Source organism: Spea bombifrons, chromosome 5 (assembly GCF_027358695.1).
Source record: "Spea bombifrons isolate aSpeBom1 chromosome 5, aSpeBom1.2.pri, whole genome shotgun sequence".
NCBI lineage: Eukaryota > Metazoa > Chordata > Amphibia > Anura > Pelobatidae > Spea > Spea bombifrons.
Genome location: NC_071091.1, coordinates 473,621 through 617,799, shown reverse-complemented (window position 1 = coordinate 617,799; position 144,179 = coordinate 473,621). Strand labels below are relative to the sequence as shown.

The following is a 144,179-nucleotide window of genomic DNA, read 5'->3' as shown; positions in this document are numbered from 1 at the left end:
GGCCAACTAATCGATTATTAAAATAATCGTTAGTTGCAGCCCTAATGTAACTATATTACTCTGTTACTATATCGTTATGTAACTATGTTACTCTGTTACTATATCGTTATGTAACTATATATTACTCTGTTACTATATCGCTATGTAACTATATTACTCTGTTACTATATTGTTATGTATCTATATTACTCTGTTACTATATTGTTATGTAACTATATCACTCTGTTACTATATCGCTATGTAACTATATTACTCTGTTACTATATCGCTATGTATCTATATTACTCTGTTACTATATTGTTATGTAACTATATCACTCTGTTACTATATCGCTATGTAACTATATTACTCTGTTACTATATCGCTATGTATCTATATTACTCTGTTACTATATCGCTATGTATCTATATTAGTCTGTTACTATATCGTTATGTAACTATATTACTCTGTTACTATATCGCTATGTAACTGTATTACTCTGTTACTATATCGTTATGCAACTATGTTACTCTGTTACTATATCGCTATGTAACTATATTACTCTGTTACTATATCGTTATGTAACTATATTACTCTGTTACTATATCGCTATGTAACTATGTTACTCTGTTACTATATCGCTATGTATCTATATTACTCTGTTACTATATCGCTATGTATCTATATTACTCTGTTACTATATCGCTATGTATCTATATTACTCTGTTACTATATCGCTATGTATCTATATTACTCTGTTACTATATCGCTATGTATCTATATTACTCTGTTACTATATCGCTATGTAACTATATTACTCTGTTACTATATCGCTATGTATCTATATTACTCTGTTACTATATCGTTATGTATCTATGTTACTCTGTTACTATATCGCTATGTATCTATATCACTCTGTTACTATATCGCTATGTATTTATATTACTCTGTTACTATATCGTTATGTATCTATATCACTCTGTTACTATATCGCTATGTATCTATATTACTCTGTTACTATATCGCTATGTATCTATATTACTCTGTTACTATATCGTTATGTAACTATATTACTCTGTTACTATATCGCTATGTATCTATATTACTCTGTTACTATATCGCTATGTAACTATATTACTCTGTTACTATATCGCTATGTATCTATATTACTCTGTTACTATATCGCTATGTAACTATATTACTCTGTTACTATATCGCTATGTAACTATATTACTCTGTTACTATATCGCTATGTATCTATATTACTCTGTTACTATATCGCTATGTAACTATGTTACTCTGTTACTATATCGCTATGTATCTATATTACTCTGTTACTATATCGCTATGTAACTATATTACTCTGTTACTATATCGCTATGTATCTATATTACTCTGTTACTATATCGCTATGTAACTATATTACTCTGTTACTATATCGCTATGTAACTATGTTACTCTGTTATGTACTCTGTGTTAGTCTCAGAGGGTGGACTAGTTAGGAAGGTTGCTCATTGACGTTGTTTCTGACACAGGAGGAGTTGGGGTAACCTGTTTGCTTCCCGCACACACATGACACGAATGCCCTCGTCGGAGGTCCGGGATGCCTCATAATCGCGTGTCTGCTCTGTAATACGGAATGTAGATATATAGATATATAAATATATTTATTCACAGACATTGTTATATTTAAAGCTCTTTACCTTTCCTTTTCCCCACCAGGATTTATTTGTAGGAATTTGTTGGGTATCTTTTTCTAAGGTATTATATGATCTCCTCTGTCTGATCCACTAACCCACGTCGGGAATATATTAGTGAATAACAGACCCTCCCAAGTATCAATCACTGAGTGCCGCTATGGCCTCAAACTCCTGTGCCCCTCTCTCCTCCCCGGATGCCCCTGTCTCCTCTCTTCCCCTGTTTTCACTTAAAGCCCTAATAATACATATTGCGATCCCCTCATACCCAGCAATCATTCTGGCCTCCTAGAAAGGAGGAGGATCGGGGTGGGCAGAGGGGCACCAGGGAAAGAATAATGGTTTAATTGACCCTGTTTAATGTATAAAGCCATTTCCCACTTTTTCTATACGCATTAATGGGGCTTTTAGGGCTGTAGTGTAGGGTGGAGTCCGTGGCAGTTATCGTGGCTCACATCCTGTGAGTGTGATCCTTTAACGCATTTGCATTGTTAGAAGTTTGACCTAGATCCTTGAGACCTCGGCCAAGTGTTAATGCTGATCCCCCGGGACCGGGGCAGTGTCCGTAACACCCCAGCTAAGCGCATGCACCGGAGGCTGTTCCCGGTAACTTGTATCTGGCAGCTGAGGGGAAAGCGTTTCAGGAGCAGCTTTCTTTCCTTCTGTGTTTGGCGGGCGGCCAGCACACGTCTTGGGAAACGCTGGAGTCTGAAATGTTTATTGTCTCTCTGTCCATCGATACCGTGTTAAGATTCCACGGTGAGATATGAAATCGGTCCCGGCTGTGACTGACCGGTTACTGCTCTCTGCTGGCAACTCCACCGGCAAGAGATTGAAACCCACGTAAAACATTGTTCTCAGATGACATTCATGTCTATTAAAGTCGCTTTTATTCTCACGGTGGCACTTTAAGTCACCCGCACGCTGGGGAAGAACTCACCTAGTTCAGCATGCCTTGCAAGCACCCAGCTGTGGGCAGTTTAAAGGTTTGTCCGGTATATTCGGAGGACTGCGTTCCACGCGTTGTACACGTTACCCCATACGTAGCCAAAGACCATAGACACAGACAGACCACCGTCTGCTGAATGGCTGCATGGCTAAGGGCTCAGTGGGCAGAATAGCGATAAATGCCCCACCCAGCCTGGGACAGGAAGGAGCTGGACACTTAGTCAACATCCACATCCAAGGTGGTTTGGAAAATCCATTTCCTGCTCTGAATCCAAGCTGTGCCACGTTTACATTTCATTTCCCCTCAAATCCACGTGTTCACTTTATACACGGATTTGTCACGTTGTGAAAATGAGCACATTTCATAATTGTGCCCCCCTGCTGATCCATGCCTGTCCCATTCGGGTTTAAATGCCCCTCAATATGTCGTGGGACCCCTGCCACATTTCAGCTTCCCTTGGGTGATAAAAGTGAGGTTGCTGGCACAATGTGCGAGTGCCACAGAATGCTGCAGGTAAAGGGGTGCAAGAGAGAGAGTATGAATGAGTGAGTGAATGAATGGATGTGGATGTGTGAGTGGATTATATGTGTTGAGGGCAGAGATGGCACAAACAGCCTGTTTAGGGAAAAAGATGGCATGTCAGGCTGTTTGGGGGAAAAGATGGCACTGTGGGACATTTTGCTTGTGAAGTCGGGGTACTTATTACCTTTTTAACACATTTTTTTCCGGGGATTTTAATAATAATAATGTAATTATCATTAAGGAACAATTTAATATAATTTAAAAAATAATGATTTATAGCCCTTCTTGTCCAAAAATTAACATATAATTTTTGTCGGTTCAGTAAATGAGATAAAATAAATATTAAAACCACCTCGGTCCCAGAGGGTCCAAAAAGTATAAAAAAAGCCCGTTGTTAAGGGGATAAACAGCCTGTCCTGGGTGTGATGAGCGTGGAGGTGCCTGGGGGGGTTATCGTTTTCCTCAGGTTGTGGGTGATTGGGGGCCCGCGGGCTCCTGCGCCGTTCACAAGCAGTTCAGATACATTTAACGCAAAGCGCTTTATATCCTATAGAATCCACAAGATGAAAGAAATGAAAACGCTTACATTTCAGCGTTCGTCGGGGGGGGGGGGATTTGCACGTTTGAAGAGCGGGGGGGGTATTTGCACGTTTGAAGAGCGGGGGGGTATTTGCACGTTTGAAGAGCGGGGGGGGGATTTGCACGTTTGAAGAGTGGGGGGGTATTTGCACGTTTGAAGAGCGGGGGGGTATTTGCACGTTTGAAGAGCTTCTCACTATAGCGGCTTATTTCACGTTATCGGTTATCATGTTTTAGTTATTTTTTTCACCCGTTTAGATTTATCTACATACATAACACTTAATAACGAAGAGTCGAAGGGTTACAAGCATTTACGTGTCCCCCGGGGCATCGGTACAATAAAGCCCTGTTTATATAAAGAGAAGCCATTTAGAATTTTTGGCCGGGAGGTTATTGTGTCCTTGTCGTGTTGTCGGATCCTTTGCTGGGTGGAGGATGCGTTCGGGGAAAGGCGAGGCGTTTGATCTATTTTTATCCCATTAATACCTTTCTCTGCCTCCAAACAATGCTCAGGGTGTGAGGTATTGGAAGCTCCTGCGCGACCCCCGGACGGGGACTCTTCAGATATTATTCATGCGACCTTAACTTCTGAGACCAAAGAAAAAGGTCGAGTATCGGAATTCCCCCGGGTAGTTACTCACCATGACATAATAATAAGGCAGGGCCCTGGCCTTATACATGCGGGACAAAGCTTCGTTACTGTCACACACAGGGTTAAGTTTATTGAACTGCACTAAAGAACTCTGAGCGAGGAAAGAGGGAGCAGGAGGGAGAGCTGTGAGAGAGCAAGAAGGAGGCCTATAGGAGAGCTGCACTGAAGATGGGAGAGCGGAAGGGATGGAGAGAGAGGGAGTGTGTACACATGCGTAAACGTGACATTAAAGTGAGTGTATTATGGTGTGATAATATTTGGTGTTAGTGTAAGTGTCAGCAGATTGAGTGTAAGTGGTGACTAGTCAGTGAGTGCGTGTGAGAGTGAGTATGTAGAAACATGCAGATAAGAAACTAGTCTAGTCGACTTATTTTTCCTGATATAAAGGACTCAAACCCCTATTAGTCCTTGGTCTGGTCCCATAGTGATGATAACTTTATGCTTATCCCATGCATGTTTAAATTCCCTCCCTGTATTACCCTCTACCACTTCTGCTGGGAGGCTGCTCCGCGTATCTACCACCCTCACAGTAAAGTAAAACTTCCTTCCATTCCATCTCAGTCTCTGACTCTCTAGTGTTAGATTCCGCTCTCTTGTTGTAATTTTTCTCCTCCTTTGATATAAATTCCCTCCCGTCCTTTATCCCTTTATGGATTTAAATGTCTCTCTCCCATCCCCCCTCTCTCTCTCTTTTCTCTCCCCGTCCCCTCTCTCTCCCCTCCCATCCCCTCTGTCTCTTTTCTCTCCCATCCCCTCTGTCTCTTCTCTCTCCCATCCCCTCTGTCTCTTCTCTCCCCTGTCTTTCTCTCTCCCATTCCTTCTTTCTCTCCTCTCACTTCTCCCCGTGCGTTCTGCGCTCAGCCCCGGCTCAGTGAATGCTGCGGGGGGGGGGTCACAGTGCGCATGCGTGGAAAGTGCTGCCATTCATTTCAATGGAAAGAAATTCCTGCCGCTCAATGGCAGTACATGTCAGGTCACGAAGCAGCAGAGCAGCTGCAGCTTCAACATCAGGAAAGTAGAACGCAGATTAACGTCATCACAGAGGGTGAGGGTTACTCACAGAGACGTCCTGGGGTATCAGTGGTATTAGACTGGAGGTATAATCAATCTATATATTCTATATCTATATATTCGTGGGGGTCTGTAACACTGACACAGGCGTTCCTCTAGTCACCTGCCGCTAACAGATCCAGGGGTCCCGTCTGTCCTTATTTCACATTGTCCCAAGCAGGACCCATAGGTTCAAATCTCTGTTTTAAAGACCAATACCACCTTTGTTGTTAATCAGAGTAATGTACCGACTACTCTAAAAAGAAAATCTCCATTGAATTTTTTGTTGCGTGCTCCCCAGTGTGTGTATGTGGCTTCAGTGTCTATGATGCATAACACTCAGTTCAATGCTGTTAGCTTTACCTCGGCCCCCTCGAACAGCTGAATTCTCCTTGGCCATCGCTTGCGCGTTTTCTTCTGGAGGGTTTATGTCTAAATGTCTTTAATTATTCGCGGACCGAGGAGGTTTGCAGCTATGACTCGCTGTTTGCCGGCACGGGGCTTACGCTCAGACTAGGCCCAGGCTGGCAGCTCGAGGAGGGCCGCAGTCCTCCGACCCCCATGACCTCATACTGAGTATCTATGTCGCAAAAGGACATTGGCTGTGACCAGGTGACATTACACCATGTGACCAGCAGGTGGAGACAGAGCGCTGGGGGATCAGTGAAGGCTGTGACCAGGTGACATTACACCGTGTGACCAGCAGGTGGAGACAGAGCGCTGGGGGATCAGTGAAGGCTGTGACCAGGTGACATTACACCGTGTGACCAGCAGGTGGAGACAGAGCGCTGGGATCAGTGAAGGCTGTGACCAGGTGACATTACACCGTGTGACCAGCAGGTGGAGACAGAGCGCTGGGATCAGTGAAGGCTGTGACCAGGTGACATTAGACCATGTGACCAGCAGGTGGAGACAGAGCGCTGGGATCAGTGAAGGCTGTGACCAAGTGACATTACACCATGTGACCAGCAGGTGGAGACAGAGCGCTGGGATCAGTGAAGGCTGTGACCAGGTGACATTACACCATGTGACCAGCAGGTGGAGACAGAGCGCTGGGATCAGTGAAGGCTGTGGCCAAGTGACATTACACCATGTGACCAGCAGGTGGAGACAGAGCGCTGGGATCAGTGAAGGCTGTGACCAAGTGACATTACACCATGTGACCAGCAGGTGGAGACAGAGCGCTGGGGGATCAGTGAAGGCTGTGACCAGGTGACATTACACCATGTGACCAGCAGGTGGAGACAGAGCGCTGGGATCAGTGAAGGCTGTGGCCAAGTGACATTACACCATGTGACCAGCAGGTGGAGACAGAGCGGTGGGATCAGTGAAGGCTGTGACCAGGTGACATTACACCATGTGACCAGCAGGTGGAGACAGAGCGCTGGGATCAGTGAAGGCTGTGACCAGGTGACATTACACCATGTGACCAGCAGGTGGAGACAGAGCGCTGGGATCAGTGAAGGCTGTGACCAGGTGACATTACACCATGTGACCAGCAGGTGGAGACAGAGCGCTGGGATCAGTGAAACGCCACCAGAGATGTTTCCGGGACACATATAATGATCACATATTACTGCCGCCCCCTGCAGGGTGTAATAGGGGGGGTGTAAATAAATCGGTATGGGGTTCCAGGGAAAAATACCCTGACAAGACACGTGGCAGTAGTTATTGCCCACGGCTGTTCTGGGGCCCCACCAGCAGTTGGTTTGTTTGTTGTAATGCTTGTAGGGGGTAAGAGGGGGCCCTGGGTGGGGTTTGTGCCCCATTTGTGCCCCGGCTGCATCCTCGGTATTTCTTTATTTTGAGTGCAAATGATCCCGGTCTGCAGAGTGTTCAGACTAATGTGTGTTACATGTGTGTTACACGGGTGTTACATGTGTGTTACATGTCTGTTAGTGTAACATAACTGCCCCTGAAATCCAGAAGTAAATCCCTAACGCATTTCACACGCTGCGTCTGCACGGATCTGGTTACTGTCTGGCTGCGCATGTTCCATCCGATCACTGAACTCATTCACCTGAAAGGATCAATAGGAGAAAGGACCAAAAACCCACCCAAAACCCCCTGCAGGCCCACTATGCTAAACTGCCCCATAAAGCAGGTTACTAGGCCATGGTGGGGCAGGTTACTAGGCCATGGTGGGGCTGATTTTTAGACCATGGTGGGGCAGGATATTAGGCTATATTGCTGCAGATATTTGGCACTATGGGGGGCTGCAGATATTTTGCAATATGGGGGGGCTGCAGATATTTTGCAGTATGGGGGCTGCAGATATTTAGCAGTATGGGGGGCTGCAGATATTTTGCAGTATGGGGGGCTGCAGATATTTTGCAGTATGGGGGGCTGCAGATATTTTGCAGTATGGGGGGCTGCAGATATTTTGCAGTATAGGGGGCTGCAGATATTTGGCACTATGGGGGGCAGCAGACATTTTGCAGTATGGGGGGCTGCAGATATTTTGCAGTATGGGGGGCTGCAGATATTTAGCAGTATGGGGGGCTGCAGATATTTTTCAGTATGGGGGGGCTGCAGATATTTGGCACTATGGGGGCTGCAAATATTTTGCAGTATGGGGGGCTGCAGATATTTAGCAGTATGGGGGCTGCAGATATTTAGCAGTATGGGGGGGCTGCAGATATTTAGCAGTATGGGGGGGCTGCAGATATTTAGCAGTATGGGGGGGCTGCAGATATTTTGCAGTATGGGGGGCTGCAGATATTTTGCAGTATGGGGGGCTGCAGATATTTGGCACTATGGGGGGCTGCAGATATTTAGCAGTATGGGGGCTGCAGATATTTAGCAGTATGGGGGGGGCTGCAGATATTTAGCAGTATGGGGGCTGCAGATATTTAGCAGTATGGGGGGGGGCTGCAGATATTTAGCAGTATGGGGGGCTGCAGATATTTTGCAGTATGGGGGGCAGCAGACATTTTGCAGTATGGGGGGCTGCAGATATTTTGCAGTATGGGGGGCTGCAAATATTTAGCACTATGGGGGGCTGCAGATATTTAGCAGTATGGGGGGCTGCAGATATTTTGCAGTATGGGGGGCAATGGGACTTGGTACCGTTCTAACCCCAGCATGAACTCATTAAACTCACAGTGGGGGGGTCCTTATCACGCTGCGGCGGGATGCTTTAAATAATCGCACGCCGCTTTCTTCTCGCGGGGTCAGAGTCCCGCTATCTGCTGTCACTGGGAAGTGACACAAAACACGTGGCTTTTGGTGGAAAGGATTTCTTGTGTCTGGGAGATAAGCGTGCGCAGCCGCCATGCTGTTATCTGCTATTTATAGAATGACTTTACATTCCTGCGCGAGGCGTATAACCGCGGCCATCAAACATGGGACAAGGGGTTAATACTCGATTTACCATAAACCCCCAAAAACGATCCTCAGTGGGTTTCATTAGCGCGTGTTAAGTGTCCGCGTGCCCCCCCAATTCACAGTGAAGGCCCCCATCCTGTGTCATCTTAAAAAGGGGCCCCTTTGGCTGTATCCAGGGGCCACCGGATCCCCTTTCCGGTCCTGCCCCAGGGGTGATCATCCATTGGGGTTATGCATGAAGGTCAGCTTTAATTAAATATTGAAAAGGTGGAGCAATTGCCATGACAACCAGTGGGATAGATCTGGTCACTGCTCCCCGGGATCTCTCCTATTATTTGCCCCCTGGGGGTGTCCGTTTATGATGCGGCTTTTCAGGTTGCCGTAGTTACAGCCTCCGGTACGAAGGAGCAGGGAAATCTCTACATTTTATTTGGGGGGTCATTTTTGAACCGAGTCCACAATATGGGCAAGAAGGGTCCCAGAGGAGCCGAGCTGAACGCGTTCCAGAACCTCCACGTACCGAGGAGAACCGGCCGCCAGTTAAGGGACAGCAGCGCCCCCTGCCGAGTGTCAGGGTAAAGGGGGTAAAGATTCCATCTGAAGGGCCCCTGCTGACTCACCGACCTCTTTGTAAAAGATCTGCGGGAGAAGAGCCAAGACAAAGCATCACTGATCACCGGTCTTACACTAACTGGGGCCCCTAAACAGCTCCTTGGTGGAGTTTTATGGTGCAGGGTCCACGGCCCATGGGTACATAGTGGGGCAGGGCGGGCTATAGAGCGCGGTGTGAATATCTCTGGCGCCCCGTCCTGGAGCCCCTTGGCGGTGTCTTCCATCAGCTGCACCTCCAGGCTGGCCCTGGGCAGAGGATCCAAGATGGAAAAGGGCAAAGGGGGGGTTCTGGATGCAGAGAAATCCTCATGTAAAGTAAATGGAGCCGACCCCCACGGATTCTGTGACAATTGTGTGTGTGTACGTATGGGTATGTATATGTGCGTGTGCGTGTATATATATATATATGTGTGTGTGTGTGTCTGTATATGTGTATGTATATATATGTATATGTGTGTGCGTGTCTGTATGGGTATGTATACATGTGTGTGTATATATATATATGTGTGTGTATATATATATATATGTGTGTGTATATATATATATATGTGTGTGTATATATATATATATGTGTGTGTATATATATATATATGTGTGTGTATATATATATATATGTGTGTGTGTGTATGTATGGGGATGTATATATATATATATATATATATATATATATATAATGTGTGTGTGTCTGTGTATGTATGTATATGTATATATGTGTGTGCGTGTCTGTATGGGGATGTATACATGTGTGTGTATGTATGGGGATGTATATATGTGTGTGTGTGTATGGGGATGTATACATATATATATAATGTGTGTGTGTCTGTATATGTGTATGTATGTATATGTATATGTGTGTATATATATGTGTGTGTGCGTGTCTGTATGGGGATGTATACATGTGTGTGTATGTATGGGGATGTATATATGTGTGTATGTGTGGGGATGTATACATATATATATAATGTGTGTGTGTCTGTATATGTATATGTGTGTGTGTGTGTCTGTATATGTGTATGTATGTATATGTATATGTGTGTATATATATGTGTGTGTGCGTGTCTGTATGGGGATGTATACATGTGTGTGTATGTATGGGGATGTATATTTATATATATAATGTGTGTGTGTCTGTGTATGTATGTATGTGTGTGTGCGTGTCTGTATGGGGATGTATACATGTGTGTGTATGTATGGTGGTACTTGGGGGTTCTCAGCATGTCTGGGCCGGGTGTCTTTGGGTTCTTCTGCCGTCTGTGATTTCCGAAAAACTGAACCTGCGTCTCTGTGGGGCAGACACTAAAGGGCCGGGGGGGACAGGGGGGGATCTGCCTTTCCCGTATAACCCGCCATCCAGATTGAGAAAGACCAGACAGCGAGTACTGAAGTCAGCGGGGCAGGGAAAACATGCGCGGCTTTCGTTTCTCACAACCAAGTTTCTGTGGCTCAGTTAAAAATAAATTGTCTCGTGTTTCAGAGGACTCATAAGGCTCAAAGTGAAAAGTCAGGTCTTTGCCAGCTGCCTGGAGAGACAAACATCTCCAGCATCTGGCTGATGGGAACTGAAGTTAATGGTACGCATCCGACAGCCTGCGCCATGCAGGGAATATGGCGGCTGTCATGGTAACCGGAACATTTGCCCTTAGAAACACACTTTGGGTCAGAAAGCCCTGTTACCCCTGGGGGCAGCTAATTACCGGGTTCTGTGGGCTGGCTGTTTGACCCCCACCCCCACTCCATGCCCTGTGTCCGGTACTAGGGGCCACAACGGGAACCGGTTGGCTGTTTAAACCATTTGTGACTCTGTACCCCTCAGGCAGATCCCCTCAAACCGGAAGTAGCTCCAGTCGGCTTCCAGACTAAACGGGGCGGAATAACCTGCGCCTCCCAATCACACGCTTAGCAGATAAGGCCCTAAAAAAATGTATTCAAAGGGGGACCCCAAGGGTGGCGGTATACGGGTCGACGCGGGACGCCCCGGGAACTCGCATCACTCCGGCTTTCGTTTAATGGGATGAGTAGCCGGGAGACCGGCGGCATCGGCTCTATCTACCCCCGAGCGGCTGCACACCGCGCAGGACTCAGACCCCGTTATAACAGCGTGACGAGTAAACCCGCGGCATCGGCTCTATCTACCCCCGAGCGGCTGCACACCGCGCAGGACTCAGACCCCGTTATAACAGCGAGACGAGTAAACCCGCGGCATCGGCTCTATCTACCCCCGAGCGGCTGCACACCGCGCAGGACTCAGACCCCGTTATAACAGCGTGACGAGTAAACCCGCGGCATCGGCTCTATCTACCCCCGAGCGGCTGCACACCGCGCAGGACTCAGACCCCGTTATAACAGCGAGACGAGTAAACCCGCGGCATCGGCTCTATCTACCCCCGAGCGGCTGCACACCGCGCAGGACTCAGACCCCGTTATAACAGCGTGACGAGTAAACCCGCGGCATCGGCTCTATCTACCCCCGAGCGGCTGCACACCGCACAGGACTCAGACCCCGTTATAACAGCGAGACGAGTAAACCCGCGGCATCGGCTCTATCTACCCCCGAGCGGCTGCACACCGCGCATGACACAGACCCCGTTATAACAGCGAGACGAGTAAACCCGCGGCATCGGCTCTATCTACCCCCGAGCGGCTGCACACCGCGCAGGACTCAGACCCCGTTATAACAGCGAGACGAGTAAACCCGCGGCATCGGCTCTATCTACCCCCGAGCGGCTGCACACCGCGCATGACACAGACCCCGTTATAACAGCGAGACGAGTAAACCCGCGGCATCGGCTCTATCTACCCCCGAGCGGCTGCACACCGCGCAGGACTCAGACCCCGTTATAACAGCGAGACGAGTAAACCCGCGGCATCGGCTCTATCTACCCCCGAGCGGCTGCACACCGCGCAGGACTCAGACCCCGTTATAACAGCGAGACGAGTAAACCCGCGGCATCGGCTCTATCTACCCCCGAGCGGCTGCACACCGCGCAGGACTCAGACCCCGTTATAACAGCGAGACGAGTAAACCCGCGGCATCGGCTCTATCTACCCCCGAGCGGCTGCACACCGCGCAGGACTCAGACCCCGTTATAACAGCGAGACGAGTAAACCCGCGGCATCGGCTCTATCTACCCCCGAGCGGCTGCACACCGCGCAGGACTCAGACCCCGTTATAACAGCGAGACGAGTAAACCCGCGGCATCGGCTCTATCTACCCCCGAGCGGCTGCACACCGCGCAGGACTCAGACCCCGTTATAACAGCGAGACGAGTAAACCCGCGGCATCGGCTGTATCTACCCCCGAGCGGCTGCACACCGCGCATGACACAGACCCCGTTATAACAGCGAGACGAGTAAACCCGCGGCATCGGCTCTATCTACCCCCGAGCGGCTGCACACCGCGCAGGACTCAGACCCCGTTATAACAGCGTGACGAGTAAACCCGCGGCATCGGCTGTATCTACCCCCGAGCGGCTGCACACCGCGCAGGACTCAGACCCCGTTACAGACTCCACAGCGTTATCTAAACAGGGTTTACAGGGGACACAAGAGCGATGGCACCGCGCCACCACCACGGAGCTCACATGCCAACGGCTCAAGTGGACAAAGAGGGACACGCGTGCAGTGAGTGCGTCCCGGGGCTTCACCGCGTTACGTGACTTCATCATCTCGTGAGCCAGAATTATTTCATCATAGCTGCCAACTGCCTGGCTTTAATTGGCACACTCATGACCTGTAGGCTAGCTGCCCCAATAGTTGGTGACCCAGTCCATGCACGTTGTGCCGGCCTAAGGCATAATATGGGAGGGGGGGGGACCTGCCACCCACCCCACATAATGTGGGCAAAGCACGGTGCCTCATTGCAGCTTCGACCAAACAAAAGACTGGAAGTAAGAAACATCTAAGTAAGACTTAAGAGCCCTCGACAAGCTTCCCCTAGTGTACCCCCTACTGCCCCTCAGGCCGGCTGTACCCCCTACTGCCCCTCAGGCCGGCTGTACCCCCTACTGCCCCTCAGGCCGGCTGCACCCCCTACTGCCCCTCAGGCCGGCTGCACCCTCTACTGCCCCTCAGGCCGGCTGTACCCCCTACTGCCCCTCAGGCCGGCTGCACCCCCTACTGCCCCTCAGGCCGGCTGTACCCCCTACTGCCCCTCAGGCCGGCTGCACCCCCTACTGCCCCTCAGGCCGGCTGCACCCCCTTTATCCCTCCTTCAAACAGCGCACGGACATCACATCTGTACGCAATGCGGGGATGGAGCAGAACGGGTCCCGTCGCCACGTTATCTGACGGGGGAAATGCTATTGAGGGGCTCAAGCAATGGCCGCTCTGGGTCGGGGGCAGCTGCCCCTTTTGCCCCCTGTTAGAGGAGACCCCCGCTTACAGAAATTGCTTTAATCGCGCGGGTAAAGGCGGCCGCCCCGGAGACCCTATTTTCCTTACTTTATTTCTGTATCTCAGAAATTTCCAGAGGCTCAGTGCCTTGAAGGGTTAATAAAGCATTCTGCCCGCATCTCGTTAATCCAGCTGAGGCTTCGTCTCACGGAACTGCTTGACGATGTCTTCTCCGCCAGCGCCGGCCGCCTTCTCCGGCATCTCTATTATATACGGCCGCTAATTAGAAAATAAAATCCAAAGAAGCGGCAGAACTTCTGGCAAAGCGAGTGTTAAACCTCAAAGTGCCGCACGGTCTGCAGCCTCGGCGCTCCCGCACAGGGAAATACCAGCAGAGTATTTGACTCACAAATCAAACTGTTTAACAAACATGTCTATAAGAATCCAACACGCGTGTGTCTGACCCCATTCCTGCAGATAACACTGACAAATAAGCGGCCCTGAAAGGGTTAAAGGGACAGTAAGTGCTCTAGGAAACTGGCCTTTAATGCCCCAGCCTCGCCTATTAAAGTACGTTGTAACTACCATCAAACGCATCAGCACTTACCTTTAAGGAGAAGCTGCAGCTCCAAAGATGCAGCACAATAACCCTCCCGTGGTCTCATTTTAGGCAGCCAGTCAGTGTGAGAATGGTACCTGAGATGTCGCCCCCCTGCCCCTGTGGCTCGCTCATGGAGTCAGGGGCACGTAACACAACGTGTTAGTGTAAATGTAGAGGGTGCATGTGTGTTAGCATGAGTGTATGTGTAAACGTGTGTTATAGCATGAGTCTGTATATTAGCATGAGTGTGTATATGTGCATGTTAGCGTGAATGTGTATGTTAAAGGGTGTGTGTGGCGTGAGTGTGTTAGTGTGTGTGCATTTGTGTGTTAGTGTGAGAATGTGTGTATAAATATGTGTGTCAGGGCGTACATTAACTACTGGGTGGTTAGGGGGCCAATGGGGCCATTTGGCTTTATCTCTGATTCTGGCAGTGGATGGTACCTGAGATCCCGGCGTGATTCTGGCAGTGGATGGTATCTGAGATCCTGGTGTGATTCTGGCAGTGGATGGTACCTGAGATCCCGGTGTGATTCTGGCAGTGGATGGTATCTGAGATCCTGGTGTGATTCTGGCAGTGGATGGTATCTGAGATCCCGGTGTGATTCTGGCAGTGGATGGTATCTGAGATCCCGGTGTGATTCTGGCAGTGGATGGTATCTGAGATCCTGGTGTGATTCTGGCAGTGGATGGTACCTGAGATCCCGGTGTGATTCTGGCAGTGGATGGTACCTGAGATGCTGGTGTGATTCTGGCAGTGGATGGTACCTGAGATGCTGGTGTGATTCTGGCAGTGGATGGTATCTGAGATCCCGGTGTGATTCTGGCAGTGGATGGTATCTGAGATCCCGGTGTGATTCTGGCAGTGGATGGTATCTGAGATCCCGGAGTGATTCTGGCAGTGGATGGTATCTGAGATCCCGGTGTGATTCTGGCAGTGGATGGTATCTGAGATCCTGGTGTGATTCTGGCAGTGGATGGTATCTGAGATCCCGGTGTGATTCTGGCAGTGGATGGTATCTGAGATCCCGGTGTGATTCTGGCAGTGGATGGTATCTGAGATCCTGGTGTGATTCTGGTGTGATTCTGGCAGTGGATGGTATCTGAGATCCCGGTGTGATTCTGGCAGTGGATGGTACCTGAGATCCCGGTGTGATTCTGGCAGTGGATGGTATCTGAGATCCCGGTGTGATTCTGGCGGTGGATGGTATCTGAGATCCCGGTGTGATTCTGGCAGTGGATGGTATCTGAGATCCGGTGTGATTCTGGCAGTGGATGGTATCTGAGATCCCGGTGTGATTCTGGCAGTGGATGGTATCTGAGATCCTGGTGTGATTCTGGCAGTGGATGGTACCTGAGATCCCGGTGTGATTCTGGCAGTGGATGGTATCTGAGATCCCGGTGTGATTCTGGCAGTGGATGGTATCTGAGATCCCGGTGTGATTCTGGCAGTGGATGGTATCTGAGATCCCGGTGTGATTCTGGCAGTGGATGGTATCTGAGATCCCGGTGTGATTCTGGCAGTGGATGGTATCTGAGATCCCGGTGTGATTCTGGCAGTGGATGGTATCTGAGATCTCGGTGTGATTCTGGCAGTGGATGGTATCTGAGATCTCGGTGTGATTCTGGCAGTGGATGGTATCTGAGATCCCGGTGTGATTCTGGCAGTGGATGGTACCTGAGATCCCGGTGTGATTCTGGCAGTGGATGGTACCTGAGATGCTGGTGTGATTCTGGCAGTGGATGGTATCTGAGATCCCGGTGTGATTCTGGCAGTGGATGGTACCTGAGATCCCGGTGTGATTCTGGCAGTGGATGGTATCTGAGATCCCGGAGTGATTCTGGCAGTGGATGGTACCTGAGATGCCGGTGTGATTCTGGCAGTGGATGGTACCTGAGATCCCGGTGTGATTCTGGCAGTGGATGGTACCTGAGATCCCGGTGTGATTCTGGCAGTGGATGGTATCTGAGATCCCGGTGTGATTCTGGCAGTGGATGGTACCTGAGATCCCGGTGTGATTCTGACAGTGGATGGTATCTGAGATCCCGGTGTGATTCTGGCAGTGGATGGTATCTGAGATGCTGTGTTGATGCAGATCCATGAATGAGGTAGTTGGGAATTGTTGGGAATATGTAGTCCAAATGCCATTACTAATTAGGGTTCTTCCTCCATGGAGGGTATGCACTGCCGTTGTCCCTGTCTCCAAAAGCACTCATGTTCTTGGTGGGAAGCCTATTGAGACCTTCCATTCACATAGGATCGCTCCTGGGTCTCACGTCTCGTTCCGAGGAACTCGATGTGACGTTTAACGGCCAAACCTGCAAGAAAAGGGCCGGGACGATGATTATAACGAGCTGAATGCTTGAGTGGAGATCAACGTTTACCAAAAGCTGAGGGAGACCCCGACAGCCAGGAGCCCCTCTTTCATCCTCCTTGCCAGATGTATCCGGCTGTTACTCACAGTACCGGCCTTAATAGATAAAGGCTACAGACTCCAGGGGTCGCTGCTGGTGGGTCACTCATATGATCAAATTACTAGGGGCACCCCCGGGGCAGATACACCCAACACAGGGGGCTGCTTAAGAGCCCAGACTGGGGGTGGGATCACAGAGATTAATAAATGGGTAATTAAAGGATACAAAGTGATCCGGCGCGGCGCACATCGCTCGGCGTTCCCCGCAGGATCGGCAGATAATCTGATAATGGGGTCAGTAATGCGCAGTAATCTCCGAAGCTCATCCGAGGTACAGTCAGGTCCATAAATATTTGGAGAGTAACAAAATATTCATAACTTTGGCTCTGTGCGGCCCCTCAGGGGGTTTGGAACGAAGTAACCTGGCTTTCTGCTTTTATTTGATGGAATTTATGAATTGGGTGAGTGTTTCGGAATTACAGCGGTTTTCATTCATAGTCCCTTCTCCGCTGCTCATTACATTAGGTTAGTGTTTTGGTCGTTTTTTGGGTGAGGAACAGGTATTTGGAAAATGTTTTTCAGGTGAAGGCGGCAGGGTTTGGTGACGGTCTGGATGTCAGGACTGACTCTGCGGCAGCAAACTTGGTCTGTCGGGTGGATGGTGGAGTTGTCGGCAGTGATAGAGATGTCAGGAGTTGCGGACAGAGCAGATGGCGGGATCACCATAATCTCCGTCTGGGAGATGTTGAGCTTCAGGTAATGAGACGCCGTCGGTGAGGCGAGTTAGAAGAGAAGGTGAGGGGTGGGGAGAGGAGATATAGATTAGAGTGACATCGGCGCATAGAGATTCTCATAGAGATTGAGAAGAGTAGAGGCCCAAGTACTGAGCCCTGAGGGACAGCAACAGATAGTGGAGGGGAGAGGAACAGCCACTAAAAGTACGGTCAGAGAGGTAGGATTTTGTTTTTAAAGTAGGTGGCAAGTTCTTGGGCAGAGAGGTCCGGGGGCGAGGGAGGTGCTGGGGGGGAGAGGAGGGTGTTAATGTGGAGAGCAGATGTTTAGGGTTATGGGAGGGAGAGGAGATTAATCAAATAGGTTGTTCGGAGAGATGGAGGACTGACGTATAGGAATGGAGTGTGAGTTTGTAATGAGTGAAGTCTTCGGGCGAGTGTTCCTCCACAGGCACTCGGTGGTACGTGAACACCATTTGAGGAGACGGGTCTGTGTGGAATGCCACCGCTGAGGTGGACGGCACGGGGGAGGCTCGCGGTTTCAGGAGCGACCATTTCTAGGACCGAGGCCAGCGTGTGGTTATACTGACCTGCGGCAAAATCAGGACAGGAGGAGGAGATGTTTGAGAGACGTGGCTGGAGTTCGTTGGAGAGCTGGAGAGTGTTGAGGTCTTGGTTGGGGTTTTATTAGGTGGAGGAGGTGCGAGAGGCTCACAAGTATTCTGACAAACGAACATAATCATAAACTTAACGATTGCTCTTAACACGTGGCTTCAGGAATATTGTTCCGGACCCGCTCAATCATTTTAAATATTTTCCGGCAAAGTCCAACGTGGCTTTCCTATTCCAGAGGCTTATGGGTGGTTTGGCACCTTGTGGTAAAACTCTCTGCATTTACTTTCATGAAGTCTCCTCCTGACGTAGACTTTGACAACGAGGCACCTTCCTCCTGGAGAGTCTTCTTCACATGGCTGGATGTTCTTCTTCACCAAGGAAGTCAGTTTGTGATCATCCAGTGCAGTTGTCTTGCGTGGTCCGTGTCGGTGCGGATGATCTCACCAGAGCGTTCCTAATGCTTCTCCCGTCTCTGCTGCTTTAGTCCCGGGGGCCTCGTATTCGCAGCAACAGCTTCCAAATACAAATTCCACGCTTGGAACCAACTCCAGACCTATTAATGGCTTAATTATTAATGAAGTAACGAGGGAAGAGCCGGCGCGGGGCCACCAAGCAGCTTCTCAGTCAACTGTCCGGCTCCTGAGCCACTGATACGGGGGGGCTTTGTATAAAAACCACTATAATTCCTAAATGGTTCACCCAATTCGGATGTAAATTCCCTCAAATAGAAGCTGAAAGTCTGTGTCACTGTCCAAATATTTATGGACCTGACTGTCTATATAGAGTGTGAGCTCAGTAGCCGAGGAGCCCTCTGTGCCGTGGCGTTCTGCCAGCCTAGCGGCTCTGTGACACGTTGACTAATCTCTGGCACAGGCGAGGTGAACGGTGCATGGAGAGCTTTCAGGACCTTGGACAGAGATCAGAAGCCTGGCAGACATGATTCAGCATGTGCCACGCGCCCTCAGCGGGCAGATATTAGAGGCCCCTGGGGGACATGGCGGCTTCTGTTATTTCTAACAGGAACACAGAAGACTTCAGGTCACTTAACCCTGGGAGTTCACCAAACTCAGCAGTCCCGTCGGAGAACTTGGACAGACGGCAGATATTGGTTTGGGAAGAACATTCCACGTTGTCTGCGCAGGCACAGTGCTGCCCCCTGCAGTGTGCAGCATGTATCACAGAGTCATTTATTCTCCCCCACAGGGGGCAGCTCTGTACCTGTACGGGGCAGTAACATGGGGAAACATTAACAATAACGTGAGCCGGGGCGCTGCAACGAGATCCTGACATCCCATACCTTCGAGGCTCGGATGACTTCACGGCGCGGCCGCCAGCCTTTGTTTGGGGGCAGCCATCGCACAGCTATCTGTATTTGGTGTCTGCTTTTCGATGCAAGTTTTACTCGGGGTGGTTGGGGGGGTTTCACTTATTCATGTTTGCTAATTAATGTTTAAACACCCAAATCACACGTGTTTGGCAGAACTATGTGTCTCTCCCCTGCCTGCTTAGTGTCGCGCATGCGTGGCCAGTGAGAGGCTGCAGACCCGGGACTCCGCTCCGCAAATCTATGCTTTTCACACCAAAACCTGGCAAATCTCACAGAAGGGGAGGTTAGAGGTTTTCAACGTTGATAAAAGGTTAACATGTGGTAAGCAAAGGGTTAATGAGTCCACACTGGGCCCCAGTGTGGGCAGTAGAGGGTTAATGAGCCCGTGCCGGGCCCCAGTGCGGGCAGTAGAGGGTTAATGAGTCCGTGCCGGGCCCCGGTGTGGGCAGTAGAGGGTTAATGAGTCCGTGCCGGGCCCTGGTGTGTGGGCAGTAGAGGGTTAATGAGTCCGTGCCGGGCCCCGGTGTGGGCAGTAGAGGGTTAATGAGTCCGTGCCGGGCCCCGGTGTGGGCAGTAGAGGGTTAATGAGTCCGTGTCGGGCCCCGGTGTGGGCAGTAGAGGGTTAATGAGTCCGTGTCGGGCCCCTGTGTGGGCAGTAGAGGGTTAATGAGTCCGTGCCGGGCCCCGGTGTGGGCAGTAGAGGGTTAATGAGTCCGTGTCGGGCCCCGGTGTGGGCAGTAGAGGGTTAATGAGTCCGTCCCGGGCCCCGGTGTGGGCAGTAGAGGGTTAATGAGTCCGTCCCGGGCCCCGGTGTGGGCAGTAGAGGGTTAATGATTCGGTGCCGGGTGCCGGGCCCCGGTGTGGGCAATAGAGGGTTAATGAGTCCGTGCCGGGCCCCGGTGTGGGCAGTAGAGGGTTAATGACTCGTGCCGGGTCCCGGTGTGGGCAGTAGAGGGTTAATGACTCGGTGCCGGGCCCCGGTGTGGGCAGTAGAGGGTTAATGACTCGGTGCCGGGCCCCGGTGTGGGCAGTAGAGGGTTAATGACTCGGTGCCGGGCCCCGGTGTGGGCAGTAGAGGGTTAATGACTCGTGCCGGGTCCCGGTGTGGGCAGTAGAGGGTTAATGACTCGGTGCCGGGGCCCGGTGTGAGGCTCCCTGTTATTTCGGGCCCCGTCAGACGGTCACCAAACATCCGTGCCGTTATCCTGCTGCAGACAGAAATGTTTGGAATACTCGGTGCGATGAGATCCCGTTTACTGCCCCGGGGCAGGGACACGGCCCGTGGGGGGATGACACGCGGGGGGTGACACGCAGGTGGGGGGCAGATTACGCTCTTCTGGGAAGGATTTCCATGAGATTTCGGGGAGTTTCTGTGGGATTTTTGCCCGTTTGTGAGGTCAGGGCTCACAATCTCCGTTCCGGGTCATCCCGTTGGGGGCCGCTGGGGTCGGGTTCTGTGCGGTGAGCTGAAGGGGACATCCCAAGAGATTTTGGACGATGCTCGGCTTCACGCTTTTTGGGGGCAGTTTGGGGGAAACCCTTTTCCGCCCCAGCGTGACGGAGCCCGGCGCACACAGCCAGCTCCATAAACACGCGGCTGGAGGAGTTTGGGGCGGAAGAACTTGGCCGGCCGCACAGAGCCCCGACCCCCAGCGGGATGAACCTGTATATAGATATAAGATTATTTACCCTGGAGCAGAAACCCGTGGGCTCCGTGGAATCTGTTATTTCATTCCACGGCCTGTGTGGTAATTCTCATCATTTGCCCCTGTAACCCTCTCTAGTACCTGAAACGTTGAATATACCCCCAAGCCACGGAGGTAACACCCGGGGCCACTAATACGAGGCACAGGGTTCTACTAGGAGCCGAGGGCTGAGCACAGGGGCCGGGGGTCTCAGGAGGCTTTGGGGGGTCACACTGGTTTCTGTTAGCCCGTCCATCACGTTTCTGGTGGGTTTTCTTGAAATGTGACACGAGGGGCTCCTGGGGGTCCCAGCCTCATTCTGAGAATCTCCTTAGGCCACGTTTCTCACATTTAATACGGATATTTTACAGACGTAGCGATAGCTGCAGGGGATTCTAGAATGTTCTGTAATGACTTCCATTAACCCCTCCAGAGACATCCGGACTCGGCATGATGTGATTTGCAAAACGCTTCACATTTGGTCCTAAAGAGAGTCCAGGAAGTAATTCAGAGAAAACCCGACCCCTGTGCGTCCGGTCACTGTATGGACTCACGGATAGCAGTATCACCGCAGGAGTAGTGAGACGGTGTGACCAGCCGCCGTGGCCGCGGGTTGTCTCCAGATGATCTCAGAATTGACTTTAGAATGGGTCTGAAATTGACGTCCCTCTGGCGCGGTGGCTGGGAGGTCACCGGTCGGGCATTGATTACCGGCTACCAGCCCTGCCCTGGTATTGGACTGTTAGAAGGGGTTACACCCCGGCGGCCATGTTTTCCAGGACACAGACAGGGCCGGACTGGGACTGAAAAGCAGCCCTGGAAAAATTTGGAGACCAGCCCCATATCGTTTATCTCACGGTCGCGCTCTTATACCCACACGCACCCCTTATACACACCCGAGTCACACTATGTGCCATTCTTTTTATCTTATTATTTGTATTAAAATGCCAGAAAGCAAAAGTGTTAAAAGGCCCTAATAAATGAAATACATTAAATATAACGGAATCAAAACATTTCCTACTGCGAACATTTTAGATGAAAAAGTTCAGTGGAACAAAACAGTGATCACATTATTCTTATTATTGCCCCCAGGCTTGCCACTCTGCCCCCCTGATATGCCTTCTAACCCCCTATATGCCACTCTGCCTCCAGAAATGCCTTATACCCCCTATATGCCACTCTGTCCCATGATATGCCTTTTAATCCCCTATATGTCACTCTGCATCCAGAAATGCCTTATACCCATATATGCCACTCTGTCCCATGATATGCCTTTTAACCCCCTGTATGCCACTCTGCCATATAGGGGTCAAAAGGCATATCATGGGACAGAGCGGCATATAGGGGGTATAAGGCATTCCTGGAGGCAGAGTGGCATAAAGGGGGTTAAAAGGCATATCATGGGGCACTCTGCCTCCAGAAAAGCCTTATACCCCCCATATGCCACTCTGCCTCCCTGATATGCCTCAACCCTCCTATATGCCCCTCTGCCCCGTGATATGCCTTTAACCCCCTTTTTGCCACTTTACCTCCAGATATGCCTTTTGACCCCCTATATGTCACTCTGCATCCAGAAATGCCTTATACCCCCATATGCCACTCTGTCCTATGATATGCCTTTTAACCCCCTATATGGCAGAGTGGCATATAGGGGGTTAGAAGGCATATCATGGGACAGAGTGGCATATATGGGTATAAGGCATTTCTGGAGGCAGAGTGGCATAAAGGGGGTTAAAAGGCATATCATGGGGCACTCTGCCTCCAAAAAAGCCTTATGCCCCCTATATGCCACTCTGTCCCATGATATGCCTTTTAATCCCCTATATGTCACTCTGCATCCAGAAATGCCTTATACCCATATATACCACTCTGGCATATAGGGGGTTAAAAGGCATGTCATGGGACAGAGTGGCATATAGGGGGGTAAAAGGCATTTCTGGAGGCAGAGTGGCATATAGGGGGACACACTTACATACCCACACATTTTTTTTGTTTTTAACACATTCAAAAAAATATTATACATTTTGTACAAAAAAATACATTACTTTACTCACCTTCTACTTCTCTTGACTTCCGTCCTCTGATCTTCCGCACACTCTTCTCTTCTCTCTCCTGACAGGAAGTCACTGACCTGACATCCGGTGCTGCAGCAGTCTGAGTGCGAGGGGCGGAGCTTCCACCTCACGCTGCTCCCATCACTATGCGGCCATCAGACTGCTGGGAATGTAATCTAAACGGCCGGTGCGTGCTGATGCCGCCGGCCGGAGCTACTTTAACACTTTTTTTTTTTTAAATTTATATGGTAAGCTGGATCGGCTCGCCATATAAAGTAAAAAAAAAGTATTAAAGCAGAGGCGGCCGGCGGCATCAGCACGCACCGGCCGTTCAGATTACATTCCCAGCAATCTGATGGCTGCATAGTGATGGGAGCAGTGTGAGGGGTGAAAGGTCAGTGCGAGGGGGCGGAGCTTTCACCCCTCACGCTGCTCCCATCACTAAGCGGCCATCGCACACGGCTGCTGGGTGCCGATGCGGTCGGCCGGCGATACTGTAATACATTTTTAAAATTTAATATGGCAAGCCGGACCAGCTTGCCATATTAAATTAAGAAAAAAGTATTATAGTAGCGCCGGCCGGCCGCATCAGCACCCAGCGGCCGCTCAGGTCCCAGCCCGCCCCTGGTCCCAGCCCACGGACCTGCCGGCCCACCGGGAAATTTCCCGGTATCCCGGTGGGCCAGTCCGGCCCTGGACACAGATATTTGGCATGCTCTCCCGGTGAGACCCGCTGTCTCCGGGTGCAGCGCTGCTTCTCAGGGTCTCAGGGTCAGCTGCCTCTTTTTCAGACAGGGGAGTGGCATTTGACCACGCCCTCCCAATAAAGGATGCCTGGGGCTAGCCCTGCCCTGGGAAGGAGGCCCCAGGTATGGCTGCCGTTACGGATCCCGCCTCCTGCAGGGGGCAGCACTTTGCGGATGTGCTCTCCCTACCCTCAGCTGCTGGTGTGTGTGTGATGGGGCAGCTCAGGGTTGTGGGGTGGAGACGCTGGGCAGGTGGAAGGCATGCAGGGGTTATTTGTTGGCGGTGACGGCAGGATGCCTCTTACTGCCCTTCCCCCGCCCCGATCCGTCCTTTAAGGTGTCGGATTAGAACCATCTGCAGTTTCTGATAAATAATTCAGTGTTATGAGCGGATTGAGAGCAAACAGCTGCCTCCTAACCCTGGGCTGCCCTGCCCCTTCTGACTACTTAGCTGCCCTGTCCGAAAATCTTCCTGTTCACTAATGTGCTACTTGCCTGGGTATCTGTTACCCCGCTTGCCCCTGTCTGTACACTAACCTACCCCTTTTCTGTGTGCCAATATGCCCCCTGCCTGTCCGTCCTCGCAGGGCCAACCTTAGGGGTCCCACCTCCCCAGTGTGTCCTACAGCGGCTGCCCCACCAGCCCCGGCGCCGTTCCCAGCACCCCGCTTCCCAGCGGCCGGCGGGGTTATTATTTATTGATAGGAAGTCTGTGAAGGGCGTCTCGTCTGCTCAGCGGAGGACTCGGTGGGGAGTCACCAACCCACTTCCCCGGGATCACGGCTTCAAGGTGGCCCTTCGGATCCAGACTCGGGGGCTTGCTTAGACTGATGGCTGTTAGGGGCAGTTAGCGGCTGGATTTGTAGGTGATGGAGAGTTGCGTGACTGCTTCTGCTCCTCGGGGGCCGCGTCTCTCTCTTGGGGCAGCCGGGCCGCGCGACAAAGATCTCCTCAGGTCTGGAAAAAGCCCCCAAAGCAGCTTAATGACCCTCCTTGTGTAGAACCTGCATTATCCCGACAGACCACCACCTGACGGGGTCCCAAGAGAAATCCAGCAGAAGGCACATGACCCCACCTGAGGGGGCAGTTTAATCCTGAGGCACCGATTCCTCGACCTTCAGGGGCACCGGCATAATTCTAGAGGGCCCTCAGATCGCGCATGAGACCTCTCTGGCTGAGGTTCAGGTTGTGTGCCCTGCGACTATATGGCCGATGGTGTTACCCTGCCTATTGGCGGATTGCCCCTGTAATGACCAGGTGTCCGCTTGCCCACCACCCTTAGAAACCGGTTTGTTTGCCCGTCCTGGAATGGAAGCTCTGGCTGCGTCAGGGGCAGAAATCGTTTGAGTATAAAACGGGTCCTTTTCTGTCTGAAGGTTCGTTCCTCTGTATATTGGGGGTAATTGCAAGCTCTTGGGGTCTGGATGTATGCAGGCGATGCTAATGGCTCCGTATTTACTCCTCTCATTAACACATAGAAAGTACTTATTTTAACCAAACGTTGCTGTTTTCTGCCCCGATTCTGCGGGGGACTCGGAGGGGTTCTGCGCCGGTGGTCATCGCTGGCCGCAGCTGGGCTTATTGTGGAAAGACGGCGGGGGCCGCTGCTGATGCAGGTGAGTGAGCAGCGTTTTCGTGCCGCGGGTTCTAGACACATTACAGGAATGTTGTCGGTGCGACGCGCATTTCCTGCGGTTTATAGACGCGCATGCACTTGTTCCCGTGCAGAGATGCTGATTCACAGCGCTTTCTCCCGGCAGACGGACACGCCGCGGATGCTGCTTTATCACCGTCCGTGGCTCCTCCTCGCAGCTTCCCTCCCCCGTGAGCAGGGAGCGCACGCTGCACTCACCAACCTGTCCTCTCCATCCACACCCTTCCTTTTCATAACACAGGAGGCTGCAGCCCTGATGCTTCCCAGCTGGGATTCCCCCCTGTCTGAGCGAGGAGGAGAAAGGGGAGGCAGAAGGAGGAGCAGCCGCCGCAGGCGATAGGAGGCAAAACACCATCCGTCTCCTACAGCATCTCCTTCTGCCTTCTCTCCTAATAAGGGGATGCCTTCTGGAGGAGACGGCGCCGGCCGCCTGCCGTCCGTGTAGGAGAGAGAGCGTGCAGAACGGCGTCCGTCTCCTGTGCCGCTGGGGCCGACGGCGGCAGCGCCACAGAGCAGGTGATCGCAGGAACTTGTCTGCTGGATCTGAGGGTCTGATCAGCTTCCCATCCGGACCCCCCAGCGATTCCCGCCTTCTGCAGCAGAGGATCATGGGATAACTGCGCTGGGGTGCCCAAGGCCACGGGATAGACCCATTAGTGCCACTGACGTTTCACGCCCGTCAACGCTTGGGCTCTCCCCGCGAACGGCTGCTGCTGGGCGGAAAGCGAGAGGAGTCGGTCCTTCGTCATCACCAAGGGTTATCTGTCTTAGAGGACACAGCTGAGACCCCCACTTCGCGGACGTACCCCACTGTTTCTCTGGCGTGGGTCGCTTCAGGGAGGGCTGTGATTGGCTGTGCCGGCTCGTGCCCTGTGTTATGGGACTTCACTTTAGACCCTCCTGGCTGGGCTTTGTCCTCGAGAGACTTTGTTGCCTGCGTGAGGCGCCGACTGATAATAAGAACTGTCGGCTGTGCACCCTGGCTGAGTGTTAGAGAGTTTGCTGGGGGTTTCTGTAGGCTACTTTTCCTAATATTCAGACCCTGCGTGCCGTGTTTGTGGCCCCCTCTGCGTGGCGTATTTGTAGCCCCCTCTGCGTGGCGTATTTGTGGCCCCCTCTGCGTGGCGTATTTGTGGCCCCCTCTGCGTGGCGTATTTGTGGCCCCCTAAGTATGTATGACAGAAGCCATGCTGTATATTCTATGGGCAATGACACTAATGATCTGCATAGCGTTACCCCCTAGTTGCTTTATTGTATCTGGTCCTCCGGTGCCGGCCCCCCGCTCAGTTGACCTTGTACCTTTTGACCGATGACCAGCGTAGAGGGCGCTTCCAGTTTGTCCCGGCGTGGCCTCAGCGCGTGGATGCGTTCTCTCCGTTGCTTCTTCTGACCACGATTAGGTGGACCCTCCATAGACCTGAGGCTTTAGGGCCACATCAGTGTGCGGTGCTGCAGTTCACCAGGAGTTAATCGCTGCTCGTTTGCCCACGTGTTTCACCCAGGCTTGGATTACACTTTTATGCAATTTGGGAGGAGGGAGCTCTGGAGGAGAGCGGAGCGGAGCCGGGGGTGATTTGAATACAGGTGCAGGAAGGCAGTAATAGCAGGTGGACGTGTCTCGGGGTAACCCGTCTCTATCTACCCCTCCCAGACACCGTCCCCCTAGTTACCCATCATATCGCCATCGGCTCGGACCTGCTCAGCCACCAATGAGCCAAGAGAAGACCATGGGCATTGGGTAGCAGTCGGGGAAGGCTACTACCCACCGGTTAAGTGCTATTGAAGGTGTGGGGCAGCCCCCCTGACCACCGCTTTCCTCCTGCCTGGACCTTACTGGATTATTCTATTTTCCGACCCCATTTCTGAGTCGTGGCCCCCGTTGGATTCTTCTCACGGTTCTAGAACCTCTCTGCACTTTACGCTCGTGATTGGTGGAAGAAACGCGTATCGTGTCTCGAAATCTCGCTGCTCGCTTTGGCAACGGCCCCCAATCAGTGGCTCCATGTGACGGACGACAGGAAGGGTTAGGAGGCTAGCGACCAGGACATGCCCACGGGGTAAGGATGCCCGTCCGCAGAGGCCACGTAGCTCCTCAGAACACCTTCCTGGACACCATCATACGCAAGTTCGAGGGACAAAGTAAGTGACTGGGGGTGAGCGGCGGCTCCGCGGCCGGGTGGGGTGTGGGGGTCCCAGAGGTTTTTTCGGGGGGCTGACAGAGGTTTTCTTCCATTCTCTTTGTTTCGTGACTGCGTCACTACCTGCTTCTCCTGGCGCTGCTTCTCCTGGCGCTGCTTCTCCTGGCGCTGCTCTCCTGGTGAGTCATTAAGTCTCACTTTGTGTGAGCTGCGTCTCGTAGGCTGTCAGCCGCTCTCCCTCTCTCCGATCCCGCTCCACTCTCTTATCCTTTCTGCCTTTCACTCCCTCTCTCCGATCCGCTCCACTCTCTTATCCTTTCTGCCTTTCACTCCCTCTCTTCATTTACTTCTTCGCATTATGTGTCATGATATTTGGCTTATTTTTAACCCTCTCCTGTGAGATATAATTAATTAACACGCAGTTTAACCCCTTCCTGTCTGAGTGCCAGTAACTGAGTGGAGCAGTCAGTTCTCCATCTCGGTGAATGTTGTCCGTGACTCACAGGATTTCTAATAAGAATTATAAGATATCTTGCGTCTGTCGAGGGAAAGTCTCCGTAACGTTTGTGCCGGGGGACGCGTTCGTGGCAGTTCGTGGCAGTTTGTGGCACCTCGTGGCTATGGTTATATATCAGTTGTGTAGTGAGTTTGGGTGAATGTCAGACCCAGCGGGGAGCCAATATCGAAGGTCAGGATCATCCCGGTACATTAGACGGTTACGTGACTACACTGCGTGGCGGTGGGGCCGGTAAAACGAGCTGTCGGACGATCCGCCGGGGGTTATGCTGAGCAGAGTGTTCTGCCACGCGCACCAGACGGGGCTCTAAGACGGGGAACTTTCTTTCCTCAACAGGAACCGTTGGTGGGCATTGTCATGGAGTAAATGCCCCCGTCTGCATGTTAAGGTCGAGTCAAGATCATAACTAGCAACTACCAGTTACCGATACCCGGTGGGCTCCAGTTGGGGGTATATTTCCCAGTTACTGATACCCGGTGGGCTCCAGTTGGGGGTATGTCTCCCAGTTACCGATACCCGGTGGGCTCCAGTTGGGGGTATGTCTCCCAGTTACCGATACCCGGTGGGCTCCAGTTGGGGGTATTTCTCCCAGTTACCGATACCCGGTGGGCTCCAGTTGGGGGTATGTCTCCCAGTTACCGATACCCGGTGGGCTCCAGTTGGGGGTATGTCTCCAGTTACCGATACCCGGTGGGCTCCAGTTGGGGGTATGTCTCCCGGTAACTGATACCCGGTGGGCTCCAGTTGGGGGTATGTTTCCAGTTACCGATACCCGGTGGGCTCCAGTTGGGGGTATGTCTCCCGGTAACTGATACCCGGTGGGCTCCAGTTGGGGGTATGTTTCCCAGTTACTGATACCCGGTGGGCTCCAGTTGGGGGTATGTTTCCCAGTTACTGATACCCGGTGGGCTCCAGTTGGGGGTATATCTCCCAGTAACTGATACCCGGTGGGCTCCAGTTGGGGGTATGTCTCCCAGTAACTGATACCCGGTGGGCTCCAGTTGGGGGTATGTCTCCCAGTTACTGATACCCGGTGGGCTCCAGTTGGGGGTATATCTCCAGTTACTGATACCCGGTGGGCTCCAGTTGGGGGTATATCTCCAGTTACTGATACCCGGTGGGCTCCAGTTGGGGGTATATCTCCAGTTACTGATACCCGGTGGGCTCCAGTTGGGGGTATGTTTCCCAGTTACCGATACCCGGTGGGCTCCAGTTGGGGGTATATCTCCAGTAACTGATACCCGGTGGGCTCCAGTTGGGGGTATATCTCCAGTAACTGATACCCGGTGGGCTCCAGTTGGGGGTATATCTCTCATATTATCAGACCTGGGAACGCTCTAAACAAGCTGCCCGGAGACGCTTTAACTATTAACCCTTTAATAGCCCATCATAAAGGCTCTGCAATTGTGTTCACCCAACGGTTCTAATACCAATCGTCACGGAAACCGTGACTTGTCTTTATTTAAAGATACACTTAATGGAGTCACCTGCATTCAAGCAGGGATATCACCCAAAACATACTGAGAGCAAAGGCATCAACTGAGAATCTGCCCCTTTTGCCCTGAGACTGGGGCAAAAACCCTGAGAGGTCCCAAATATGCCTGCTATATATACTTTATACACAGGCCTGGCCCGAGGACCCTGGGATAACAGGTCTGATGACATGGAAGTTAGCAGGAACATTGCACCGGTTGCCATGGTGACTGCACTACTGTGACCCCTTGGAATGAGAATTCCCTGTATAAGTAGCGGCGGGAGATTCACCGGAGCGAGCCCTCGCTGCACCCTTACCCCACCATTGCACCCAGACACTCTTATCTCTGATTGGATGTTGCTCTGCTCGGGGGCGGTTTATGTGAAGGGTCAGGAGTCCCGGGGGGGGGGGTTATAATTATTCCGGGGCTGTTCTATCTAATAAAAACATCATTATGTTTATGGCGAGTAATAAAACATCAAAGCAGCAGAAAAGCAGCAAAACAACGTTTGCTTTCAGTGGTTCCATTACTTCCTTAAGACACACCTACTGGGACGGGAGGCTGCTCCATGCATCCACTACTGATTCCATAACGTGTCCTCCTGTGGAGAGAAGGGAGACCGGAAAGAAGGAGGGAGACCGGAGAGAAGGGAGACTGGAGAGAAGGAGGGAGACCGGAGAGAAGGGATACCTGGGAGACTGGAGAGAAGGAGGGAGACCGGATTGATGGAGGGAGACTGGAGAGAAGGGAGACCAGAGAGAAGGGATACCTGGGAGATGGGAGACCGGAGAGAAGGAGGGAGACTGGAGAGAAGGGAGACCAGAGAGAAGGAGGGAGACCGGAGAGAAGGAGGGAGACTGGAGAGAAGGGAGACCTGAGAGAAGGGAGACTGGAGAGAAGGAGGGAGACTGGAGAGAAGGGAGACTGGAGAGAAGGAGGGAGACTGGAGAGAAGGAGACTGGAGTGATGGAGGGAGACCGGAGAGAAGGGATACCTGGGAGAAGGGAGACTGGAGAGAAGGAGGGAGACCGGAGTGATGGAGGGAGACTGGAGAGAAGGGATACCTGGGAGAAGGGAGACTGGAGAGAAGGAGGGAGACTGGAGAGAAGGGAGACCAGAGAGAAGGAGGGAGACCGGAGAGAAGGAGGGAGACCGGAGTGATGGAGGGAGACTGGAGAAAAGGGAGACCGGAGAGAAGGAGGGAGACTGGAGAGAAGGGAGACCGGAGATGACAGGAATGTAGGATCCCGATAAGGTTTCTTTCAAGTGGGACGGATGACTTGGTGTTTGAAGGGGGGATGGGCACACGGCAGGGGAATGAGGGATGGTGAATGGACGGGATGGGGCAGGTTTAAGGACAATGGAAAGAAATTTAACATGTTAAGGAAATTAACCTTATCACATAAAGGGTTTCTATAGCAACAACCTATCAGCGCTCGTGTTTTGGTCACATGGCAAAGCACCCCCGGAATAATTAATAGAAAATCCAAACTTTTACGTGACGTTTCCAACCCTCCGTTTAGTTAAATTCGGCAGGGGCTTTATTTACTAAACATAAGACAGACACTAATCCTGAGGAGAAACAGGTCTCTTAAGTCTCTTTCAACCCTACAGAGAAAACCTACACGTTCCGGCCATTGAAGAGGTTTAAACAAATCTGAGACATGTAAGGAATGGATACGAGGAGCGGCCGGAAAGAGGAGCATCGGGGGGAGGAAAGAGGGACGTCAGGGGAGGAAAGAGGGACATAGGGGAGTAAAGAGGGACATCGGGGAGGAAAGAGGGGGATCAGGGGAGGAAAGAGGGGGATGAGGGGAGGAAAGAGGGGCATCGGGGGAGGAAAGAGGGGGATCGGGGGAGGAAAGAGGGACATCAGGGGAGGAAAGAGGGACATCGGGGAGGAAAGAGGGACGTCGGGGAGGAAACAGGGGGATCAGGGGAGGAAAGAGGGACATCAGGGGAGGAAAGAGGGACATCGGGGAGGAAAGAGAGGCGTCAAGGGAGGAAAGAGGGGGATCGGGGAGGAAAGAGGGGCATCGGGGAGGAAAGAGGGGGATCAGGGGAGGAAAGAGGGATCAGGGGAGGAAAGAGGGGGATCGGGGAGGAAAGAGGGACGTCAGGGGAGGAAAGAGGGACATCGGGGAGGAAAGAGGGGGATCAGGGGAGGAAAGAGGGACATCGGGGAGGAAAGAGGGGGATCAGGGGAGGAAAGAGGGACATCGGGGTGGAAAGAGGGGGATCAGGGGAGGAAAGAGGGGTGTCAAGTGAGGAAAGAGGGGGATCGGGGAGGAAAGAGGGACATCAGGGGAGGAAAGAGGGGGATCAGGGGAGGAAAGAGGGACATCGGGGTGGAAAGAGGGGGATCAGGGGAGGAAAGAGGGGTGTCAAGTGAGGAAAGAGAGGCATCAGGGGAGGAAAGAGGGACATCAAGGGAGGAAAGAGAGGCATCAGGGGAGGAAAGAGGGACTGCACCTGCTGAACAGAGAAAGTTGAGTTTTATGGCTGTGTGCATTTTTTCCGGGAACCAGAGAATCTCATACCCCGAATGCAGACTTCACTAAATTATAATCCGGGGTATAATCCGGGTGGATTACGTGGGGCGGAGTCTGTATTGAGATCCGGTCGGGGGGCGTTCTTATTGGTGGGTCGCGGTGACGGAGAATGTCGCGGATAATGTTGGGATTTTTAGCGCCCTGTAATCTGTTTATTCCTCGATGAGAAATCCCCTGGAGGTCGGTGCGCAGAAAGCAGACGCGCGAGGCTTCTCTCCAACCCCCTCCAACCCCCCTTATCTGCAGACCCCGAGCCGCCGTCGCTGTCAGTCATGTGATATTTTGGGTGACTTTCCGGCTCAAACACCGCACTGAGCTGACGCTTCATGGCGATGCTAATGAAGTCCGTTCCTCCATAGACTTTCATTAATCAGAGAGTCCGACTGGGTGATTAAGACTGAGGCATTCTATTGTTCCCCACAGGCAGTATGATAAGGAGTCGCGGGGTGTAGTAGATGGGGAGTGAGAGTGAGAATCATACAAATGGCTGAAAACGTTATATTATGGGGCAAAAACTGTTTTAAAGCAGAAGAGGGCAGATCCAGGGGTTTGGGGGCATCACCGAGATATTGTTTCCTGTTTTAGCGATCGGCTGCTGTTACCCCCATGGAGTCCAACGCTGTTTGCATTGATGTCTACTGAGCATGCGCGAGAAGCGTCCTGGGTATGCCCCCTGCGTTCAGTACACGCGGCTGGGGAGGAATAAAATGAATGCGATGTCTCTTATTCCGACTCCTAGAACCCGGTTTAGTGTTTCGAGGCTTATATTTAGTGACTAACGGCTGATGCCGGTGACCGGTGGGGCTTCCGTATTATGGGGCAAGTCGCTCCGTCCCGCTGGGGGCCATTAGTTTGGGGATCTTTGTGTCTTTTTATTTCATTTTATTCCATTTATTGAGCTGGTGGATCTTCTCCAGCTGGTTTTTAGGTCTGCCGTCCGGACGCGGCCCCCGGATGCGGCCCCCCGGATGCGGCCATTCTGTGAATTAACATGAAATTTATGTTATAACGGGGGAGCGGTCAGAAGAGCTCTATGCGCGTCTTTTACGTGACCGGTATTGGGGAGCCGTCACATCTGCCGCCAGGCGGGGGTGGTAACGGTATCTCAGGGTGATACACGTGGGGGCAGGTAGGTGCTTTATCTGCATCAGGCTGTTATAGGGAGGGAGGAGGAGAGTCTGCGCATGCGGCTGCGTTCTGTAACTCGGTAACCTTCCCTTCACTGTAATGTCTGTAATCCCTCCGTCAAATATTTCCAGGGAAACCGAGAGCAACGACATCATCAGCTGATCCACGGGGGCCCGACGCGCTCCGCCTCTCACTCCCACGGCATGTGGGGGGGTACTGTGACACGAGGACACAGGAGTGTAAAGCCAGGCGCGTCGGGTACTGTGACACGAGGACACAGGAGTGTAAAGCCAGGCGCGTCGGGTACTGTGACGGTAGGGGTATAAAGGCAGGCGCGTCGGGTACTGTGACGGTAGGGGTATAAAGGCAGGCGCGTCAGGTACTGTGACGGTAGGGGTATAAAGGCAGGCGCGTCGGGTACTGTGACAGTAGGAGTATAAAGCCAGGCGCGTCGGGTACTGTGACGGTAGGAGTATAAAGGCAGGCGCGTCGGGTACTGTGACGATAGGAGTATAAAGGCAGGCGCATCGGGTACTGTGACGGTAGGAGTATAAAGGCAGGCGCGTCGGGTACTGTGACGGCAGGGGTATAAAGGCAGGCGCGTCGGGTACTGTGACGGTAGGAGTATAAAGGCAGGCGCGTCGGGTACTGTGACGGCAGGGGTATAAAGGCAGGCGCGTCGGGTACTGTGACGGTAGGAGTATAAAGGCAGGCGCGTCGGGTACTGTGACGGTAGGAGTATAAAGGCAGGCGTGTGGGGTACTGTGACGGTAGGAGTATAAAGGCAGGCGCGTCGGGTACTGTGACGGTAGGGGTATAAAGGCAGGCGCGTCGGGTACTGTGACGGTAGGGGTATAAAGGCAGGCGTGTGGGGTACTGTGACGGTAGGGGTATAAAGGCAGGCGCGTCGGGTACTGTGACGGTAGGGGTATAAAGGCAGGCGCGCCGGGTACTGTGACGGTAGGAGTGTAAAGGCAGGCGCGTCGGGTACTGTGACGGTAGGGGTATTAAGGCAGGCGCGTCGGGTACTGTGACGGTAGGAGTAAAGGCAGGCGCGTCGGGTACTGTGACGGTAGGGGTATAAAGGCAGGCGCGTCGGGTACTGTGACGGTAGGAGTATAAAGGCAGGCGCGTCGGGTACTGTGACGGTAGGGGTATAAAGGCAGGCGCGTCGGGTACTGTGACGGTAGGGGTATAAAGGCATGCGCGTGGGGTACTCTGATGGTAGGAGTAAAGACAGGCGCGTCGGGTACTCTGACGGTAGGAGTAAAGGCAGGCCGGACGTTGTGGGGTGTCGGTGGAACGCGTTGTCAGGATAGTGGAGGGGACGCTGTGCCTGCGCGATGGCGGGAAGGCCCCGTATTTATTTACAGGCTGGATTTTCCATTCCTGGACGTGCCGGGAAGGAGAGCTTTGCCAGAGATAAACACTCGGCATCTGCTCTGGAAACGGCCGGGAGGAGAGCGAAGCGCGTGAGACAGTCTGACGGCGTACGAGACGCTGACGGGAATACCTCCGTTCTGTAGAAGGACTTTATTTGTGTCGGGAAGGTCTCTCAGAGACGCTTCTGTTTATACCAAGAGGAAGGACATTAGGGGGACTCTCTGGCCGGCCACCGGCCCATCGCTTTCACTCCAGTGGTATTTGGCCGGTTAGTTTGCGTTGAAGGGTGGGCCTTCGTTCCGGTGTTGCCCCTTAGTGGGGTACTCGACGCCGAGTATCACGGCACGGGTCCTTTTGGGTCGGTGAAGGCCCCGGAAACATGGCTGCCTGCGCTGGGCTTCATCTCTTGGATGTTGTATCAGGTTAGAGGGAGACAGCGCTTGCGATACGGAGCCCGTCACACCTTCCTGGGGGGCCTCGACAATTCTATGCCGGCCCCATCCGGGGCGAGCTGGCGCAAGAGGCAGGGGGGGAAATCGCCCCCGGGGCAGCTCCACCTCGCAGAGACAGGAAAGCAGGGAGGTCATAGTGGTTGTGAGGAACCCTGTCTGATCTTCACTGTTATTATTATTATTATAGTTATTTGTACCCGGTTTGAATGCGGCTGCAGCTCCGGCCTTCAAAGAGACGATCCTATAATCTGGCTGGGGCTCTTAATCAGCCAGCACAGCCCTGTCTGCCCCGACGGCCCCCGCACTACAGGGGGGATAACACAGGTGGGGGAACCCATTGTATCCCTTAATCCCCTCACCTGATACATCCCCTGTATACTGATGGGGTTTGTGAGGGGATGTGAGTGATGGGATTTGTGAGGGGATGTGGCTGATGGGATTTGTGAGGGGATGGGGTGATGGGATTTGTGAGGGGATGGGGGTGATGGGATTTGTGAGGGGATGGGGGTGATGGGGTTTGTGAGGGGATGTGGCTGATGGGATTTGTGAGGGGATGGGGCTGATGGGATTTGTGAGGGGATGGGGGTGATGGGATTTGTGAGGGGATGTGGCTGATGGGATTTGTGAGGGGATGTGGCTGATGGGGTTTGTGAGGGGATGTGAGTGATGGGGTTTGTGAGGGGATGGGAGTGATGGGATTTGTGAGGGGATGTGGCTGATGGGATTTGTGAGGGGATGGGGCTGATGGGATTTGTGATGGGATTTGTGAGGGGATGGGAGTGATGGGATGGGGCTGATGGGATTTGTGATGGGATGTGGCTGATGGGATTTGTGAGGGGATGGGAGTGATGGGATTTGTGAGGGGATGGGGCTGATGGGGTTTGTGAGGGGATGTGAGTGATGGGGTTTGTGAGGGGATGGGAGTGATGGGATTTGTGATGGGATGTGGCTGATGGGATTTGTGAGGGGATGGGGCTGATGGGGTTTGTGAGGGGATGTGGCTGATGGGATTTGTGATGGGACTTGTGAGGGGATGGGAGTGATGGGATGGGGCTGATGGGATTTGTGAGGGGATGGGAGTGATGGGATTTGTGAGGGGATGTGAGTGATGGGATTTGTGATGGGATGGGGGTGATGGGATTGGTGAGGGGATGGGGGTGATGGGATTTGTGAGGGGATGTGGCTGATGGGATTTGTGAGGGGATGTGAGTGATGGGATTTGTGAGGGGATGTGGCTGATGGGATTTGTGAGGGGATGTGAGTGATGGGATTTGTGATGGGATATGAGTGATGGGATTTGTGAGGGGATGTGGCTGATGGGATTTGTGAGGGGATGGGAGTGATGGGATTTGTGAGGGGATGTGGCTGATGGGATTTGTGAGGGGATGGGAGTGATGGGATTTGTGAGGGGATGTGGCTGATGGGATTTGTGAGGGGATGTGGCTGATAGGATTGGGGGTTGGGTTCGGTGCACAGTGAATGGAGATTGTATATAAGTTCTGTGTGTTTGTAATAAAGAGAGTTCTGTTTTTAACCTCAAAGCATGAAGTTCTGTCTCATGATTGAGGGAAGTGCTGGTCTGGGACTGCTTTCTTCAGACAGCCACAGCGCGTCCGCTTACTGGGAGAGGGAAGGAGCTGACGGGCGGATGTGTCCAGTCTGGGGCACAGGACGATCCGTCACAGTGGTTATTGAGTGTAAGTGTGTGTTAGAGTCAGGGTGTGAGTGTAAGTGTAAGTGTGTGTTAGAGTCAGGGTGTGAGTGTAAGTGTAAGTGTGTGTTAGAGTCAGGGTGTGAGTGTAAGTATAAGTGTGTGTTAGAGTCAGGGTGTGAGTGTAAGTGTAAGTGTGTGTTAGAGTCAGGGTGTGAGTGTAAGTGTAAGTGTGTGTTAGAGTCAGGGTGTGAGTGTAAGTGTAAGTGTGTGTTAGAGTCAGGGTGTGAGTGTAAGTGTGTGTTAGAGTCAGGGTGTGAGTGTAAGTGTAAGTGTGTGTTAGAGTCAGGGTGTGAGTGTAAGTGGAAGTGTGTGTTAGAGTCAGGGTGTGAGTGTAAGTGGAAGTGTGTGTTAGAGTCAGGGTGTGAGTGTAAGTGTAAGTGTGTGTTAGAGTCAGGGTGTGAGTGTAAGTATAAGTGTGTGTTAGAGTCAGGGTGTGAGTGTAAGTGTGTGTTAGAGTCAGGGTGTGAGTGTAAGTGTAAGTGTGTGTTAGAGTCAGGGTGTGAGTGTAAGTGTAAGTGTGTGTTAGAGTCAGGGTGTGAGTGTAAGTGTGTGTTAGAGTCAGGGTGTGAGTGTAAGTGTAAGTGTGTGTTAGAGTCAGGGTGTGAGTGTAAGTGGAAGTGTGTGTTAGAGTCAGGGTGTGAGTGTAAGTGGAAGTGTGTGTTAGAGTCAGGGTGTGAGTGTAAGTATAAGTGTGTGTTAGAGTCAGGGTGTGAGTGTAAGTGTAAGTGTGTGTTAGAGTCAGGGTGTGAGTGTAAGTGTAAGTGTGTGTTAGAGTCAGGGTGTGAGTGTAAGTGTAAGTGTGTGTTAGAGTCAGGGTGTGAGTGTAAGTGTGTGTTAGAGTCAGGGTGTGAGTGTAAGTGTGTGTTAGAGTCAGGGTGTGAGTGTAAGTGTAAGTGTGTGTTAGAGTCAGGGTGTGAGTGTAAGTGTGTGTTAGAGTCAGGGTGTGAGTGTAAGTGTAAGTGTGTGTTAGAGTCAGGGTGTGAGTGTAAGTGTGTGTTAGAGTCAGGGTTTGAGTGTAAGTGTAAGTGTGTGTTAGAGTCAGGGTGTGAGTGTAAGTGTAAGTGTGTGTTAGAGTCAGGGTCTGAGTGTAAGTGTAAGTGTGTGTTAGAGTCAGGGTGTGAGTGTAAGTGGAAGTGTGTGTTAGAGTCAGGGTGTGAGTGTAAGTATAAGTGTGTGTTAGAGTCAGGGTGTGAGTGTAAGTGTAAGTGTGTGTTAGAGTCAGGGTGTGAGTGTAAGTGTAAGTGTGTGTTAGAGTCAGGGTGTGAGTGTAAGTGTAAGTGTGTGTTAGAGTCAGGGTGTGAGTGTAAGTGTGTGTTAGAGTCAGGGTGTGAGTGTAAGTGTAAGTGTGTGTTAGAGTCAGGGTGTGAGTGTAAGTGTGTGTTAGAGTCAGGGTGTGAGTGTAAGTGTAAGTGTGTGTTAGAGTCAGGGTGTGAGTGTAAGTGTGTGTTAGAGTCAGGGTGTGAGTGTAAGTGTAAGTGTGTGTTAGAGTCAGGGTGTGAGTGTAAGTGTGTGTTAGAGTCAGGGTGTGAGTGTAAGTGTAAGTGTGTGTTAGAGTCAGGGTGTGAGTGTAAGTGTGTGTTAGAGTCAGGGTGTGAGTGTAAGTGTAAGTGTGTGTTAGAGTCAGGGTGTGAGTGTAAGTGTAAGTGTGTGTTAGAGTCAGGGTGTGAGTGTAAGTGTGTGTTAGAGTCAGGGTGTGAGTGTAAGTGTAAGTGTGTGTTAGAGTCAGGGTGTGAGTGTAAGTGTGTGTTAGAGTCAGGGTGTGAGTGTAAGTGTGTGTTAGAGTCAGGGTGTGAGTGTAAGTGTAAGTGTGTGTTAGAGTCAGGGTGTGAGTGTAAGTGTGTGTTAGAGTCAGGGTGTGAGTGTAAGTGTAAGTGTGTGTTAGAGTCAGGGTGTGAGTGTAAGTGTAAGTGTGTGTTAGAGTCAGGGTGTGAGTGTAAGTGTGTGTTAGAGTCAGGGTGTGAGTGTAAGTGTAAGTGTGTGTTAGAGTCAGGGTGTGAGTGTAAGTGTGTGTTAGAGTCAGGGTGTGAGTGTAAGTGTAAGTGTGTGTTAGAGTCAGGGTGTGAGTGTAAGTGTGTGTTAGAGTCAGGGTGTGAGTGTAAGTGTAAGTGTGTGTTAGAGTCACACACTCTAAGAATTTTATAGAAATAAATATTAATAATCTGCGGGGGGGATAGATATATATTGGTGGGCTGGGGGGGGATGTAGATATATATATATATTGTTTGCCCAGGGGGGGTTGGAATAGATATATATATATGGTGGGCTGGGGGGGCTGTAGATATATATATATATTGTTTGCCCAGGGGGGGTTGGAATAGATATATATATGGTGGGCTGGGGGGGGGGCTGTAGATATATATAGGGTAGATATTTGAATTTGGTATGAGAACGGTGCTGGCAGACGACCCGGGGGGATACAGGCAGGAGGCAGGATTTGGGGGCCGTCCCGCCTGTAACGTGGGAATGAATAATACGGGGGGGGTCGTTTGCTGTTTGTCTGGCAGTGAAGTGGTTAATGTCTATCCATGGATGGCTGGCGTTAATTAGGTATTTGCGTGATCCGTTTATCGTGTAATCCGGGGAAGATTAAGTGTAATTGACCAGGATGGTTTTCTGCCGGTGAGGTGAGAAGACACGAGGGTCTTTTTCACATGTTCTTCGCGTGTTCCTCGCGTGTTCCTCGCGTGTTCTGTTCTAGAGGTGGATGGAGGTCCCGGTTCTCGAGTTGCCGGTTTTGGGGGTGTATTGGGTAAGGTTAATGACATCGGGTCAGTGATGGCGCAGCTCGTATGTCGTGGTGCCGTGGGACTCGTGATACGGGGTTTTTGGGCACAGAGTACCCGCGATAGACTTTATCACGAGACCCAAAATATTGGGTTTTTGGACAATAAATTTCATTCTAATATAATCCTCAGAGGTAAATGAATGCGCAGCTTTCCTTACAGGCACTGAAATGGTTAATCGTCATTTGCAGATTAATTTAGCTCTTTTGGGTGTTTTTTATCAGATCTTTTCGATCCGTGTGACCGCGTTATCAGGACTGGTCAGACAGCGGCGGGTCTGTATGTAATGTAGGGGGTGTGACCGCGTTATCAGGACTGGTCAGACAGCGGCGGGTGTGTATGTAATGTATTATCAGGACTGGCCAGACAGCGGCGGGTCTGTATGTAATGTATTATCAGGACTGGTCAGACAGCGGCGGGTCTGTATGTAATGTAGGGGGTGTGACTGCGTTATCAGGACTGGTCAGACAGCGGCGGGTCTGTATGTAATGTATTATCAGGACTGGTCAGACAGCGGCGGGTCTGTATGTAATGTAGGGGGTGTGACTGCGTTATCAGGACTGGTCAGACAGCGGCGGGTGTGTATGTAATGTATTATCAGGACTGGCCAGACAGCGGCGGGTCTGTATGTAATGTATTATCAGGACTGGTCAGACAGCGGCGGGTCTGTATGTAATGTAGGGGATGTGACTGCGTTATCAGGACTGGTCAGACAGCGGCGGGTCTGTATGTAATGTAGGGGGTGTGACTGCGTTATCAGGACTGGTCAGACAGCGGCGGGTCTGTATGTAATGTATTATCAGGACTGGTCAGACAGCGGCGGGTCTGTATGTAATGTAGGGGGTGTGACTGCGTTATCAGGACTGGTCAGACAGCGGCGGGTCTGTATGTAATGTATTATCAGGACTGGTCAGACAGCGGCGGGTCTGTATGTAATGTAGGGGGTGTGACTGCGTTATCAGGACTGGTCAGACAGCGGCGGGTGTGTACGGAATGTATTATCAGGACTGGTCAGGCAGCGGCGGGTGTGTACGGAATGTATTATCAGGACTGGTCAGGCAGCGGCGGGTGTGTATGTGATGTGTTATCAGGACTGGTCGGACAGCGGCGGGTGTGTATGTGATGTGTTATCAGGACTGGTCAGGCAGCGGCGGGTGTGTACGGAATGTATTATCAGGACTGGTCAGGGAGCGGCGGGTGTGTATGTGATGTATTTTCAGGACTGGTCAGGCAGCGGCGGGTGTGTACGGAATGTATTATCAGGACTGGTCAGGCAGCGGCGGGTGTGTATGTGATGTGTTATCAGGACTGGTCAGGCAGCGGCGGGTGTGAATGTGATGTATTATCAGGACTGGTCAGGCAGCGGCGGGTGTGTACGGAATGTATTATCAGGACTGGTCGGACTAACGGTCTGTTGTTTCTCCGCAGGCAGGAAGTTCATCATCGCCAACGCCCGCGTGGAGAACTGCGCCGTGATTTACTGTAACGATGGCTTCTGCTCCATGTGCGGTTACACGCGTGCCGAGGTCATGCAGAGGCCGTGCACCTGCGACTTCCTGTACGGACCGCGAACGACGTCCAGCGCCGTGTCCCAGATCGCGCAGGCGCTGGTGGGATCCGAGGAGCGGAAGGTGGAGATCGCGTTCTACCGCAAGGACGGTGAGTGCAGAAACCTTTCACAAAAGCGGGGAGCTGGGAGCGGCCCCTGGGGGCCCCCCATGTGCTGGAAAGCCAAGCCCCTCTGAGTATGCGCGTAGTGATGGGATTTGTGAGGGATGTGAGTGATGGGATTGAGGGTTGGGTTCTGTGCGCAGTGAATTGAGATTGTATATAAAGTTCTGTGTGTTTGTAAATAAAGTTCTTGTTTTACTGTGAATGGGGGTCTGACTGATCCGTGGATAGCAGGCGCTCCGTATGAGGGACTGACCGGTGATTCCTCAGCCCTCAAAACAGGGGGACCCAGCCTTGGGTACGGTGACCCTGTAACAGGGGCTATTACTGTATACAGCGCTAGGGGCCATTACTGTATACAGCGCCGGGGGCTATTGCTGTATACAGCGCTGGGGGGTTATATTACTGTATACAGCGCTGGGGGGTTATATTACTGTATACAGCGCTGGGGGGTTATATTACTGTATACAGCGCTGGGGGCTATTACTGTATACAGCGCTGGGGGTTATATTACTGTATACAGCGCTGGGGTTATATTACTGTATACAGCGCTGGGGGGTTATATTACTGTATACAGCGCCGGGGGCTATTACTGTATACAGCGCTGGGGGCTATTACTGTATACAGCGCTGGGGGTTATATTACTGTATACAGCGCTGGGAGGGTTATATTACTGTATACAGCGCTGGGGGGGTTATATTACTGTATACAGCGCTGGGGGTTATATTACTGTATACAGCGCTGGGGGTTATTACTGTATACAGCGCTGGGGGGTTATATTACTGTATACAGCGCTGGGGTTTATATTACTGTATACAGCGCTGGGGGTTATATTACTGTATACAGCGCTGGGGGGTTATATTACTGTATACAGCGCTGGGGGTTATATTACTGTATACAGCGCTGGGGGTTATATAACTGTATACAGCGCTGGGAGGGTTATATTACTGTATACAGCGCTGGGGGGGTTATATTACTGTATACAGCGCTGGGGGTTATATTACTGTATACAGCGCTGGGGGGGTTATATTACTGTACACAGCGCTGGGGGTTATATTACTGTATACAGCGCTGGGGGTTATATTACTGTATACAGTGCCGAGGGGTTATATTACTGTATACAGCGCTGGGGGTTATATTACTGTATACAGCGCTGGGGGTTATATTACTGTATACAGCGGTGGGGGTTATATTACTGTATACAGCGCTGGGGGTTATATTACTGTATACAGCGTTGGGGGTTATATTACTGTATACAGTGCGGGGGGTTATATTACTGTATACAGCGCTGGGGGGTTATATTACTGTATACAGCGCTGGGGGGGTTATATTACTGTATACAGCGCTGGGGGTTATATTACTGTATACAGCGCTGGGGGTGATATTACTGTATACAGCGCTGGGGGTTATATTACTGTATACAGCGCTAGGGGCCATTACTGTATACAGCGCCGGGGGCTATTGCTGTATACAGCGCTGGGGGGTTATATTACTGTATACAGCGCTGGGGGGTTATATTACTGTATACAGCGCTGGGGGGTTATATTACTGTATACAGCGCTGGGGGCTATTACTGTATACAGCGCTGGGGGTTATATTACTGTATACAGCGCTGGGGTTATATTACTGTATACAGCGCTGGGGGGTTATATTACTGTATACAGCGCCGGGGGCTATTACTGTATACAGCGCTGGGGGCTATTACTGTATACAGCGCTGGGGGTTATATTACTGTATACAGCGCTGGGAGGGTTATATTACTGTATACAGCGCTGGGGGGGTTATATTACTGTATACAGTGCGGGGGGTTATATTACTGTATACAGCGCTGGGGGGTTATATTACTGTATACAGCGCTGGGGGGGTTATATTACTGTATACAGCGCTGGGGGTTATATTACTGTATACAGCGCTGGGGGTGATATTACTGTATACAGCGCTGGGGGTTATATTACTGTATACAGCGCTGGGGGGTTATATTACTGTATACAGCGCTGGGGGTTATATTACTGTATACAGCGCTGGGGGGTTATATTACTGTATACAGAGCTGGGGGTTCTATTACTGTATATAGCGCTGGGGGGTTATATTACTGTATACAGCGCTGGGGGTTATATGACTGTATACAGCGCTGGGGGGTTATATTACTGTATACAGCGCTGGGGGGTTATATTACTGTATACAGCGCTGGGGGGTTATGTTACTGTATACAGCGCTGGGGGTTATATTACTGTATACAGCGCTGGGAGGGTTATATTACTGCATACAGCGCTGTGGGGGTTATATTACTGTATACAGCGCTGGGGGGATTATATTACTGTATACAGCGCTGGGGGTTATATTACTGTATACAGTGCTGGGGGGTTATATTACTGTATACAGTGCTGGGGGTTATATTACTGTATACAGCGCTGGGAGGGTTATATTACTGTATACAGCGCTGGGGGTTATATCACTGTATACAGTGCTGGGGGTTATATTACTGTATACAGCGCTGGGAGGGTTATATTACTGTATACAGCGCTGGGGGTTATATCACTGTATACAGTGCTGGGGGGTTATATTACTGTATACAGCGCTGGGGGGTTATATTACTGTATACAGCGCTGGGGGGTTATGTTACTGTATACAGCGCTGGGGGTTATATTACTGTATACAGCGCTGGGAGGGTTATATTACTGCATACAGCGCTGTGGGGGTTATATTACTGTATACAGCGCTGGGGGGATTATATTACTGTATACAGCGCTGGGGGGTTATATTACTGTATACAGTGCTGGGGGGTTATATTACTGTATACAGTGCTGGGGGGTTATATTACTGTATACAGTGCTGGGGGTTATATTACTGTATACAGCGCTGGGAGGGTTATATTACTGTATACAGCGCTGGGGGTTATATCACTGTATACAGTGCTGGGGGTTATATTACTGTATACAGCGCTGGGGGGTTATATTACTGTATACAGCGCTGGGGGTTATATCACTGTATACAGCGCTGGGGGGTTATATTACTGTATACAGCGCTGGGGTTATATTACTGTATACAGTGTTGGGGGTTATATTACTGTATACAGTGCTGGGGGGTATATTACTGTATACAGCGCTGGGGGGGTTATATTACTGTATACAGCGCTGGGGTTATATTACTGTATACAGTGTTGGGGGTTATATTACTGTATACAGTGCTGGGGGGTTATATTACTGTATACAGCGCTGGGGGTTATATTACTGTATACAGAGCTGGGGGGTTATATTACTGTATACAGTGCTGGGGGTTATATTACTGTATACAGCGCTGGGGGGTTATATTACTGTATACAGCGCTGGGGGTTATATTACTGTATACAGCACTGGGGTTATATTACTGTATACAGCGCTGGGGGGTTATATTACTATATACAGCGCTGGGGGTTATATTACTGTATACAGCGCTGAGGGTTATATTACTGTATACAGAGCTGGGGGTTATATTACTGTATACAGAGCTGGGGGTTATATTACTGTATACAGCGCTGAGGGTTATATTACTGTATACAGCGCTGGGGGTTATATTACTGTATGCAGCGCTGGGGGTTATATTACTGTATACAGCGCTGGGGGTTATATTACTGTATGCAGCGCTGGGGGTTATATTACTGTATACAGCGCTGGGGGGTTATATTACTGTATACAGCGCTGGGGTTATATTACTGTATACAGCGCTGGGGGTATATTACTGTACACAGCGCTGGGGGTTATATTACTGTATACAGCGCTGGGGGTTATTACTGTATACAGCGCTGGGGGTTATATTACTGTATACAGCGCTGGGGGTTATATTACTGTATACAGCGCTGGGGGTTATATTACTGTATACAGCGCTGGGGGTTATATTACTGTATACAGTGCTGGGGGTTATATTACTGTATACAGCGCTGGGGGTTATATTATTGTATACAGTGCTGGGGAGTTATATTACTGTATACAGCGCTGGGGGTTATATTACTGTATACAGCGCTGGGGGGTTATATTACTGTATACAGCGCTGGGGGGTTATATTACTGTATACAGCGCTGGGGGTTATTTTACTGTATACAGTGCTGGGGGTTGTATTACTGTATACAGCGCTGGGGGGGTTATATTACTGTATACAGCGCTGGGGGGTTATATTACTGTATACAGCGCTGGGGGGTTATATTACTGTATACAGCGCTGGGGGGTTATATTACTGTATACAGCGCTGGGGGTTATTTTACTGTATACAGTGCTGGGGGTTGTATTACTGTATACAGCGCTGGGGGTTATATTACTGTATACAGCGCTGGGGGTTATTTTACTGTATACAGCGCTGGGGTAATATTACTGTATACAGCGCTGGGGGGTTATATTATTGTATACAGTGCTGGGGGGTTATATTACTGTATACAGCGCTGGGGGTTATTTTACTGTATACAGCGCTGGGGTTATATTACTGTATACAGCGCTGGGGGTTATATTACTGTATACAGCTCTGGGGTTATATTACTGTATACAGCGCTGGGGGTTATATTACTGTATACAGCGTTGGGGGTTATATTACTGTATACAGCGCTGGGGGGTTATATTACTGTATTCAGCGCTGGGGGGTTATATTACTGTATACAGCGCTGGGGGTTATATTACTGTATACAGCGCTGGGGGTTATATTACTGTATACAGCGCTGGGGGTTATATTACTGTATACAGTGCTGGGGGTTATATTACTGTATACAGCGCTGGGGGGTTATATTACTGTATACAGCGCTGGGGGGTTATATTACTGTATACAGAGCTGGGGGTTATATTACTGTATACAGTGCTGGGGGGTATATTACTGTATACAGTGCTGGGGGTTATATTACTGTATACAGCGCTGGGGGGTTATATTACTGTATACAGCGCTGGGGGTTATATTACTGTATACAGCGCTGGGGGTTATATTACTGTATACAGCGCTGGGGGTTATATTACTGTATACAGCGCTGGGGGTTATATTACTGTATACAGCGCTGGGGGTTATATCACTGTATACAGTGCTGGGGGTTATATTACTGTATACAGCGCTGGGGGTTATATTACTGTATACAGCGCTGGGGGGTTATATTACTGTATACAGCACTGGGGGGTTATATTACTGTATACAGCGCTGGGGGTTATATTACTGTATACAGCGCTGGGGGGTTATATTACTGTATACAGCGCTGGGGGTTATATTACTGTATACAGTGCTGGGGGTTATATTACTGTATACAGCGCTGGGGGTTATATTACTGTATACAGCGCTGGGGGTTATATTACTGTATACAGCGCTGGGGGGTTATATTACTGTATACAGCGCCGGGGGGAAGGGGGGTATTACTGTATACAGCGCCGGAGGGAAGGGGGTATTACTGTATACAGCGCCGGGGGGAAGGGGGGTATTACTGTATACAGCGCCGGGGGGAAGGGGGTATTACTGTATACAGCGCCGGGGGGAAGGGGGTATTACTGTATACAGCGCCGGGGGGAAGGGGGGTATTACTGTATACAGCGCCGGGGGGAAGGGGGTATTACTGTATACAGCGCCGGGGGGAAGGGGGGGTATTACTGTATACAGCGCCGGGGGAAGGGGGGTATGACTGTATACAGCGCCGGGGGGAAGGGGGTATTACTGTATACAGCGCCGGGGGGAAGGGGGTATTACTGTATACAGCGCCGGGGGGGAAGGGGGGTATTACTGTATACAGCGCCGGGGGGGAAGGGGGGTATTACTGTATACAGCGCCAGGGGGGAAGGGGGGTATTACTGTATAAAGCTTATAAACTAAGCATTTATCAGAGGCCGTGTGTGTGTGTGGGGGGGGCTATCCGAGGAATTAGGGTCCCTCCATGGTGTTTAAATAGCTGCCATGTTTTTGCCCCTGGGTTATTATGGGATGTCACAGGACTGGCAGCCTTCAAGGTGAACAAAAGGCTTCTATTTATAACTCTGTTCCCGTTTGGAGGATTTATGGCCGCTCTCTGCGGGAAGGTAGACCGGGGAGGGGGAGGGGAGCGCTGCAGAGCTGTAGAGTGATAACAAGTAGCAAGCTGGGGGCATCGAACACCTTGTAGCTCTCCTGGGGGTAACAGGTTGTTGACACGTTTTGTGGTCCTACAGGGAATAGGTTTTTGGCTGCTGGATATGTGGGAGCCGGGATCTCGGATATGTCGGTGCCGGGATGTCGGATATGTCGGTGCCGGGATGTCGGTGCCGGGATGTCGGATATGTCGGTGCCGGGATGTCGGATATGTGGATGCCGGGATGTCGGATATGTCGGTGCCGGGATGTCGGTGCCGGGATGTCGGATATGTGGGTGCCGGGATGTCGGATATGTGGGTGCCGGGATCTCGGATATGTCGGTGCCGGGATGTCGGATATGTCGGTGCCGGGATGTCGGTGCCGGGATGTCGGATATGTCGGTGCCGGGATGTCGGATATGTCGGTGCCGGGATGTCGGTGCCGGGATGTCGGATATGTGGGTGCCGGGATGTCGGATATGTGGGTGCCGGGATGTCGGATATGTCGGTGCCGGGATGTTGGATATGTCGGTGCCGGTATGTCGGTGCCGGGATGTCAGATATGTCGGTGCCGGGATGCCGGATATGTCGGTGCCGGGATGTCGGATATGTCGGTGCCGGGATGTCGGATATGTCGGTATCAAGATGCCGGATATGTCGGTGCCGGGATCTCGGATATGTCGGTGCCGGGATGTCGGATATGTCGGTATCGAGATGTCGGATATGTCGGTGCCGGTATGTCGGATATGTCGGTGCCGGGATGTCGGATATGTGGGTGCCGGGATGTCGGATATGTCGGTGCCGGGATGTCGGATATGTCGGTGCCGGGATGTCGGTGCCGGGATGTCGGATATGTGGGTGCCGGGATGTCGGATATGTGGGTGCCGGGATGTCGGATATGTCGGTATCGAGATGTCGGATATGTCGGTGCCGGGATGTTGGATATGTCGGTGCCGGTATGTCGGTGCCGGGATGTCAGATATGTCGGTGCCGGGATGTCGGATATGTCGGTATCGAGATGTCGGATATGTTGGTGCCGGGATGTTGGATATGTCGGTGCCGGTATGTCGGTGCCGGGATGTCAGATATGTCGGTGCCGGGATGCCGGATATGTCGGTGCCGGGATGTCGGATATGTCGGTGCCGGGATGTCGGATATGTGGGTGCTGGGATGTCGGATATGTCGGTGCCGGGATGTCGGATATGTCGGTGCCGGGATGCCGGATATGTAGGTGCCGGGATGCCGGATATGTCGGTGCCGGGATGTCGGATATGTCGGTGCCGGGATGTCGGATATGTCGGTGCCGGGATGTCGGATATGTCGGTGCTGGGATGTCGGATATGTCGGTGCCGGGATGTCGGATATGTCGGTGCCGGGATGTCGGATATGTCGGTGCCGGGATGTCGGATATGTCGGTGCCGGGATGCCGGATATGTCGGTGCCGGGATGTCGGATATGTCGGTGCCGGGATGTCGGATATGTCGGTGCCGGGATGTCGGATATGTCGGTGCCGGGATGTCGGATATGTCGGTGCTGGGATGTCGGATATGTCGGTGCCGGGATGTCGGATATGTCGATGTCGGTGACGGACGGGTCTGGCAGATCCGGATGGGTTTGCTGCAGGCTGTCCGAGTGGACAAAGTTCAAAGGTGCAGGACTTAGTTCATGGCCCCCTTGGTCAGAAGCATCCAGAGATGGTGGGCCGGGGCAATGGTTGCCCAAAAATATAGTCAGTGGTCCTCCATGAATTGGAGGACGGTCCCAGCTCAGCCGTGGGGCACATAGTTCTCCCCCTCACCGGGGTAACAGGGACACCTGTGGACTCCCTAGTCTTGGGCTTGGGGACTGGGCCTGAGGCAGTTGGGGGGTACTCGGGGACCCTGGGAAACACGTAGAGGTAGGAAGAGGGGCCTCTACTGGGACACCGGAGGGACCTCGGGGACGCTCCGGGACCGGTACCGGGGTCAGTACATTTTATACACTGATTTCAGATTTAATAATAGGTTTATAATATACATACAGTCCTTACCAGAGATGAGCAGTCTCAGAGAATTAACCCCTCTATTACCAGAGGATGAGCAGTCTCAGAGAATTAACCCCTCTATTACCAGAGGATGAGCAGTCTCAGAGAATTAACCCCTCTATTACCAGAGGATGAGCAGTCTCAGAGAATTAACCCCTCTATTACCAGAGGATGAGCAGTCTCAGAGAATTAACCCCTCTATTACCAGAGGATGAGCAGTCTCAGAGAATTAACCCCTCTATTACCAGAGGATGAGCAGTTTTCGAGAATTAACCCCTTTATTACCAGAGGATGAGCAATTTTAGAGAATTAACCCCTTTATTACCAGAGGATGAGCAGTTTTCGATAATTAACCCCTTTATTACTAGATATTACACACAGTGGGTTTCTTACTTGGTGCTGGCTGCAGATTACACTGAGTGCCATATGAAGCAAGCACTCAGCCAATTGGGAGAGGCTTCCGAACTCTTAGCCAATCAGCAGCCTGAACCATGTTCACGCAGCGCTCTCATTCCAGGCCAATGCATTGTAACAGCGCTACGGAATCTGCGGGCGCTATATAAATAAATGTAACTTTATCCCAGATCTCTGGGGGTACAGAAGCCTTGGAGGGCCATTTACAGTGCGAGGGATGGGGAGGAAAGTCTGAGGGGTTAATGTGCCGGGCCGGCGGATTACTGCACAACGCGGCCTCTAATCCGCTGCGCGTGAGATTTCCAGGGTTTAACGGTTTAATATGGAAGGAAAGGTCACGCCGCGGCATTACCGAGCGAGAGGGGGAGGGGCAGAGAGGGCGAGGAGGGCAGAAAGCAAGAGAGAGAGAAGGGAAGATACATAGAGATATATACTGTATAGTTACATCAGTGACCGGCCCCTGTATAATGTATAGATAAATCAGCGAGCCGGCCCCTGTATAATGTATAGATAAATCAGTGACCGGCCCCTGTATAATGTATAGATAAATCAGTGACCGGCCCCCTGTATAATGTATAGTTACATCAGTGACCGGCCCCTGTATAATGTATAGATAAATCAGCGAGCCGGCCCCTGTATAATGTATAGATAAATCAGTGACTGGCCCCTGTATAATGTATAGATAAATCAGTGACCGGCCCCCTGTATAATGTATAGATAAATCAGTGACCGGCCCCTGTATAATGTATAGTTACATCAGCGACCGGCCCCTGTATAATGTATAGTTACATCAGTGACCGGCCCCTGTATAATGTATAGATAAATCAGTGACCGGCCCCCTGTATAATGTATAGATAAATCAGTGACCGGCCCCTGTATAATGTATAGATAAATCAGTGACCAGCCCCTGTATAATGTATAGATAAATCAGTGACCGGCCCCTGTATAATGTATAGATAAATCAGTGACCGGCCCCTGTATAATGTATAGATAAATCAGTGACCGGCCCCCTGTATAATGTATAGATAAATCAGTGACCGGCCCCCTGTATAATGTATAGATAAATCAGTGACCGGCCCCTGTATAATGTATAGATAAATCAGTGACCGGCCCCCTGTATAATGTATAGATAAATCAGTGACCGGCCCCCTGTATAATGTATAGATAAATCAGTGACCCGGCCCCTGTATAATGTATAGATAAATCAGTGACCGGCCCCTGTAAAATGTATAGATAAATCAGTGACCGGCCCCTGTATAATGTATAGATAAATCAGTGACCGCCCCTGTATAATGTATAGATGAATCAGTGACCGGCCCCTGTATAATGTATAGATAAATCAGTGAGTGGCCCCTGTATAATGTATAGATAAATCAGTGACCGGCCCCTGTATAATGTATAGATAAATCAGTGACCGGCCCCTGTATAATGTATAGTTACATCAGTGACTGGCCCCTGTATAATGTATAGTTACATCACCGGCCCCCTGTATAATGTATAGATAAATCAGTGACCGGCCCCTGTATAATGTATAGATAAATCAGTGACCGGCCCCTGTATAATGTATAGATAAATCAGTGACCGGCCCCTGTATAATGTATAGATAAATCAGTGACCGGCCCCGGTATAATGTATAGATAAATCAGTGACCGGCCCCTGTATAATGTATAGATAAATCAGTGACCGGCCCCTGTATAATTTATAGATAAATCAGTGACCGGCCCCTGTATAATGTATAGATAAATCAGTGACCGGCCCCGGTATAATGTATAGATAAATCAGTGACCGGCCCCTGTATAATGTATAGATAAATCAGTGACCGGCCCCTGTATAATTTATAGATAAATCAGTGACCGGCCCCCTGTATAATGTATAGATAAATCAGTGACCGGCCCCCTGTATAATGTATAGATAAATCAGTGACCGGCCCCCTGTATAATGTATAGTTAAATCAGTGACCGGCCCCTGTATAATGTATAGATAAATCAGTGACCGGCCCCCTGTATAATGTATAGATAAATCAGTGACCGGCCCCTGTATAATGTATAGTTAAATCAGTGACCGGCCCCTGTATAATATATAGATAAATCAGTGACCGGCCCCTGTATAATGTATAGATAAATCAGTGACCGGCCCCCCCTGTATAATGTATAGATAAATCAGTGACCGGCCCCTGTATAATGTATAGATAAATCAGTGACCGGCCCCCTGTATAATGTATAGATAAATCAGTGACCGGCCCCCTGTATAATGTATAGATAAATCAGTGACCGGCCCCCTGTATAATGTATAGATAAATCAGTGTCCGGCCTCCTGTATAATGTATAGATAAATCAGTGACCGGCCCCTGTATAATGTATAGATAAATCAGTGACCGGCCCCTGTATAATGTATAGATAAATCAGTGACCGGCCCCCTGTATAATGTATAGATAAATCAGTGACCGGCTCCTGTATAATGTATAGATAAATCAGTGACCGGCCCCCTGTATAATGTATAGATAAATCAGTGACCGGGCCCTGTATAATGTATAGATAAATCAGTGACCGGCCCCCTGTATAATGTATAGATAAATCAGTGACCGGCCCCCTGTATAATGTATAGATAAATCACTGACCGGCCCCCTGTATAATGTATAGATAAATCAGTGACCGGCCCCTGTATAATGTATAGATAAATCAGTGACCGGCCCCTGTATAATTTATAGATAAATCAGTGACCGGCCCCCTGTATAATGTATAGATAAATCAGTGACCGGCCCCCTGTATAATGTATAGATAAATCAGTGACCGGCCCCCTGTATAATGTATAGATAAATCAGTGTCCGGCCCCTGTATAATGTATAGATAAATCAGTGACCGGCCCCCTGTATAATGTATAGATAAATCAGTGAGCCGGCCCCCTGTATAATGTATAGATAAATCAGTGACCGGCCCCCCCTGTATAATGTATAGATAAATCAGTGACCGGCCCCCTGTATAATGTATAGATAAATCAGTGACCGGCCCCCTGTATAATGTATAGATAAATCACTGACCGGCCCCTGTATAATGTATAGATAAATCAGTGACCGGCCCCTGTATAATGTATAGATAAATCAGTGACCGGCCCCCTGTATAATGTATAGATAAATCAGTGACCGGCCCCCTGTATAATGTATAGATAAATCAGTGACCGGCCCCTGTATAATGTATAGATAAATCAGTGACCGGCCCCTGTATAATGTATAGATAAATCAGTGACCGGCCCCCTTTATAATGTATAGATAAATCAGTGACCGGCCCCTGTATAATGTATAGTTAAATCAGTGACCGGCCCCTGTATAATATATAGATAAATCAGTGACCGGCCCCTGTATAATGTATAGATAAATCAGTGACCGGCCCCCCCTGTATAATGTATAGATAAATCAGTGACCGGCCCCCTGTATAATGTATAGATAAATCAGTGACCGGCCCCCTGTATAATGTATAGATAAATTAGTGTCCGGCCTCCTGTATAATGTATAGATAAATCAGTGACCGGCCCCTGTATAATGTATAGATAAATCAGTGACCGGCCCCTGTATAATGTATAGATAAATCAGTGAGCCGTCCCCCTGTATAATGTATAGTTAAATCAGTGACCGGCCCCCTGTATAATGTATAGTTAAATCAGTGACCGGCCCCCTGTATAATGTATAGATAAATCAGTGACCGGCCCCCTGTATAATGTATAGATAAATCAGTGACCGGCTCCTGTATAACGTATAGATAAATCAGTGACCGGCCCCCTGTATAATGTATAGATAAATCAGTGACCGGGCCCTGTATAATGTATAGATAAATCAGTGACCGGCCCCCTGTATAATGTATAGATAAATCAGTGACCGGCCCCCTGTATAATGTATAGATAAATCACTGACCGGCCCCCTGTATAATGTATAGTCAGGGGGGGTCTATATCTGCGGGGTGTGGGGGGCCGGGGGGGCCACACAGCTGCTTCTCACAAGCCCCACCTGAGAAGTCTGTGAGGAGGATGCTCTCTTTTTCTTGTGTTTTTGGTATTTTTAGTAGTGAGCAGCTAGAAATTGGTATTAAAGTCTCTGCTCCTTATTCCTCCCCATAAAGTGTGAACTGTTTCTAATAATCTCATCCTTTTGATCATTTAAACTTTTTTATGTGCAGCAATTTGAAAGCTTGAATTTGTCGGCCCCCGCGGCGATGGCGAGCTGGTGGTCCGTCGCTGTCCTGCGCTGCCCCCCCCCGTCTGTTATCTCTCCGGGGCTATTTTTACCGGAGGCCAGAAAATGTTTTCGCGCGTCGGCCTGAGATAAGGAGCAGCTTTTCTGTGCCGCGATGGTCCTGAGTCCTAATTGCCCCCAACACGTTATCTGCCCCCTCCCCGAATAACTGGGATCCAGTAGCTTCGGGACGTGCCCCGAGCAAACAGTAAATGACCCCTCTATAGGGCAATAATTAAGAGATCCATCAATATTACCCCACACGGGGGGTAAGGAGAAGTCCCAGGCTCCCGGGGTATCAGAGGTCCATTTACCCTCCTGCCCCCTACCTCCCGCGGCTTCTGTTTGCCGATTGGTGTAATTGTTTGGGAGACGCCCAGTAAAAGTTCTCCTTCCTCCCTTCCAAAGTACAATCATCAACTTCACAGCAGGGGAGAGATAACTTATTGGGGAGGAATAAGCCTGAGAACAGGAAGTTAAGATGACGTTTGTGGGAAACGTGGCAGATCTGCTTATGTGTGCCGGAATTCCAAATGTCAGTTTCAGTTGTAATTAAGCGGCGAGTGGCCGGTGGCTGCGATGTAACTCGAGTCGGATCCGTATCTTAGAGGTCAGCCCGGAAGACTTCATGCCAGCTCTGCGTATCTGGCGGGTTGGCACGTCAGGGTTTTGGGCCCCTGGGAGGCCGGGGCCCTGCAATGCGCCAGGAGGTGGCTTGGCAGAGGTGATGCGGGATGATGTCACCGATGGGAAGTGGATCGATGTCAGAACGTTTGTAGGACGGTTCAGGCTCCCGGCGGTCAGCTGGCGCTTATTGCCCCGGAGCCACCGCGATTCTGAGAGCCAAGGACTCACTCGCTTTACAGACATCCTCTCTATCCCCCTGTATCGATCCCCCCTCTCTATCCTTCCGTATCGCTTCCCCCTCTCTATCCTTCCGTATCGCTTCCCCCTCTCTATCCTCCCGTATCGATCCCCCCTCTCTATCCCCCTGTATCGTCCCCCCTCTCTATCCTCCCGTATCGCTTCCCCCTCTCTGTCCTTCCGGATCGCTCCCCCCTCTCTATCCTTCCGTATCGCTCCCCCCTCTCTATCCTTCCGTATCGCTCCCCCCTCTCTATCCTCCCGTATCGCACCCCCCTCTCTATCCTCCCACGTCGCGCCCCCTCTCTATCCTCCCGCGTCGCACCCCCTCTCTATCCTCCCGCATCGCGCCCCCTCTCTATCCTCCCGCGTCGCACCCCCTCTCTATCCTCCCGCGTCACGCCCCCTCTCTTATCCTCCCTTATCGCTCCCCCTCTCTTATCCTCCCTTATCGCTCCCCCTCTCTTATCCTCCCTTATCGCTCCCCCTCTCTATCCTCCCGCGTCGCGTCCCCTCTCTATCCTCCCGCGTCGCGCCCCCTCTCTTATCCTCCCTTATCGCTCCCCCTCTCTTATCCTCCCTTATCGCTCCCCCTCTCTTATCCTCCCTTATCGCGCCGCCTCTCTTATCCTCCCTTATCGCTCCCCCCTCTCTATCCTCCCGTATCGTCCCCTCTCTGTCCTCCCGTATCGCGCCCTCTCTTATCCTCCCTTATCGCTCCCCCTCTCTTATCCTCCCGCGTCGCGCCCCCTCTCTATCCTCCCGCATCGCTCCCCCCTCTCTATCCTCCCGCATCGCTCCCCCCTCTCTATCCTCCCGCATCGCGTCCCCTCTCTATCCTCCCGCATCGTTCCCCCCTTGCTGCCTCTCTCTGTATCGCCGTGTTCTCTCTCTGTATCGCCGCGGTCTCTCTCTGTATCGCCGCGGTCTCTCTCTGTATCGCCGCGGTCTCTCTCTGTATCGCCGCGGTGTCTCTCTGTATCGCCGCGGTCTCTCTCTGTATCGCCGCGGTCTATCTCTGTATCGCCGCGGTCTCTCTCTGTATCGCCGCGGTCTCTCTCTGTATCGCCGCGGTCTCTCTCTGTATCGCCGCGGTCTCTCTCTGTATCGCCGCGTTGTCTCTCTCTGTATCGCCGCGGTGTCTCTCTCTGTATCGCCGCGGTCTCTCTCTGTATCGCCGCGGTCTCTCTCTGTATCGCCGCGGTGTCTCTCTCTGTATCGCCGTGGTCTCTCTCTGTATCGCCGCGGTCTCTCTCTGTATCGCCGCGGTCTCTCTCTGTATCGCCGCGGTCTCTCTCTGTATCGCCGCGGTGTCTCTCTCTGTATCGCCGTGGTCTCTCTCTGTATCGCCGCGGTCTCTCTCTGTATCGCCGCGGTCTCTCTCTGTATCGCCGCGGTCTCTCTCTGTATCGCCGCGGTCTCTCCCTGTATCGCCGCGGTCTCTCTCTGTATCGCCGCGGTGTCTCTCTGTATCGCCGCGGTCTCTGTATCGCCGCGGTCTCTCTCTGTATCGCCGCGGTCTCTCTCTGTATCGCCGCGGTCTCTCTCTGTATCGCCGCGGTGTCTCTCTGTATCGCCGCGTTGTCTCTCTCTGTATCGCTGCGGTCTCTCTCTGTATCGCCGCGGTCTCTCTCTGTATCGCCGCGGTGTCTCTCTCTGTATCGCCGCGTTGTCTCTCTCTGTATCGCTGCGTTCTCTCCCTGTATCGCCGCGGTGACTCTCTGTATCGCCGCGGTCTCTCTCTGTATCGCCGCGGTCTCTGTATCGCCGCGGTCTCTCTCTGTATCGCCGCGGTCTCTCTCTGTATCGCCGCGGTCTCTCCCTGTATCGCTGCGGTCTCTCTCTGTATCGCCGCGGTGTCTCTCTGTATCGCCGCGGTGTCTCTCTGTATCGCCGCGGTCTCTCTCTGTATCGCCGCGGTGACTCTCTGTATCGCCGCGGTCTCTCTCTGTATCGCCGCGGTCTCTGTATCGCCGCGGTCTCTCTCTGTATCGCCGCGGTGTCTCTCTGTATCGCCGCGGTCTCTCCCTGTATCGCTGCGGTCTCTCTCTGTATCGCCGCGGTCTCTGTATCGCCGCGGTGTCTCTCTGTATCGCCGCGGTGTCTCTCTGTATCGCCGCGGTGTCTCTCTGTATCGCCGCGGTCTCTCTCTGTATCGCCGCGGTCTCTGTATCGCCGCGGTGTCTCTTTGTGTCGCCGCAGTCTCTCGGTCTGGGTGCAGGACACTCTGTTTGCACTAATTGGCTGATTGAAGCGGACGCGTCCCTATCTCTGCCGATTAGATAGCAGACGTGGCAGATACCGAGCGCAGATGCCTCCCGTGTCAGGAGGTGACGCTGCGACGAAGCACAGAGGACCCCGGGGGCAGTTTACTGGTAGCCGGGGAATTAACCCTTTGTGAGGTTTGAGTCACTGTGCAGGAGATCCCTTTCTAGCGTCTTCACGTGTCTCAGTAACAGCCCACGCGTGTGCTCTGTGGCCCCGGCACCAGCAGCGACCCCCGTACCAACAGCGACCCCCGTACCAACAGCGACCCCCGTACCAACAGCGACCCCGGTACCAACAGCGACCCCGGTACCAACAGTGGCTCTATCTGAAAATGACTGCAGTTTCTCTACTGATTACACCTGTACCTGTAATACCTGAGGAGGGGCCCCTCCCCTGTACCTGTAATACCTGAGCAGGGGCCCCTCCCCTGTACCTGTAATACCTGAGCAGGGGCCCCTCGCCTGTACCTGTAATACCTGAGCAGGGGCCCCTCGTCTGTACCTGTAATCCCTAGTAACCCCGACAGAGACTGTCAGTGACAGTGTTAGACTCGTCTCCCTAGTAACCCGACAGATACCGTCAGTGACAGTGTTAGACTCGTCCCCCGTACTACAAGTGGTGTAATTGCAATCCGACTAGGGCAGGAAACAGGGCGAGGTGCGGGGTATCTGTACATTTTAGTGTGGCCCTCTTTCAAATGCATGAGGAGATTTGGCAGATGCATTTGTCCCTGCTGCCCTGCCTACCCCCGATGCCCTACGCCCTCCAGCTGCCCTGACACCCCCCACCCCCCGCGGTTGCCCTGCACCCCCATCGGCCCTGACCCCCCCTGCTGTTGCTCTGCACCCCAGCTGCCCTGCACCCCCTATTGCAGCCACCCTCCTCCAGCAGAGATGCTGCAACTTCCATCCTGTGATTCGGCGACACTTTTAGGCCATGGTTTCCTGGGCAACGCTGCCATCTAGTGCCGTCCGTGCTAATTACACCGCGATCGACAGCAGCGAGGGCCGGAGACGGGAAGCTTACAGGCCGCTGGGGGCTTTAATTCAGGGCTGACATGTTTCTTTGAGTTTCCGTCATATACATTAGTATCGTGTATGTACTACAGTATACAGTATATAGTATATAGTATACAGTATATAGTATATAGTATACAGTATATAGTATACAGTATATAGTATATAGTATACAGTATATAGTATATATAGTATACAGTATACAGTATATAGTATATAGTATATAGTATAAAGTATATAGTATATAGTATACAGTATATAGTATACAGTATACAGTATATAGTATACAGTATACAGTATATAGTATATAGTATAAAGTATATAGTATACAGTATATAGTATATAGTATACAGTATATAGTATATAGTATACAGTATACAGTATATAGTATACAGTATATAGTATATAGTATACAGTATATAGTATACAGTATACAGTATATAGTATATAGTATACAGTATATAGTATACAGTATACAGTATATAGTATATAGTATAAAGTATATAGTATACAGTATATAGTATATAGTATACAGTATACAGTATATAGTATATAGTATAAAGTATATAGTATATAGTATATAGTATACAGTATACAGTATACAGTATACAGTATATAGTACAAAGTATATGTGCCGCCCCAGCAGACGCCCCGGGGTGTAAAATAACAACGTGACCCGCGGTGCAGAAACTCCCCAAATCCTCCCCAGAAGAGCGGAAGCCGTTATATCTGGGAAGGGGGGATGACTTCATATTAATGTCTCTGTATTTAGAATGTGATGTCATCAAAGCGTCCCAATATTGCCCCAGCTCACCGTCAGGCCCACGTGCCCCGGGGGTTGTGTATCCGTGTCTGTAGCAGAGGGGCAGTTACTAGAGAGCACTGCACGTGTCCCGCTCAACACCCAGAAATACCCCATCCATATTACCGGACGTATTGTCAGGTCTGACCTCCGGCGTGTGTGTCCCCAGGGGCCGGTGATTTATCCGTGGTTTTGCCCGTGTCTCCGCAGGCAGCTGCTTTCTGTGCCTCGTGGACGTGGTTCCAGTGAAGAATGAAGATGGAGCCGTCATCATGTTCATCCTGAACTTTGAGGTGGTCATGGAGAAGGATCTCCTGGGATCTCCTAAGAAGGACTCCAACCACAGGATGCAGCCACACTGGTTCCCCCCGGGTAAGAGTCGCACAATGTGTATTCCGTGTCACCGCTTACCGGGTACAGTGTGTATTCCGTGTCACCGCTTACCGGGTACAGTGTGTATTCCGTGTCACCGCTTACCGGGTACAGTGTGTATTCCGTGTCACCGCTTACCGGGTACAGTGTGTATTCCGTGTCACCGCTTACCGGGTACAGTGTGTATTCCGTGTCACCGCTTACCGGGTACAGTGTGTATTCCGTGTCACCGGGTACAGTGTGTATTCCGTGTCACCGCTTACCGGGTACAGTGTGTATTCCGTGTCACCGCTTACCGGGTACAGTGTGTATTCCGTGTCACCGCTTACCGGGTACAGTGTGTATTCCGTGTCACCGCTTACCGGGTACAGTGTGTATTCCGTGTCACCGCTTACCGGGTACAGTGTGTATTCCGTGTCACCGGGTACAGTGTGTATTCCGTGTCACCGCTTACCGGGTACAGTGTGTATTCCGTGTCACCGCTTACCGGGTACAGTGTGTATTCCGTGTCACCGCTTACCGGGTACAGTGTGTATTCCGTGTCACCGCTTACCGGGTATAGTGTATATTCCGTGTCACCGGGTACAGTGTGTATTCCGTGTCACCGCTTACCGGCTACAGTGTGTATTCCGTGTCACCGGGTACAGTGTGTATTCCGTGTCACCGGGTACAGTGTGTATTCCGTGTCACCGCTTACCGGGTACAGTGTGTGTTCCGTGTCACTGGTTGCCGGGTACAGTGTGTGTTCCGTGTCACCGGTTGCCGGGTACAGTGTGTATTCCGTGTCACTGGTTGCCAAGTACAGTGTGTATTCCGTGTCACCGCTTACCGGGTACAGTGTGTGTTCCGTGTCACCGCTTACCGGGTACAGTGTGTGTTCCGTGTCACCGGTTGCCGGGTACAGTGTGTATTCCGTGTCACTGGTTGCCAAGTACAGTGTGTGTTCCGTGTCACCGGTTGGCGGGTACTGTGTGTGTTCCGTGTCATCGGTTGGCGGGTACTGTGTGTGTTCCGTGTCACCGCGCCGTGGTTGGGTGGTTCTGATTTCGTTTCTTTGCCGTGCAGGTTGCAGAAAGTCATTTAAGCTGAAGTTGCCGGCGCTGCTTGCGTTAGCCGGCAGCAGACAGTCCCTTCCCCAGGAAGACCCCGACGTGGTTGTGGTGGATTTCTCTAAGCACAGCAACAACTCGGTGGCTTTGGAAGAAGTGACTGCGACGCCTGCGGACAACTGTGTGGCCCCGGGGCCGGAGGATGAGCAGGCGCTGATCAGCAGCGCGCAGCCCAAAGCGCTTCCCGAGGAGGATGACGGGCGAGAGCCTGCGGTGCATTCCTCGCCCCGGACTGACAAGGACCACCTCAACCTGGACGTGTCCTTCTCCAACTGCAGCCTGACGCGCAGCCGCTCCCGGGAGAGCTTCTACAGCATCCGCAGGGCCTCCTCCGTGGACGACATCGAGGCCATGAAAGTGGACCTGGACAAGAAGTTTCGGACCCGGAACTCCAGTACCGGTAAGAAGTCCGTCAGGTGGGCCCCCCGCGTGCCCGTCAGGTGGGCCCCCCGCGCGCCCGTCAGGTGGGCCCCCCGCGCGCCCGTCAAATGTGCCCCCCCGCACCACACGTTCCACACTTTAATAATCACTGGAGAATGCGCCTTTATCTGTAATCACGCAGCCGCCTGGATAAAGCCACTCACTGGATGAGACGCTCACATTAGACTGCCCCTCCCTGTCCCTCCCTGCCCCTCCCTGCCCCTCCCTGTCCCTCCCTGCCCCTCCCTGTCCCTCCCTGTCCCTCGCTGTCCCTCCCTGCCCCTCCCTGTCCCTCGCTGTCCCTCCCTGCCCCTCCCTGCCCCTCACTGTCCCTCCCTGTCCCTCCCTGCCCCTCCCTGTCCCTCCCTGTCCCTCGCTGTCCCTCCCTGCCCCTCCCTGTCCCTCGCTGTCCCTCCCTGCCCCTCCCTGCCCCTCACTGTCCCTCCCTGTCCCTCCCTGCCCCTCCCTGTCCCTCCCTGTCCCTCGCTGTCCCTCCCTGCCCCTCCCTGTCCCTCCCTGCCCCTCCCTGCCCCTCCCTGCCCCTCCCTGTCCCCCCCTGCCCCTCCCTGCCCCTCCCTGTCCCTCGCTGCCCCTCCCTGTCCCTCCCTGCCCCTCCCTGTCCCTCGCTGTCCCTCCCTGCCCCTCCCTGTCCCTCCCTGCCCCTCCCTGCCCCTCCCTGCCCCTCCCTGTCCCTCCCTGCCCCTCCCTGCCCTCCCTGCCCCTCCCTGCCCCTCCCTGCCCCTCCCTGGTGTTAGAGACACCTCTCCCCCCCGTCCAGGGTCTGAGTAGTTTCTTCATATCATTCTCAGGGGCCACGAACAACGTGAGAGTGAATCTCCTGAACTCCACGTCGGACTCGGACCTGATGAAGTATCGCGCCATCAGCAAGATTCCCCAAATCACCCTCAACTTTGTGGACTTCAAGGGAGAGACTTTTGTGACCTCGCCCTCCAGCGAGAAGGAGATCATCGCACCCACCAAGCTGAAGGACCGAACGCACAATGTCACCGAGAAGGTGACGCAGGTAGGACCATCCCCCGCGCAGTGCGGCCGAGCCCCCGAGAAACCGCATGGAGGGGAGAGCTTCTTGGCCTGAAGGCTTACAATCCGTGCGAAGTCCCTCACGCATCACTGCAGCTGGAGACCCTCGCATCGCTCGTGTCTGGGGGCATCAGGCTGTTGCGCGGCTGCGGGTCCTCTCGCCAGATGAGATAGCAATTCATTTCCCGTTAACACAGCCCAGATAACACAAACGGGGCCACGGCACAGATAACACACGGGGCCACGGCACAGATAACACACAGGGCCACGGCACAGATAACACACAGGGCCATGGCACAGATAACACACGGGGCCACGGCACAGATAACACACGGGGCCACGGCACAGATAACACACAGGGCCACGGCACAGATGGCACACAGGGCCACGGCACAGATAACACACAGGGCCACGGCACAGATAACACATGGGGCCACGGCACAGATAACACACGGGGCCACGGCACAGATAACACACGGGGCCACGGCACAGATAACACACGGGGCCACGGCACAGATAACACACGGGGCCACGGCACAGATAACACACGGGGCCACGGCACAGATAACACACAGGGCCACGGCACAGATAACACACGGGGCCACGGCACAGATAACACACGGGGCCACGGCACAGATAACACACGGGGCCACGGCACAGATAACACACACGGGCCACGGCACAGATAACACACACAGCGCCACGGCACAGATAACACACACAGCGCCACGGCACAGATAACACATACGGGGCCACGGCACAGATAACACACACAGGGCCACGGCACAGATAACACTCAGGGCCACGGCACAGATAACACACACAGGGCCACGGCACAGATAACACAAACACGGGGCCACGGCACATATAACACACACGGGGCCACGGCACAGATAACACACACGGGGCCACGGCACAGTTAACACACACGGGGCCCTACTCAGACATTATGAGTACGCGTACACAACAGGGGCCCCTGCTCAGATATTAAAGGTACAGGGGAGGGGCCCCTGCTCTGATATTAAAGGTACAGGGGAGGGGCCCCTGCTCTGATATTAAAGGTACAGGGGAGGGGCCCCTGCTCTGATATTAAAGGTACAGGGGAGGGGCCCCTGCTCTGATATTAAAGGTACAGGGGAGGGGCCCCTGCTCTGATATTACAGGTACAGGGGAGGGGCCCCTGCTCTGATATTACAGGTACAGGGGAGGGGCCCCTGCTCAGATATTAAAGGTACAGGGGAGGGGCCCCTGCTCAGATATTAAAGGTACAGGGGAGAGGCCCCTGCTCTGATATTAAAGGTACAGGGGAGGGGCCCCTGCTCTGATATTAAAGGTACAGGGGAGGGGCCCCTGCTCTGATATTAAAGGTACAGGGGAGGGGCCCCTGCTCTGATATTAAAGGTACAGGGGAGGGGCCCCTGCTCAGATATTAAAGGTACAGGGGAGGGCCCCCTGCTCTGATATTAAAGGTACAGGGGAGGGGCCCCTGCTCTGATATTAAAGGTACAGGGGAGGGGCCCCTGCTCTGATATTAAAGGTACAGGGGAGGGGCCCCTGCTCTGATATTAAAGGTACAGGGGAGGGGCCCCTGCTCTGATATTACAGGTACAGGGGAGGGGCCCCTGCTCTGATATTACAGGTACAGGGGAGGGGCCCCTGCTCTGATATTAAAGGTACAGGGGAGGGGCCCCTGCTCTGATATTAAAGGTACAGGGGAGGGGCCCCTGCTCTGATATTAAAGGTACAGGGGAGGGGCCCCTGCTCTGATATTAAAGGTACAGGGGAGGGGCCCCTGCTCAGATATTAAAGGTACAGGGGAGGGGCCCCTGCTCTGATATTAAAGGTACAGGGGAGGGGCCCCTGCTCTGATATTAAAGGTACAGGGGAGGGGCCCCTGCTCTGATATTAAAGGTACAGGGGAGGGGCCCCTGCTCTGATATTACAGGTACAGGGGAGGGGCCCCTGCTCTGATATTACAGGTACAGGGGAGGGGCCCCTGCTCTGATATTACAGGTACAGGGGAGGGGCCCCTGCTCTGATATTACAGGTACAGGGGAGATGCCCCTGCTCAGATATTAAAGGTACAGGGGAGGGGCCCCTGCTCTGATATTACAGGTACAGGGGAGGGGCCCCTGCTCTGATATTACAGGTACATGGGAGGGGCCCCTGCTCTGATATTACAGGTACAGGGGAGGGGCCCCTGCTCTGATATTAAAGGTACAGGGGAGGGGCCCCTGCTCAGATATTAAAGGTACAGGGGAGGGGCCCCTGCTCAGATATTAAAGGTACAGGGGAGGGGCCCCTGCTCAGATATTAAAGGTACAGGGGAGGGGCCCCTGCTCTGATATTAAAGGTACAGGGGAGGGGCCCCTGCTCTGATATTAAAGGTACAGGGGAGGGGCCCCTGCTCAGATATTAAAGGGCCAGGGGAGGGGCCCCTGCTCAGATATTAAAGGTACAGGGGAGGGGCCCCTGCTCAGATATTAAAGGTACAGGGGAGGGGCCCCTGCTCAGATATTAAAGGGCCAGGGGAGGGGCCCCTGCTCAGATATTAAAGGGCCAGGGGAGGGGCCCCTGCTCAGATATTAAAGGTACAGGGGAGGGGCCCCTGCTCAGATACATGAGATTTCATATTTGTAGAAAGTGGCATTTTAATCTTTTTATAGAAAGCCGGCTGCGTTTTTTTCCCTTATTTGGCTTCGCTTGGATTCCGGGATCACGAGTTGGGCTTTAATGTTGCAGCCGATTTCGTGGTCAGTCGCAGCGCTTAGACTCGCAGAGATTGCAAGATGCAGGTGAGGGGTTGAGGGCCGGGGGCAATAACATGCGTGAGGGGTGCTTCACGGGGTAATCTGCATTAATTAAACAGAAAGCAGGTACCCCCAGCGGCAGGGGAAGAGTCACGGGGCTGGGGCAGTTCTAACGCTGGGGATAGAGGCTTCCCCGCCAGGTGCCCCTGTGCCATTGGTCATTTTGCGGGGTAGATAATGAGACCACGTGCTGGCGGTGTGCATGGAATTCTGGGTTCAATACTCTGAATTCCCCCCCATGTGTCGCTGCCGGCTACGACACAGAAAGCAAAATAATTATTATAAATAATTGTAATTATAAGTGTAAATATTGGGTATTTTGGTATTGTAGAAAAAGTGCTTTTTGTGTTTTTCCTGTTTTTTGCACGTTCTGCTCTCCCTTCTCCTTCCTGATCACTAATCGCGTGGCTCGTGTCGGGACGTGGCACGAGCTTCATGGTTACAGCAACAATGTCAGATTGTCATATCTGCCCTAGTCAGCAGGGGGCAGTGTCCTCACATCGGGGTATATGCATGCCAGTTGGCAGGGGCAGCGGTACATTTGATTGTCTGCATGGGGTTGCCTGGACCTCCTGCCCGAGTTTTCCTTATGTGGTGGGGCAGTCTGGGTTCTTCTGCCTGTCTTTCCCCAGCGTGGTGGGGCAGCCTGGGTTCTTCTGCCTGTCTTTCCCCAGCGTGGTGGGGCAGTCTGGACCTCCTGCCAGGGTTGTTCCTATCTGATGGGGCAGTCTGGACACCCTGCATGAGTTGTCCCTGCCTGGTGGGGCAGTCTGGATCTCCGGCCGGTGTTATCCGTGTCTGGTGGGTTAGTCTGGGTTCTTCTGCTTGTGTTTTCCCAGCGTGGTGGGGCAGTTTGGACCCCCTGCCTGAGTTGTCTCTGGCTGGTGGAACTGCCCGGACTTCCTGCCGGGGTTGTTCCTGTCTGGTGGGGCAGTCTGGATCTCCTGCCCGGGTTGGATCTGTCTGGTGGGGCAGTCTGGGATCTGCTGCCTGTATTTTCCCAGCGTGGTGGGGCAGTTTGGATCTCCTGTATGAGTTGTCTGTGTCTGGTGGGGCAGTTTGGGATCTGCTCCCTGCGTGGTGGGGCAGTTTGGATCTCCTGTATGAGTTGCCCCCGCTTGCCCTCGCAGTAAATGACTTGTTTGATGATTTGCGTTGACAAGAAGCGGCTTCCTGCTGTAGATTGTAATCAATGCTCTATAGAGACGCGTCCAGCATGCGCGGCCTGCGATCACGGGGCGTCTTTAAACGTTCCCCGCATTAAAAAGTCATACCGTGTCCAAATAACCCAAAGTATGTCACAGCTGCAACAGAAGTCATACCACCTGACCCAACACATGGGCCGTCCGCGTTCACCTGCCGGCAGCGACTGGCACGGCGGCCGGGGTGCAGCGGAACCCTACAGAGGTTTCTCGTTGGCGTCACAGCGCTTGCCTCTGGCGCTCGCGCTTGACTGTTTTCTTATTGAAGTCTGTGGAGCTAACGCTCTACAGCCGATTCGTCGGTCCTCCCGGCTCCTAAATTCTACGTGAATGAGTCGCTGCCGGCCGTCATCATGGAAATAAAAAGCTGTAAACGTCCTTTAGGTTAATTATTAAGCTGCTCTAGAACCAACACGTGGGTGATAGGGAACTGGTGAATGATGGCCCTCCATGGACAGTCAGGGGGTGTTGGAGTTCTGTGGACAATTATAGGGTGTAGGGGTTCTATGGACAGTGTGGAGGGGATAGGGGTTCTATGGGCAGTCAGGTGGTTCTGTGGACAGTCGGGGGTGTAGGGGTTCTATGGACAGTGTGGGGGGGAATAGGGGTTCTTTGGACAGTCGGTGGGTTCTATGGACAGTGTGGGGGTGTAGGGGTTCTGTGGACAGTGTGGGGTGTAGGGGTTCTGTGGACAGTGTGGGGTGTAGGGGTTCTATGGACAGTGTGGGGGTGTAGGGGTTCTATGGATAGTGTGGGTGTAGAAGTTCTATGGACAGTGTGGGGGGGATAGGGGTTCTGTGGACAGTCGGTGGGTTCTATGGACAGTCAGGGGTGTAGGGGTTCTATGGACAGTGTGGGGGGATAGGGGTTCTATGGACAGTCAGCGGTGTAGGGGTTCTATGGACAGTGTGGGGGGGATAGGGGTTCTATGGACATTGTGGGGGGGATAGGGGTTCTATGGACAGTGTGGGGGGGATAGGGGTTCTATGGACAGTGTGGGTGTAGGGGTTCTATGGACAGTGTGGGGGGGATAGGGGTTCTATGGACAGTGTGGGGGTGTAGGGGTTCTATGGATAGTGTGGGTGTAGGGGTTCTATGGACAGTGTGGGGGTGTAGGGGTTCTATGGACAGTGTGGGGGTGTAGGGGTTCTATGGATAGTGTGGGTGTAGGGGTTCTATGGACAGTGTGGGGGGGATAGGGGTTCTGTGGACAGTCGGTGGGTTCTATGGACAGTCAGGCGGTGTAGGGGTTCTATGGAGAGTGTGGAGGGGATAGGGGTTCTGTGGACAGTCGGTGGGTTCTATGGACAGTCAGGCGGTGTAGGGGTTCTATGGAGAGTGTGGAGGGGATAGGGGTTCTATGGAGAGTGTGGAGGGGATAGGGGTTCTATGGGCAGTCAGGTGGTTCTGTGGACAGTCAGGGGTGTTGGGGTTCTCTATGTACTGTCGGGGGTTGTATGGACTGTCGGGGTGTGGTGGTGGTAGTTGTTATGAGGACCCCCCGGGGTAGTACAGGAGCTGCTGTTTGGCCACGTGTGGTCCGTGGATGGTGGAGGAGGAGGTGGCGGCTGCCGGGCAGGACACGGAGCAGGTTGCGCAGGATCTGCTGTTTATCTGTGTTCTCATCTTCCAGCAGCTCCAGCGATGTGTGATTGATGGGCACCAGATCGTTACCAGCAAGGACAAAACAACCCCCCGATCCGATCTGCCTTCCCGTTTAATTAATGACCGCGGTGTAATGAGCGGTGATGCTGCCCCCCCCCCGGCATCTGCTCCCCCCCCCCCGGCATCTGCTCCAATCGCTGCTGGCCTGTAATGTTACGCCGAGGCTTCTGTTACACAGGGGGCTGTGAGTGTGAGTGTGAGTAGGGGTGTCTATGGAGAAGTCGCTGGTTAGTTTCCGTGGGGTTACAGGGTCGGGGCGATTCTATTGGATCAGGTTAGAGACCCAAACCCGGGAACCGGCAGTAAGAGCAAAGTTATTCACAAACGGGTCTTTCTGAGACGCGGAGCCGCCTTCCTGAGCTTCGAGGTGCCTAAGAAGCCACTCAATGAGTCGTCTCAGAGGCCGCCAGTCCGTGCGCAGAAGCCTCCTGAGTCTCCCGCTGGTTGGCCGTTGGGAAGCCTCATTGCGTTTCATGGAGTTCTGGGTCTTTTGTTTTGTCGAGATGAAGATGTTTTTGAGCCGTTGAGTTGTTTGCCCCGATTTGCCCCTCGACTTTTGCTGACCTGACGCAGTTGCCCGGAGTGGGCCTCATATCCGCTCTCTCTTTGCCCCTTTCATATCTCTGCCACATGCCATCTCCCCAGCAGAGGCAGCAATAGGGGTGAATCCACCCCCCCCTTACTGTGCTGCCCCAGGCCTGAATTTACACCTGCCCCGCACTGACTTGCCCACACCTCACTCTGTATCCTTCTCTGGGGTAATAAAGATGGCTGCTGTCTGGGGTAATAAAGATGGCTGCTGTCTGGAGTAATAAAGATGGCTGCTGTCTGGGGTAATAAAGATGGCTGCTGTCTGGGGTAATAAAGATGGCTGCTGTCCGGGGTAATAAAGATGGCTGCTGTCTGGAGTAATAAAGATGGCTGCTGTCTGGGGTAATAAAGATGGCTGCTGTCCGGGGTAATAAAGATGGCTGCTGTCTGGAGTAATAAAGATGGCTGCTGTCCGGGGTAATAAAGATGGCTGCTGTCTGGGGTAATAAAGATGGCTGCTGTCCGGGGTAATAAAGATGGCTGCTGCGTTCACCTTTCACAGTCGGCGCGTGTCTCTCAGACCACTTGCAGTAAATTAATTTTGATATAGTTTTAACCCCCCCAGTACAGTGTGTAAACCCCCCCCAGTGCAGTGTGTGTACAGTGTGTAACCCCCCCGGGGCAGTGTGTGTATAGTGTGTAACCCCCCCCCCGTGCAGTGTGTGTACAGTGTGTAACCCCCCCGGGGCAGTGTGTGTATAGTGTGTTACCCCCCCCCCGTGCAGTGTGTGTACAGTGTGTAACCCCCCCGGGGCAGTATGTGTACAGTGTGTAACCCCCCCCCCCCCCCGTGCAGTGTGTGTACAGTGTGTAACCCCCCTGGGCAGTATGTGTACAGTGTGTAACCCCCCCCTGTGCAGTGTGTACCCCCCCAGTGCAGTGTGTGTACAGTGTGTAACCCCCCCGGGGCAGTATGCGTACAGTGTGTAACCCCCCCCGTACAGTGTGTGTACAGTGTGTAACCCCCCCCCGTGCAGTGTGTGTACAGTGTGTAACCCCCCGGGGCAGTATGTGTACAGTGTGTAACCTCCCCCCCCGTGCAGTGTGTGTACAGTGTGTAACCCCCCCCCAGTGCAGTGTGTGTACAGTGTGTAACCCCCCCCGGTGCATTATGTGTACAGTGTGTAACCTCCCCAGTGCAGTGTGAGTACAGTGTGTAACCCCCCCCCCCGGTGCAGTGTGTGTACAGTGTGTAACCCCCCCCCAGTGCAGTATGAGTACAGTGTATGCCCCCCCCAGTGCAGTGTGAGTACAGTGTGTAACCCCCCCCCAGTGCAGTGTGAGTACAGTGTGTAACCCCCCCCCCCAGTGCAGTGTGAGTACAGTGTATGCCCCCCCAGTCGGTGTGTACAGTGTGAGTAGAGCTGTTTGTCAGACAGAGCGCTGAGCGCGGGGACGGTGATGGGGGGGGGCGGGGGAGGGGAGGTGACAGAAGACGGGAGGGATGGAGTTATAGGTGAGAAGGAGTTAGAGACAGAGAGCCGGCTGCTTCAAAAGCAACAAGGAGACGGGGCTGGGGCAACACCGGGAGCTGCACAGGGGGGCAACACCGGGAGCTACACAGGGGGGCAACACCGGGAGCTACACAGGGGGGGGCAACACCAGGAGCTGCACAGGGGGACAACACAGGGACCAGGGCTGGGGTAACACAAATGAGGCAGGGGATGAGTGTACAGGGACCGTACCGACTGGGGGTCCCAGGGGTTAGGAGAGGGGAGCTGGCATAGTGACTGGGGGTAGAAGAAGGGTTAAGCTGAGTGCAAAGTGGAGCGAGTGATGGACGGAGGCTGAGGAGACGCAGGAGGCAGCTGGGGAGAGACGCAGAGAGAGAGGGCAGAGCGGCAGCTGGAATTGGAGCAGCACTTACCCTGCTGCCGGTCCACGGGATCCAGGGGCACCTGCCACCTACCCCTGTCCTCCTCATCTGCAGCAGCCGCTTCACAGGGGTTCTCAACATACAGCCACGGAGCGTCAGCCTGAGGGAATCCCGACTGCTTAGTAACCAGCCTCGTCTCCTGCCCCAGCAGCATGAACACTGCACCCCCAGGGTGGTACTGACCACCAGACAGCCCATCGGGGGCATCGCCAGCTCCCCAGGGGCTGATAATGAAGGTCTGCGTGGGAATTTCCAGCGTCTCCCATTAGGAGCGGAAGAGGAGCAGAAGTTCTACTCAGAGGGGCCACCAAAAATGTCACCGAGAAGAAAGGACAGTGTGGAGAGGGGGAGGAAAGACACCAGAGTCAAGAGGGCAGTGCGGATCTCCAGCCTGGTGGCCCAGGAGGTAGGAAGGGGCTGATTAATGTCCCCCGGGGCTCTGAGGGTCATTGCTTCAGAACTTCCCTCCGACTCATACCCCAGTAACTGCCCCCCCACCTGCCCCCTTACACTGTCCCTACAATCTTACATCTCCCAGAGCCCTCCTCTATCTGCCCCATTAGCTCGCTCTCCTCTCTGACTTCTCATTTTGCCTATAGTGCATCATTTGCCCCAACTCATCCCAACACCCCTGTTTCCCTCATATCCCACCGATATTTACCCCAGCTGCCATTCAGCACCCCTATTTCTCTTAGCCCCATCTCAAGCTTATTCCCACCAGGCTGGGATTATTGACACGCAGTGGCTGTTGGGGTACAGATGCGCTGTTAGGAAGTGGGGTCAGTGTGTGTACCGGAGCGCTACGTACCACGCGATCACTGGGGGGTAATCAGCAGTGGGGTCAGTGTGTGTACCGGAGCGTTACGTGCCACGCAATCACTGGGGGGGTAATCAGCAGTGGGGTCAGTGTGTGTACCGGAGCGTTACGTGCCACGCGATCACTGTGGGGGTAATCAGCAGTGGGGTCAGTGTGTGTACCGGAGCGCTACGTGCCACGCGATCACTGGGGGGTAATCAGCAGTGAGGTCAGTGTGTGTACCGGAGCGTTACGTACCAGACGATCACTGGGGGGAGGTAATCAGCAGTGGGGTCAGTGTGTGTACCGGAGCGTTACGTGCCACGCAATCACTGGGGGGGTAATCAGCAGTGGGGTCAGTGTGTGTACCGGAGCGCTACGTGCCACGCGATCACTGTGGGGGTAATCAGCAGTGGGGTCAGTGTGTGTACCGGAGCGCTACGTGCCACGCGATCACTGGGGGGTAATCAGCAGTGGGGTCAGTGTGTGTACCGGAGCGTTACGTACCACGCGATCACTGGGGGGGTAATCAGCAGTGGGGTCAGTGTGTGTACCGGAGCGTTACGTGCCACGCGATCACTGTGGGGGTAATCAGCAGTGGGGTCAGTGTGTGTACCGGAGCGCTACGTACCACGCGATCACTGGGGGGGGTAATCAGCAGTGGGGTCAGTGTGTGTACCGGAGCGTTACGTACCACGCGATCACTGGGGGGGGTAATCAGCAGTGGGGTCAGTGTGTGTACCGGAGCGTTACGTACCACGCGATCACTGGGGGGGGTAATCAGCAGTGGGGTCAGTGTGTGTACCGGAGCGCTACGTGCCACGCGATCACTGGGGGGGTAATCAGCAGTGGGGTCAGTGTGTGTACCGGAGCGCTACGTACCACGCGATCACTGGGGGGGGTAATCAGCAGTGGGGTCAGTGTGTGTACCGGAGTGTTACGTAGCACGCGATCACTGGGGGGTAATCAGCAGTGGGGTCAGTGTGTGTACCGGAGCGCTACGTACCACGCGATCACTGGGGGGGTAATCAGCAGTGGGGTCAGTGTGTGTACCGGAGCACTACGTGCCACGCAATCACTGGGGGGGTAATCAGCAGTGGGGTCAGTGTGTGTACCGGAGCACTACGTGCCACGCGATCACTGGGGGGTAATCAGCAGTGGGGTCAGTGTGTACCGGAGCGCTACGTACCACGCGATCACTGGGGGGTAATCAGCAGTGGGGTCAGTGTGTGTACCGGAGCACTACGTGCCACGCGATCACTGGGGGGTAATCAGCAGTGGGGTCAGTGTGTGTACCGGAGCGCTACGTGCCACGCGATCACTGGGGGGTAATCAGCAGTGGGGTCAGTGTGTGTACCGGAGCGCTACGTACCACGCGATAACTGGGGGGTAATCAGCAGTGGGGTCAGTGTGTGTACCGGAGCGCTACGTGCCACGCGATCACTGGGGGGTAATCAGCAGTGGGGTCAGTGTGTGTACCGGAGCGCTACGTACCACGCGATCACTGGGGGGTAATCAGCAGTGGGGTCAGTGTGTGTACCGGAGCGTTACGTGCCACGCGATCACTGGGGGGTAATCAGCAGTGGGGTCAGTGTGTGTACCGGAGCGCTACGTGCCACGCGATCACTGGGGGGTAATCAGCAGTGGGGTCAGTGTGTGTACCGGAGCGTTACGTGCCACGCGATCACTGTGGGGGTAATCAGCAGTGGGGTCAGTGTGTGTACCGGAGCGCTACGTGCCACGCGATCACTGGGGGGTAATCAGCAGTGAGGTCAGTGTGTGTACCGGAGCGTTACGTACCAGACGATCACTGGGGGGAGGTAATCAGCAGTGGGGTCAGTGTGTGTACCGGAGCGTTACGTGCCACGCAATCACTGGGGGGGTAATCAGCAGTGGGGTCAGTGTGTGTACCGGAGCGCTACGTGCCACGCGATCACTGGGGGGTAATCAGCAGTGGGGTCAGTGTGTGTGTCGTGTAACGTGGACATTAACTTTTTTTGCCTCTTATAATTCCATTTGATGACTGGCTCCACGGCAGGGCACATGGTGCGGCGCCCGTTGGGTTAATCGCGCGTTTGATCACATGTTGTTGATATGTAGGCTGACAGCTGGATAGCGTGTAGATGATCGTGTCACGCTGCTGTGAATGAGCACTTCCACTCATCCAAAGCCTTGGAGCTCATCTAGAACCCTCTGTTGGAAAATAATTTGTCCAGAACCCTGCCTGCTGGAGAGGACCTCATCCAGAACCCTGCCTGCTTGGGAAGAACTCATCCAGAACCCTGCCTGCTGGGGAAGAACTCATCCTGAACCCTGCATGCTGGAGAGCACCTCATCCAGAACCCTGGCTGCTGGGGAAGAACTCATCCAGAACCCTGCCTGCTGGAGAGGACCTCATCCAGAACCCTGCCTGCTGGAGAGGAACTCATCCAGAACCCTGCCTGCTGGGGAAGAACTCATCCAGAACCCTGCCTGCTGGAGAGGACCTCATCCAGAACCCTGCCTGCTGGAGAGGAACTCATCCAGAACCCTGCCTGCTGGAGAGGAACTCATCCAGAACCCTGCCTGCTGGGGAAGAACTCATCCAGAACCCTGCCTGCTGGAGAGGACCTCATCCAGAACCCTGCCTGCTGGAGAGGACCTCATCCAGAACCCTGCCTGCTGGAGAGGACCTCATCCAGAACCCTGCCTGCTGGAGAGGACCTCATCCAGAACCCTGCCTGCTGGAGAGGACCTCATCCAGAACCCTGCCTGCTGGAGAGGACCTCATCCAGAACCCTGCCTGCTGGAGAGGAACTCATCCAGAACCCTGCCTGCTGGAGAGGAACTCATCCAGAACCCTGCCTGCTGGGGAAGAACTCATCCAGAACCCTGCCTGCTGGAGGAGAACTAATCCTCAACATGCCCAGACGGGAAAACTTCTACAACCCTGCCTGTTGAGATGGAATTCATCCAGAACTCTCCCTGCCAGAATGGAACTCTTCCAAAGGCGTCTTTCCGGGAAGGCGCTTGTCCAGAATCCTCACTGCCTTGATGGAACTCTTCAAGAACCCTGCCTACTGAGATGGAACTCATCCAGGATCCTTCCTGCCAGGATGGAACTCATCCAGAACCCTCCATGCCGCAACGGAATTCATCCAGAACCCTCCATGTCATAACTGCATTCTTCCAGAACCCTGCCTGTCTAGTTAACACTTCCAGACCCTCCATGCCGGGAGGGAACTCATCCCGAATTCTCCCTGTTGAGCTGGAACTCTTCCAGACCCTCTCTGTCGGACAGGAACTTATCCAGAACTCTCTGCGGGGATGGAACTCATGTAGAGCGATGCAGTGAATGAGAGCGCGTTCTGCTGGAACCTCATCTTCAGTCAGTCAGTCCGTCCCCGCGGCCGGTCAGTCAGTGAGTCCGTCCCCGCGGCCGGTCAGTGAGTCCGTCCCCACGGCCGGTCGGTCTGTCCCCGCGGTCAGTCCGTCCCCACAGCCGGTCAGTCAGTCCGTCCCCGCGGCCGGTCAGTCAGTGAGTCCGTCCCCGCGGCCGGTCAGTGAGTCCGTCCCCACGGCCGGTCGGTCTGTCCCCGCGGTCAGTCCGTCCCCACAGCCGGTCAGTCAGTCCGTCCCCGCGGCCGGTCAGTCGGTCCTGCGGTGCTTTGTGTAACGAGCCGCACACAGCCATCCGTGAGAAGATGCGACGGGGAATTAGCAGCCGTCATGATCCGGCTGAGCGTTAATTAGGAATTAGCAGTCCTGACAGCGAGAACAGCGCATCTCTAATTACACAACGATCCCGGCCCCCACCGGCCCCTGACACTCGCAAATCCCGTACATTTATTACATGGTAAAACAGAGTGCAAGCTTTTTGTCACAGGTCTGACCACCGTCTGTACATGAATGTAGTTCCTGATTTACGGGGCATTTTACAATCGGGGTGTGAGGGGTTAACTCATCTTATAAAGTACCTGTTCCGGGGGTCTGTGTGTCCCCTGATTACCCCAGCCCTGAGCGACCCACCACACCTGCCCCCGGGAGCTGCTTCCTTCATCTGCTGCTCATGATAAATACCCCCCAATCTGGGTCATTCTCTGCGGAACGCGGCGTCAGCGAATCTCACTTCGTTCCGGATTAATCTCACCTAGAAAGGGGGGGAACTGCCTAACCCTAATACCCCGGGGGGGGGGTAGCTGCCTAACCCTAATACCCCGGGGGGGGGAGCTGCCTAACCCTAATACCCGGGGGGGGGGAGCTGCCTAACCCTAATACCCTGGGGGGGGAGCTGCCTAACCCTAATACCCCGGGGGGGGGTAGCTGCCTAACCCTAATACCCCGGGGGGGGGAGCTGCCTAACCCTAATACCCGGGGGGGGGGAGCTGCCTAACCCTAATACCCTGGGGGGGGAGCTGCCTAACCCTAATACCCCGGGGGGGGAGCTGCCTAACCCTAATACCCCGGGGGAGCTGCCCAACCCTAATACCCCAGGGTTTAGTGACCTCCAGTAGCTCCAGTGAGGCAACGCTAGGGTTAATGGACTCGTTAGAGACGGGAGATGCGGGGCGAGGGGGCGAGGGGCCGCGGGGCCGGGAGTCGTGATCCCCGCGGTGAGACCGCGCGTGACGAGCGAGACTGTTACTCGTGCGGAAGTCACACGGAGATGTGTGAGATAAAAATTCTTACAGACGTTTTCCTTAACAGCCAGCTCTGAGGGGGTTAAAATAAAACTAACACGTTATTATCCAATCAGCTGCGTCAGCCGAGACCCCCCGCTGGCACCGAGAGCGTTAACCAAAAAAGAGACATCTTATAGACCTGCGTTTGCATGAAAGTTGATGAAGCGCCACGTGATCCACACTTTAATCCCATCCGCATTACCTGGCATTTAGGTGGAATGAAAGGGCGGTAAGATAAATGGAACAGCCTCCCAGCAGAAGTGGTAGAGGGTAATACAGTGAGGGTATTAAACATGCATGGGATAGACATCCGGCTCCTGAATCTAAGACGACACCAACGACTGATTAAGGTTTGAGTTTTTACAGCAGGAGAAACGGGCGACTAGACGGGTTCTGGGTTTCTATTGAAGAAGTAGTAGATGCACTGACACAACACCCAGCATATTATTTATAATATAAACGTATCTGAAACCGAGACAGTCCAGATAATTAGCAAAAGGCTTTCTGTTTGTGGTCGGCCCCTGCATCTTATTGATTCGGTATGAATGCTGCGTTTGTCTCTAGTGCTTGGGCCCTCGGGGGCCAGTAGACAGTGAATCTTTTGCAGCGCAGCCGGACCCCCATTCATGAGGTTTGAAGAGCCCCATTCCTCGGTATCCGGGTGGTTTCCGTGCCGCCTCTACCTGTCGCTCCTTCCGCTCATAGATCCCCCAACCCCCCTCCTCCCCGTCCACCTCTTCTGAATAACTCCATGATTGGCTGGGGCCGAGCGGCAGCTCTCCCGGGGGGAGCGTTTGGCCATTGACAGTATTGGAGACCCGGGTTGGGGGTCCGTTGTCTCTAACGGGTGACATATCTGTGGGAAACCCAGCTGCCTCTAGTAGAGACACCTGTTGTACTGCGCTACGGAATATGATGGTGCTATAAACCGTAAACGGCTGCGTTTGGGCGCGGATCAGTGGTTATGAGGTCCGGGGGTCCGGGGCGCCGTCACCGCGCGGGAGGAACGGACCTTATTTGGCTCTGAAAATGTATTTTTACTTAATTAGGTGAAATCTGAGAAAATGTTAGAGAGCGGAGATAGCTTTTACGATGTAGAACGAGACGTAGAACGAGACGTAGAACGAGACGTAGAACGGGACGTAGAACGGGACGTAGAACGGGACGTAGAACGAGACGTAGAACGAGACGTAGAACGAGACGTAGAACGGGACGTAGAATGAGACGTAGAATGAGACGTAGAACGAGACGTAGAACGAGACGTAGAATGAGACGTAGAACGGGACGTAGAACGAGACGTAGAATGAGACGTAGAACGGGACGTAGAACGAGACGTAGAATGAGACGTAGAACGAGACGTAGAACGGGACGTAGAATGAGACGTAGAACGGGACGTAGCGACGCATGCGGTTCCAGACGCTCAGAGGTCTCTCCCTCAGATGGAATAAAGAGGAGACTTCTGAGCCCCTGAGAGTCTGTATCGTACTAGAAGTGTCAAGGGGACAGCTGTCCAGTATGCCGGGGGTAGGGGCGCGTGACCTCTGTACCCCTCCCCCGCTGGAAGGTCAGGCAGCCTGATGCGTGGACGGTCTCTCCCGCGCATGCTGTGGGTCGCGGCGCTGATTGCTGTCTGGCCCCCGGCGGGCTGAGAAGTGCTCAAGCTGCCCGGGATTATGTCACGGAGGAACCAGAGCCATCTGTGGACAGAAATTACTGGGATCAGCCGGCCTCGATCTCTCAGGCGCTTAATACTAATCCGCGGCGAGGAGAGAGGAGTCCTCGGCCAACACATTAAGCTTCTGGAGCAATCCTGTTACATCCCAGCAGCTGCTGTCATCCGACATCCTCGCGCCCCCCCCCCCCGCCTCATCTGAGAACCCTTCTCTCCTCTCTCTGGATTCCTCCTGATCCGCGAACCCTTCTCTCCTCTCTCTGTACTCCTCCTCATCTGAGAACCCTTCTCTCCTGTATCTGTCTCTCTAATCCTACCCTGGGAACCCTTCTCTCCTCTCTCTGGACGCCTCCTGATCTGAGAACCCCTTTCTCCTCTCTCTAGACTCCTCCTGCTCTGAGAACCCTTCTCTCCTCTCTCTGTACTCCTCCTCATCTGAGAACCCTTCTCCCCTGTATCTGTCTCTCTAATCCTACCCTGGGAACCCTTCTCTCCTCTCTCTAGACTGCTCCTGCTCTGAGAACCCTTCTCTCCTCTCTCCTGTATCTGTCTTTCTCCTCACCCTACCTTGGGAACCCCTCTCGTCTCTCTGTGAACTCCTCCTGATCCAAGAACCCTTCTCTCCTGTATCCGTCTCCTGTCCTACCTTGGGAACCCTTCTCTCCTCTCTCTGTACTCCTCCTGGTCTGAGAACCCCTCTCTGCTTTCTCTAGACTCTTCCTGATCTGGGAACCCTTCTCTCCTGTATCTGTCTCCTCTCCTACCTTGGGAACCCTTCTCTCCTGACTCTGGCCTCATTCTGATCTGGGAACCCTTCTCTCTCCCATTACACCTGCTCCTGTGGAGTGATTATTGCATCAGAATCCCCTAATCTTCCTCCTCTGACACCCCGTTACCCCCAGCTTTTCATGCACTCCCCCTCCTGCATTCTCTCCCACCATCCACCCCTGAGCATCGCCCCTCCACAAGGCGCCCCGCAGAACAACCCCCCTCCCCGCAGCGCAACTCCGTAGCGCAACTCTACAGCACCCGCAGCACAACCCCCTCCCCGCAGCGCAACTCCACAGCGCCCGCAGCACAACAGCCCTTCCCGCAGCGCCCACCTTCAGTTGAATTTGAGATGATTTATGGATTGACACAGAAAGGAGGCTGCAGCCCAATCCGAGCCGGAGCAACCGATGACTCAGAGAGGACGGCGGACTCGGTGCCAGGAACTTCACGTTTCTACCCCTCTGACAGATTAGAGGTTAGACGTTTCTACCCCTCTGACAGATTAGAGGTTAGACGTTTCTACCCCTCTGACGGATTAGTGGTTAGACAGTAGGCAGGGAATGTGGTGGGATGCGAGGCTGGCCTCCCGGTGGAGTTGGGAATGAGCCTTCACCTCAGAAACATCGCGCTCTAAACTGAGATAATTGAAGGAGGGTCCGCGCTGCGACCGTGCGTCCCCGGGGGGCTTATAAAGGAGGTCGGGGGTTTCATTCCAGTCATCAGATTTATTTACGATAAGAGAGACATTTTAGGTGTTTAGAGCGGAGGCCGCGGGGGCCGATTATCGCTTCAGGTAGGAGGAGGAAAAAGAGTCTGTGAGCACATTTCAGAAAGCCTCGGAGCAGCTGCTGGGGTAGAAAACCTGGCAGGGAGTCCACGGGGCACGGCCGGGTGTCCAGCCCAACCTCCAATCTGCCAGAGGGGTAGAAACGTCTAACCTCCAATCTGTCAGAGGGGTAGAAACGTCTAACCTCCAATCTGTCAGAGGGGTAGAAACGTCTAACCTCCAATCTGTCAGAGGGGTAGAAACGTCTAACCTCCAATCTGTCAGAGGGGTAGAAACGTCTAACCTCCAATCTGTCAGAGGGGTAGAAACGTCTAACCTCCAATCTGCCAGAGGGGTAGAAACGTCTAACCTCCAATCTGTCAGAGGGGTAGAAACGTCTAACCTCCAATCTGTCAGAGGGGTAGAAACGTCTAACCTCCAATCTGCCAGAGGGGTAGAAACGTCTAACCTCCAATCTGGCAGAGGGGTAGTTATGTCTAACCTCCAATCTGTCAGAGGGGTAGAAACGTCTAACCTCCAATCTGGCAGAGGGGTAGTTATGTCTAACCTCCAATCTGTCGTAGGAGTACATGTTCCTGACGTCTGCCTCACTGCATGGGGAGCACATATAGCTCCTGTGGCCCGGCGCTCCCTGCTGGAGGGGGTGACACCGCGGGGCTTTCTCCTCGTATCGAGTGAGGCTCTTTTTTCTCTCTTCTGAAAACGGCCTTCAGCCGGGGCTAAACACGGTGTAATCTACCCCAGCCTTACACAGAAGTGACATGTGAGGCGCGTACGTTCTTGGCGTGTGATCCGTGTGCCGTCTGCCCCACATCGGGAGCCTGAAGGGATTAGCAGAGAATTGGCGCCGAGCGCGGCCGGTGACGTTACCTGAACGGCCTGATGCAGCAGGAAAAAGCCCGGCGGCCGCCCGCTGCGGGGCGTCGGATTCTTATTATTAATGTTACAGATATTTAATCAGAGCCCGGAGCCGCGAGTGGAGGCCGCTGGGTCCCCCTCGGCTCGTTCTCCGCCAAAGCTCGTCGGTCTCAGGGATTACATTATATATTATTAATCCTTTCCATGAAATATTCATCTGAACATACAGAGCTGCAAACACACGGCTTCTCCGCTCACACGCAGCCTCCCCTCAAACACGCGGCATCCTCTCAAACAAGCGGCCTCCCCTCAAACACGCGGCCTCCCCTCAAACACGCGGCCTCCCCTCAAACACGCAGCCTCCCCTCAAACACGCGGCTTCTCCTCTCAAACACGCGGCTTCTCCTCTCAAACACGCGGCTTCTCCGCTCAGACACGCGGCTTCTCCCCTCAAACACGCAGCCTCCCCTCAAACACGCAGCCTCCCCTCCAACACGTGGCCTCCCCTCCAACACGCAGCCTCCCCTCCAACACGCAGCCTCCCCTCCAACACGCAGCCTCCCCTCTAACACGCAGCCTCCCCTCCAACACGCAGCCTCCCCTCCAACACGCAGCCTCCCCTCAAACACGCAGCCCCCCCTCAAACACGCGGCCTCCCCTCCAACACGCGGCCTCCCCTCCAACACGCGGCCTCCCCTCCAACACGCAGCCTCCCCTCCAACACGCAGCCTCCCCTCAAACACGCAGCCCCCCCTCAAACACGCAGCCCCCCTGTTGGTTGAATTAATGGTCGAATTCTCCTCAGAAAAAGTTTTTTCTTTATTTAGATCATGCGCATAATCGCATCTGCTTCTAATAGCATGCATCATTCTGATTGGTTACTTTTTAAGCAGGTTACGCCTCTTAGTAGATATGTTGGCGCAACTCGTGATATATCATAGACTAGACGTTTTCTACTGTCTGTCAGCAATAATATTTATGATAACATAAGCATTTTTCTAACACCCCCCTCAAACACGCGGCTTCTCCGCTCAAACACGCGGCCTCCCCCCTCAAACACGCGGCCTCCCCCCTCAAACACGCGGCTTTCCCCCTCAAACACGCGGCTTTCCCCCTCAAACACGCGGCTTTCCCCCTCAAACACGCGGCCTCCCCCCTCAAACACGCGGCCTCCCCCCTCAAACACGTGGCTTTCCCCCTCAAACAAGCGGCTTTCCCCCTCAAACATGCGGCTTCTCCCCTCAAACACGCGGCTTCTCCGCTTAAACACGCGGCCTTCCCCCTCAAACACGCGGCTTCTCCCCTCAAACACGCGGCTTCTCCCCTCAAACACGCGGCCTCCCCGCTTACACACGGGTGCTTCACCGCTCCTTCAGTGTTTAGTAATAAATGAAAAAGAAAAGCAGGTGAGACAGATGGGGGCAGATTACCCCGCATGCGCGGTAACAGACAGCGCTCTGATTGGAAGATTTTGCCCCATTTCCTCTGGCCCTCTCTGGGGGCAACTGTATGTGGGGGCAGGGTAGGGTAAGGAGCTGTCTGTCTGCTGGCCGGGTAAGGAGCTGTCTGTCTGCTGGCCGGGTAACAGAGCTGTCTGTCTGTCTGCTGGCCGGGTAACAGAGCTGTCTGTCTGTCTGCTGGCCGGGTAACAGAGCTGTCTGTCTGTCTGCTGGCCGGGTAACGGAGCTGTCTGTCTGTCTGTCTGTCTGCTGGCAGGGTAATGGAGCTGTCTCTCTGTCTGTCTGCTGGCCAGGTAATGGAGCTGTCTGTCTGTCTGTCTGCTGGCAAGGTAATGGAGCTGTCTGTCTGTCTGCTGGCAGGGTAATGGAGCTGTCTGTCTGTCTGTCTGCTGGCAGGGTAATGAAGCTGTCTGTCTGTCTGTCTGCTGGCCGGGTAATGAAGCTGTCTGTCTGTCTGCTGGCCGGGTAATGGAGCTGTCTGTCTGTCTGCTGGCCGGGTAATGGAGCTGTCTGTCTGTCTGCTGGCCGGGTAATGGAGCTGTCTGTCTGTCTGCTGGCCGGGTAATGGAGCTGTCTGTCTGTCTGCTGGCCGGGTAATGGAGCTGTCTGTCTGCTGTGTTCAGGTGGCGTGCCTGGCAGGCGTCTCGTTTTGCATTATGTAAAGGGCTTGTCTTTTCCTGTTGTTTAGGCCGATGTCACAGCCTGGGCGCAGTCACGCGCAGGGGCATGGGGGGATATGGCATCTCTTGCCCATCTCTCTCCTCTCTGTACCCGCCCATCTCTCTCCTCTCTGTACCTGCCCGTCTCTCTCCTCTCTGTACCTGCCCGTCTCTCTCCTCTCTGTACCAGACTGTCTCTCTGTACCCGCCCGTCTCTCTCTCCTCTCTGTACCAGACTGTCTCTCTGTACCCGCCCGTCTCTCTCTCCTCTCTGTACCAGACTGTCTCTCTGTACCCGCCCGTCTCTCTCCTCTCTGTACCCGCTTGTCTCCTCTCTGTACCCGCCCGTCTCTATCCTCTCTGTACCCGCTTGTCTCCTCTCAGTGCCTGCCCCTCTCTCTCCTCTCTGTACCCGCCCGTCTCTCTCCTCTCTGTACCCGCTTGTCTCCTCTCTGTACCCGCCCGTCTCTCTCCTGTCTGTGCCTGCCCGTCTCTCTCCTCTCAGTGCCCACCCGTCTCTCTCCTCTCAGTGTCCGCCTGTCTCTCTCCTCTCTGTGCCCGTCCGTCTCTCTCCTCTCTGTACCCGCCCGTCTCTCTTCTCTCTGTACCAGACTGTCTCTCTGTACCCGCCTGTCTCCTCTCTGTACCCGCCCGTCTCTCTCCTCTCTGTACCAGACTGTCTCTTTGTACCAGCCCGTCTCGCTCCTCTCTGTACCAGACTGTCTCTTCTTTACCCGCCCGTCTCTCTCCTCTCTGTACCAGACTGTCTCTTCTTTACCCGCCCGTTTCTCTCCTCTCTGTACCAGACTGTCTCTCTGTTCTTGCCTGTCTCTCTCCTCTCTGTACCCGCCCGTCTCTCTTTTCTCACCCGTCTCTCTGTACCCACCCGTCTCTCTCTGTGTACTCACCTGTCTCTTTCCTCCCTGTGCCTCTCTCTCCCCTCCGTGCCCCCCTCTTTCACACTCTCCCCCTTCCCCTGGGACGGAGGGCACAGCTGTTGTGTACGGGAGGCGCTGGATGCGCATGTTTTGTCCTCTGTAGTTAGACTGGAGCCGAGGTCTTTGTGTCAGTGAATAGTTCTCTCCATGGGCCTGCAGGATACTTTCAAACCGGTAAGAAGCTGCAGCCCCAGCCCTGCCGGCTCCTGAACCCCAAACCCCCCCGATCCTGAACCCCAGAGCTTCGGCCCTCCCCGCTCTTTGACCCCAAACCTCCAGCCCTGCCAGCTCCTGAACCCCAAACCCCCCCGATCCTGAACCCCAGAGCTTCGGCCCTCCCCGCTCTTTGACCCCAAACCTCCAGCCCTGCCAGCTCCTGAACCCCAAACCCCACCCTGATCCTGAACCCCAGAGCTTCGGCCCTCCCCGCTCTTTGACCCCAAACCTCCAGCCCTGCCAGCTCCTGAACCCCAAACCCCACCCTGATCCTGAACCCCAGAGCTTCGGCCCTCCCCGCTCTTTGACCCCAAACCTCCAGCCCTGCCAGCTCCTGAACCCCAAACCCCCCCGATCCTGAACCCCAGAGCTTCGGCCCTCCCCGCTCTTTGACCCCAAACCTCCAGCCCTGCCAGCTCCTGAACCCCAAACCCCCCCGATCCTGAACCCCAGAGCTTCGGCCCTCCCCGCTCTTTGACCCCAAACCTCCAGCCCTGCCAGCTCCTGAACCCCAAACCCCACCCTGATCCTGAACCCCAGAGCTTCGGCCCTCCCCGCTCTTTGACCCCAAACCTCCAGCCCTGCCAGCTCCTGAACCCCAAACCCCACCCTGATCCTGAACCCCAGAGCTTCGGCCCTCCCCGCTCTTTGACCCCAAACCTCCAGCCCTGCCAGCTCCTGAACCCCAAACCCCCCCGATCCTGAACCCCAGAGCTTCGGCCCTCCCCGCTCTTTGACCCCAAACCTCCAGCCCTGCCAGCTCCAGAACCCCAAACCCCACCCTGATCCTGAACCCCAGAGCTTCGGCCCTCCCCGCTCTTTGACCCCAAACCTCCAGCCCTGCCAGCTCCTGAACCCCAAACCCCACCCTGATCCTGAACCCCAGAGCTTCGGCCCTCCCCGCTCTTTGACCCCAAACCTCCAGCCCTGCCAGCTCCTGAACCCCAAACCCCACCCTGATCCTGAACCCCAGAGCTTCGGCCCTCCCCGCTCTTTGACCCCAAACCTCCAGCCCTGCCAGCTCCAGAATCCCAAAACCCCCAGCCCTCCTCGCCCCCCCAAACTCCCCATGATCCCCAGTAACACTCTCACTCCCCAGGATGTCTCTGTGCATCGCCCTCGCTCTGTACAGAAATGGAGATGTCTCGGCGCACCGCGTGATTTCACCCGTCACACTTATCTCATCTGGCCACGTGTGCTGCGACAGGTGCCGTGATCTCAGCCTGCAGTCACACGTGTCAGGTTGTTACACGTTGGAGGTGACCGGATGGTTAGTTCTGCTGCCGAGTCCGCGTTCACCTGCGGGGCCGGCGTCGTAGTATAATATATAAATACCCGCTAAACCTGCGCGTCTCTCCCGGACACAGCCTTCGTAGAGAGGGGCTTCACGTGGTCTCTCTCTAGTGCATAGGGTCACTGATCGTGAGTGCGCCCCCAGCGCGTTTCTGACCCGCGGCTTTGTGGTCCAGTCTTATTTATGTTGTAATTACTTTTGGCTGTCTCTCTGTGCAGGGCCATCTGTCCACTCTCTCTCTCTCTCTCTCTCTCTCTCTCTCTCTCTGCGCGGGGCCGTCTCTCCTCCCTCACCTCTCCTCCCTCTCTCCACGAGGGGCCGTCTCTCCTCCCTCTGCGAGGGGCCGTCTCTCCTCCCTCTGCGAGGGGCCGTCTCTCCTCTCTCTCCGCGCGGGGCCGTCTCTCTAATTCTAGGCCCGGACCCTCCCCCGAGATGTGTTTCTAGTAACAATTCCCCAAATTCTGTATCGATAAAGCTCATTGAGATACGGCGTCTGATGGCCCCTCCCCCCGGGGCAGTTTCTGCATATATTAAAAATGTTTTAAGGGGGGGTATTCACAGGGGAGACGTTCCCAGAGCACTAAACGTTAGTGCGTGGCCCGGGGCTCCCCCGGATCCCCAAATAATATAAATGTCTTCCCTTGAACCCCCAAATTATACACATGGCTCCCCCGAACCCCCAGATTATAGGCATGGCTCCACCCGAACCCCCAGATAATATACATGTCTTCCCTGAACCCCCAGATTACAGGCATGGCTCCCCCGAACCCCCAGATAATATACATGTCTTCCCCGAACCCCCAGATTACAGGCATGGCTCCCCCGAACCCCCAGATAATATACATGTCTTCCCCAAACCTCCAGATTACAGGCATGGCTCCCCCGAGCCCCCAGATTACAGGCATGGCTTCACCTGAACCCCCATATTATAGAAATGTGCCCCTCTGAACCCACACATTATAGGCGTGTGTTCCCCTGAACCTCCACATTATAGGCGTGTGTTCCCCTGAACCTCCACATTATAGGCGTGTGTTCCCCTGAACCTCCACATTATAGGCGTGTGTTCCCCTGAGCCCACACATTATAGGCGTGTGTTCCCCTGAACCCACACATTATAGGCGTGTGTTCCCCTGAACCCACACATTATAGGCGTGTGTTCCCCTGAACCCACACATTATAGGCGTGTGTTCCCCTGAGCCCACACATTATAGGCGTGTGTTCCCCTGAACCCCCACATTATAGGCGTGTGTTCCCCTGAACCCCCACATTATAGGCATGTGTTCCCCTGAACCCACACATTATAGGCGTGTGTTCCCCTGAACCCACACATTATAGGCGTGTGTTCCCCTGAACCCACACATTATAGCCGTGTGTTCCCCTGAACCCACACATTATAGGCGTGTGTTCCTCTGAACCCCCACATTGTAGGCGTGTGTTCCCCTGAACCCCCACATTATAGGCGTGTGTTCCCCTGAACCCCCACATTATAGGCATGTGTTCCCCTGAACCCACACATTATAGGCGTGTGTTCCCCTGAACCCACACATTATAGGCCTGTGTTCCCCTGAACCCACACATTATAGGCGTGTGTTCCCCTGAACCCACACATTATAGGCGTGTGTTCCCCTGAACCCCCACATTATAGGCGTGTGTTCCCCTGAACCCCCACATTGTAGGCGTGTGTTCCCCTGAGCCCACACATTATAGGCGTGTGTTCCCCTGAATCCCCACATTATAGGCGTGTGTTCCCCTGAACCCCCACATTATAGGCGTGTGTTCCCCTGAACCCCCACATTATAGGCGTGTGTTCCCCTGAACCCCCACATTATAGGCGTGTGTTCCCCTGAACCCCCACATTATAGGCGTGTATTCCCCTGAACCCCCACATTATAGGCGTGTGTTCCCCTGAACCCCCACATTGTAGGCATGGCTCCGCATGGGTCGTGTTGGGCCGAGAAATGTAACAGAACTGAGTGAGATCCAAGCGCTCCGTGCCGGAGAAAGATCTGGAAGGCGAGGCGGGGAACGGACGGGGGGGGGCAGCTTCTCCTGCGTGCGCTCCGGAGATAACATTATGGACGCCTGCAGCACGGAGAGGACAATAAAGGAGAGCGGCCCCGGGAACATGCAGAACGGCCCCCAATGGGAGAGTTAGCGAGGGCAGCGAGGACGGGGGCATTTATTCATAGACAGCGGGCAAAGAAAAGAGCGGCTGAGAGGGGACAGGGGAACTAAAACATGGATGTGGGGGGCCCGCTGTCCTTGGACCTGAGGAGGGTAACGAAAGAGACGTGGGTGAGAGCCGAGTGCGGCCACTCAATGAGTCTTAGAGGGACCCCCACAGCATCAGAGGGACCCCCGCTTTTTCCCGCTGACAGGTGATTTGCTCCAGTTTGATGGGGCTAATAAAGAAAATAGTGAGGACCCCCCTGTGGCTTGCTGGGGAGGGGGGAGCGGCCGAGTGCAGAGAACGTAATGAGGGCCATAAATAAGAGGAGCAGGAGGGAGCGAGTCGGGGAGCCGCAGGAAACGCCGGCAGCCACCGCCAGACTAATAAATACCGCTTTATGGTTTCTGTAGGATGAGCTGTAATGTGATCACGAGCCGCATACAGCGAGCGTCACGCGTGTTCTTACCCCGCTTACTTCACTCGCATGACGGGCATTGATTTCGTGATGCAGGACACCAGAGCCAATCGTCAATTAGCATTCAGGGAGGGGGCGCATGTTCCAGCGCATAACAACCTCGCAGCCCAGTCCTGCACCCCTCCTGCCCCAACGCACCTCAGCTGCCCCCGCATACACCGTGGCGCTTTCCTTTACCTCTCAGTCTGCGCCAACATGGCAGGATAGTGACTGTGCCAAGGAAAGAGGGATTTGCCCCATCGGCCGCGTTATGCGACACCCCGGGTTACGCAGAGGAGGCAGAACTCGGGGTAAAGGTGTTTATCTGCCCTGAGCTCCGGGTCGGACTCTGCTGGGAACATGCTCCGTGCGGACGAAATGATGAAGGGTTATGATGTCATGAGCTGCCAGTGAAGCAGAATTTGGGGCAAGTTCCTCAGAGCTCCTCTCGACTCTGGAAGCCGGCAAGACACGGGACCCCATTGGGGCTGCGTTATGAGACCCCCTCTCTATGTGCTTGTCTTTACTGCCCATGTACCCTGGGAGTGGGCAGCAAGGACAGTGAGGGGTAAAACACGTAGCCTCGTGCGAGGAATTGCTTTTTCCGTCTGGGAACGGCTTGTCTAACGGTCGCTTTGCTCTCTTTCCGCGCAGGTTCTGTCTTTGGGGGCCGATGTCCTCCCGGAGTACAAACTGCAGGCCCCTCGAATCCACAAATGGACCATCCTCCACTACAGTCCGTTCAAGGCCGTTTGGGACTGGCTCATCCTGCTGCTGGTCATCTACACGGCCATCTTTACCCCCTACTCTGCCGCCTTCCTTCTCAACGACCAGGAGGAGCAAGAGAAGGAGAACTGCGGCTACTCCTGCAACCCGCTGAGCGTCGTGGACCTGATCGTGGACATCATGTTCATCATTGACATCCTCATCAACTTCCGGACCACCTACGTCAACTCCAACGAGGAGGTCGTAAGCCATCCGGGGAAGATCGCTATCCACTACTTCAAAGGCTGGTTCCTTATTGACATGGTGGCCGCCATACCCTTTGACCTCCTGATATTCGGCTCGGGCTCCGAGGAGGTAAGGAACGCGCGGCTTTATCTGAAGCTTTGCCATTGGCTGCTCTGTTTCCACGCTTCACCCGCTCTCTGTCTTCAAGCTCCGTAAATACATCCAACAATATTGCGAATTAGTTGGAATTACCCCTGCTTGGGTATTACAGGTACATGGGAGGGGCCCCTGCTCAGGTATTACAGGTACATGGGAGGGGCCCCTGCTCAGGTATTACAGGTACAGGGGAGGGGCCCCTGCTCAGGTATTACAGGTACAGGGGAGGGGCCCCTGCTCAGGTATTACAGGTACAGGGGAGGGGCCCCTGCTCAGGTATTACAGGTACAGGGGAGGGGCCCCTGCTCAGGTATTACAGGTACAGGGGAGGGGCCCCTGCTCAGGTATTACAGGTACAGGGGAGGGGTTGTAATAGTGACATCTATCATTTTGAAGATGATATAAAGATCGGCAGCAGGGCGGCCATTCCTGGGGAGACAACTCAAACGTAGAGTGATTTAAGTAAATTAGAAGAATAGGGAGAGTGCGGCGGCTGCAGTTTAATGTTAGAAGAATGGGGGAGAGCACAGCAGCTGCGGTTTAATGTTAGAAGAATGGTGAGAGCGCGGTGGCTGCAGTTTAATGTTGGAAGAATGGGGGAGAGCGCGTGGCTGTAGTTTAATGTTGGAAGAATGGGGGAGAGCACGGCGGCTGCAGTTTAATGTTAGAAGAATGGGGGAGAGCGCGGCGGCTGCAGTTTAATGTTAGGGGAATGGGGGAGAGCGCGGTGGCTGCAGTTTAATGTTAGGGGAATGGGGGAGAGCGAGGAGGCTGCAGTTTAATGTTAGAGGAATGGGGGAGAGCGCGGCGGCTGCAGTTTAATGTTAGGGGAATGCGGGAGAGCGCGGTGGCTGCAGTTTAATGTTAGTGGAATGGGGGAGAGCGCGGTGGCTGCAGTTTAATGTTAGAGGAATGGGGGAGAGCGCGGCGGCTGCAGTTTAATGTTAGGGGAATGCGGGAGAGCACGGCGGCTGCAGTTTAATGTTAGAAGAATGGGGGAGAGCGCGGTGGCTGCAGTTTAATGTTAGTAGAATGGGGGAGAGCGCGGTGGCTGCAGTTTAAAGTTGGAAGAATGGGGGAGAGCGCGGCGGCTGCAGTTTAATGTTAGTGGAATGGGGGAGAGCGCGGTGGCTGCAGTTTAATGTTGGAAGAATGGGGGAGAGTGCGGCGGCTGCAGTTTAATGTTAGTGGAATGGGGGAGAGCGCGGTGGTTGTGGTTTAATGTTGATAAATGTAAAATAATGCACTTGGGATGTATAAATCGCCGGGCAGAATATAGCAGCGGGGGCTAATCTGTCGGTGGTAAGAGAAGAGAGGGGCTTGGGGGGTAATTATTTCTGAGGACTCAAAGGTAAGCAGACAATGTAACGAAGGGGCCCGATTAGTGGCAGGGAAGATGAAAGAGGTTCTGCTTCTTTCAAGATCTTTGGTCAGACCTCACCTAGAGTAGTGGGTACAGTGCTGGACATACCGCTTACAGAAGGATATTGACATAAACAGGGAATGGTTTGCAGGATAAAGTTCTTTCTGTTTTTATTCTTTGTTCCTCATCGTTTTCCATTTCATGTACTAACGTTTGTGATTAGCCCTGCCGGTGAGAGGTGCCGGGATACTAATGTGTACCAGCCCTGCTGGTGAGAGGTGCCGGGATATTGGTGTTGCTCACCTCAGATGTGGCCCCCGGTTACCTTTTGGGTCCGGCCGAGCTCTGTGGCCTCCAGAAGAGGCCGTAACTTCCAGGTAGCCCGGTCTTCATACTTCGCCGATTGGCCAGATTTTGCCGCATTCTCATGGCGGTAGTCAATCCGGCACGCTGTAGCCCGGTGTGCGCTCCAAGTTCTGTGGCCCTTGGGCTGTGGCGGGTGAGCGAGTGTGAGGAGTCACGGTAGGCGAGTGGAGGTTGAGGATGGATCACGTTTCTGCAAGGAAAGGGTTAAATACACAAAATTCTTACCCGCTCTTCCCCCGAGGCTGGTATCTGCAGTGGTGACCGGGGTCATTTGGGGTAAAACTGGGCTATTGAGGGAAGCCCCGCCCCCCGCTGCGCGGCTGCCTGTCCTGCGCGGGAGGATCCCTCAGGCGGCGTCTCTGCTTTCACGCTGCAGCCTCCACGCGCTTTCTTCTGCTTGCATGTCGCTCGTGAGAAAACACGGTAACCCACGGCAACCCACGACAACCCACTGCAGCCCACAGGAACCCACTGCAGCCCACAGGAACCCACTGCAGCATCACCCCCACCCATCATGAACACGGACCGGGAGAGCACCCGACCCCTGCGGAGCCGCAGGCCAGCCACTCCGAAGGAGGCACTGGGATGGGGGCTGTGCCCATATTATAACGTGGGGCCGGCCCTGATGGCTGGGTGTAGTGAGGAGGAGAGTGAGGGGCGACGGGGCAGCATGGCCAGTTTGGGGAGGAATAAGGAGTCAGCCGCCTGTCTGCTCAGCGTGTGAATAAAATGTTTTTCTTTTAAGATACTGAAGAGAAGCAAAGAAGGAACCAATAAGGAGGTACGGTATTGCGGGGGTGGGGCCAGAGGCGGGGCATGGGGTGCTACACAGTGCAATTGGGCAACTGCGGCCTCTGGCAGGAGGAGGACTTCACCTCATGTGGCCCGAAACACGTGGCGTGAAAATGTGAACATTAACTATACATTGTACAGGGCCCACATTAACTATACATTGTACAGGGCCCGCATTAACTATACATTGTACAGGGCCCGCATTAACTATACATTGTACAGGGCCCACATTGTACAGGGGCTGGTTTGCTGGATTCATTATACATTATACATTATTCAGGGCCAGTTCAGCCCCTCATTATATGTTTTTTCAATGAGTTACATTTCTCCGTTTGCCTTTTTTGTGTTTATATAGCGCTGGCGGTTAGGAAGGGTTTGGCATAAAGGACTATATTGGGGCCCCGGTGCTCTGTCTGCTTATTGCCCCTTCCCCTCCTACTCATGGGGGTTAAATGATATAGATGGGGATCCCAGCAACTCCCGGCTCCCGAGGTCCTCTGCTGGAAATTCAATGTAGATAAATGTAAAGTTATGCACTTCGGGGTACGGAACGCACAAGCAGCCTACACCCTAAACGGTAGTGAATTAGGGGTCACGACAAATGAGACAACAAACTAGGCCTCAATGTGCGATGTCAGTCAGCAGCCGCTAAGGCCAGTAAGGTATCGTCGTGTATAAAAAGGGGAATCAAGTCGCGGGATAAAAATATCATTTTGCCTCTGTATAAATCAATGGTAAGGCCGAACCTTGAATATGCTGTGCAATTTCGGGCACCTGTTCTAAAGCAGGATATTATAGCACTAGAAAGGGTGCAGAGACGGCTACAAAATTAATAAAAGGAATGGAGCGCTATAGTTATGAAGAAAGGTTAAAAAATTTAAATCTGTTTAGAAAAACACCGCCTCAGAGGGGATATGATAACGTTATATAAATATATTCGGGGGCCGATATACATTATATAAATATATCCGGGCCTGATATACATTATATAAATATATGCGGGGCCGATATACATTATATAAATATATGCGGAGCCGATATACACTATATAAATATATTCGGGGAGGATATACATTATATAAATATATCCGGGCCTGATATACATTATATAAATATATGCGGGGCCGATATACATTATATAAATATATGCGGAGCCGATATACATTATATAAATATATGCGGGGAGGATATACATTATATAAATATACGCGGGGCCGATATACATTATATAAATATATCCGGGCCTGATATACATTATATAAATATATGCGGAGCCGATATACATTATATAAATATATGCGGGGAGGATATACATTATATAAATATACGCGGGGCCGATATACATTATATAAATATATCCGGGCCTGATATACATTATATAAATATATGCGGGGCCGATATACATTATATAAATATATGCGGAGCCGATATACATTATATAAATATATTCGGGGAGGATATACATTATATAAATATATGCGGGGCCGATATACATTATATAAATATATTCGGGGGGCCGATATACATTATATAAATATATGCAGGGCGGATATACATTATATAAATATATGCAGGGCCGATATACATTATATAAATATATGCGGGGCCGATATACATTATATAAATATATGCAGGGCTGATATACATTATATAAATATACGCGGGGCCGATATACATTATATAAATATATTCGGGGAGGATATACATTATATAAATATATGCGGGGCCGATATACATTATATAAATATATGCGGGGCGGATATACATTATATAAATATATTCGGGGGGCCGATATACATTATATAAATATATGCAGGGCGGATATACATTATATAAATATATGCAGGGCCGATATACATTATATAAATATATGCAGGGCTGATATACATTATATAAATATACGCGGGGCCGATATACATTATATAAATATATTCGGGGAGGATATACATTATATAAATATATGCGGGGCCGATATACATTATATAAATATATTCGGGGGGCCGATATACATTATATAAATATATGCAGGGCGGATATACATTATATAAATATATGCAGGGCCGATATACATTATATAAATATATGCGGGGCCGATATACATTATATAAATATATGCAGGGCTGATATACATTATATAAATATACGCGGGGAGGATATACATTATATAAATATATGCAGGGCTGATATACATTATATAAATATATGCGGGGTCGATATACATTATATAAATATATGCGGGGCGGATATACATTATATAAATATATGCGGGGTCCGATATACATTATATAAATATATTCGGGGAGGATATACATTATATAAATATATGCGGGGCCGATATACATTATATAAATATATGCGGGGAGGATATACATTATATAAATATATGCGGGGCCGATATACATTATATAAATATATTCGGGGAGGATATACATTATATAAATATATGCGGGGCGGATATACATTATATAAATATATGCGGGGCGGATATACATTATATAAATATATGCGGGGCCGATATACATTATATAAATATATTCGGGGGGCCGATATACATTATATAAATATATGCAGGGCGGATATACATTATATAAATATATCCGGGGCGGATATACATTATATAAATATATGCGGGGCCAATATACATTATATAAATATACACGGGGCCGATATACATTATATAAATATATGCGGGGCCGATATATATTATATAAATATATCCGGACCTGATATACATTATATAAATATATGCGGGGCGATATACATTATATAAATATATGCGGGGTCCGATATACATTATATAAATATATGCGGGGCCGATATACATTATATAAATATATGCAGGGACGATATACATTATATAAATATATGCGGGCCTGATATACATTATATAAATATATCCGGGCCTGATATACATTATATAAATATATCCGGGCCTGATATACATTATATAAATATATCCGGACCTGATATACATTATATAAATATATGCAGGGCGGATATACATTATATAAATATATGCGGGGCCGATATACATTATATAAATATATGCGGGGTCCGATATACATTATATAAATATATGCGGGGTCCGATATACATTATATAAATATATGCGGGGCCGATAAACATTATATAAATATATGCGGGGCGGATATACATTATATAAATATATGCGGGGCGGATATACATTATATAAATATATGCGGGGCCGATATACATTATATAAATATATGCGGGGTCCGATATACATTATATAAATATATGCGGGGCCGATAAACATTATATAAATATATGCGGGGCGGATATACATTATATAAATATACGCGGGGCGGATATACATTATATAAATATACACGGGGGCCGATATACATTATATAAATATATGCGGGGCCGATATACATTATATAAATATATGCGGGGAGGATATACATTATATAAATATATTCGGGGCCGATATACATTATATAAATATATGCGGGGCCGATATACATCATATAAATATACGCGGGGCCGATATACATTATATAAATATATGCGGGGCCGATATACATTATATAAATATATGCAGGGCGGATATACATTATATAAATATATCCGGGCCTGATATACATTATATAAATATATGCGGGGCCTGATATACATTATATAAATATATGCAGGGAGGATATACATTATATAAATATATGCGGGGCCGATATACATTATATAAATATATGCGGGCCCGATATACATTATATAAATATATGCGGGGCCGATATACATTATATAAATATATGCAGGGCCGATATACATTATATAAATATATGCAGGGCCGATATACATTATATAAATATATGCGGGGCCGATATACATTATATAAATATATGCGGGGTTGATATACATTATATAAATATACGCGGGGCCGATATACATTATATAAATATATGCGGGGCCGATATACATTATATAAATATATGCGGGGTCGATATACATTATATAAATATATGCGGGGTCGATATACATTATATAAATATATTGCGCGGCCGATATACATTATATAAATATATTCGGGGGGCCGATATACATTATATAAATATATGCGGGGCCGATATACATTATATAAATATATGCAGGGCGGATATACATTATATAAATATATGCGGGGCAGATATACATTATATAAATATATGCAGGGAGGATATACATTATATAAATATATGCGGGGCGGATATACATTATATAAATATATGCGGGGCCGATATACATTATATAAATATATGCAGGGAGGATATACATTATATAAATATATGCGGGGCGGATATACATTATATAAATATATGCGGGGCGGATATACATTATATAAATATATGCGGGGCCGATATACATTATATAAATATATGCGGGGCGGATATACATTATATAAATATATGCAGGGCCGATATACATTATATAAATATATGCGGGGCCGATATACATTATATAAATATACGCGGGGCCGATATACATTATATAAATATATGCGGGGCCGATATACATTATATAAATATACGCGGGGCCGATATACATTATATAAATATATGCGGGGCCGATATACATTATATAAATATATGCGGGGCCGATATACATTATATAAATATATGCAGGGCTGATATACATTATATAAATATATGCGGGGCCGATATACATTATATAAATATATGCAGGGCTGATATACATTATATAAATATACGCGGGGCCGATATACATTATATAAATATACGCGGGGCCGATATACATTATATAAATATATGCGGGGCCGATATCCGTTATATAAATATATGCGGGGCCGATATACATTATATAAATATACGCGGGGCCGATATACATTATATAAATATATTCGGGGCCGATATACATTATATAAATATACGCGGGGCCGATATACATTATATAAATATATGCGGGGCCGATATACATTATATAAATATATGCGGGGCCGATATCCGTTATATAAATATATTTGGGGGGGGGCGATATAAGCCATTGTGTGGAAATCTGTTCATAAACAGGACTGTGCACAGGACGCGTGTCGCGTGTCGCGTGTTTACACCGGTGTCCAGGCAACCGGCGTGGTGTCTCCATTGGAGAGAGAGAGGACGGCACTATCCTGGCCAGTTTCATGTCCGCCTCTAGTGTCCGTTTTTGGTATTGCACGCGCTCTTGGTTCCCGGCTACTGGATTCCCCTCCTCCCTCCAGACCTCGGCTTCATTTCTCCCGTTGCTCCCGACCGTCTGGATCGCCCGTCAACTGGGCTTTTGTTATCTGAGCCCTTTTGTCTATCCATCCTGCCATTGGTCTCCAGCGCTTCCCAGCCAAGAGCCCACACATGCACACGCGTGCGCCCAAACACTCACACACGCGTGCGCACACATATAGTCACACATGCGTGTGCACAAACTCTCACACGCGTGCGCACAAACACTCACACACGCGTGCGCGCACATATAGTCACACATGCGTGTGCACAAACTCTCACACGCGTGCGCACAAACACTCACACACGCGTGCGCACACATATAATCACACATGATCACACACCCATGCACACGCTTATGCCTCACACACACGTTTAGTGTGTCATATAATTCTGAATCTTTATCATAAACGGAGATAATTGCGGGGCTTTGCGGCCGTTTCTCTGCGTGTTCGCAGCGGTCGGAGGGGTAGAAGGAGTCTCCTCGGCCGCTATAAATCCTATCGCTAGGCCTCGGCACGATAAGCTGCGGAATTAGACTCGGTTCTTCTAGATGTTGTGAGACTTCCGGCCTGTAGAAGTATTTTTCACAGCACTGATTGCAGCTCTACCTGTCGGCTGAGAGTGATGAAACGACCGAAAGGGTCAGCTTTCCCATGGAGGGAAACTTTGCTGCCTGGAAGGGGCCATAAGGGAAATGGAGGGCAACAACGACCCGAGGCTGGTCCTGGCCGGTCATACGGCGCGGGGACGTCCGAGGAGGACTGGAGACCGTTGAGGTCTGGAGGAGGCTGAGGCCAGGAATGGTGGACAAGCCGGAGAAACGTTATATAGGATTTTTTTACGGGGTGCCAGGGATGTGGCAACAAAAGTATGAGGGGCGAGAGGGATTAGTCTCAAGGTGCTGGGGCATCCCGGGGCCACTCAGGCATCTTCATCCAAACCGTCTCCATGTTACGTTATAATCTGGAAACGAAATGTTTGGTCATTTGGGGTCCCCGAGTCGCTGCGCTTAGTCGACGTGCGCACCGAGTGCGAGGGATTGATCCGAGATTTCGATTGGAATTTTAACGAGGAAGGACACCGAACGAAACAAACGAACGCAAAGAAAGCCGTGAATATTTGAAGGTTGTTGTTGGTTTGCGTGTTGAAGCTTTAGCGTGTAATGTGTGTGAGGCGTGTAGTGTGTGTAAGGCGTGTAATGAGAGGGACCCCCTGCGTAACGATGAAGCCCTCAGGAATGATGACGAACCGTTTTGGGTTCTCGTGCGCGATCTCACGGGATGGAGGATCGGTGACATGGATGGTGTCGATAGATGGAGGTTTCATCACGCGTGATATTTCAGTAATCATCCTTTACATACGTGTATTTTTGCTGTATATTTGCACTGATTTTCTCTCTCCTTTTCCTTTCTCTTTTACTACCCTTACCGACACTGCGCTTTCTGCTCGCAGACGACCACCCTAATTGGTCTCCTGAAAACCGCCCGTCTCCTGCGATTGGTTCGAGTGGCGCGCAAGCTGGACCGGTACTCGGAGTACGGGGCGGCCGTCCTCTTTCTCCTCATGTGCACGTTCGCCCTCATCGCCCACTGGTTGGCCTGTATCTGGTACGCAATCGGCAACATGGAGCATTACGACCAGGATTACCGGCCCATCGGGTGGCTTTATTCCCTGGGGACCCAAATCATGAAACCGTACAATACCAGCGACGTGAAGTCCGGACCCACCATCAATGACAAGTATGTCACTGCCCTTTATTTCACCTTCAGCAGCTTGACCAGCGTGGGCTTTGGAAATGTGTCCCCCAACACAAACTCTGAAAAGATCTTCTCCATCTGTGTCATGCTTATTGGATGTGAGTAAACATGGAGGATGCTGATCAGCTGCCTGTTCCTTGTGCTCTTCGCCCCCCCCCGTGTCCTATAACAATTCCCGCAGCGCACCCCCTGCTTCCCACCCCACCTGCTCACGGATAACCTCGCGCCCCGCCACTGTTACCAGGTCCACTCCGGGGGTCCGCACGCCCTGCTCCCCGCACGCACTCGTTTAAGGAAGGTTTATGTGATTCTCTTCTGCCCTCCCGCTGCTTCGGTGGGAACGCCGGGGTATTAACTCCTTCCTGCTCTCTGTCTGCAGCCCTCATGTACGCCAGTATTTTTGGGAACGTGTCGGCCATCATCCAGCGGCTGTACTCCGGCACCGCTCGGTACCACACTCAGATGCTGCGAGTGCGAGAGTTCATCCGCTTTCACCAGATTCCCAACCCTCTGCGCCAGCGCCTGGAGGAGTATTTCCAACACGCGTGGTCGTACACCAACGGCATCGACATGAACGCGGTGAGCCCACCATGTCTCAGCGCAGCCTCTGCTTCTCTATCGTTCCCCCTCTCCAGCACTCCAGCCTATTCTCTACTGTGCCCTCCGTCACGTGTCTGTCCCTTCCTCCATCATTGTGCCTTCTTCTTACCCCCTTCAATCGCTGTTCCTGCTTCCATTCCTATTTCTGCGCCTCTTCCTCCATCGCTGTCCTCCATCTCTTGTTCCCCTCCATCTCTCCCACTCCTCCATCTTGCTTCCCTGGCCCCCCGTCTTTCCATCGGTTCGTGCTCCCCCTCGGTCACGCTTTGTCTCCCCCCCTCGGTCACGCTTTGTCTGCGCCGCGTGTAATACGTTTCTCTTTCCCGTAGGTTTTGAAGGGATTCCCTGAGTGCCTCCAGGCCGATATCTGTCTGCACCTGAACCGGAGCCTCCTGCAGAACTGTAAACCCTTTAAGGGGGCTACAAAGGGCTGCCTGCGGGCCCTGGCCATGAAATTCAAGACCACGCACGCCCCCCCTGGCGACACGCTGGTCCACGCTGGGGATGTCCTGACGGCTCTCTACTTCCTGTCTCGCGGCTCCATCGAGATCCTGCGCGGGGACGTGGTGGTGGCGATATTAGGTAAGGATGAATTGCTTGTTGTATTCTCCCCCTCTCCTGCGCTAAATACCCGCAGGACAATTGCTGCCACCCCTCGGAGGTCTGACGGGGAGTGAGGCAGATTCTTTTGACTCCCTCCATTGCGATCCCTTGGATTTCTCGTGGTTGAGCCGGCCGTGGCCCCCGGTGTGTCTGATTACATGGAAATGATCCTAAATCCAGGGCACCTCCATTGCGCATGTGCCGCGTGTGACTAGCCGGCGGAGGAGGCTTCGTCATCCTCAATGGGCTCCAGAAACCTCCGTCTCGCCTCCCTCCGTCTCGCACGCCGAGCACCAGCCCTCTCGTGAGTTTTGTCGCCATTGCTTTTCCCGCAGGCAAGAACGACATCTTCGGGGAGCCGCTGAATCTTTACGCTCGGCCGGGGAAGTCCAACGCAGACGTGCGCGCTCTCACCTACTGCGACCTGCACAAGATTCACCGGGAGGACCTGCTGGAGGTGCTGGACATGTACCCCGAGTTCTCCGACTACTTCTGGTCCAGTCTGGAGATCACCTTCAACCTGCGAGATGTGAGTGTTTATTGCGAGGCAGACGAGACAGACAGCAGGGGGTTATTACTGCGACAGACGAGACGGCAATGTGTGGCGTCACAGGCAGTGGTTGATTCGCCTCCGGTGCTGCCTGGGAGTTTATCTGGGAATCTCGCCGTTTTTTTACCGGAATGTGGTTTCATTTGCCGGACGCTCCCTGGGATGTCTCTGCGGCTCTGACCGCGGTGACCGTGAGCGCAGGAGACCTCGGTGCTTTCAGCAGAGATGCCGCTGGTTAAATGGCCTTTGATCTCTTGTTCCATTCGGTGTGTAGCTCAGCGCGGGGGCAGCCGGGTTCTAACCTTCAATACGCGACGAGCCTGGGCTGTCTCCGGCTTTCTAGGGGCAGAAACGCGTGGGGTAACAGCTGACCCCGGCGGGTTAGGGCTCAGATATTGGGATATGAGGTCGGGTGAGACGCTGCCCCCCGACTCCGTAAGGGTTCTGGGCACGCAGCGCGGGGCACTGATGGGCGGGCGGTTGGGGGTGAATGGCGGGTGATAACGTTACTCCATTAATACGGGTTCTTTCAGACCAACATGATTCCCGGCTCTCCCAGCAGCGAAGATTCAGACAGCGGGTTTAACCGGCTGAGAAGACGAAAGCTCTCCTTCCGCAGGCGCACGGACAAAGGTGCGAGTTTCACCTCCGCGGGGTAACCGCTGACCCGAGGGAGCTCAATGAGTGTGCGCTCCTACCGGTCACAAAATATACATGATCAAATGATTAGTAGTATAAAACTTTAACCTCCCACCCTACTGGGAATGAGATGGGGGCTTATCCCACGCAATCCCTCTACGCATATGGGGGGGTATACACTAGAGCACCCCCCGACTAATTTAATTATCCCCCAAACCACCACACACAATAGGCAGGGTGGGTGCCAGCCCCCTTAGGTTGATAGGGGATCATTTTTCTTTAAAAATATATCATTTTTCTTTTGCACTGTATTGCGAGGGGTTAATGTTCTTTGCAAATTGAGTGAGTTTCAGGCGAGGACCTGCATGATTTTATTTCACTCGCATTCCCTCGCCTGAAACGCCACAGAATGTTGTGTAGCAGGTGAGGGAATTTTGTCAGGAATCACTAATCTTTACAATCTTTAAATGGTTAAATGGCGTATTCCGGAGCCCCGGCGGGCATATAAGGGGGGCAGTTATTGTTTTACCTGAGGGTCAGTTTCTCACGCCTTGCCCGCTTTCCCTCTGGGGCAGATGCGGATAATGCCGGAGAGCTGAGGAAAGGTCAGCGGCCGGGGCGTCTGGGGCGGAATAACATGACACCAGAGAATAAGGGTCTCAACTGGGAAGAGCAGCCGAGCAGTGGTCCGTCCAGCCCCTCCTCCAGCGACGACGAGCAGCAGCCCCCGGGCTCCGGCACCATTGAGTTGTCACCAAGACGAGCCACATGTAGCAACACCAACTTCACGGCACCTGCTGGCGGCGAGACGGAGGCCGATCAGAGCGCAGGGGACGTTTGCAATCATTTGTCAGGTTTGTGGGGCAATATGTCAGGAAGCCCGGGGTGACACCAGGCGTTGGGGGGGGGCAAAAAGATCACAGCACGGGGACGCGGCTAATCAGAACACGAGGGGGAGGCAGATATTTCTTTAAGTGCTCCTTACTCTGTCATTCTCCGTTCTTCCTTCAGGGGCTTTTTCAGGGGTCTCAAACATCTTTAGCTTTTGGGGGGACAGAGGAGGCCGCGAGTACCAGGAATTGCCCCGATGCACCATCCCGGCCCACACCTCACTCAGCGCCCCTGTGCCTTCTATGAGCCGAAGGCAGAAATGTGAACTGGGGAGCAGGCTGGACCTCCTGCAGAAACAGCTCAACAGGTGAGGGGTGCAGCGCTACGGAATATGGTGGCGCTATATAAAAGAATATTGAGGGGCGTGTGCCCCGTAGGTCTGGGGTTAATTTACTGAACCTCGCTCAGTCTCGCTTTCACGGCATTCCCGGCAGGCTGGAGAGTCGCATGGTGACGGACATCGCCACAATCATGCAGCTGCTGCAGAAACAGACTGTCCTGACCCCCCCGGCGTACAGCGTGGTCTCCTCTCCTCCTCAGATCCACGGATTCCCCCCACATGGAGAGCAGATGCCTCCCCCGGGGCTTCCCCTGCAGTCTCCCACACTGGCGTCCATTTCTCAGGTATGGGAAACTTTTAACCCCCCAGGGAGCAGCTCAGGTAATCGCGTGTGTGGGGGTGGGGGGGGTCAAGCAGCTCAGGTAGTCACGCGCGTGTGTGTGTGTGGGGGGGGGTGAAGCAGCAAAATAAGGGTTAATTCCGGGGTGCACAGGCTTGGAACGATATATTTATTAGATTGTTATTTATATTATTATTATTTATATATTATAATTATTGCTATTATTTAATATTATTTATGTTATTATTATTATTTTTATTATTATTTATATTATTATTATTATTTAATATTATTTATGTTATTATTATTATTTATATTATTATTATTATTTATATATTATAATTATTGCTATTATTTAATATTATTTATGGGGCCGATCTGCCGGCAGGTTCCGGGTCTCCTGGATCCCCAATGTTTGGTGTTTTGTTTTTGAAGCTCGGACTCGGTTGGTTCCGGAGTCTCTAGGGTCTTGGTCACCGTCCGGTATCGAGCCGCCTCCATCATGCTCTGTATATACAGTATATGTGATTGTATACGTTCCGTGTCTTCCCCTATATGAAGATACGCGTCGGCCAATCAATACACAATATCAATAAAACTATTTCCTATTGGTAGGTCTGTGAATACCGGAACGTGGATGGACCGCGGTACAACATGGTCGAAATGCCTTTGGTACCACAGACTGTGGGCACTGAGCCCAACGACGGCCCCAGGCGCCTCTCGCTCCCCGGCCACCTGGAAGACCCTCTGGATCTGAGGACCCCACAGAGACATTCGTCTGACCCGGGCAGTTAGGGGGTGGGATGTGGCGGCCACTGTCAGACTCTGGGTACAAGCCACGTCCCGAAGGGGCAAACAGGGTCAGGCTAGGAACCTTCTGTAGCACAGACACCCCGGAGCATAAAACGGGCGAGCTGAGGGGTGTCAGGAGGTGGGACTCTCGCGTGTGACGGGAACATGCCACAGAGCAAAGACCCCGGGAACACTAAGAACAGCCTCGAGAGACCACGCCAGAGCCACAACTGCCCCCACATACTGACACCCAACAGCGGGGCTATGGGCTGCAGGCCCGGGGCGGGTGAAGCAGTTACTGGAATATTAGGAAGCGGACAGGCTTAGCGTGTACTTGACGTGTGGCACGGTTTGTCACCCATGGAAGTTTATCTCCAGATCTTGTATTATAATCTATGACGCAATCTGCGTCCCGGCGTGATACTCGCTACCACTACTGGCATCGCGTGCTATTGGCAGAGCGGCCGGTGTTTGCCCGAAAGGCTCACACTCTAAGGAGGGGGGGCAGGGGGAACCTCAGAGCAGACAAAGCGATTAGATGATAAGCTGAAGGTCACGTGGCGCGTTTCCCTTATTTGGGGTTAAATCTCAATATTTCGCGATTTATTACAGGAGGCGATGGGTGGAAACGCCCCCCGCGCCCCCGCGCTCCGTTACACGCATGTGATACACGCTTAGCATTTGGATGTAATCACGCGTGGCGATTCCTTTAAACCCGCGGACGGTAAAACCGGCCAAATAACCCAAATCCGTCATTTAAAGGGGCGTTATCATGGAATGCGTCACCCCCCCCTTCTTACAGCTCGTCCCCACAGCTGCATGAAGCCCACGCGTGTCCACGTCGGGCCGGCTCCTTCCCGTGACTCCTGCCCCTGGGTCAGAGGGAACAGGGGCAGGAACATGATGTTGTCTCAGTCACCAGCGGGGCGTCCATCATCTTCTTCCAGAACCCAAGAGGGGAGTGAGGGGCAAAACTGCCACGGATCTCGGATCCTCACGTTGGCAGCCATTTTGTCTGTATAAGCCCCGCCCCTCTCCGTTCTCTTGGGGGCTTCGCGTCCAGGACTCGGGGGGTCTTTGGGCTCTCGCCGGTGACAGCAGGAGACGTCATTTCAGCCTCGCCCTCCGTCTGTCACGCCAAGTGAATTTCTCCCCCCTCCCCCCACCGGGGCACGACCTGCTCAGTACGCCGCCTGGCGCTGTCTCCCGGGGTTACCCTCCCACCCGTCGCGTCTCGTCAATGCAGATTTTTTTTAGCTATTAGTTTTTGGCATTTTCTGTGAATGTCCTCGGACACGTATTGTGTATCTGAAGAGGTTTAACCCTTTCCTGCCTCCCGCCGGATGCTACCTCTTCCCGCCTTGCCGTCACTCATCTCACTCTGACGTTCTGTAGATTTTTGATCGAAGTCTCTCCCCTGACAGGAAAGGCATAAATCCGCTGCCACGTCGACAATCCGCAGCCGTTTCCGTGACAATCAGGCGGAAACACGAATTATGGGCATTTCTTTAACCCCCCCCCAAATCCATTAAAGGGCGAAGCTTGGCCGACTCGGCGCTCGTGGCTGCCATATGCCTGCGCAGCTCCTCCCGGATCCTCCTCCTCGCAGCGTCCATTGCGTAGACGTAGAATGCGCGGGGGAACTTCCCACCTTCCGAGGTTTCATATAAGGTTCTTACCCAAGAAATCTGCCCTGGGGTAACCGGCATAGACCGGGAAGCGTCTTTCGCAATAAATAGTCTGTGGCTTGTAGTGTTTGTGTGAAGTTATTAGACTGTTCCGGAACTTGGGACGTAGCATTTCATTGGCAGCGGTTTGCCTGCGCTGCTCGGTAGCTGCCGCCGGTGGCTGGAATCCCCGGGAACGTGAGCTTTAGTGAGACCTGCCGGTGACGGCACTGGCCGGTGCCTCCTGCCCCGAGTATTGCTGCCGCCGGGGCACTGCGGGGCTCCGGGTTCGCAGCCGCTGAAAGTTTTTTCATTTCACTTCATATCAATGCAATAAGAAACTCCCCCCCCCCCCGGAATTCAGGCCAAAGAACCCGCGGGGTAATTAGAAGCCTCAGGAAAGCAGTCGGGGGCTCTTCGGAGGGAATAAAAGTGACTGGTTTGGGGTGATCTTGGTTTTATCCTCCATATGCAGGCGGCTCCTCGGCTAAACGTCGTACCCTCCATACCTACCCTGACTACCACACCTACCCTGACTACCATAACTACCATGACTACCATACCTACCCTGACTACCATAACTACCATGACTACCCTGACTACCACACCTACCCTGACTACCATAACTACCATGACTACCCTGACTACCATACCTACCCTGACTACCATACCTACCCGGACTACCATACCTACCATGACTACCATACCTACCCTGACTACCATACCTACCCTGACTACCATACCTACCATGACTACCATATTTACCATACCTACCCTGACTACCACACCTACCCTGACTACCATAACTACCATACCTACCATGACTACCATACCTACCATGACTACCATACCTACCCTGACTACCACACCTACCCTGACTACCATAACTACCATACCTACCATGACTACCATACCTACCATACCTACCCTGACTACCATACCTACCCTGACTACCATAACTACCATACCTACCCTGACTACCATAACTACCATACCTACCATGACTACCATACATACCATGACTACCATAACAACCATACCTACCCTGACTACCATACCTTCCATGACTACCATACCTACCATGACTACCATACTTACCCTGACTACTATAACTACCATACCTACCATGACTACCACACCTACCCTTACTACCATACCTACCATGACTACCATACATACCATGACTACCATAACTACCCTGACCACCATAACTACCATACCTACCATACCTACCATGACTACCATACTGACCCTGACTACTATAACTACCATACCTACCCTGACTACCATACCTACCATGACTACCATACCTACCATGACTACCATACCTACCATGACTACCATACTGACCCTGACTACTATAACTACCATACATACCATGACTACTATACTGACCCTGACTACTATGACTACCATACCTACCATGACTACCATACCTACCATACTTACCATACCTACCCTGACTACCATACTAACCCTGACTACCATACCTACCATGACTACCATACCTACCCTGACTACCATACCTACCATACTTACCATACCTACTATACCTACCATAACTACTATAACTACCATAATGACCATACCCACCATAACTGCCATGAGGCTTGATTCCCGGGATTAGAATCTGGATGCAGGCGTTTGGGGTGCGGGGCACTCGGTTTCTGTCGGTGAAACTGCCCTGAATTCCATTAAATCCTCCTAAAGCCCCGATAGTAAAAGCTTCTCCTGAAAAGGAAGATGGCGGCCGGCCGGTTGGGGGCCCCGTCCGACGCGGGGCTGCGAGGAGAACCGGATCCTCTCCTTAATCTTCCATATAGATGAAATATTGTGAGAAAGCCGCGGCCACGCGCGGGGCCGTCCACCTCTGTAGCAATGAAGTCGCCGCCTCCGTCCTTCCGTCCAGCAGCCGGTCTCTGCGGTCCTTCGAGCCGAGGAACTCCGTACAGCGAAGCCATCGGAGGGCAGTTTCTCTGTTAATTGTGGTCTTTTGTGTAACGAGGAGAATGTAAATATCGCTGCCGTCGGTTGTCTGGGGCGACGACGTTTCTTACTATGCACAGATCTTCCTCAGCATGTGTCCGAATGCAGAATGTAGAGGTTTTGTAGGAATAATATGTAAAAAAAAACCTTATTTAAATGAATGAAAATGCAAATAATAAACCAAATATTACAGCCGGCAGCGAGTCGTCTCCACTTCCTACAAAACGATTTCGGGTGAAAAACATGCATTTCCCGTTAAAAACCTGTATGAAGGTAGTATGTACTGTGCTCTAACACCCCACCGCCGATACTATCACCTAGAACAACCGTTGGCATTGCGATTCATGTGTTTTCAGGGAATGCCATCTAAAGTATAATTCTGAACATTAAGCAGGAAATCTGCCCCGGGTCCCCGGACGCTGAAATGACATTAAAAGCCCCCCTGGATCAGAAAGTTCAACCCCCGACGGGGATCTCGCCTGATACCTGCGGACCCAGTGTCTGGTGTCAGAGCGTGTTTGCGTGTTGGTATGTGCGTGTGGTTTATTTAAAGGCAGGAATATTACACCGAGGGGCCACTAACCCCGGGCTCTCCCCTGCGGGGGTAAATCTGCACATGAATTGGGTGCGATGAGAAACGTTGGAGCTCGGAAGCGCGCGTCGAGTCAATCAGCGGTAAAACATGGTGCCGTGTAACCAGGTCAGTGGAAAGACCCCGGCCGGCACGGGACCCCAAAACGAAGTCACCGCTTCCCAGCAAAGGACAGAGGAAGTTCCGGATCCTGAGGACACGCAGACGTGTGATGGGGAGACACCTTAACACGCGAGTTTATACATCGCACACGCTGCAGGGTCAGGGCTGTGCATGCGCAGTGACGTGTAGATGTGTATCGTGTACCTGAGACACCTCATGTAATTACAGGGGCAGCCAGCGGGGGCTCCAGAGCGACATCATTCAACCCCCCCACCATGTATAAATCTAAAGCAATGTCCTGAATATACTGAATGTACAAACTGTGTAAAGCAGGGAGGGGGAGGAGCTCCAGGAAAATGCCCCCCCCATACCTGCCGCATTCATTTATTAATATGTAGTCAATGTGTGACATCACAGCAGGGAGCCATATGCAAAAGAGCGAAAGAGATTCATTTGCATGCAGCGCCTTCCGGCGGCGATCAAATGGATTCAAAACAGCAACAGGATCATTGGGGGTTAAAAAAAAATATCCCTCCCCAAAATGAACAGAATCTCGCTGCTTTCACATGCAACCCCCAATGGGTTTTATTATAAATACACGTTACATACATGTTAAATACATGTTACATACATGTTACATACACATTACGAATGCCCCGGATTACTGATCATACAAACCAAGACATTCCGGCTGGAGCTGCCAAGACAAGCAGGAAGCAGACGGATCCTGAGCGGCCCGGCAAGCGCATCGTGTTTCCTCCCCCCCCGGGACCTCCGTCCTCGGCACAGTTTGCTCCTGGAAGCTGCTCCGGCTCCCCGCGGGGTCTATTTATCTCCATATCATCAGTCTATGAAATTCCGGGCCGGGGACCGGGGGCTCCCTGCGGCCCCCGACACAGCAAGAAAGAAATATTGGGGGGTTTGTTCATTTATCTTCTAGATTGCAAGCTCCTGTGAGCGAGGCTCTCCTCACCTCCTGTTTGTACTTCATTTTTACCAGATACACAACTTGTTATGTGCTGTTTGCTCATTGTACCACGCTGCGGAGTATGACGGCGATATATAAATAATAATAACACACATTGTACCACGCTGCGGAGTATGACGGCGATATATAAATAATAATAACACACATTGTACAGCGCTGCGGAGTATGACGGCGATATATAAATAATAATAACACACATTGTACAGCGCTGAGGAGTATGATGGCGATATATAAATAATAATAATAACACATTGTACAGCGCTGCGGAGTATGACGGCGATATATAAATAATAATAACACATTGTACAGCGCTGCGGAGTATGATGGCGATATATAAATAATAATAACACACATTGTACAGCGCTGCGGAGTATGACGGCGATATATAAATAATAATAATAACACACATTGTACAGCGCTGCGGAGTATGACGGCGATATATAAATAATAATAATAACACATTGTACAGCGCTGCGGAGTATGACGGCGATATATAAATAATAATAACACACATTGTACAGCGCTGCGGAGTATGACGGCGATATATAAATAATAATAATAACACACATTGTACAGCGCTGCGGAGTATGACGGCGATATATAAATAATAACACATTGTACAGCGCTGCGGAGTATGACGGCGATATATAAATAATAATAACACACATTGTACAGCGCTGCGGAGTATGACGGCGATATATAAATAATAATAACACACATTGTACAGCGCTGCGGAGTATGACGGCGATATATAAATAATAATAACACATTGTACAGCGCTGCGGAGTATGACGGCGATATATAAATAATAATAACACACATTGTACAGCGCTGCGGAGTATGACGGCGATATATAAATAATAATAACACACATTGTACAGCGCTGCGGAGTATGACGGCGATATATAAATAATAATAACACATTGTACAGCGCTGCGGAGTATGACGGCGATATATAAATAATAATAACACATTGTACAGCGCTGCGGAGTATGACGGCGATATATAAATAATAATAACACATTGTACAGCGCTGCGGAGTATGACGGCGATATATAAATAATAATAATAACACATTGTACAGCGCTGCGGAGTATGACGGCGATATATAAATAATAATAACACATTGTACAGCGCTGCGGAGTATGACGGCGATATATAAATAATAATAACACATTGTACAGCGCTGCGGAGTATGACGGCGATATATAAATAATAATAACACACATTGTACAGCGCTGCGGAGTATGACGGTGATATATAAATAATAATAATAACACATTGTACAGCGCTGCGGAGTATGACGGCGATATATAAATAATAATAATAACACACATTGTACAGCGCTGCGGAGTATGACGGCGATATATAAATAATAATAATAACACATTGTACAGCGCTGCGGAGTATGACGGCGATATATAAATAATAATAATAACACACATTGTACAGCGCTGCGGAGTATGACGGCGATATATAAATAATAATAACACATTGTACAGCGCTGCGGAGTATGACGGCGAAATATAAATAATAATAACACACATTGTACAGCGCTGCGGAGTATAACGGCGATATATAAATAATAATAACACATTGTACAGCGCTGCGGAGTATGACGGAGATATATAAATAATAATAACACACATTGTACAGCGCTGCGGAATATGACGGCGATATATAAATAATAATAACACATTGTACAGCGCTGCGGAGTATGACGGAGATATATAAATAATAATAACACACATTGTACAGCGCTGCGGAGTATGACGGCGATATATAAATAATAATAACACACATTGTACAGCACTGCGGAGTATGACAGCGATATATAAATAATAATAACACATTGTACAGCGCTGCGGAGTATGACGGCGATATATAAATAATAATAACACACATTGTACAGCGCTGCGGAGTATGACGGCGATATATAAATAATAATAACACACATTGTACAGCGCTGCGGAGTATGACGGCGATATATAAATAATAATAACACACATTGTACAGCGCTGCGGAGTATGAGGGCGATATATAAATAATAATAATAACACATTGTACAGCGCTGCGGAGTATGACGGCGATATATAAATAATAATAACACATTGTACAGCGCTGCGGAGTATGACGGCGATATATAAATAATAATAACACATTGTACAGCGCTGCGGAGTATGACGGCGATATATAAATAATAATAACACACATTGTACAGCGCTGCGGAGTATGACGGCGATATATAAATAATAATAACACACATTGTACAGCGCTGCGGAGTATGACGGCGATATATAAATAATAATAATAACACATTGTACAGCGCTGCGGAGTATGACGGCGATATATAAATAATAATAACACACATTGTACAGCGCTGCGGAGTATGACGGCGATATATAAATAATAATAACACATTGTACAGCGCTGCGAAGTATGACGGCGATATATAAATAATAATAACACACATTGTACAGCGCTGCGGAGTATGACGGCGATATATAAATAATAATAATAACACATTGTACAGCGCTGCGGAGTATGACGGCGATATATAAATAATAATAACACATTGTACAGCGCTGCGGAGTATGACGGCGATATATAAATAATAATAACACACATTGTACAGCGCTGCGGAGTATGACGGCGATATATAAATAATAATAACACATTGTACAGCGCTGCGGAGTATGACGGCGATATATAAATAATAATAATAACACATTGTACAGCGCTGCGGAGTATGACGGCGATATATAAATAATAATAATAACACACATTGTACAGCGCTGCGGAGTATGACGGCGATATATAAATAATAATAACACATTGTACAGCGCTGCGAAGTATGACGGCGATATATAAATAATAATAACACATTGTACAGCGCTGCGGAGTATGACGGCGATATATAAATAATAATAACACATTGTACAGCGCTGCGGAGTATGACGGCGATATATAAATAATAATAACACATTGTACAGCGCTGCGGAGTATGACGGCGATATATAAATAATAATAACACACATTGTACAGCGCTGCGGAGTATGACGGCGATATATAAATAATAATAATAACACACATTGTACAGCGCTGCGGAGTATGACGGCGATATATAAATAATAATAATAACACACATTGTACAGCGCTGCGGAGTATGACGGCGATATATAAATAATAATAACACATTGTACAGCGCTGCGGAGTATGACGGCGATATATAAATAATAATAACACATTGTACAGCGCTGCGGAGTATGACGGCGATATCTAAATAATAATAATAACACACATTGTACAGCGCTGCGGAGTATGACGGCGATATATAAATAATAATAACACATTGTACAGCGCTGCGGAATATGATGGCGATATATAAATAATAATAACACATTGTACAGCGCTGCGGAGTATGACGGCGATATATAAATAATAATAACACACATTGTACAGCGCTGCGGAGTATGACGGCGATATATAAATAATAATAACACACATTGTACAGCGCTGCGGAGTATGACGGCGATATATAAATAATAATAACACATTGTACAGCGCTGCGGAATATGATAGCGATATATAAATAATAATAACACACATTGTACAGCGCTGCGGAGTATGACGGCGATATATAAATAATAATAACACACATTGTACAGCGCTGCGGAGTATGACAGCGATATATAAATAATAATAACACACATTGTACAGCGCTGCGGAGTATGACGGCGATATATAAATAATAATAACACACATTGTACAGCGCTGCGGAGTATGACGGCGATATATAAATAATAATAACACACATTGTACAGCGCTGCGGAGTATGACGGCGATATATAAATAATAATAACACACATTGTACAGCGCTGCGGAGTACGACGGCGATATATAAATAATAATAACACACATTGTACAGCGCTGCGGAGTATGACGGCGATATATAAATAATAATAACAGATTGTACAGCGCTGCGGAGTATGACGCGATATATAAATAATAATAACACACATTGTACAGCACTGCGGAGTATGACGGCGATATATAAATAATAATAACACACATTGTACAGCGCTGCGGAGTATGACGGCGATATATAAATAATAATAACACACATTGTACAGCGCTGCGGAGTATGACGGCGATATATAAATAATAATAACACATTGTACAGCGCTGCGGAGTATGACGGCGATATATAAATAATAATAACACACATTGTACAGCGCTGCGGAGTATGACGGCGATATATAAATAATAATAACACACATTGTACAGCGCTGCGGAGTATGACGGCGATATATAAATAATAATAACACATTCTACAGCACTGCGGAGTATGACGGCGATATATAAATAATAATAATAACACATTGTACAGCGCTGCGGAGTATGACGGCGATATATAAATAATAATAACACATTGTACAGCGCTGCGGAGTATGACGGCGATATATATAAATAATAACACACATTGTACAGCGCTGCGGAGTATGACGGCGATATATAAATAATAATAACACACATTGTACAGCGCTGCGGAGTATGACAGCGATATATAAATAATAATAACACACATTGTACAGCGCTGCGGAGTATGACGGCGATATATAAATAATAATAATAACACATTGTACAGCGCTGCGGAGTATGACGGCGATATATAAATAATAATAATAACACATTGTACAGCGCTGCGGAGTATGACGGCGATATATAAATAATAATAACACACATCGTACAGCGCTGCGGAGTATGACGGCGATATATAAATAATAATAATAACACATTGTACAGCGCTGCGGAGTATGACGGCGATATATAAATAATAATAACACACATTGTACAGCGCTGCGGAGTATGACGGCGATATATAAATAATAACACACATTGTACAGCGCTGCGGAGTATGACGGCGATATATAAATAATAATAACACATTGTACAGCGCTGCGGAGTATGACGGCGATATATAAATAATAATAACACACATTGTACAGCGCTGCGGAGTATGACGGCGATATATAAATAATAATAACACATTGTACAGCGCTGCGGAGTATGACGGCGATATATAAATAATAATAACACATTGTACAGCGCTGCGAAGTATGACGGCGATATATAAATAATAATAACACATTGTACAGCGCTGCGGAGTATGACGGCGATATATAAATAATAATAACACATTGTACAGCGCTGCGGAGTATGACGGCGATATATAAATAATAATAACACATTGTACAGCGCTGCGGAGTATGACGGCGATATATAAATAATAATAACACACATTGTACAGCGCTGCGGAGTATGACGGCGATATATAAATAATAATAACACATTGTACAGCGCTGCGGAGTATGATGGCGATATATAAATAATAATAATAACACACATTGTACAGCGCTGCGGAATATGATGGTGATATATAAATAATAATAACACATTGTACAGCGCTGCGGAGTATGACGGCGATATATAAATAATAATAATAACACACAGTGTACAGCGCTGCGGAATATGATGGCGATATATAAAAAATAATAACACATTGTACAGCGCTGCGGAGTATGACGGCGATATATAAATAATAATAATAACACATTGTACAGCGCTGCGGAGTATGACGGCGATATATAAATAATAATAACACATTGTACAGCGCTGCGGAGTATGACGGCGATATATAAATAATAATAATAACACACATTGTACAGCGCTGCGGAGTATGACGGCGATATATAAATAATAATAACACACATTGTACAGCGCTGCGGAGTATGACGGCGATATATAAATAATAATAACACACATTGTACAGCGCTGCGGAATATGATAGCGATATATAAATAATAATAACACACATTGTACAGCGCTGCGGAGTATGACGGCGATATATAAATAATAATAACACACATTGTACAGCGCTGCGGAGTATGACGGCGATATATAAATAATAATAACACATTGTACAGCGCTGCGGAGTATGACGGCGATATATAAATAATAATAACACACATTGTACAGCGCTGCGGAGTATGACGGCGATATATAAATAATAATAACACACATTGTACAGCGCTGCGGAGTATGACGGCGATATATAAATAATAACACACATTGTACAGCGCTGCGGAGTATGACGGCGATATATAAATAATAATAACACATTGTACAGCGCTGCGGAGTATGACGGCGATATATAAATAATAATAACACATTGTACAGCGCTGCGGAGTATGACGGCGATATATAAATAATAATAACATATTGTACAGCGCTGCGGAGTATGACGGTGATATATAAATAATAATAATAACACACATTGTACAGCGCTGCGGAGTATGACGGCGATATATAAATAATAATAATAACACACATTGTACAGCGCTGCGGAGTATGACAGCGATATATAAATAATAATAACACATTGTACAGCGCTGCGGAGTATGACGGCGATATCTAAATAATAATAATAACACACATTGTACAGCGCTGCGGAGTATGACGGCGATATATAAATAATAATAACACACATTGTACAGCGCTGCGGAGTATGACGGCGATATATAAATAATAATAACACACATTGTACAGCGCTGCGGAGTATGACGGCGATATATAAATAATAATAACACACATTGTACAGCGCTGCGGAGTATGACGGTGATATATAAATAATAATAATAACACATTGTACAGCGCTGCGGAGTATGACGGCGATATATAAATAATAATAACACACATTGTACAGCGCTGCGGAGTATGACGGCGATATATAAATAATAATAACACATTGTACAGCGCTGCGGAGTATGACGGCGATATATAAATAATAATAACACACATTGTACAGCGCTGTGGAGTATGACGGCGATATATAAATAATAACACACACATTGTACAGCGCTGCGGAGTATGACGGCGATATATAAATAATAATAACACATTGTACAGCGCTGCGGAGTATGACGGCGATATATAAATAATAATAACACATTGTACAGCGCTGCGGAGTATGACGGCGATATATAAATAATAATAACACACATTGTACAGCGCTGCGGAGTATGACGGCGATATATAAATAATAATAACACATTGTACAGCGCTGCGGAGTATGACGGCGATATATAAATAATAATAATAACACACATTGTACAGCGCTGCGGAGTATGACGGCGATATATAAATAATAATAACACACATTGTACAGCGCTGCGGAGTATGACGGTGATATATAAATAATAATAACACACATTGTACAGCGCTGCGGAGTATGACGGCGATATCTAAATAATAATAATAACACACATTGTACAGCGCTGCGGAGTATGACAGCGATATATAAATAATAATAACACACATTGTACAGCGCTGCGGAGTATGACGGCGATATATAAATAATGATAATAACACACATTGTACAGAGCTGCGGAGTATGACGGCGATATATAAATAATAACACATTGTACAGCGCTGCGGAGTATGACGGCGATATATAAATAATAATAACACACATTGTACAGCGCTGCGGAGTATGACGGCGATATATAAATAATAATAACACATTGTACAGCGCTGCGGAGTATGACGGTGATATATAAATAATAATAACACATTGTACAGCGCTGCGGAGTATGACGGCGATATATAAATAATAATAACACATTGTACAGCGCTGCGGAGTATGACGGCGATATATAAATAATAATAACACACATTGTACAGCGCTGCGGAGTATGACGGCGATATATAAATAATAATAACACATTGTACAGCGCTGCGGAGTATGACGGCGATATATAAATAATAATAACACACATTGTACAGCGCTGCGGAATATGACGGCGATATATAAATAATAATAATAACACATTGTACAGCGCTGCGGAGTATGACGGCGATATATAAATAATAATAACACACATTGTACAGCGCTGCGGAGTATGACGGCGATATATAAATAATAATAACACACATTGTACAGCGCTGCGGAGTATGACGGCGATATATAAATAATAATAATAACACACATTGTACAGCGCTGCGGAGTATGACGGTGATATATAAATAATAATAACACATTGTACAGCGCTGCGGAATATGACGGCGATATATAAATAATAATAATAACACATTGTACAGCGCTGCGGAGTATGACGGCGATATATAAATAATAATAACACACATTGTACAGCGCTGCGGAGTATGACGGCGATATATAAATAATAACACACATTGTACAGCGCTGCGGAGTATGACGGCGATATATAAATAATAATAACACATTGTACAGTGCTGCGGAGTATGACGGCGATATATAAATAATAATAACACACATTGTACAGCGCTGCGGAGTATGACGGTGATATATAAATAATAATAATAACACATTGTACAGCGCTGCGGAGTATGACGGCGATATATAAATAATAATAATAACACACATTGTACAGCGCTGCGGAGTATGACGGCGATATATAAATAATAATAATAACACACATTGTACAGCGCTGCGGAATATGACGGCGATATATAAATAATAATAATAACACATTGTACAGCGCTGCGGAGTATGACGGCGATATATAAATAATAATAATAACACATTGTACAGCGCTGCGGAGTATGACGGCGATATATAAATAATAATAATAACACACATTGTACAGCGCTGCGGAGTATGACGGCGATATATAAATAATAATAATAACACACATTGTACAGCGCTGCGGAATATGACGGCGATATATAAATAATAATAATAACACATTGTACAGCGCTGCGGACTATGACGGCGATATATAAATAATAATAACACACATTGTACAGCGCTGCGGAGTATGACGGCGATATATAAATAATAATAACACATTGTACAGCGCTGCGGAGTATGACGGCGATATATAAATAATAATAATAACACACATTGTACAGCGCTGCGGAGTATGACGGCGATATATAAATAATAATAATAACACATTGTACAGCGCTGCGGAGTATGACGGCGATATATAAATAATAATAACACATTGTACAGCGCTGCGGAGTATGACGGCGATATATAAATAATAATAACACACATTGTACAGCGCTGCGGAGTATGACGGCGATATATAAATAATAATAACACACATTGTACAGCGCTGCGGAGTATGACGGCGATATATAAATAATAATAATAACACATTGTACCACGCTGCGGAATATGACGGTGATATATAAATAATAATAACACATTGTACAGCGCTGCGGAGTATGACGGCGATATCTAAATAATAATAATAACACACATTGTACAGCGCTGCGGAGTATGACGGCGATATATAAATAATAATAACACACATTGTACAGCGCTGCGGAGTATGACGGCGATATATAAATAATAATAACACATTGTACAGCGCTGCGGAGTATGACGGCGATATATAAATAATAATAACACATTGTACAGCGCTGCGGAGTATGACGGCGATATATAAATAATAATAACACATTGTACAGCGCTGCGGAGTATGACGGCGATATATAAATAATAATAACACACATTGTACAGCGCTGCGGAGTATGACGGCGATATATAAATAATAATAACACACATTGTACAGCGCTGCGGAGTATGACGGCGATATATAAATAATAATAACACACATTGTACAGCGCTGCGGAGTATGACGGCGATATATAAATAATAATAACACATTGTACAGCGCTGCGGAGTATGACGGCGATATATAAATAATAATAATAACACATTGTACAGCGCTGCGGAATATGATGGCGATATATAAATAATAATAACACATTGTACAGCGCTGCGGAGTATGACGGCGATATATAAATAATAATAATAACACATTGTACAGCGCTGCGGAGTATGACGGCGATATATAAATAATAATAACACATTGTACAGCGCTGCGGAGTATGACGGCGATATATAAATAATAACACACATTGTACAGCGCTGCGGAGTATGACGGCGATATATAAATAATAATAATAACACACATTGTACAGCGCTGCGGAGTATGACGGCGATATATAAATAATAATAACACACATTGTACAGCGCTGCGGAGTATGACGGCGATATATAAATAATAATAATAACACATTGTACAGCGCTGCGGAGTATGACAGCGATATATAAATAATAATAATAACACATTGTACAGCGCTGCGGAGTATGATGGCGATATATAAATAATAATAACACACATTGTACAGCGCTGCGGAGTATGACGGCGATATATAAATAATAATAACACACATTGTACAGCGCTGCGGAGTATGACGGTGATATATAAATAATAATAATAACACATTGTACAGCGCTGCAGAGTATGACGGCGATATATAAATAATAATAACACACATTGTACAGCGCTGCGGAGTATGACGGCGATATATAAATAATAATAACACACATTGTACAGCGCTGCGGAGTATAACGGCGATATATAAATAATAATAACACATTGTACAGCACTGCGGAGTATGACGGCGATATATAAATAATAATAATAACACATTGTACAGCGCTGCGGAGTATGACGGCGATATATAAATAATAATAACACACATTGTACAGCGCTGCGGAGTATGACGGCGATATATAAATAATAATAATAACACATTGTACAGCGCTGCGGAGTATGACGGCGATATATAAATAATAACACACATTGTACAGCGCTGCGGAGTATGACGGCGATATATAAATAATAATAACACATTGTACAGCGCTGCGGAGTATGACGGCGATATATAAATAATAACACACATTGTACAGCGCTGCGGAGTATGACGGCGATATATAAATAATAATAACACACATTGTACAGCGCTGCGGAGTATGACGGCGATATATAAATAATAATAATAACACACATTGTACAGCGCTGCGGAGTATGACGGCGATATATAAATAATAATAACACATTGTACAGCGCTGCGGAGTATGACGGCGATATATAAATAATAATAATAACACACATTGTACAGCGCTGCGGAGTATGACGGCGATATATAAATAATAATAACACACATTGTACAGCGCTGCGGAGTATGACGGCGATATATAAATAATAATAATAACACACATTGTACAGCGCTGCGGAGTATGACGGCGATATATAAATAATAATAATACACATTGTACAGCGCTGCGGAGTATGACGGCGATATATAAATAATAATAATAACACACATTGTACAGCGCTGCGGAATATGACGGTGATATATAAATAATAATAACACACATTGTACAGCGCTGCGGAGTACGACGGCGATATATAAATAATAATAAAACACATTGTACAGCGCTGCGGAGTATGACGGCGATATATAAATAATAATAACACACATTGTACAGCGCTGCGGAGTATGACGGCGATATATAAATAATAATAATAACACATTGTACAGCGCTGCAGAGTATGACGGCGATATATAAATAATAATAATAACACATTGTACAGCGCTGCGGAGTATGACGGCGATATATAAATAATAATAACACACATTGTACAGCGCTGCGGAGTATGACGGCGATATATAAATAATAATAATAACACATTGTACAGCGCTGCGGAGTATGACGGCGATATATAAATAATAATAACACACATTGTACAGCGCTGCGGAGTATGAGGGCGATATATAAATAATAATAATAACACATTGTACAGCGCTGCGGAGTATGACGGCGATATATAAATAATAATAACACACATTGTACAGCGCTGCGGAGTATGAGGGCGATATATAAATAATAATAATAACACATTGTACAGCGCTGCGGAGTATGACGGCGATATATAAATAATAATAACACACATTGTACAGCGCTGCGGAGTATGACGGCGATATATAAATAATAATAACACATTGTACAGCGCTGCAGAGTATGACGGCGATATATAAATAATAATAACACACATTGTACAGCGCTGCGGAGTATGACGGCGATATATAAATAATAATAACACACATTGTACAGCGCTGCGGAGTATGACGGCGATATATAAATAATAATAACACATTGTACAGCGCTGCGGAGTATGACGGCGATATATAAATAATAATAATAACACATTGTACAGCGCTGCGGAGTATGACGGCGATATATAAATAATAACACACATTGTACAGCGCTGCGGAGTATGACGGTGATATATAAATAATAATAATAACACATTGTACAGCGCTGCGGAGTATGACGGTGATATATAAATAATAATAACACACATTGTACAGCGCTGCGGAGTATGACGGCGATATATAAATAATAATAACACACATTGTACAGCGCTGCGGAGTATGACGGCGATATATAAATAATAACACATTGTACAGCGCTGCGGAGTATGACGGCGATATATAAATAATAATAACACACATTGTACAGCGCTGCGGAGTATGACGGCGATATCTAAATAATAATAATAACACATTGTACAGCGCTGCGGAGTATGACGGCGATATATAAATAATAATAACACATTGTACAGCGCTGCGGAGTATGACGGTGATATATAAATAATAATAACACATTGTACAGCGCTGCGGAGTATGACGGCGATATATAAATAATAATAACACATTGTACAGCGCTGCAGAGTATGACGGCGATATATAAATAATAATAACACATTGTACAGCGCTGCGGAGTATGACGGCGATATATAAATAATAATAACACACATTGTACAGCGCTGCGGAATATGACGGCGATATATAAATAATAATAACACACATTGTACAGCGCTGCGGAGTATGACGGCGATATATAAATAATAACACATTGTACAGCGCTGCGGAGTATGACGGTGATATATAAATAATAATAACACATTGTACAGCGCTGCGGAGTATGACGGCGATATATAAATAATAATAATAACACACATTGTACAGCGCTGCAGAGTATGACGGCGATATATAAATAATAATAACACACATTGTACAGCGCTGCGGAGTATGACGGTGATATATAAATAATAATAATAACACACATTGTACAGCGCTGCGGAGTATGCCGGCGATATATAAATAATAATAATAACACATTGTACAGCGCTGCGGAGTATGACGGCGATATATAAATAATAATAACACACATTGTACAGCGCTGCGGAGTATGACGGCGATATATAAATAATAATAATAACACATTGTACAGCGCTGCGGAGTATGACGGCGATATATAAATAATAATAACACACATTGTACAGCGCTGCGGAGTATGACGGCGATATATAAATAATAATAACACACATTGTACAGCGCTGCGGAGTATGACGGCGATATATAAATAATAATAATAACACACATTGTACAGCGCTGCGGAGTATGACGGTGATATATAAATAATAATAACACATTGTACAGCGCTGCGGAATATGACGGCGATATATAAATAATAATAATAACACATTGTACAGCGCTGCGGAGTATGACGGCGATATATAAATAATAATAACACACATTGTACAGCGCTGCGGAGTATGACGGCGATATATAAATAATAACACACATTGTACAGCGCTGCGGAGTATGACGGCGATATATAAATAATAATAACACATTGTACAGTGCTGCGGAGTATGACGGCGATATATAAATAATAATAACACACATTGTACAGCGCTGCGGAGTATGACGGTGATATATAAATAATAATAATAACACATTGTACAGCGCTGCGGAGTATGACGGCGATATATAAATAATAATAATAACACACATTGTACAGCGCTGCGGAGTATGACGGCGATATATAAATAATAATAATAACACACATTGTACAGCGCTGCGGAATATGACGGCGATATATAAATAATAATAATAACACATTGTACAGCGCTGCGGAGTATGACGGCGATATATAAATAATAATAATAACACACATTGTACAGCACTGCGGAGTATGACGGCGATATATAAATAATAATAACACATTGTACAGCGCTGCGGAGTATGACGGCGATATATAAATAATAATAATAACACATTGTACAGCGCTGCGGAGTATGACGGCGATATATAAATAATAATAATAACACACATTGTACAGCGCTGCGGAGTATGACGGCGATATATAAATAATAATAACACACATTGTACAGCGCTGCGGAGTATGACGGCGATATATAAATAATAATAATAACACATTGTACAGCGCTGCGGAGTATGACGGCGATATATAAATAATAATAATAACACACATTGTACAGCGCTGCGGAATATGACGGCGATATATAAATAATAATAATAACACATTGTACAGCGCTGCGGACTATGACGGCGATATATAAATAATAATAACACACATTGTACAGCGCTGCGGAGTATGACGGCGATATATAAATAATAATAACACATTGTACAGCGCTGCGGAGTATGACGGCGATATATAAATAATAATAATAACACACATTGTACAGCGCTGCGGAGTATGACGGCGATATATAAATAATAATAATAACACATTGTACAGCGCTGCGGAGTATGACGGCGATATATAAATAATAATAACACATTGTACAGCGCTGCGGAGTATGACGGCGATATATAAATAATAATAACACACATTGTACAGCGCTGCGGAGTATGACGGCGATATATAAATAATAATAACACACATTGTACAGCGCTGCGGAGTATGACGGCGATATATAAATAATAATAACACACATTGTACAGCGCTGCGGAGTATGACGGCGATATATAAATAATAATAATAACACATTGTACCACGCTGCGGAATATGACGGTGATATATAAATAATAATAACACATTGTACAGCGCTGCGGAGTATGACGGCGATATCTAAATAATAATAATAACACACATTGTACAGCGCTGCGGAGTATGACGGCGATATATAAATAATAATAACACACATTGTACAGCGCTGCGGAGTATGACGGCGATATATAAATAATAATAACACACATTGTACAGCGCTGCGGAGTATGACGGCGATATATAAATAATAATAACACACATTGTACAGCGCTGCGGAGTATGACGGCGATATATAAATAATAATAACACATTGTACAGCGCTGCGGAGTATGACGGCGATATATAAATAATAATAATAACACATTGTACAGCGCTGCGGAATATGATGGCGATATATAAATAATAATAACACATTGTACAGCGCTGCGGAGTATGACGGCGATATATAAATAATAATAATAACACATTGTACAGCGCTGCGGAGTATGACGGCGATATATAAATAATAATAACACATTGTACAGCGCTGCGGAGTATGACGGCGATATATAAATAATAACACACATTGTACAGCGCTGCGGAGTATGACGGCGATATATAAATAATAATAATAACACACATTGTACAGCGCTGCGGAGTATGACGGCGATATATAAATAATAATAACACACATTGTACAGCGCTGCGGAGTATGACGGCGATATATAAATAATAATAATAACACACATTGTACAGCGCTGCGGAGTATGACGGCGATATATAAATAATAATAACACACATTGTACAGCGCTGCGGAGTATGACGGCGATATATAAATAATAATAATAACACACATTGTACAGCGCTGCGGAGTATGACGGCGATATATAAATAATAATAACACACATTGTACAGCACTGCGGAGTATGACGGCGATATATAAATAATAATAATAACACATTGTACAGCGCTGCGGAGTATGACGGCGATATATAAATAATAATAACACACATTGTACAGCGCTGCGGAGTATGACGGCGATATATAAATAATAATAATAACACATTGTACAGCGCTGCGGAGTATGACGGCGATATATAAATAATAACACACATTGTACAGCGCTGCGGAGTATGACGGCGATATATAAATAATAATAACACATTGTACAGCGCTGCGGAGTATGACGGCGATATATAAATAATAACACACATTGTACAGCGCTGCGGAGTATGACGGCGATATATAAATAATAATAACACACATTGTACAGCGCTGCGGAGTATGACGGCGATATATAAATAATAATAATAACACATTGTACAGCGCTGCGGAGTATGACGGCGATATATAAATAATAATAACACACATTGTACAGCGCTGCGGAGTATGACGGCGATATATAAATAATAATAACACACATTGTACAGCGCTGCGGAGTATGACGGTGATATATATAATAATAATAACACACATTGTACAGCGCTGCGGAGTATGACGGCGATATATAAATAATAATAACACACATTGTACAGCGCTGCGGAGTATGACGGCGATATATAAATAATAATAACACACATTGTACAGCGCTGCGGAGTATGACGGCGATATATAAATAATAATAATAACACATTGTACAGCGCTGCGGAGTATGACGGCGATATATAAATAATAATAATAACACACATTGTACAGCGCTGCGGAATATGATGGTGATATATAAATAATAATAACACATTGTACAGCGCTGCGGAGTATGACGGCGATATATAAATAATAATAACACACATTGTACAGCGCTGCGGAGTATGACGGCGATATATAAATAATAATAACACATTGTACAGCGCTGCGGAGTATGACGGCGATATATATAATAATAATAACACACATTGTACAGCGCTGCGGAGTATGACGGCGATATATAAATAATAATAACACATTGTACAGCGCTGCGGAGTATGACGGCGATATATAAATAATAATAACACATTGTACAGCGCTGCGGAGTATGACGGCGATATATAAATAATAATAACACACATTGTACAGCGCTGCGGAGTATGACGGCGATATATAAATAATAATAATAACACATTGTACAGCGCTGCGGAGTATGACGGCGATATATAAATAATAATAACACACATTGTACAGCGCTGCGGAGTATGACGGCGATATATAAATCATTAGTAACACATTATACTGCGCTGCGGAGTATGACGGCGATATATAAAGCAATCATAAAATATAAATCATATAATAATAGTAAGTAGGGAGTTAAGCATCTAATGTAACTTCAGCAGCTGTGGACTACAACGCCCATCATGCTTCATTGAAATTGGGGACGATAGCCGTACAGGAAGTTGCTGGCTCGCGGGGAAGCTGCCCCTCGCAGTCTGGGGGCATCCTGTTTTTCTTGTTATTTTGGGAGTTTTTGGCAATGAGTGGGACTCACGCTGTCGCGCATGTCACGTTCCCAGAACCTCTGGGCAGGAACGCTGGGAAAGTCCCAAATACGGATCAGAGACCTCGGGGGCCAACAGACAAGCGAAAAACCCAGAACGCTGCCCCCCACCTTCCCAGCTCGGGGGCTAATGCCAGGAGAGCAGGGAATACAAAGCCCTGTGGGGTAAATGTTTGTCGCATTTGCCCCAGAGCTCATTGACGCCTCAAAGCTTTGTGGGGTCACATGGAAGAGGCAGTTTGGGGTAACTCTGCCGAAGGCTTCATCTTTGCTGCGGCCTTTTTTGGGGTTTATTCGCAGGGAGCCCCGGTGTGGAGCCCTCGGCAGCCCACGATTCTCAGATCATTTCTCCAGGGAAAAATCCTCCCTCGGGAGATAGATTATTAGTCAATTCCAAGCCGTTGAAATGCGCGGGGTTAAAAGGGCGTGGCCACAGCCTGCATTATTAATTATGTATTTATTTTAATTTTCTTATCAATATAACCCCTCCCCCTCTGTTATTTTCTGTTGGGCTGTATGCAGAAGCTTCCATCTTGCTACCCTCATCACCGGGATCGCGTTTAATGCGGGCAAAAAGGGGCAGCTACCCCGGGTCCAATGATTCCTGGGGGCCAATTTGTTGGCCGTGACCTCAGTTTGTGGTTTCTGCCACCCTGTCAGCTCTCCAGAGGCAGACCGGACTGCCCGCTGCTAGAGCAGGATCTCCCACTAACCGGGAGCGGGAGGTCTCTTCATACAGCGCTCTGTCTCATGGCTCCCTCACAAAGCGCTCCGGCTATTAATGCTGATCGCCAAGACATGAGATGGGGAGCGATAGATGAAAATAGGGAGAGATACTGAGAAAATGGAGAGATAAAGAAAAAACATAGGGAAGAGATAACAAGGAGGATAGAGAAAAGGAAGAGAGAGTAGGGAAGATAATGAAGAAGAGGAGAGATGGGGAGAAATGAGAAAGATAATGAAAAGTGGGAGATAACGAGGAAAGGGGGGAGATAACGAGTAAAGGGGGGAGATAATGAAAAGTGGGAGATAACGAGGAAAGTGGGGAGATAATGAGAAAGGGGAGATATAGGGAGAGAGGAGAGAGATAAAGAGAAAGGGGTGACATAAAAATACAGTTTGATTGAATTTATTTGCATAACTTTGAGGCTAAGATATTTATTTCTTTATAAAACAGTATGTGGGGAGGAGGGGCAGCAGTTCATCCTTGGCCCTGGGCAGTCTAATGTCACAGGCCGGCCCTGGACCCAAAGCAGCTGCCCCTTGAGCCCACAACGACCCCGGAGAGGATCGCGATGCAGATGTCCGTTTCAGGTCAGTCACCGGAGCGGCAGCATTTGTTTACTATGCGATCGGCAGGATATTGCGTTCTTTTTCCGCCCCAGGACGTCTCACGTGGTGTCACATTACGGTCAGAAGGACTTTCTGACTTTCTCCTCCTGATCTGCAGAGCGTGGCGAGTACACGAGACCCCCAGCCACATATCTTATATTAAATCAAACTTGCCTCCAGAAGGTTGGGTGGGCAAGTGGCACAAGTGGCTGATCACTTACCCACCACCAGCAAGCAAGCCTGGTCCAGACTAGGGAGTGGGGGAGTCCAATCAATATTAAAGACGGCCTTGCCCCATCGCAGGGTTAAATCGCCCCGTCGCCCTGAGATATCTGTGATAATAGCGTTACGGAGGAACCTGCGCGGCTGGAAACAATCTCTAGCGCTGGAGGCTCATGTCCTGCCCTCTAAAGCAATGCGGGGAAAGAACAGGAAGCGGCTTACAACTTCCTGCTCGGGCTGACGGAGGGAGAGAACAGGAAGCAGCTTACAACTTCCTGCTCGGAATGGCGAGGGGAGAAAACAGGAAGCAGCTTACAACTTCCTGCTCGAGCTGAAGGAGGAAGAGAACAGGAAGCGGCTTACAACTTCCTGCTCGGGCTGGCAAGGGGAGAGAACAGGAAGCGGCTTACAACTTCCTGCTCGGGCTGACGGAGGAAGAGAACAGGAAGCGGCTTACTACTTCCGGCTGGGCTGACAGGAGGATTCCAATACACTCTGCACTGAGGGATCATGGGAAACGGAGGGGAGTTTGCATTAAATGCTGTGGCTATCCCTTGGATGGGATAGTATATCTCAGAATAAGCTAAAGATTTCTTTTGACCCCCCCACCTGCTGCCTTTATAACATGGGCCACGCTGACCGATGCTTATGGTTTCGCCCCACCGATCAGTCATATAAGTATGTCCCGTTGTACTGAAACGGTGCGTCAGAAGTACAGAAGTTGAGAACTTCCGGGGTCCAGCGCTGAATCTTCACCTTCTTCAACATTTTGTCCACAGGCCTCACAATAACCATGCTCCTGGAGGCCACAGAAGGATCTTCATCAAAGAAGTTGAAAGGACGCAGAAAGAATCCCACCGAGTTCCCCGGCGTGGCCGTGTTTGGGATGTCCTCAGCTTGAGGGATGTGCAGGAATCCCACCGTCACCCAAGCCACCAGATCCTACGGAAAAAGCGCAATGAGGAAGCTCGTCAAAGCCGCGAGAAGCCTAATTCCAGCTCGTTCGCACAGACAACGGCCCTGAAGTCAAATGGGGGCTAAACTGGAATTGGGGGTCCGAGTCACTTCTAACGTTTGAGTATCGCTGTGATACGGTACAAACTTCCCTAAATGCATTTAACCAATCGAAGACATATTGGGGGAAATGTTTTCTGGCTCCGGCACGAGGTCGGGAAACGTATTTTCTTACCTGGTTCACGATGTCGTCATTATTCCGCAGGAAGTTCTCGAAGTACACAACGGGGTCCCAGGGGTCACACTGAATGAATATGTTGCTGCTGGCCATCTCGGCGTCGCTGTACCGCGTTACCGCCAGCCTGTATCTAGAGGGACATAGAGCGGGACACTGACCACCATCGTTACACCGGCAGAGGTACCTCAATCTACCGTCTCCGGGACAACATCCCAAAACCCCAAACTATGCCTGCGTCACAGGGCCGCGCGGCTGCGCTCTGCGGGGGCCACAGGCTACCAGATTCTGGATTTTCTGGCTTGGATTCTGGGCCTCTTAGTCTCCCTGGAGTCTCCCACAAATGTAACCTCCCGGAGTAATTCGTAATAACCGACTCACAGCCATTTTTCATCCCATTTCTTTCACCCATTTTCCCGTCTTTCATGTGGCCCAAGCATCGGGTTTCGGCCCCCTTTGGTTTTAAGCTGGCCGGTCACCAGCATGGCGAGAAAAAGAAAAAACTCCCCTCTCTCATCTATTTTCTTTTTTCCTTATACACCTGACTCATGGGTATCCGTGTGATTGCTGGTCTCACTCAATCTCCTGGAAGTGTCTCCATGTATCTACTACCCTTTGGTGTACAATTGATAAATGTAGACCTAGCCCTAAAGCGGAAATATTTGGCAGAATATATCTTTTGTTGGAAGAACAAATATCTGAGTACCCCCTATCTGACAAAAGCTTTGATTTACCTCGACCAGGACACCCCCTTCTCCTCTTTCCATCCTCGGGGCAGCACACTGTCCCCGTGGGAATTGTACTGGATCCGGTAGCTTCTCGGATGCCCCCATTTGTTCATCTTGTTGGGGTTTTGGAACATTAGGTGTTTGGGGAAGGGTTTCCCGAATCTGAAGGCGGCTTGTCTTTCTGTCCTCCTCAGCGTGTGGACCTTTCGTGACTGGACCACGTAGTCTCCTGGGCTCCACGGGTTGGAGATGTTTTCATATCTCAGGGAGATCGTTTCAAAGCTGTTTTCTGTCCCTTTACAAAATAAATCAGGGGTTTTAGATCTAAGAGACAAACCGTCCGCATGGAATTTATAGACGGCAGAGACTTAGGGGAAGTTATACCCAGAGATTAAAAGCCCCGCCAGCCGTCTCCTGCCAATCAATGTCTGACGTTCTTCACCATTTGTGGTCAGTCTTACCAAACCCAAATTATTATATTAGCCTCGAGTCACTAATATATAATTATAGAGGCTGAATCATGTCATACGTGTTACAATATTCCTGTGTCACAGAGTCACCAAACGCAGAGAGATGCTCCAAGGAGCTCACAGCTCTTTCCATTTATCATTTCTGGATGTTTTTGCCCCGTCTCACTCACCCATCTTGTTAAAACAAGTGCACTGGGGTAACTACCAGCTCAAATCAACAGATCACCCCAGAAAGGTGTCACCTTTACTCAATCAATAAAGGAACAAATAGAGGCCGACTCTTACCTGCAACATCGAAGTCCACTTTATAGTGTATCAAGTGGGTGTGGAGGATCCCGAGGACGTTTCTGTGGACCCTGGTGCCATATTCGATGCCCTCTGGAGTGAAGAAAGTGGCATAAATGTAGCCGGTAGCGCTGACCTTCACCTCAATCACACCGTTCTGATAGAAGACATAGTCCCAGATGTAGTCATAGTTATAGATAGTAGAGATGGTCCTCACCACCAAGACATGGTTCTCCAGCCCTGCGTAGAAGTTGAACCCACTCTGAGAGTCCCTGTCGAAGTGTCTCCGTAGAGGGATTCCTGTGGGAAGCTCAAAGATGCAGAGGGCATTTTTGTAACGAACCGGTCTTTCTGAATCGTAGAAACGGTAGACGTCTTGGTAAGTGGCCACTTCAGGACAGTCGATACCTTTGGCCAGCTCATAATTGGAGGAGCCCATTCCCCATCCGGAGTCTATATATTTAGTCTGTAGAGAGGCGGCTGAGGACCCGCTGTAGAAAGAAATGGCTTCCTGGAGGCTCACCTCGTATGCTATCCTTTCATTGTTATATTGCACGTCAAAGATCTGCAGTCCAGCCGTCAGGCGTATGCGGAAGGCGAAGCTCCAGCCGGCGTACTCCACGTAGTTTCCCAGGACCCGGTAACGTTTGCCTTCAGGTTCACACACTTTTGGTCCGTTGATGTCTGACCTGGTCTTGTACTCTCCACGGGGGTAGTAGCTGGAGAAGCGCTCACTCTCCTCGTCGTCTGGCAAACGGATCTTGGCAAATTCATTTCTCTCGTACTTTAGAACCATCTCTTCCACCGAGTCAAAGTATTGGCCATTGTACCAGAGCTTCTCCACTGTCCACAACTCTGGGTTTGTGGATCGATGGTTGAGCAAGATCTCGAAACCAATGGGTTGCAGAAAGTATCCGTCGATAAATTTCTGTAGGATGAACCATGACTTGCGATCCCCGGACTTCACGCCTCTCGGGGAGTTGTCGCTGTAGGTGAGACAGCGATCTGAGCAGTTGTAGAACGTGTATCCAGACACGTCCATCAATATGTGGTTGAACTTTTTGGTGACCTCTGTTAACTTCTGATTAATCTTGTTAGCTTCTGTCTTAGTCAATGGCCTGGCCTCGAAGCGGACAGTTTTGTTTCCTCTGGATATGTGTGGTTTGTAATAATAGGGGTGAGGAAGGGGACCCACGATATACTCGGTGATATTAGGCTTTACCTGGTCTGCAAAGAAAATAATGACCCTGGCCTCTCGGGGGGGCTGCGGAGCGTTTCTGTCCAGGAAGCCGAGTACGTGCCGTTTTTTCGGGATATTGAGTTCCATTGTGAAGATGGTGTTTTTTGAGAGGCTGTTTGTCGAGGAGACCAGCTTCAGATGTTCCTGCTCCATGAGGAAGCTGCGGACAGACTCCATCTCACCTCGGGACAGGTCTGAGAATATAGACGCTTTATACCGGCCCTTTGAGGGGGACTGCGTGCCGGAAATGGCCGTCGCAACACAAAACACAGCGGCCAGATAGGTAAAGCTATTGGCCCGCATGGTGCACGTTTACCTGAAAGACAGAGACAGGACTTTTACCTCGACCGGCCGGAGTCACAGAGCAAGAAATTAGGATTTTGTGTTATTTATGTGAAGTTTTTAAATTCTAATGGCTGACGGTACCAGTAAATCAAGCACCCGCATCCACCTCTCTGCGCCTGTCGCTGCTACCGCTGGGGGCTGAAGGCACTAGAGAAGCTCAGCTGCTCCGACCTGGTAACACGATTTGGATGAAGCAATGGAGTGAAAGGACTTTAGGGAGCATTCCCATCATTACTGGATCCTTTCTGAGCCCCCGTTATGGGTTTTTATATTTATTCTCTTTCTTTAAGTGTGTGCCCTTTCTGTATCTGTCCTATCATCATCTGCTCTGCTTGTATCTGCCCTGCCTGTATCTGCCCTGTCATCATCTGCCCTGCTTGTATCTGCCCCGTCCTTATATCTGCCCTGGGGAGTGATTCATGCAGCAGTCTGGCATATAACCGCGTCACATGACCCCCACGGCAGTGAAGCTGCAGTTCACACGGAGAGCGCCGACGGCAGCGAAGATGAGAAGCAGGGAGAGAGCTGGGTGAGCTTACTGAGAGTGAGCGAGCGAGCGAGTGAGTGAGCACTTCTACCGATCAAAGGTTTGGGGTCACGCAGCTGTTTTCATGGAAAACAATGAAATTTCTGTCTGTAACATAATTACAAAAGGGTTTTTAACCATCAATGAACCTTTTAAACTTAAACGTGGATCAAGGAACACAACGTGCTATTGGAACACAGGAGTGATGGGAGTGATAGGCGTGATGGGAGTGATAAGCGTGATATGTTTGATGGGAGTGATAGGCGTTATGTGAGTGATAGGCGTGATGGGGGTGATAGGCGTGATGGGAGTGATGGGGTGATAGGCGTGATGGGAGTGATAGGTTTGATGGGAGTGATAGGCGTGATGGGAGTGATAAGCGTGATATGTTTGATGGGAGTGATAGGCGTTTTGTGAGTGATAGGCTTGATGGGAGTGATAGGCGTGATGGGGGTGATAGGCGTGATGGGAGTGATGGGGGTGATAGGCGTGATGGGAGTGATAGGTTTGATGGGAGTGATAGGCGTGATGGGGTGATAGGTGTGATGGGAGTGATAGGTTTGATGGGAGTGATAGGCGTGATGGGAGTGATAAGCGTGATATGTTTGATGGGAGTGATAGGCGTTATGTGAGTGATAGGCGTGATGGGAGTGATAGGCATGATGGGGGTGATAGGCGTGATGGGAGTGATGGGGGTGATAGGCGTGATGGGAGTGATAGGTTTGATGGGAGTGATATGCGTGATGGGAGTGATAAAGGGCCTCTGTATGCCTATGAAGAGATTTTTGTTACAAATCAGCTGTTTCCAGCTACAATAGTCATTTAAAACATTAACCCCGTCCGGGCTTGGTTTCTGATCCATTACCAATGGTGGTGTATATATGTATTAATGTATGTAATCTATGCATGTATGTAATGTATATAATGTATAATGTATGTATATGTAATGTATGTATGTATGTATATGTTTATATGTGTGTATGTATGTATGTATGTACACAGCGATCCTCAGCGTATATATATATATATACCCTGCACTGACCCAACGATCCTCAGCGTATATATATATATATATACCCTGCAGTGACCCAACGATCCTCAGCGTATATATATATATATATACCCTGCAGTGACCCAACGATCCTCAGCGTATATATATATATATACCCTGCAGTGACCCAACGATCCTCAGCGTATATATATATATATACCCTGCACTGACCCAGCGATCCATAGCGTATATATATATATATACCCTGCACTGACCCAGCGATCCATAGCGTATATATATATATATATACCCTGCACTGACACAGCGATCCATAGCGTATATATATATACCCTGCACTGACCCAGCGATCCATAGCGTATATATATATATACCCTGCACTGACCCAGCGATCCATAGCGTATATATATATATATACCCTGCACTGACCCAGCGATCCATAGCGTATATATATATATATACCCTGCACTGACAGCGATCCATAGCGTATATATATATACCCTGCACTGACACAGCGATCCATAGCGTATATATATATATACCCTGCACTGACACAGCGATCCATAGCGTATATATATATACCCTGCACTGACACAGCGATCCATAGCGTATATATATATATACCCTGCAGTGACCCAACGATCCTCAGCGTATATATATATACCCTGCACTGACACAGCGATCCTCTGCGTATATATATAATAGTAAATATATATATAATGGTATATATAAGGATAGACAGTATAATAGACGGCGCGTCACGTACCCAGCCGGCAGCTCGGTCCGTCGGTGTCGCTCTTCTGGCTGCCTCCTCGTCTCGCTCTGCTTTTAAAGCTCGGAGTGCTCCGGGAGTCGGGGAGGGGCAGGTTCCTGGGGCAAGAGCCCCGGGAGGGAGGTGGCTTCATAACACACAGATATTTCACAACACGGAGCCGGGATATCGCCAGCTGCTTCCAAAGCCCTCAGACTGGGGGCTTATCAGATGCCCTCTCAGGTAGGGCAGGTGTACAGTGCAGGACACACAGTTGGCTAAGTAGGTCTGTTGCAGTATATACAGGTGTGTACACATGAGCAGACAGCTATGTATTAGTATATGTACATATATAAGGTATGAGTGTCAGCATTTAAGCAGGTGTGTGTCGGCATACAGGTGTATGTCAATATACAGGTGTGTGTCAGTATACAGGTGTGTGTGTGTATGGATGTACATGTGTGTGTGTTAGTATACATGTGTATATATGCATAACGGTGTGTGTCGATATACAGGTGTATGTTAGTATACAGGTGTGTCTCGATATACAGGTGTGTGTTAGTATACAGGTATGTATTAGTATACAGGTGTGTATTTGTATACAGGTGTGTGTTAGAATACAGGTGTGTGTTTGTATACATGTGTGTGTCGATATACAGGTGTGTGTTAGTATACAGGTGTATGTTAGTATACAGGTGTGTGTCGATATACAGGTGTGTGTTAGTATACAGGTGTGTGTTGATATACAGGTGTGTGTTGATATACGGGTGTGTGTTAGTATACAGGTGTGTGTTGATATACAGGTGTGTGTTTGTATACAGGTGTGTGTTAGAATACAGGTGTGTGTTTGTATACAGGTGTGTGTCGATATACAGGTGTGAGTATACAGGTATGTGTCGATATACAGGTGTGAGTATACAGGTGTGTGTTGATATACAGGTGTGTGTTGATATACAGGTGTGTGCTAGTATACAGGTGTGTGTTAGTATACAGGTGTGTACCAGTATACAGATGTGTGTTAGTATACAGGTGTGTGTTGATATACAGGTGTGTGTTAGGATACAGGTGTGTGTCAGTATACAGATGTGTGTTACTATACAGGTCTATATACAGGTGCGTGTGTGGCGATATGCAAATGTGTGTTAGTATACAGGTGTCTGTCGATATACACATGTGTGTTAGTATACAGGTGTGTGTTGATATACACATGTGTGTTAGTATACAGGTGTCTGTCGATATACAGGTGTGTGTTAGTATACAGGTGTGTGCCAGTATACAGGTGTGTGCCAGTATACAGATGTGTGTTAGTATACAGGTGTGTTTTGATATTCAGGTGTGTGTTAGTATACAGGTGTGTGTTTGTATACAGGTGTGTGTCAGTATACAGATGTGTGCTACTATACAGGTCGATATACAGGTGTGTGTGTGGCGATATGCAGAAGTGTGTTAGTATACAGGTGTGTGTCGATATACACATGTGTGTTAGTATACAGGTGTGTGTTAGTATATAGGTGTGTGTTAGTATACAGGTGTGTGTTAGTATACAGGTGTGTGTCGATATACAGGTGTGTGTTGATATACATATGTGTGTTAGTATACAGGTGTGTGTTAGTATACAGGTGTGTGTTAGTATATAGGTGTGTGTCAATATACAGGTGTGTGTTAGTATACAGGTGTGTGTCGAAATACTGATGTGTGTTAGTATACAGATGTGTGTTAGTATACAGGTGTGTGTCAATATACGGATGTGTGTTAGTATACAGGTGTGTATTGATATACAGGTGTGTGTTAGTATACAGATGTGTGTTAGTATACAGGTGTGTGTTAGTATACAGGTGTATGTCGGTATTCAGGTGTGTTGATATACAGGTGTGTCAGCACTTAGAGGTGCAGAGTTCAGGGGTCACAGCCTGAGGTGCAGAGTTCAGGGGTCTTCATCTTTTGATAATTTAACCCTTTTTATCTATTCTGTCTGCAAAATCCCCATATTTGGGTTTATTTTCTGTGTTAAAATTAAATTACTTTTTATTAGCTTTTTTGACATGAAGCTTATGTTTTTTTAATTAAACGTAGTTCTTTCTGCACTAACCGACCAGAGGCTGTGGGCAGTGCATGGAGTCATTGAAGACCCCGCCGGCCCCCGTCTGGTCGCCGTCTGTCCTGCTGTAAAGACTCAAACCTTAATCAGTCGTTGGTCTCGTCTTAGATTCAGGAGCCGTATGCCTATCCCATGCATGTTTAATACCCTCACTGTATTACCCTCTACCACCTCTGCTGGGAGGCTGTTCCACTTATCTCTCTCCCATCTCTCTCTCTTCTCTCCCCGTTCCCTCTCTCACGTCTTTCCCACATCTCTCTCGCTTTCTCCCCTTTCTCTCCCTCTCCCCCGTCTCTCTCTCTCCCATCTCTTCTCTCCCCCGTCTCTCTCTCTCTCTTTTCTCCCCAGGTTGGACACATTGTGATCCCTCAGTCTTTCTATTCCCCATTTTACCCGTGGGGTGGGGGAGGGGTGCCAGTCCGTAACACCCCATTTTAGCTCAGAAATAAGGGTGATAAATACTCAGCGAATTGCCCCATAAAAGAGTTTATTATTTCATGTTTATGGCTTTTATTCCCCTGCTGGGGCAGTCGTTACTCATTTACTAAACCCCCATTCCGCTCTCCCAGCCTCCTCTGCTTGTTTTGGTTGATCCAGAATAATAGAAAAATTCCATAGAGTTTTTAATAAAAGTTCCCTTTGGCCCTGAAGGGTTAACCCCCCGGTGACGCTCCGGCGATGCCTATTATTCTTCGCTGAGAATCCCTATTCTGGGGACATTCAATGATCGTGCTGCAAAATTGGAAAAGCGGTCATGTCACCATAGCAACCACTGGAATTGTCCAATTATGTATATGTGTGTGTCTGTATGGGTAAGTGTGTATCTGGATATGTATATGTGTGTGTCTGTATGGGTAAGTGTGTATCTGGATATGTATATGTGTGTGTCTGGGTGTGCGTGTCTGGGTGTGTATGTGTGTGTGTGTTTGGGTATGTGTGTGTCTGGCTGTGTGTGTGTCTGGGTATGTGTGTGTTTGGGTGTGTGTCTGGGTATGTGTGTGTTTGGGTGTGTGTCTGGGTATGTATATGTGTGTGTCTGGCTGTGTGTCTGGGTATGTGTGTGTGTGTGTGTCTGGGTGTTTGTGTGTCTGGGTGTCTTGGTTTGTGTGTGGGCGTGGTCTGACTCAGGCAGTACAACGTTTAGGCCAGCCCTGGGACTAGCTGTGCATGGGGCAGGGTTACCATACCAGCACTACAGAAATAATAACAATCACGAGATTACCTCAATCGCGCTGATTGTAGCTTGGGAAGTGGGCGTGGCCAAATGCCCCCTCCCCCTTCATGTACAAGGAAGAAAGTGACCCAGAGACTCCCAGAGATACAAAGTCAAACACAGACTCCCAGAGAAACATTGACTTGGTGTCTCTGGGAGTGTCTGGCTGTCTCCAGGTGTTTCTGGGAGTCTCTAGGTTTGACTCAATGTGTCTGGGAGTCTCTGGGTATCTCCAGGTGTATCTGGGAGTGTCTGGGAGTCTCTAGGTGTATCTGGGAGTCTCTGGGTATCTCCAGGTGTATCTGGGAGTCTCTGAGTTTGACAGATATATCCCTGTTAGTAGAAGTGCTCCGCTGGTTGCTATGGTGATAGAAACACCTTTAAAACTTTGCAGTAGAATCACTTTTCAACGGACCTACCTGTGATGTCAGGTAGGAGCGTTTATTGCCCCTGAGTAGACTCTTTAACACAAAATGCCCCACGGGTCAAACAGACCACAGATCAGTCACCGAGGGAGATCAGACCACCAAACATGAAAAAACAAAACTCGCCCCGCACCCAGCATTTGTTTATCCCTTTGCCCATGCGGACAGGCCTATTGTGTGAGTGCCCGGCGCGGCCCGGGCTGGGAGAGGTTAATATATCTTTCATTCTATTAATATTTGACAGGTGGAAGGCAGCCTTATCTATATGAGGGGTTGTTAGGGGTTATATAGATGGCATTTCATGTCACAACAAACTGGGTTCACTGGGAGGCAATAGTTATTTCTGGTTCTGGAGCAAAAACATGGGGGTGGATCCAGTGACCAAGGAGGACAGCCGGGTCCCCGGTCTTCATCTTCGGGGTCTCCCGCTGGGCCTTTTGTTGACCCAAATAGGACACCTGCAATGGGGTCGGTACACTCTGCGGTGGAATTGTCAGCAAACGTATAGATCACACAATGCACTTTGCGGTGTCACCGGGGGTGCGCTCAGCCTGGTGCTGCAGGTGCCCAATACCCCAACGTGTGGTAACTGAGGAGCTCAGCGTGGTCATGTAACGCAAGGTTAGGGTGTGGGGAGAGTGAGTATATGGATGTGTTAGCTTGAGTGTGTGTTACTGTATGATGGTAGGGTGTGTATGTGTTGGTGTACAGTGTGTGTGTTATTGTATGGTGTTTGTGTGTATGGTGCTTGTGTGTGTTAGAGTGTGTATGTATTGGTGTACGGTGTTTGTGTGTTACTGTATGATGGTAGGGTGTGCATGTGTTGGTGTATGGTGTTTGTGTGTTACTGTATGATGGTAGGGTGTGTATGTGTTGGTGTACGGTGTTTGTGTGTTACTGTATGAGGGTAGGGTGTGTATGTGTTGGTGTACGGTGTTTGTGTGTTACTGTATGATGGTAGGGTGTGCATGTGTTGGTGTATGGTGTTTGTGTGTTACTGTATGATGGTAGGGTGTGTATGTGTTGGTGTACGGTGTTTGTGTGTTACTGTATGAGGGTAGGGTGTGTATGTGTTGGTGTACGGTGTTTGTGTGTTACTGTATGATGGTAGGGTGTGTATGTGTTGGTGTACGGTGTTTGTGTGTGTAACTGTATGATGGTAGGGTGTGTATGTGTTGGTGTGTGTTACTGTATGATGGTGTGCAATTTCCCCGTCCCTGGCGGTATTGCGTGCTGTCCCCCCATGCATTCCGTCGAAAACCCCACACAGGGGGTCCCTCGGCCCTCTGGACACGTGGCCATCGTCACAGCCCCCGGGCCCTTGAAGCTGCTGATTGGGCGCACGCCTCTGCTCTTCAGACGCACCTTTCTGCTGAACACGTGCAATTAACTTTTACACCAAAACAAGAGCGGCCTCTGCCCCGGGAACGCACCCTGGGGCCACACGTCAGGGAAACGCCCCCAGGTCACAGAGCAGCCGCCCTCCCAAAAATAATTCCTCCCCCCTCGAGACGTTCGCCGCCACAAAGCCAGCTGCCGAACGCTCTAATCACACGCTGTTGTTCTGTGGCATCCATCTGGGCCTAGGAACTCACCGTGCTGCGCAAACCGGCGCAGCCGCGCATGATGACCCGGGGCTGTACACTTCACTTTGCCACCTGGGGGCAGTTTTTTTTACCCAGTTACCCCACGTGGGACCCAGAATCAGACAGCAGCGCAGTAAAGACAGATATCTATTTAATGGGAATTATTGGTGGTGACAGAGCCTGGAGCAATATGGAGCGGGTCCAGGAGAGGCTCCTGAGGGCCAAAGGGTACAAATTACAATGTATTTAATTATGGAAAATTAAAATTGGGGGTGCTGTGGACCCTTCCCTTCTGCCTGTTGCCCAGCGGCAGGTCTGTGCAGACAGGAAGCGGATGTAACCCCCCCACCCTCCATGTTACCCCGTGCTGAGGATATGCGAGACTCCACGGGGCCGCACCGTCAGCAACTCCCCCTCGGCCAGGGGGGTTTTTCACTCGCTGGCTTTTATCGGGTGTGTGTCCCTTTAAATGATGCCGCGTTGGGGATGTTTTGGGGAGGAAGATGAAGATCTGTTAGTTATCACTGATGAAGGCCAGGTTGTGGCTGCCCCGCTGGGGACTCGAAACAACAGCCCTCGGCGAATCACCAAAGGTTTTCAGCCGGATCTCCGGAAACTCCAAAACGGGGTCCTGGGAACAAAGAGAAATCATTGGGGGGCCAACACAGAATGTGGGTGCAGAGTAACCTCATTATACCCAGCAGGGGAACCCAGCGCAGAATGGGGGTGCAGAGTAACCTCATTATATCCAGCAGGGGAACCCAGCACAGAATGGGGGTGCAGAGTAACCTCATTATCCCCAGCAGGGGAACCCAGCACAGAATGGGGGTGCAGAGTAACCTCATTATACCCAGCAGGGGAACCCGGCACAGAATGGGGGTGCAGAGTAACCTCATTATACCCAGCAGGGGAACCCAGCACAGAATGGGGGTGCAGAGTAACCTCATTATACCCAGCAGGGGAACCCGGCACAGAATGGGGGTGCAGAGTAACCTCATTATACCCAGCAGGGGAACCCAGCACAGAATGGGGGTGCAGAGTAACCTCATTATACCCAGCAGGGGAACCCAGCCCAGAATGTTGGTGCAGAGTAACCTCATTATACCCAGCAGGGGAACCCGGCACAGAATGGGGGTGCAGAGTAACCTCATTATACCCAGCAGGGGAACCCAGCACAGAATGTTGGTGCAGAGTAACCTCATTATACCCAGCAGGGGAACCCAGCACAGAATGGGGGTGCAGAGTAACCTCATGATACCCAGCAGGGGAACCCAGCACAGAATGGGGGTCCAGAGTAACCTCATTATACCCAGCAGGGGAACCCAGCACAGAATGGGGGTGCAGAGTAACCTCATTATACCCAGCAGGGGAACCCAGCACAGAATGGGGGTGCAGAGTAACCTCATTATACCCAGCAGGGGAACCCAGCGCAGAATGTTGGTGCAGAGTAACCTCATTATACCCAGCAGGGGAACCCGGCACAGAATGGGGGTGCAGAGTAACCTCATTATACCCAGCAGGGGAACCCAGCACAGAATGGGGGTGCAGAGTAACCTCATTATCCCCAGCAGGGGAACCCAGCACAGAATTGGGGAGTGAGGTAAGCCCAAAGTAGACAAAACGATGGGACCCCCTCTGGTTTGGGGATCTCCAGTAATTCCCCCGAGATTTTGGGGGCTCAGAAGTTATTTCCCCCGGCAAATTAATACATAATTCCGCGTGGCTCATTCTGCTGGCTTCTCCTTTCACAGGAAGCTCCGATCTCTGGTCTCTGCATAGTGTGGGCCCTAAACAGAGGGCCCCTCTTTATATCAGTAACCCCCATCAGTGCACCTGCCTTGTCTGGGCGAGTAGATGCCATCTGGCTCACTGGTGGCTCCTCCCATTCCCAGTTATTCCTCCAGGAGAACTGGGCTCTCGGTAACCTGATGATGTGCTCGTCGCTGGGGGCCCCCCGAATCACGCTGTCCATCAGAGAAGGCTTCGTGGGCTTCTTCCTCCTGGGGTTCAAGAGACAGAGGTTTGTGTTTTCCGTCACTATTCCACAGAGCTTACGATTTACTGACAGATCCTGTCTCCTTGGACTCACTGAGCCGAAACTCTAGGGCCCCTAGACACAAGGCTTTTGGGCCTGCTGGCATGCCCCCCCAACTGTCCCTTCCTCTGTCCCACGTCATCCCCGCGCTCTGCAGCAATAGCCGGCGCGTAGTGATGAGGGAGCAGTAAGTGACAGACCTCGCGCTCCCACCACAGGATGGAGGAAGAGGTAAGAGATGGGGAGAAGGGGTGAGATGGGGTGTAATGGCAGTGTTTGTAAGCTTGTGTGTGTATGGGCCTGTGTGTGTAAGAGCAATATAGGTATTTGTTAGCTGTGTATGTGTGTGTGTGTAAGGGCAGTGTACGTGTATATGTGTGTGTGTGTAAGGGCAGTGTACGTGTATATGTGTGTATGTGTGTGTAAGGGCAGTGCGTGCGTGTGTGTGTGTGTGTGTGTGTGTGTGTAAAGGCAGTGTATGTGTATATGTGTGTTTATGGGCAGGTGTGTGTTAGGATCCTGGGAGGGAAAAGAATGCGAGTACAAATCTTAAAGGGGGTTAATATCTTTTGTATAAACAATATTATACTATTATCTATCTATTATATGTTTATTTTTCATGTAAAGCTGCTGAGGGTCTCATAGAAGACATCACCTGTGATTTGTGATCTGAATCTAAGTGTACCTGTTGTGTGTTGTTTTTTTATGCACGATGGGTGTTATTTTGTAAGGACGGACGGGGTTCCATTGTATAAAATGCAAAACTGCATAACACTTAATATAGAGTTATTACAAACGGAGCGCTGCACTTTATTAATCTTTTCTATATAAAACAATAAATAATCATAATAATTTATTATAATAATCATTGCCCCTTGCCCCCCCTTCCAACATACTCTCTGGAACACACATGTAAACACACTTACACACACTCATTCTCGCTCACACACAACCCTTTTCTAAACAATTTAGAACCGGAACAAGGAGACAAGCGGTCTCGCCCTGTCACAGTTCTACCCCTTTAGTTATACAACTGCCCCAAAGTTCTGTTACTATTTTTGAAATGAGGCAGAAGGTCTCCAGGGGTCCAACCCTGTCTCCCCCCAAAAAGTGGGTCATCGGGGAAGAGTCTCCCAATCCCTCTTCTACACCAAATGATTTCGGTAACAAACAAAATCCTCTTTCCATTCATGGAGATTCCCGTACGCCGTTCCCAAAGAACATGGAAATATCGCACCTCCCCCACCCCAGGGGCAAGAAGCCCACCCGGGGGAGACTCAATGTTTTCAAAACACAGTTGTCTGGAAAACAAATAGTGGAATTTTACATAATTTACATCATTCCGCTCCCCAAGGCTTTTTTAATCGTTTCTCCAGATTTCGCTTCTTTTCTGGGTGGGATCGGCGTCCGTCCCCCGCCAGGCCTGTGAAATGTCCGGATTTCGGGTCAGCCGGAGTCAGGAGATCTCCTCAGCCGCAGCAAGACTTTTAACGCTCTCGGTGCAGACCACGGAAGGCGTTTTTTTAATGCTTCAACTTATTTTCAAAGAAAGTCACAGAAAATCGTTTTTTTCCCCCAGTTTTTGTTGAAGAACAAAATTATCTTAAAATGTAACATTTTTGAAAATATTTCTAAAGAGTGAACTACAGGTAAAGCTATTAAAACCCGCACATGTCTGACAGAGGCTCAGTGGCGGTCGGTGTTCAGGACGCTTGGACAGAGAATTTGGGGACCCGTGGCGGTTACTGGGGTGGCCAGTTTACCGTCACATTTACAGCGCGACCCTGGAGTCCTTTCTATCGCCCTTTAATCAGAGTGATTGAGGCATAAAATTCTTAGCGTGATCTTTACCACACGGAACCAATAAAATGACACCGTATGGCCTGGGGGATGAGGCCCCAAGCGCCAAAACTCCAGGGGAAACATGGTGGAAGGCACCGGAAGATACACCGGGTGCTTCCAGGTGTTCAGGACACCGAGAATCAATAGAAAGGCAAAGTAAGATGGTACTTGGCACCAACACAATGGGCAACAAGTGCGTGCTGGCATTGGGCCCCATGAAGAACCCTCTATGTGTGTCTTGTGGTGGGAGGAATTGATTTAGAAAGTGGCACTGAGCTTCAGAAACGTTAGTTATACCAACTAGGTGGGACCCTCAGCCAGCACTTCCAGACATGTTCCCAGATCAGGTGAGTGGAACGGCAACCAGGAGGTCTAGCGGGGCTGGAAAACGGTCTCCCAAAGAAGCACCAATGTGTACGTGTGCGTGAGCATGGATGTGTGTGTGAGCATGGATGTGTGTGTGAGCATGGATGTGTACGTGTGTGCATGGATGTGTATGTGTGTGCATAGATGTGTACGTGTGTGTGAGCATGGATGTGTATGTGTGTGTGAGCATGGATGTGTATGTGTGAGTGTGAGCATGGATGTGTACGTGTGTGCATGGATGTGTATGTGTGTGCATAGATGTGTACGTGTGTGTGTGCATGGATGTGTATGTGTGTGTGAGCATGGATGTGTATGTGTGTGAGTGTGCATGGATGTGTACGTGTGTGTGTGTGCATGGATGTGTAAGTGGTGGAGATGGAGTGTGTGTTAGCATGAGTGATATGAGAGGGAGTGTGTGTGTTAGAATTAATGTGTACGTGTGTGGTAGTGAATATGAGTAAGTGTGTGTTATCATGTGTAATTTGTGTAAGTGTGTTCACATGTGTGTGCCAGAGTGTATGTTGGAGGGGATGGGCAAGGGGCGGTGATGCCACAGAACAAAATATTTGGGGCAAATATGACACAGATAAGCTGTTGGGGGCACTGACGAGCTGGGGCAAAGATGGCACAGACAGGCTATTTGGGGGTTTAGTATGGCACTGTTAAGCTGCTTGGGGGGCAAAGGCACTCACGAACTGTTTGGTGCAAAGGTGGCAGATGTTGCTTGGTGAAATTAAGGGGGCCCGGTGGTTTCTAGTTATGACCCCGGCCACAATCATATGCAGGAAGGGCATTTATGGTGTCTTTATGCAAAGTCGCTGGGGGGGGGGCATCTACCCACACATAGACATCGTGGGCGCGACCTCCTTATCAGCGCTGATTCTTTTTATAATTTTTCGGTTTTGTTTTGATTCACCGATACGGCATTTAGCTCATTAGTGGTATTGACAGGGCAGTCATGCTGTAATTACAGTGCTAGCGGTGCGCATGTTTACGTTACACTCCGCTATAGCAGCTCCACGCGGTAATTCCCCCCCGCGGGGAGAAGCTGCTACCCATTCGATATTTACATACGTGACTCTTTCACATGCTTCGGTGCCGGGACATCCAGCTGGCACCTCTGTGCTCCAGAACCCCTTTCCTCGAGAGTCTAATGGTCTCTCTCACGTGCTGTTTATTGCACCGCATGTGATTAAATACCCCACGCCGATACCCCACCCCAACATGGGGCAGTTTATAAAGGATTTCATGGCATATTCTCTTCATGTCCTGAGGGCTTTCACCCTTGGCCGGGCTCCATTGAACCCTCTCGCCGGAGGGGCTCATTTGCTTTTGTTGATGGGGGTGTATCGGTCGGCAGCCGCTGTTACGCCTTTTTAACCGTTTTTTGGGGGAACCCTTTTCCCAAAAGTGTCCACAAAGCTTTTTTGGCCTCTGAGTTGTAGATCTTTCTTCCCTGTTTGACAGGAGATATTGAGGCGATGAAATGAATTGGATGAAATTGTATTTTGTTCCAGAACTTTCTCGTGACGAGGATTACCATATAAGGATGTGAGCGGCCGTTGGACCCTTAGGGAACGTCTGAATGTTTGACTTGTTCCCCCGGAGGTAACTTCTCTGTTTGCGCTTCTTTTACCTGGTTTTGTAACTTTTCAATTTTTTTTTTGTTTATTTAGTAAGTGAATCCTCGGATGTAAATGTCTCGGTCTCTTCGCTGTCTCTTCGCGGTCTCTTCGCGGTCTCTTCGCGGTCTCTTCGCTGTCTCTTCGCGGTCTCTTCGCTGTCTCTTCACGGTCTCATTGCTGTCTCTTCGCGGTCTCTTCGCGGTCAGTTTATATGAGCAGCCAATTAGGATCTCGGCCTGCA

The 144,179-nt window shown here is 50.0% G+C and overlaps 3 protein-coding genes across 3 annotated transcripts in view; 1 reads left to right on the top strand and 2 right to left on the bottom strand.

The window, feature by feature from the left end:
- Positions 1 to 27,553: 27,553 nt before the first annotated feature.
- On the top strand, positions 27,554 to 102,504 carry KCNH2 (potassium voltage-gated channel subfamily H member 2). The gene is made up of 15 exons (XM_053466053.1): positions 27,554 to 27,665; positions 41,097 to 41,327; positions 59,196 to 59,357; positions 60,423 to 60,866; positions 61,696 to 61,910; positions 87,462 to 87,887; positions 97,101 to 97,503; positions 97,785 to 97,984; positions 98,335 to 98,587; positions 98,944 to 99,137; positions 99,692 to 99,791; positions 100,373 to 100,651; positions 100,809 to 100,995; positions 101,123 to 101,312; positions 101,924 to 102,504. Exons 1-15 carry the CDS (start codon positions 27,590 to 27,592, stop codon positions 102,101 to 102,103), a joined length of 3,540 nt encoding a protein of 1,179 aa, XP_053322028.1. The 5' UTR covers positions 27,554 to 27,589; the 3' UTR covers positions 102,104 to 102,504.
- Positions 102,505 to 126,825: 24,321 nt separating this feature from the next.
- Positions 126,826 to 132,838, bottom strand: AOC1 (amine oxidase copper containing 1). The gene is made up of 5 exons (XM_053466057.1): positions 132,764 to 132,838; positions 128,878 to 130,433; positions 128,129 to 128,417; positions 127,395 to 127,527; positions 126,826 to 127,147 (listed from the first exon to the last, which is right to left on the bottom strand). Exons 2-5 carry the CDS (start codon positions 130,418 to 130,420, stop codon positions 126,872 to 126,874), a joined length of 2,241 nt encoding a protein of 746 aa, XP_053322032.1. The 5' UTR covers positions 130,421 to 130,433; positions 132,764 to 132,838; the 3' UTR covers positions 126,826 to 126,871.
- A 5,746-nt stretch (positions 132,839 to 138,584) lies between these two features.
- LOC128496796 (protein HEG homolog 1-like) overlaps positions 138,585 to 144,179 on the bottom strand; it is a 19,592-nt gene continuing 13,997 nt past the window's right edge. Inside the window, exons 9-10 of the mRNA XM_053466590.1 lie at positions 139,908 to 140,070; positions 138,585 to 138,701 (exon numbers count right to left, since the gene is read on the bottom strand). Coding sequence (XP_053322565.1) covers positions 138,585 to 138,701; positions 139,908 to 140,070 — 280 coding nt within the window. The remainder of the gene's footprint in view (positions 138,702 to 139,907; positions 140,071 to 144,179) is intronic.

Coding starts and splice junctions, on each gene's coding strand:
- KCNH2 (XM_053466053.1), top strand. CDS start 27,590: ATGCCCGTCCGCAGAGGCCACGTAGCTCCTCAGAACACCTTCCTGGAC. Junction 27,666..41,096: donor ACGCAAGTTCGAGGGACAAA/GTAAGTGACTGG, acceptor GTTTCTCCGCAG/GCAGGAAGTTCATCATCGCC. Junction 98,588..98,943: donor CGTGGTGGTGGCGATATTAG/GTAAGGATGAAT, acceptor CTTTTCCCGCAG/GCAAGAACGACATCTTCGGG.
- AOC1 (XM_053466057.1), bottom strand. CDS start 130,420: ATGCGGGCCAATAGCTTTACCTATCTGGCCGCTGTGTTTTGTGTTGCG. Junction 128,418..128,877: donor AGTGGACTTCGATGTTGCAG/GTAAGAGTCGGC, acceptor TATTTTGTAAAG/GGACAGAAAACAGCTTTGAA. Junction 127,148..127,394: donor ATGACGACATCGTGAACCAG/GTAAGAAAATAC, acceptor CTTTTTCCGTAG/GATCTGGTGGCTTGGGTGAC.